This window comes from Engystomops pustulosus, chromosome 7, assembly GCF_040894005.1.
Source record: "Engystomops pustulosus chromosome 7, aEngPut4.maternal, whole genome shotgun sequence".
In the NCBI taxonomy this organism is placed as follows: Eukaryota; Metazoa; Chordata; class Amphibia; order Anura; family Leptodactylidae; genus Engystomops; species Engystomops pustulosus.
Window position 1 is genome coordinate 1,945,096 of NC_092417.1, and position 117,031 is coordinate 2,062,126.

Sequence of the window (117,031 nt, forward strand, 5' to 3'; positions counted from 1 at the left end):
CAGGGGTCAGCATGGGCGCTCTGACCGCTCTGTGACTACACCCCCCATACACAGCGAGCTGCCATGTCATGTGTGTCCTGACACCTTTCTATCATAGCCAGCAGTGGTCAGGGGTCAGCATGGGCGCTCTGACCCCTCTGTGACTACACCCCCATACACAGCGAGCTGCCATGTCCTGTGTGTCCTGACACCTTTCTATCATAGCCAGCAGTGGTCAGGGGTCAGCATGGGCGCTCTGACCCCTCTGTGACTACACCCCCATACACAGCGAGCTGCCATGTCCTGTGTGTCCTGATACCTTTCCATCATAGCCAGCAGTGGTCAGGGGTCAGCATGGGCGCTCTGACCCCTCTGTGACTACACCCCCCATACACAGCGAGCTGCCATGTCCTGTGTGTCCTGACACCTTTCTATCATAGCCGGCAGTGGTCAGGGGTCAGACTGGGTGCTCTGACCCCTCTGTGACTACACCCCCCATACACAGGGAGCTGCCATGTCCTGTGTGTCCTGACACCATTCTATTATAGCCAGCAGTGGTCAGGGGTCAGCATGGGTGCTCTGACCTCTCTGCGACTACACCCCCCATACACAGCGAGCTGCCATGTCCTGTGTGTCCTGACACCTTTCTATCATAGCCAGCAGTGGTCAGGGGTCAGCATGGGCGCTCTGACCGCTCTGTGACTACACCCCCCATACACAGCGAGCTGCCATGTCCTGTGTGTCCTGACACCTTTCTATCATAGCCAGCAGTGGTCAGGGGTCAGCATGGGCGCTCTGACCCCTCTGTGACTACACCCCCATACACAGCGAGCTGCCATGTCCTATGTCCTGACACCTTTCTATCATAGCCAGCAGTGGTCAGGGGTCAGCATGGGGGCTCTGACCCCTCTGTGACTACACCCCCCATACACAGCGAGCTGCCATGTCCTGTGTGTCCTGACACCTTTCTATCATAGCCAGCAGTGGTCAGGGGTCAGCATGGGGGCTCTGACCCCTCTGTGACTACACCCCCATACACAGCAAGCTGCCATGTCCTGTGTGTCCTGACACCTTTCTATCATAGCCAGCAGTGGTCAGGGGTCAGCATGGGCGCTCTGACCCCTCTGTGACTACACCCCCCATACACAGCGAGCTGCCATGTCCTGTGTGTCCTGACACCTTTCTATCATAGCCAGCAGTGGTCAGGGGTCAGCATGGGCGCTCTGACCCCTCTGTTACTACACCCCCCATACACAGCGAGCTGCCATGTCCTGTGTCCTGACTCCTTTCTATCATAGCCAGCAGTGGTCAGGGGTCAGCATGAGTGCTCTGACCCCACTGTGACTACACCCCCATACACAGCGAGCTGCCATGTTCTGTGTCCTGACACCTTTCTATCATAGCCAGCAGTGGTCAGGGGTCAGCATGGGTGCTCTGACCCATCTGTGACTACACCCCCCATACACAGCGAGCTGCCATGTCCTGTGTGTCCTGACACCTTTCTATCATAGCCAGCAGTGGTCAGGGGTCAGCATGGGCGCTCTGACCCCTCTGTGACTACAACCCCCATACACAGCGAGCTGCCATGTCCTGTGTCCTGACACCTTTCTATCATAGCCAGCAGTGGTCAGGGGTCAGCATGGGTGCTCTGACCCCTCTGTGACTACACCCCCCATACACAGCGAGCTGCCATGTCCTGTGTGTCCTGACACCTTTCTATCATAGCCAGCAGTGGTCAGGGGTCAGCATGGGGGCTCTGACCCCTCTGTGACTACACCCCCCATACACAGCGAGCTGCCATGTCCTGTGTCCTGACACCTTTCTATCATAGCCAGCAGTGGTCAGGGGTCAGCATGGGCGCTCTGACCTCTCTGTGACTACACCCCCATACACAGCGAGCTGCCATGTCCTGTGTGTCCTGACACCTTTCTATCATAGCCAGCAGTGGTCAGGGGTCAGCATGGGGGCTCTGACCTCTCTGTGACTACACCCCCATACACAGCGAGCTGCCATGTCCTTTGTGTCCTGACACCTTTCTATCATAGCCAGCAGTGGTTAGGGGTCAGCATGGGCGCTCTGACCGCTCTGTGACTACACCCCCCATACACAGCGAGCTGCCATGTCCTGTGTGTCCTGACACCTTTCTATCATAGCCAGCAGTGGTCAGGGGTCAGCATGGGCGCTCTGACCCCTCTGTGACTACACCCCCCATACACAGCGAGCTGCCATGTCCTGTGTCCTGACACCTTTCTATCATAGCCAGCAGTGGTCAGGGGTCAGCATGGGCGCTCTGACCCCTCTGTGACTACACCCCCCATACACAGCGAGCTGCCATGTCCTGTGTGTCCTGACACATTTCTATCATAGCCAGCAGTGGTCAGGGGTCAGCATGGGCGCTCTGACCTCTCTGTGACTACACCCCCCATACACAGCGAGCTGCCATGTCCTGTGTGTCCTGACACCTTTCTATCATAGCCAGCAGTGGTCAGGGGTCAGCATGGGCGCTCTGACTCCTCTGTGACTAAATCCCCCATACACAGCGAGCTGCCATGTCCTGTGTCCTGACACCTTTCTATCATAGCCAGCAGTGGTCAGGGGTCAGCATGGGTGCTCTGACCTCTCTGTGACTACACCCTACATACACAGCGAGCTGCCATGTCCTGTGTCCTGACACCTTTCTATCATAGCCAGCAGTGGTCAGGGGTCAGCATGGGCGCGCTGACCCCTCTGTGACTACACCCCCCATACACAGCGAGCTGCCATGTCCTGTGTGTCCTGACACCTTTCTATCATAGCCAGCAGTGGTCAGGGGTCAGCATGGGTGCTCTGACCCCTCTGTGACTACACCCTAAAGACACAGCGAGCTGCCATGTCCTGTGTGTCCTGACACCTTTCTATCATAGCCAGCAGTGGTCAGGGGTCAGCATGGGCGCTCTGACCCCTCTGTGACTACACCCCCCATACACAGCGAGCTGCCATGTCCTGTGTGTCCTGACACCTTTCTATCATAGCCAGCAGTGGTCAGGGGTCAGCATGGGCGCTCTGACCCCTCTGTGACTACACCCCCCATACACAGCGAGCTGCCATATCCTGTGTGTCCTGACACCTTTCTATCATAGCCAGCAGTGGTCAGGGGTCAGCATGGGCGCTCTGACCCCTCTGTGACTACACCCCCCATACACAGCGAGCTGCCATGTCCTGTGTGTCCTGACACCTTTCTATCATAGCCAGCAGTGGTCAGGGGTCAGCATGGGAGCTCTGACCCCTCTGTGACTACACCCCCATACACAGCGAGCTGCCATGTCCTGTGTCCTGACAACTTTCTATCATAGCCAGCAGTGGTCAGGGGTCAGCATGGGCGCTCTGACCTCTCTGTGACTACACCCCCCATACACAGCGAGCTGCCATGTCCTGTGTGTCCTGACACCTTTCTATCATAGCCATCAGTGGTCAGGGGTCAGCATGGGCGCTCTGACCCTTCTGTGTGACTACACCCCCCATACACAGCGAGCTGCCAGGTCCTGTGTCCTGACACCTTTCTATCATAGCCAGCAGTGGTCAGGGGTCAGCATGGGTGCTCTGACCCCTCTGTGACTACACCCCCCATACACAGCGAGCTGCCATGTCCTGTGTGTCCTGACACCTTTCTATCATAGCCAGCAGTGGTCAGGGGTCAGCATGGGCGCTCTGACCCCGCTGTGACTACACCCCCCATACACAGCGAGCTGCCATGTCCTGTGTGTCCTGACACCTTTCTATCATAGCCAGCAGTGGTCAGGGGTCAGCATGGGCGCTCTGACCTCTCTGTGACTACACCCCTTATACACATCGAGTTGCCATGTCCTGTGTGTCCTGACACCTTTCTATCATAGCCAGCAGTGGTCAGGGGTCAGCATGGGTGCTCTGACCCCTCTGTGACTACACCCCCCATACACAGCGAGCTGCCATGTCTTGTGTCCTGACACCTTTCTATCATAGCCAGCAGTGGTCAGGGGTCAGCATGGGCGCTCTGACCTCTCTGTGACTACACCCCCATACACAGCGAGCTGCCATGTCCTGTGTGTCCTGACACCTTTCTATCATAGCCAGCAGTGGTCAGGGGTCAGCATGGGCGCTCTGCCCCTCTGTGACTACACCCCCATACACAGCGAGCTGCCATGTCCTGTGTGTCCTGACACCTTTCTATCATAGCCAGCAGTGGTCAGGGGTCAGCATGGGTGCTCTGACCTCTCTGTGACTACATCCCCATACACAGCGAGCTGCCATGTCCTGTGTGTCCTGACACCTTTCTATCATAGCCAGCAGTGGTCAGGGGTCAGCATGGGCGCTCTGACCTCTCTGTGACTACACCCCCATACACAGCGAGCTGCCATGTCCTGTGTGTCCTGACACCTTTCTATCATAGCCAGCAGTGGTCAGGGGTCAGCATGGGCGCTCTGCCCCTCTGTGACTACACCCCCATACACAGCGAGCTGCCATGTCCTGTGTGTCCTGACACCTTTCTATCATAGCCAGCAGTGGTCAGGGGTCAGCATGGGTGCTCTGACCTCTCTGTGACTACATCCCCATACACAGCGAGCTGCCATGTCCTGTGTGTCCTGACACCTTTCTATCATAGCCAGCAGGCGTCAGGGGTCAGCATACACAGCAAGCTGAGCTGAAACAATACTGAGTAGATGCCTATGCTGCTGAGAGTACGGGTCTCATCTTTCATCCAGAAATAATGCCCATATTTGGTCAGAATTTCACATACCGATGGTATTGGACAGGCACCCCTAGGAGTGATAAGAGGACACTTCCTCCTTTTGCTTTGATGATTTCTGGAGACATGGTATAGGACAGTCAACCCAAGTAGTGATAGGACACTGCCCCCTGCTGGTGTGATGATGTGGGGGCCATGGTATAGGACAGTCACCCCTAGGAGTGATAGGAGGACACTGCCCCCTGCTGGTGTGATGATGTGGGGCCATGGTATAGGACAGTCACCCCTAGAAGTGATAGGAGGACACACTGCCCCCTGCTGGTGTGATGATGTGGGAGCCATGGTATAGGACAATCTCCTCTAGCAGTGGTAGGAGGACAATGCCCCCTGCTGGTGTGATGATGTGGGAGCCATGGTATAGGACAGTCACCCCTAGTAGTGATAGGAGGACACTGCCCCCTGCTGGTGTGATGATGTGGAGGCCATGGTATAGGACAGTCACCCCTTGAAGTGATAGGAGGACACACTGCCCCCTGCTGGTGTGATGATGTGGGAGCCATGGTATAGGACAGTCAACTCTAGCAGTGATAGGAGGACACTGCCCCCTGCTGGTGTGATGATGTGGGAGCCATGGTATAGGACAGTCACCTCTAGCAGTGATAGGAGGACACTGCCCCCTGCTGGTGTGATGATGTGGGGGCCATGGTATGGGACAGTCACCCCTAGAAGTGATAGGTGGACACACTGCCCCCTGCTGGTGTGATGATGTGGGGGCCATGATATAGGACAGTCACCCCTAGTAGTGATAGGAGGACACACTGCCCCCTGCTGGTGTGATGATGTGGGGGCCATGGTATAGGACAGTCACCCCTAGGAATGATAGGAGGACACTGCCCCCTGCTGGTGTGATGATGTGGGGGCCATGGTATAGGACAGTCACCCTTAGAAGTGATAGGAGGACACTGCCCCCTGCTGGTGTGATGATGTAGGGGTCATGGTATAGGACAGTCACCCCTAGAAGTGATAGGAGGACACACTGCCCCCTGCTGGTGTGATGATGTGGGGACCATGGTATAGGACAGTCACCCCTAGGAGTGTTGGAGGACACACTGCCCCCTGCTGGTGTGATGATGTGGGGTCCATGGTATAGGACAGTCACCCCTAGAAGTGATAGGAGGACACACTGCCCCCTGCTGGTGTGATGATGTGGGGGCCATGGTATAGAACAGTCACCCCTAGGAGTGATAGGAGGACACACTGCCCCCTGCTGGTGTGATGATGTGGGGGCCATGGTATAGGACAGTCACCCCTAGGAGTGTTGGAGGACACACTGCCCCCTGCTGGTGTGATGATGTGGGGGCCATGGTATAGAACAGTCACCCCTAGCAGTGATAGGAGGACACACTGCCCCCTGCTGGTGGGATGATGTGGAGGCCATGATATAGGACAGTCACCCCTAGAAGTGATAGGAGGACACTGCCCCCTGCTGGTGTGATGATGTGGGGGCCATGGTATAGGACAGTCACCCCTAGCAGTGATAGGAGGACACACTGCCCCCTGCTGGTGTGATGATGTGGGGGCCATGGCATAGGACAGTAACCCCTAGTAGTGATAGGAGGACACTGCCCCCTGCTGGTGTGATGATGTGGGGGCCATGGTATAGGACAGTCACCCCTAGGAATGATAGGAGGACACTGCCCCCTGCTGGTGTGATGATGTGGGGGCCATGGTATAGGACAGTCACCCTTAGAAGTGATAGGAGGACACACTGCCCCCTGCTGGTGTGATGATGTAGGGGTCATGGTATAGGACAGTCACCCCTAGTAGTGATAGGAGGACACTGACCCCTGCTGGTGTGATAATTTGGAGGCCATGCTATAGGACAGTCACCCCTAGAAGTGATAGGAGGACACACTGCCCCCTGCTGGTGTGATGATGTGGGGTCCATGGTATTGGACAGTAACCCCTAGAGTGATAGGAGGACACTGCCCCCTGCTGGTGTGATGATGTGGGGGCCATGGTATAGGACAGTCCCCCCTAGGAGTGAAAGGAGGACACTGCCCCCTGCTGATGTGATGATGTGGGGGCCATGGTATAGGACAGTCACCCCTAGAGTGATAGGAGGACACTGCCCCCTGCTGGTGTGATGATGTGGGGGCCATGGCATAGGACAGTAACCCCTAGTAGTGATAGAAGGACTCTGCCCCCTGCTGGTGTGATGATGTGGGGGCCATGGTATAGGACAGTCACCCCTAGCAGTGATAGGAGGACACACTGCCCCCTGCTGGTGTGATGATGTGGGGGCCATGGCATAGGACAGTAACCCCTAGTAGTGATAGGAGGACACTGCCCCCTGCTGGTGTGATGATGTGGGGGCCATGGTATAGGACAGTCACCCCTAGGAATGATAGGAGGACACTGCCCCCTGCTGGTGTGATGATGTGGGGGCCATGGTATAGGACAGTCACCCTTAGAAGTGATAGGAGGACACACTGCCCCCTGCTGGTGTGATGATGTAGGGGTCATGGTATAGGACAGTCACCCCTAGTAGTGATAGGAGGACACTGACCCCTGCTGGTGTGATAATTTGGAGGCCATGCTATAGGACAGTCACCCCTAGAAGTGATAGGAGGACACACTGCCCCCTGCTGGTGTGATGATGTGGGGTCCATGGTATTGGACAGTAACCCCTAGAGTGATAGGAGGACACTGCCCCCTTCTGGTGTGATGATGTGGGGGCCATGGTATAGGACAGTCCCCCCTAGGAGTGAAAGGAGGACACTGCCCCCTGCTGATGTGATGATGTGGGGGCCATGGTATAGGACAGTCACCCCTAGAGTGATAGGAGGACACTGCCCCCTGCTGGTGTGATGATGTGGGGGCCATGGCATAGGACAGTAACCCCTAGTAGTGATAGAAGGACTCTGCCCCCTGCTGGTGTGATGATGTGGGGGCCATGGTATAGGACAGTCACCCCTAGCAGTGATAGGAGGACACACTGCCCCCTGCTGGTGTGATGATGTGGGGGCCATGGCATAGGACAGTAACCCCTAGTAGTGATAGGAGGACACTGCCCCCTGCTGGTGTGATGATGTGGGGGCCATGGTATAGGACAGTCACCCCTAGGAATGATAGGAGGACACTGCCCCTGCTGGTGTGATGATGTGGGGGCCATGGTATAGGACAGTCACCCTTAGAAGTGATAGGAGGACACACTGCCCCCTGCTGGTGTGATGATGTAGGGGTCATGGTATAGGACAGTCACCCCTAGTAGTGATAGGAGGACACTGCCCCCTGCTGGTGTGATAATGTGGAGGCCATGGTATAGGACAGTCACCCCTAGAAGTGATAGGAGGACACACTGCCCCCTGCTGGTGTGATGATGTGGGGTCCATGGTATTGGACAGTAACCCCTAGAGTGATAGGAGGACACTGCCCCCTTCTGGTGTGATGATGTGGGGGCCATGGTATAGGACAGTCACCCCTAGGAGTGAAAGGAGGACACTGCCCCCTGCTGATGTGATGATGTGGGGGCCATGGTATAGGACAGTCACCCCTAGAGTGATAGGAGGACACTGCCCCCTGCTGGTGTGATGATGTGGGGGCCATGGTATAGGACAGTCACCCCTAGCAGTGATAGGAGGACACTGCCCCCTGCTGGTGTGATGATGTGGGGGTCATGGTGTAGGACAGTCACCCCTAGTAGTGATAGGAGGACACACTGCCCCCTGCTGGTGTGATGATGTGGGGCTATGGTATAGGACAGTCACCCTTAGTAGTCATAGGAGGACACACTGCCCCCTGCTGGTGTGATGATGTGGGGGCCATGGTATAGGACAGTCACCCCTAGCAGTGATAGGAGGACATTGCCCCCTGCTGGTGTGATGATGTGGGGCCATGGTATAGGACAGAGACCCCTAGAAGTGATAGGAGGACACACTGCCCCCTGCTGGTGTGATGATGTGGGGACCATGGTATAGGACAGTCACCCCTAGCAGTGATAGGAGGACACTGCCCCCTGCTGGTGTGATGATGTGGAGGCCATGGTAGAGGACAGTCACCCCTAATAGTTATAGAAGGACTCTGCCCCCTGCTGGTGTGATGATGTGGGGGCCATGGTATAGGACAGTCACCCCTAGCAGTGATAGGAGGACACTGCCCCCTGCTGGTGTGATGATGTGGGGGCCATGGTATAGGACAGTCACCCCTAGAAGTGATAGGAGGACACACTGCCCCCTGCTGGCGTGATGATGTGGGGACCATGGTATAGGACAGTCACCCCTAGCAGTGATAGGAGGACACACTGCCCCCTGCTGGTGTGATAATGTGGGCGTCATGGTATAGGACAGTCACCCCTAGTAGTGATAGGAGGACACTGCCCCCTGCTGGTGTGATGATGTGGGAGCCATGGTATAGGACAGTCACCCCTAGTAGTGATAGGAGGACACTGCCCCCTGCTGGTGTGATGATGTGGGAGCCATGGTATAGGACAGTCACCCCTAGCAGTGATAGGAGGACACTGCCCCCTGCTGGTGTGATGATGTGGGGGCCATGGTATAGGACAGTCACCCCTAGGAGTGATAGGAGGACACAATGCCCCCTGCTGGTGTGATGATGTGGGGGCCATGGTATAGGACAGTCACCCCTAGAAGTGATAGGAGGACACTGCCCCCTGCTGGTGTGATGATGTGGGCGCCATGGTATAGGACAGTCACCCCTAGAGTGATAGGAGGACACACTGCCCCCTGCTGGTGTGATGATGTGGGGCCATGGTATAGGACAGTCACCCCTAGAGTGATAGGAGGACACACTGCCCCCTGCTGGTGTGATGATGTGGGGGCCATGGTATAGGACAGTCACCCCTAGGAGTGATAGGAGGACACACTGCCCCCTGCTGGTGTGATGATGTGGAGGCCATGGTATAGGACAGTCACCCCTAGGAGTGATAGAAGGACTCTGCCCCCTGCTGGTGTGATGATGTGGTGGCCATGGTATAGGACAGTCACCCCTAGCAGTGATAGGAGGACACACTGCCCCCTGCTGGTGTGATGATGTGGGGGCCATGGTATAGGACAGTCACCCCTAGTACTGATAGGAGGACACACTGCCCCCTGCTGGTGTGATGATGTGGGGCCATGGTATAGGACAGTCACCTCTAGGAGTGATAGGAGGACACTGCCCCCTGCTGGTGTGATGATGTGGGGACACAGTTTAGGACAGTCGCCTGTAGGGGTGATAGGAGGACGCTGCCCCCTGCTCCTTTACACCAGTGAGTGAAATCCTCTGTGCTGCTGTGAGCTCCTGTCGTACAATGAATCAGTCGGACAGCTTGTGGTCACTATTCATCAAATTTATTTCATTTAAACAGAAAAGAAAATTTAAATAATTAAAAATAAGTAATAAATAAGAAATAAGTTATATAATCCCCCATGATTGGTCTGATATAGCCCCTCCCCCGCCCTCATTTATATTAAATATTAAAATACCCTTTGCCCCTCCCTCCCACAAAAATCCCCAAATCTTCTAAATCTGACAATAAAACGGTGGAGACTTTTCTCTCAACAAACAAAATCCTGTACATTTCCGGGAGGTTTCCGTTTTTTTTATACTGTAAACATTTTGCTTCCTGTGTCAGCGCACTGGGGCCGCGACCTCTGACCTGTGATATGCAGATTTGGCCCATTCTGGGGGTGTCATCACGTAAGGTAAAGACTGCGAGATAACCCCGCCTACATGTGTGATGTCACCACGTGGGCGGCGGCCTGATCACATGTAGCTGCTGAAAGGGGATTATTAGATTAGACTAAAAGTGTCCTTTCCCCAGAATAATAGATTTAGTGCTAAGGTGTAATACCACACTCAGCCATCTGACCATGGGGGGCGCAATTTTTCAATTTCAATGAATATCTGCCTGTAATGTGCCATATTGTGCGCCAGATCCCCAGGGAATTGGCTTATAGGTGGCCATCGCGTGATTACCTCCCACATCTTGTGCCCACAAAATGTCTTCTTCCGGTAGAGAGAGTCTTGGTTTCCATATATTACATTTCTATAATCTGAGAGGTTTTCATTAGTTGTACCTAAGTGCAAGTCAGTGGGGGAGGGGCAGTTATCAAAGTGGAAAAATAGGAGTTCTGGGAAGTGCCGGGAGACGCGTCACCCAAGATGGCGGCGCACAGCACGAGGTTTCTCTTAGGGGGTAAAGGTAACTCTTCTAGGGTCTACAGAAATCTACTACATTACATTTTAGGCCCCTCCCCCCATAAAAAGTAAAAGAATAGGGTAAAACCCCACAATAGCGCTGCTTGTGTCCTTGTGCAGATATAAGTGACCCCAGAGGGGTCGGGGTGTAGAGCGGGTGCAGACAGGGCTGGGTGCATTGAGGTTCCCGTCAGACACCATTCTGCAGTGTCCATTGTGAGAGAGACTTCCTACCCCTGAGAGAGCCCAACCTGTCCCCATCACCAGTGCCGGCCCGGTGGACCTGAGGGCACAGATCACACCATCTAATATTTGTTTGGGGATGACATTGGGGGCAAAATTCCAAAGGGAAACCCATTCCTTCTCTAAGGAACAACGTAAAAGGTTCCTCACACAGAAGGCTCCTCCTCCGAGGAACAACACTCTATGGAAGAATGCTACAGAAGAAAGCCACTCCTGCGAGGAACACAACGGTAGATAGTTGCTTCTTTGTGGATCCCCACTGAAGACAGAGGCTCCTTTTAAGAAGCCCACAGAAGATAGCCGATCCTTTGTGGAACACAACATTAAAATGCTGCTCCCTTGAGGATCTCCACAAAAGATAGCCACTCCCTTGAGGAACCCAACAGAAGATACTTGCTCCTTTTGAGGAACAACAAAGAAGACAGCTGCTCCCTTGAGGGAATAGCCATTAGGAAATAACATGGAACATAGTAAGTTATCTGAGAAGACTAAATGGAATGTAACTTCTCTTTTGTGGGACCTTACAGAAAGCGGCCCTGCTACTGATGGGGCCACATACTTTTTTCAGACCACATGACAATGTAGCCTCTCTGTTGAGGGACATCATACAAGCCATCTCTTCTGAGGGATTGGATACAAAGTAGCTCCTCCTTCAGGGGACCCTGTGAAAGGAAGCTCCTCCTCTGAGGAACCATACAAAAGATAGCTCCTCCTCTGAGGAACAGCCCAGAATGCATCTCTGGTGTGACCACATGGGATGTAACTCCTCATAGAAGGAGCCACAGGGGGCAGTTCTTCAAGGACTAAATCTCCGAACAAGAACTGTCCCACCAGGTTGGGGGATCTCCATATAGCAGTCAGGGGGTACAGTTTCCCTCTACATGTTTTAGATATAATATTTTTGCTGTATACAATTAACTATTCAGTGTATTTATCAGCTCAGAGCCCCAGGGATGGCAGACGCCTACAGGAGGGTCTTCTGGGCTGGACTGTCGTGTCCCCCGGGGTCTGAGGAGCAGCAGCTGGAAGGAGTGAGTGTCAGGGATAAGGGATATTGCACTGCTGCCCAGATCCTCTCTGTATGTACACAGCAGCTCCACCTACCTTACCAGCGGGGCACCGGCCGAGCTGCCACCAGAAATATTCACTCTACCTCATAAAACGCCATATTCCCACCTAAACATTTGCAGACGGGACGACGAGTGAAATTCGTAATCTAAACACAACATCACCCCTCCCGATCCCTGCGCCACGCACCCCACTGCCGCCCCCGCAGCCGCTACCTCCACATTTAAAAAAAAAATTGTTTTTGTTTTTTTTTTTTTACATTTTTTCCCCAAAGTTTACAAAATAAATCCAGTGCCCACGAGAGAGAGAGGCTGGACGCGGCAAGTGTAGCTCTACCCTGTCCACTCCGGTGTGTGCAGATCCAGGAATGTTCCACTTCTCCACCTCCGTGACGGGGTGGCCATGAGTTTTGGAGGTCCTTGCTGGTTACGAGTTGGGTGATTATCAGAATCAGCTTAATAAGCAGTTTCCCCTGAAAAAAAAAATTGTCCATCTTGGTCCAGCAGCAGAAAAAAAGTTTGGAGTCCTTTTTGCAAGGTGTGGAAAGAGAAAGGGGAATAGGAACCCCATGATCCCAAAAATCAGGTGCACCCACTGCAAAGGAAAAGCAAAAACAAAAAGTCATTGCATGGTCCACAGATGGAGAACATGTCTACCCCTCCTGACCTTCACCATCTGGGCTTAAATCCTGGGACGTGCCGTTACTGTATATAGCTGGGCACCTCAAGGAACATGGAGGTATCCCATCATCTCCATGTCCATGTCCTGCTGCATCACCACTACACCCTAAGATTACACCCTGCTCCATCGTACAATGATGTAGAGTAGAAGGCCCTCAGGTCTAGGTTAGAGCAGAGGGAACACCCTGAGGTTGGTTTGCTCGTAAACATGGAGGGGTCTACGAAGGTCAGGTTTGGAGTCACCATCTTTAAAGTGTCAGTACCCAGAATTTAAAGAGGGATATGTAAGAATAACAAGCACAAATCTGAAGACCAGGGTCTAGAGGACATGAAGGTCATCAATATGTCTCATGTGCCCTGAATACGTCCAGATCCAGGCATGTAATATTCTAGGTGTCCTCCTGGACCTGGAGATCCGATCATCACCTTACCCAACATCTACTGGACATCATCCGTCTCAGGTTCGACTTTGAGGCCTCATTTCATTCTAGGTTTCACCAAGCAGTGGGGCATTGGCTGCCAATTAGCCATGCCAGACAAACATCTGGATGCACCCCCAAATAGAAGATCACAGCCAGTAGGTCAAGCGCTATGAAAGGGGCTCTATGATGGGACCACACATAATGAGACTGGTGGAGAGGGGGGAGGAAACATGATGGCAGGAAGGGTCATGTCCCAATGTCTCATGCAGAGGAGATGATCATGGAGAAGACACTGAGGGTGGAAGCAGCCAATACTTAAAGGGGTTCTCCAAGATTTTCCAAGTACAGCCCCACAACTTTTTAGTTTAATGGAACCAAGTTGAAATACACAACGTGATCCATGTACAGGCGTGGCGCAGTTTCTGGTAGAAAGTGATCATGAGTCCTGGAGAAGTCCTCCAAGTCCTGGTGTCTACTGTATATAACCCACCTGACCACTACCCATCAAACATCCTGGACAGCTCATGCATTGGTGCCCCTCCCTAGAAATGGTAACTCCTCCCACATTTTCCTACGAACATGAATGTATAGAAGTGGATCCAGCAGGATTGAGGATGAAAGTTGTGGATGGATGGGAAAAGACCCGAGACAATGGATGATGGAAAACAGCGTAAACAGAAGTGCACAGACCACATCAAGCATTGCCAAGACTCAACGTCAGCACAAGAAAATGGCAGAGGGGGGGGGGGGAGCATCAGTCACAAGTTATCAGTCCTCGTACAAGTCATATTGGTGGCAGGTGACCCCTTTTATCAAACATCCACAAAATGGACCGGAAGCACTGACCCCCTCCCCCAACCCCAGGATACATAGATCTACACCGGCCACACGTCAGGGTCCATCATTCTTTGCCTTTGTCTACATGATTTTAGTTTTGTGCTCTCCCCATTTTGCAGATGCCATAAAAAAGGGCGTCACCCGTCACGTGGTCCTCCACGGCCTATAGACAATCAATATTGCACGGCACATCAACTCCATATTTCCACAGCACTCCATGCATCCTATACAAAACAAAGATCTCCCATGGAGCCCGCTCCTCATGGGCGGGGCTAACACAGGGGAGGAGGGTGAGGCAATTAGGGAGGAGTCTCAAAATACAACACAGTCATTCCAATGGATGCAACTTACAAGGGGGCGGTGCTACGAGTCCCAGGGCAGCCAATGGACGCTAGGTCAAAGCGACAGAGTTGTCTCATGATTTGATTGGACCCTGGCACAAGGTGGGCGGGTTACAAGCGGCAGAAAAAGAGAAGCTGTTTTTTTTTATGGTCATGTGGTTACGTTTTATATCATCTCTTTACTTTTTACGATTCTCATACATAAAGATTATGAACAGATCATTGTGATCGTCTGGGATCCATATCATCAGGCAGATTATTCTAGATCATTGGATATCTGGGCCATAGCCTAAATTATAAGGGCCGAGGAGATCCCTAGATTTAGAAGAACATCTGGAATCATTGGATCACTATGTCCTAGATTCACACCATGAGCACTTGTGGGATCGGAGATGTATAGGGATTAATGGATGGCTGTATCCGGTCCTAGACTTGTAGGAGCTTCTGATATCCCAATCCCAATGCCATATCCTGGATTTATAGAAACATCGGGGCTCGTTGGTGGATCAGTGTCTCATGTCCTTGAATTATAGAAGATCTGGGATCACTAGATGTTCTACATTTATACTTGGGATCAGTAAATCCCTACAGTTATGTCCTAGATTCACAGGACCATTTGTGGAGCCTCAGTAGAGATGGAGCTGACTTGTCATGGTCCCTGCATCCACAAAAGTCCCTTAAGACGTAGCTTCACGATCACTGGGAGATCAGGGAAGTAGAAGGTGACACTGAGGACTATATGTGGACAGGAGGACTTGGTAGGACACACAGTGGGTGTATGTGGACTCACAGTGTGGTGGGCATTTGTAGCCCCATGTTGGCTGCTTGCCTCATATACCCACCTGAACCATCAGTACGGCCGGTTGGCATCTTTTGGTCGCTTTAGTTGTACTTTGAGTCTCTTCATGCCAATCTGGAAACCGTTCATGGCCTGGATGGCAGCCTGGGCGCTGCCGGGATTGTCAAAACTTACAAAGCCTGGAAGTGAGAAACACCGGATGAGCGTCAACCCACGGGAGAACCAAGGGCACACTCACCTCCGTGGAGGACGCTTACCAAAACACTTGCTCTGGTTGGTGGCTCTGTCTACAAACACTTTGGCGGAGATGACGTTTCCGAATGGTAGAAACATCTGTAGAATCTCCGAATCTGTAAATTCCTGGGGCAGGTGGTAGATGAAGATGTTGCAGCCTTCAGGACCTGGGGGGAACACATAACACATTGAGCTTAGTCTCCGGGTGCACATGGCCACGCATGGGTGCCTTGTATGGTCGCCACTCACCTTCCCTCTGCTGTTGCTGCTGCTGCTGCGGAGGCTGCTGCGGTAACAGGGGCGGGGGCTGGCTGAATGCCGGGCTCACCAGACCGTAGGCGGCGGGGTAGGCAGCTAGAGCATAGATGGACATAGGTCATGACATTGGTGGTGTGAACCCCATACAATACCCCCCGTCCCTGTGAGATGACGCACCTGTATAATGCTGCATGCCGGCGTAGGCCTGCTGCAGGGGGTCCAGCTGGGTCACCGGACTTTGGGCTAGAAGGAGAGGAAGGTTATATGTGAAGGGTGTCTGTAGGGTGGACCTGCGTTGTGGACCATTAGAAGCAGGGTATCATACATACCGGTATTACCTGGGTAGGGGTGCAGGCCGTTGGTATAAATGGCCTCTGACGTGGGCTGTACGCTGCTCTGGGAGGGGACCGCACTGTACCCATTAACCCCCAGTGTGGCCGGGATGGCGGATACTGGAGTGGCAGCGAGGGTCGGCGGGGTACTGGTACCTACAGAGACCACAACAGTAATTGGTGAGTGCCGGCCCCCGTGTACCACCCCAGGGTGCGGAGATCCGTCCACTTACCTGACGAGGATGTGATGGGCGTGATGGGGGTGGCTATAATTCCGTTGGGGTTGATTGTCGCCATTTGTTGCATCTGGACAGCGGCCATTGTAGCCATAGGGTTGAGGTAAGCGCTGTGTGCGGCCACCAGGGCGGCCTGCTGCTGCATGAGCTGAGGGGGGCACAAGAACAGCAAGAGTGTGAGACATCACAGAGGGGAACCAAGACCAACACATGACCATGAGAGGGGGTGAGACACAGGTCACTGAGGAGGGCAAGGTCGCAGGAGAAGGGTGAGGAAACACAAGAAGGTCACAAGAGAAAGGGTGAGGTTATAGCAAAAGGAAACAAAAAAGAATGGTCACAAGAGAATAAATAGGTCACAGAAAGTCAGAGGAGAAGGTCACCGGAAGAAGGCAAGGTCCCAGAGAAAGGGTAAGGTCAGAGGAGAAGGTCACATGACAAAATTAAGGTGAGGTCGCGAGAAGGGCAAGGTGACAACAAAGGGTCCCAGAAGAAGGGCGAGGTCAGAGGAGAAAGTCAGGGGAGAAGGGCGAGGTCAGAGGAGAAAGTCAGGGGAGAAGGGCGAGGTCAGAGGAGAAAGTCACGGGAGAAGGGCGAGGTCAGAGGAGAAAGTCACAGGAGAAGGGCGAGGTCAGAGGAGAAAGTCACAGAAGGGCGAGGTTAGAGAAGGGCGAGGTCAGAGGAGAAGGGCGAGGTTAGAGAAGGGCAAGGTCAGAGGAGAAAGTCACAGGAGAAGGGCAAGGTCAGAGGAGAAAGTCACGGGAGAAGGGCGAGGTCAGAGGAGAAGGGCGAGGTCAGAGGAGAAAGTCACAGGAGAAGGGCAAGGTCAGAGGAGAAAGTCACAGGAGAAGGGCGAGGTTAGAGAAGGGCGAGGTCAGAGGAGAAGGGCGAGGTCAGAGGAGAAAGTCACGGGAGAAGGGCGAGGTCAGAGGAGAAGGTCAGAGGAGAAGGGCGAGGTCAGAGGAGAAGGTCAGAGGAGAAGGGCGAGGTCAGAGGAGAAGGGCGAGGTCAGAGGAGAAGGGCGAGGTCAGAGGAGAAGGGCGAGGTCAGAGGAGAAAGTCATGGGAGAAGGGCGAGGTCAGAGGAGAAAGTCAGATGAGAAGGGCGAGGTCAGAGAAGAAGGGCAAGGTCAGAGGAGAAAGTCACAGGAGAAGGGCGAGGTCAGAGAAGAAAGTCACAGGAGAAGGGCGAGGTCAGAGAAGAAAGTCACGGGAGAAGGGTGAGGTCAGAGGAGAAAGTCAGAGGAGAAGGGTGAGGTCAGAGGAGAAAGTCAGAGGAGAAGGGCGAGGTCAGAGGAGAAAGTCAGAGGAGAAGGGCGAGGTCAGAGGAGAAAGTCAGAGGAGAAGAGCGAGGTCAGAGGAGAAGGGCGAGGTCAGAGAAGAAAGTCACGGGAGAAGGGCGAGGTCAGAGGAGAAAGGCACAGGAGAAGGGCGAGGTCAGAGAAGAAAGTCACAGGAGAAGGGCGAGGTCAGAGAAGAAGGGCAAGGTCAGAGGAGAAAGTCACAGGAGAAGGGCGAGGTCAGAGAAGAAAGTCACGGGAGAAGGGCGAGGTCAGAGGAGAAAGTCACGGGAGAAGGGCGAGGTCAGAGGAGAAAGTCACGGGAGAAGGGCGAGGTCAGAGGAGAAAGTCACGGGAGAAGGGCGAGGTCAGAGGAGAAAGTCACAGGAGAAGGGCGAGGTCAGAGAAGAAGGGCAAGGTCAGAGGAGAAAGTCACAGGAGAAGGGCGAGGTCAGAGAAGAAGGGCAAGGTCAGAGGAGAAAGTCAGAGGAGAAGGGCGAGGTCAGAGGAGAAAGTCAGAGGAGAAGGGCGAGGTCAGAGGAGAAAGTCAGAGGAGAAGGGCGAGGTCAGAGGAGAAAGTCAGAGGAGAAGGGCGAGGTCAGAGGAGAAAGTCACGGGAGAAGGGCGAGGTCAGAGGAGAAAGTCACGGGAGAAGGGCGAGGTCAGAGGAGAAGGGCGAGGTCAGAGGAGAAGGGCGAGGTCAGAGGAGAAGGGCAAGGTTAGAGAAGGGCGAGGTCAGAGGAGAAAGTCAGAGGAGAAGGGCGAGGTCAGAGGAGAAAGTCAGAGGAGAAGGGCGAGGTCAGAGGAGAAGGTCAGAGGAGAAGGTCAGAGGAGAAGGGCGAGGTCAGAGGAGAAGGGCGAGGTCAGAGGAGAAGGGCGAGGTCAGAGGAGAAAGTCAGATGAGAAGGGCGAGGTCAGAGAAGAAAGTCACAGGAGAAGGGCGAGGTCAGAGAAGAAGGGCAAGGTCAGAGGAGAAAGTCACAGGAGAAGGGCGAGGTCAGAGAAGAAAGTCACAGGAGAAGGGCGAGGTCAGAGAAGAAAGTCACGGGAGAAGGGTGAGGTCAGAGGAGAAAGTCAGAGGAGAAGGGTGAGGTCAGAGGAGAAAGTCAGAGGAGAAGGGCGAGGTCAGAGGAGAAGGGCGAGGTCAGAGAAGAAAGTCACGGGAGAAGGGCGAGGTCAGAGGAGAAAGGCACAGGAGAAGGGCGAGGTCAGAGAAGAAAGTCACAGGAGAAGGGCGAGGTCAGAGAAGAAGGGCAAGGTCAGAGGAGAAAGTCACAGGAGAAGGGCGAGGTCAGAGAAGAAAGTCACGGGAGAAGGGCGAGGTCAGAGGAGAAAGTCACGGGAGAAGGGCGAGGTCAGAGGAGAAAGTCACGGGAGAAGGGCGAGGTCAGAGGAGAAGGGCGAGGTCAGAGGAGAAAGTCACGGGAGAAGGGCGAGGTCAGAGAAGAAGGGCAAGGTCAGAGGAGAAAGTCACAGGAGAAGGGCGAGGTCAGAGAAGAAGGGCAAGGTCAGAGGAGAAAGTCAGAGGAGAAGGGCGAGGTCAGAAGTGAAAGTCAGAGGAGAAGGGCGAGGTCAGAGGAGAAAGTCAGAGGAGAAGGGCGAGGTCAGAGGAGAAAGTCACGGGAGAAGGGCGAGGTCAGAGGAGAAAGTCACGGGAGAAGGGCGAGGTCAGAGGAGAAAGTCACGGGAGAAGGGCGAGGTCAGAGGAGAAGGGCGAGGTCAGAGGAGAAGGGCAAGGTTAGAGAAGGGCGAGGTCAGAGGAGAAAGTCAGAGGAGAAGGGCGAGGTCAGAGGAGAAGGGCGAGGTCAGAGAAGAAGGGCGAGGTCAGAGAAGAAGGGCGAGGTCAGAGGAGAAAGTCAGAGGAGAAGGGCGAGGTCAGAGAAGAAGGGCGAGGTCAGAGGAGAAGGTCAGAGGAGAAGGGTGAGGTCAGAGGAGAAGGGTGAGGTCAGAGGAGAAGGGTGAGGTCAGAGGAGAAGGTCAGAGCAGAAGGGCGAGGTCATAGAATAGAGTGAGGGGACTATAAATGCTGAGGTTATGAGGATATTGTCTGATGATGTCATGATGATGTCATAGAGCTGCACACAGAATAGTGACAGGTAGAGGGCGCTGAATTCACCTGGTCACTTACTGCCTGTGTATACGCGCTGTACGCCCCAAACTGGAGGGCAATGGGGCTGAACATCCCGAGCTGATTGGCCACCTGCTGCATCCGGCGCAGACCCCGCTCCTTCTCCGTGTCTGCAAACTTCACCACCAGACTGGAGGAGGCGCCCTGCACAGCACAGAGTATACGGAGGTTACATGTACAGCACAGAGTATACGGAAGTCACATGCACAGCACAGAGTATACGGAGGTCACATGTACAGCACAGAGTATACAGAGGTCACATGTACAGCACAGAGTATACGGAGGTCACATGTACAGCACAGAGTATACAGAGGTCACATGTACAGCACAGAGTATACGGAGGTCACATACAGTCATGGCCATAAGTTGTGAGAATGATACAAATGGTAATTGTTACAAAGTCTCCGGCATCAGGTGTTATATTCTCCAGAATGTTATAAAGAGGATCAGCTTATCAGCAATTCATTACACAGTCAGTATTTACCTAGAAAATGAACTTTTTCCCCCAAAACACATTTCCCCTTCATTGCAGACGCCTTAGGCGGGGCAGCGGCCATGGTGTCAGTGATGTCTCCAGTAACACAGGTGCGGGGGCTGATGGGGACAGGGCTGGGGACAATGTGTCATGTGTAAGTAACAATCACCACTGGGCAGTATAATAGGAGCAGGTAACATGGTGTCAGTGATGTCCCCAGTAACACAGGTGCGGGGGCTGATGGGGACAGGGCTGGGGACAATGTGTCATGTGTAAGTAACAATCACCACTGGGCAGTATAATAGGAGCAGGTAACATGGTGTCAGTGATGTCTCCAGTAACACAGGTGCGGGGGCTGATGGGGACAGGGCTGGGGACAATGTGTCATGTGTAAGTAACAATCACCACTGGGCAGTATAATAGGAGCAGGTAACATGGTGTCAGTGATGTCCCCAGTAACACAGGTGCGGGGGCTGATGGGGACAGGGCTGGGGACAATGTGTCATGTGTAAGTAACAATCACCACTGGGCAGTATAATAGGAGCAGGTAACATGGTGTCAGTGATGTCTCCAGTAACACAGGTGCGGGGGCTGATAGGGACAGGGCTGGGGACAATGTGTCATGTGTAAGTAACAATCACCACTGGGCAGTATAATAGGAGCAGGTAACATGGTGTCAGTGATGTCCCCAGTAACACAGGTGCGGGGGCTGATGGGGACAGGGCTGGGGACAATGTGTCATGTGTAAGTAACAATCACCACTGGGCAGTATAATAGGAGCAGGTAACATGGTGTCAGTGATGTCTCCAGTAACACAGGTGCGGGGGCTGATGGGGACAGGGCTGGGGACAATGTGTCATGTGTAAGTAACAATCACCACTGGGCAGTATAATAGGAGCAGGTAACATGGTGTCAGTGATGTCTCCAGTAACACAGGTGCGGGGGCTGATGGGGGCAGGGCTGGGGACAATGTGTCATGTGTAAGTAACAATCACCACTGGGCAGTATAATAGGAGCAGGTAACATGGTGTCAGTGATGTCTCCAGTAACACAGGTGCGGGGGCTGGTGAGGACAGGGCTGGGGACAATGTGTCATGTGTAAGTAACAATCACCACTGGGCAGTATAATAGGAGCAGGTAACATGGTGTCAGTGATGTCTCCAGTAACACAGGTGCGGGGGCTGGTGAGGACAGGGCTGGGGACAATGTGTCATGTGTAAGTAACAATCACCACTGGGCAGTATAATAGGAGCAGGTAACATGGTGTCAGTGATGTCTCCAGTAACACAGGTGCGGGGGCTGATGGGGGCAGGGCTGGGGACAATGTGTCATGTGTAAGTAACAATCACCACTGGGCAGTATAATAGGAGCAGGTAACATGGTGTCAGTGATGTCTCCAGTAACACAGGTGCGGGGGCTGATGGGGACAGGGCTGGGGACAATGTGTCATGTGTAAGTAACAATCACCACTGGGCAGTATAATAGGAGCAGGTAACATGGTGTCAGTGATGTCCCCAGTAACACAGGTGCGGGGGCTGATGGGGACAGGGCTGGGGACAATGTGTCATGTGTAAGTAACAATCACCACTGGGCAGTATAATAGGAGCAGGTAACATGGTGTCAGTGATGTCTCCAGTAACACAGGTGCGGGGGCTGATGGGGACAGGGCTGGGGACAATGTGTCATGTGTAAGTAACAATCACCACTGGGCAGTATAATAGGAGCAGGTAACATGGTGTCAGTGATGTCCCCAGTAACACAGGTGCGGGGGCTGATGGGGACAGGGCTGGGGACAATGTGTCATGTGTAAGTAACAATCACCACTGGGCAGTATAATAGGAGCAGGTAACATGGTGTCAGTGATTCTCCAGTAACACAGGTGCGGGGGCTGATGGGGACAGGGCTGGGGACAATGTGTCATGTGTAAGTAACAATCACCACTGGGCAGTATAATAGGAGCAGGTAACATGGTGTCAGTGATGTCTCCAGTAACACAGGTGCGGGGGCTGATGGGGACAGGGCTGGGGACAATGTCTCATGTGTAAGTAACAATCACCACTGGGCAGTATAATAGGAGCTGGTAACATGGTGTCAGTGATGTCTCCAGTAACACAGGTGCGGGGGCTGATGGGGACAGGGCTGGGGGACAATGTGTCATGTGTAAGTAACAATCACCACTGGGCAGTATAATAGGAGCAGGTAACATGGTGTCAGTGATGTCCCCAGTAACACAGGTGCGGGGGCTGATGGGGACAGGGCTGGGGACAATGTGTCATGTGTAAGTAACAATCACCACTGGGCAGTATAATAGGAGCAGGTAACATGGTGTCAGTGATGTCTCCAGTAACACAGGTGCGGGGGCTGATGGGGACAGGGGTGGGGACAATGTGTCATGTGTAAGTAACAATCACCACTGGGCAGTATAATAGGAGCAGGTAACATGGTGTCAGTGATGTCTCCAGTAACACAGGTGCGGGGGCTGATGGGGGCAGGGCTGGGGACAATGTGTCATGTGTAAGTAACAATCACCACTGGGCAGTATAATAGGAGCAGGTAACATGGTGTCAGTGATGTCTCCAGTAACACAGGTGCGGGGGCTGGTGAGGATAGGGCTGGGGACAATGTGTCATGTGTAAGTAACAATCACCACTGGGCAGTATAATAGGAGCAGGTAACATGGTGTCAGTGATGTCTCCAGTAACACAGGTGCGGGGGCTGATGGGGACAGGGCTGGGGACAATGTGTCATGTGTAAGTAACAATCACCACTGGGCAGTATAATAGGAGCAGGTAACATGGTGTCAGTGATGTCTCCAGTAACACAGGTGCGGGGGCTGATGGGGACAGGACTGGGGACAATGTGTCATGTGTAAGTAACAATCACCACTGGGCAGTATAATAGGAGCAGGTAACATGGTGTCAGTGATGTCTCCAGTAACACAGGTGCGGGGGCTGGTGAGGACAGGGCTGGGGACAATGTGTCATGTGTAAGTAACAATCACCACTGGGCAGTATAATAGGAGCAGGTAACATGGTGTCAGTGATGTCTCCAGTAACACAGGTGCAGGGGCTGATGAGGACAGGGCTGGGGACAATGTGTCAGGAGTAAGTAACAATCACCACTGGGCAGTATAATAGGAGCAGGTAACATGGTGTCAGTGATGTCCCCAGTAACACAGGTGCGGGGACTGATGGGGACAGGGCTGGGGACAATGTGTCATGTGTAAGTAACAATCACCACTGGGCAGTATAATAGGAGCAGGTAACATGGTGTCAGTGGTGTCTCCAGTAACACAGGTGCGGGGGCTGATGGGGACAGGGCTGGGGACAATGTGTCATGTGTAAGTAACAATCACCACTGGGCAGTATAATAGGAGCAGCGGCCATGGTGTCAGTGATGTCTCCAGTAACACAGGTGCGGGGGCTGATGGGGACAGGGCTGGGGGACAATCTGTCATGTGTAAGTAACAATCACCACTGGGCAGTATAATAGGAGCAGGTAACATGGTGTCAGTGATGTCCCCAGTAACACAGGTGCGGGGGCTGATGGGGACAGGCCTGGGGACAATGTGTCATGTGTAAGTAACAATCACCACTGGGCAGTATAATAGGAGCAGGTAACATGGTGTCAGTGGTGTCTCCAGTAACACAGGTGCGGGGGCTGATGGGGACAGGGCTGGGGACAATGTGTCATGTGTAAGTAACAATCACCACTGGGCAGTATAATAGGAGCAGGTAACATGGTGTCAGTGATGTCCCCAGTAACACAGGTGCGGGGGCTGATGGGGACAGGGCTGGGGACAATGTGTCATGTGTAAGTAACAATCACCACTGGGCAGTATAATAGGAGCAGGTAACATGGTGTCAGTGATGTCCCCAGTAACACAGGTGCGGGGGCTGATGGGGACAGGGCTGGGACAATGTGTCATGTGTAAGTAACAATCACCACTGGGCAGTATAATAGGAGCAGGTAACATGGTGTCAGTGATGTCTCCAGTAACACAGGTGCGGGGGCTGATGGGGACAGGGCTGGGGACAATGTGCCATGTGTAAGTAACAATCACCACTGGGCAGTATAATAGGAGCAGGTAACATGGTGTCAGTGATGTCCCCAGTAACACAGGTGCGGGGGCTGATGGGGACAGGGCTGGGGACAATGTGTCATGTGTAAGTAACAATCACCACTGGGCAGTATAATAGGAGCAGGTAACATGGTGTCAGTGATGTCTCCAGTAACACAGGTGCGGGGGCTGATGGGGACAGGGCTGGGGACAATGTGTCATGTGTAAGTAACAATCACCACTGGGCAGTATAATAGGAGCAGGTAACATGGTGTCAGTGATGTCCCCAGTAACACAGGTGCGGGGGCTGATGGGGACAGGACTGGGGACAATGTGTCATGTGTAAGTAACAATCACCACTGGGCAGTATAATAGGAGCAGGTAACATGGTGTCAGTGATGTCTCCAGTAACACAGGTGCGGGGGCTGATGGGGGCAGGGCTGGGGACAATGTGTCATGTGTAAGTAACAATCACCACTGGGCAGTATAATAGGAGCAGGTAACATGGTGTCAGTGATGTCTCCAGTAACACAGGTGCGGGGGCTGATGGGGACAGGGCTGGGGACAATGTGTCATGTGTAAGTAACAATCACCACTGGGCAGTATAATAGGAGCAGGTAACATGGTGTCAGTGATGTCTCCAGTAACACAGGTGCGGGAGCTGATGGGGACAGGGCTGGGGACAATGTGTCATGTGTAAGTAACAATCACCACTGGGCAGTATAATAGGAGCAGCGGCCATGGTGTCAGTGATGTCTCCAGTAACACAGGTGCGGGGGCTGATGGGGACAGGGCTGGGGACAATGTGTCATGTGTAAGTAACAATCACCACTGGGCAGTATAATAGGAGCAGGTAACATGGTGTCAGTGATGTCTCCAGTAACACAGGTGCGGGGGCTGATGGGGACAGGGCTGGGGACAATGTGTCATGTGTAAGTAACAATCACCACTGGGCAGTATAATAGGAGCAGGTAACATGGTGTCAGTGATGTCTCCAGTAACACAGGTGCGGGGGCTGATGAGGACAGGGCTGGGGACAATGTGTCATGTGTAAGTAACAATCACCATTGGGCAGTATAATAGGAGCAGGTAACATGGTGTCAGTGATGTCTCCAGTAACACAGGTGCGGGGGCTGATGGGGACAGGCCTGGGGACAATGTGTCATGTGTAAGTAACAATCACCACTGGGCAGTATAATAGGAGCAGGTAACATGGTGTCAGTGATGTCTCCAGTAACACAGGTGCGGGGGCTGATGGGGACAGGGCTGGGGACAATGTGTCATGTGTAAGTAACAATCACCACTGGGCAGTATAATAGGAGCAGGTAACATGGTGTCAGTGATGTCTCCAGTAACACAGGTGCGGGGGCTGATGGGGACAGGGCTGGGGGACAATGTGTCATGTGTAAGTAACAATCACACCCCTGGACACTTTACAAGGAGGCTGGTGCTTGGCATCATTGTTTCTCTTCTGTTACCCATGGTTATCTCTAAAGAAACACGAGCAGTCATCATTGCACTGCACAGAACTGGCCGAACAGGGAAGAGTATCGCAGCGAGAAAGATGTCACCTCAGTCCCCAATCTATCGCATCATCAAGGAATCCAAGGAGAGAGGCTCCATTGTTATCAGAAAGACTCCAGGAGCCCAAGAAGGAGCAGCAAGTGCCAGGAGCGTCTCTTACAAGTGTCTCAGCTTGGGGATGGGGCTCCCAGCATCGCAGAGCTCAGGAATGGCAGCAGCAGGTGTGAGGCATCTGCACGCACTGTGAGACTGCGGAGACTCCTGGAGCAAGGCCTGGTGTCCAGGAGGGCAGCACAGAAGCCGCTTCTCTCCAGGAACCATCAGGGACAGACGGATATTCTGCAGGAGGTGCAGGGAGTGGACGCTGAGGACTGGGGGACAGACGGATATTCTGCAGGAGGTGCAGGGAGGGGACGCTGAGGACTGGGGGACAGACGGATATTCTGCAGGAGGTGCAGGGAGTGGACGCTGAGGACTGGGGGACAGACGGATATTCTGCAGGAGGTGCAGGGAGTGGACGCTGAGGACTGGGGGACAGACGGATATTCTGCAGGAGGTGCAGGGAGGGGACGCTGAGGACTGGGGGACAGACGGATATTCTGCAGGAGGTGCAGGGAGTGGACGCTGAGGACTGGGGGACAGACGGATATTCTGCAGGAGGTGCAGGGAGTGGACGCTGAGGACTGGGGGACAGGCGGATATTCTGCAGGAGGTGCAGGGAGTGGACGCTGAGGACTGGGGGACAGGCGGATATTCTGCAGGAGGTGCAGGGAGTGGACGCTGAGGACTGGGGGACAGACGGATATTCCGCAGGAGGTGCAGGGAGTGGACGCTGAGCACTGGGGGACAGACGGATATTCCGCAGGAGGTGCAGGGAGTGGACTCTGAGGACTGGGGGACAGACGGATATTCTGCAGGAGGTGCAGGGAGTGGACGCTGAGGACTGGGGGACAGACGGATATTCTGCAGGAGGTGCAGGGAGTGGACGCTGAGGACTGGGGGACAGACGGATATTCTGCAGGAGGTGCAGGGAGTGGACGCTGAGGACTGGGGGACAGACGGATATTCTGCAGGAGGTGCAGGGAGTGGACGCTGAGGACTGGGGGACAGACGGATATTCTGCAGGAGGTGCAGGGAGTGGACGCTGAGCACTGGGGGACAGACGGATATTCTGCAGGAGGTGCAGGGAGTGGACGCTGAGGACTGGGGGACAGACGGATATTCTGCAGGAGGTGCAGGGAGTGGGCGCTGAGGACTGGGGGACAGACGGATATTCTGCAGGAGGTGCAGGGAGTGGAGGCTGAGGACTGGGGGACAGACGGATATTCTGCAGGAGGTGCAGGGAGTGGACGCTGAGCACTGGGGGACAGACGGATATTCTGCAGGAGGTGCAGGGAATGGACGCTGAGGACTGGGGGACAGACGGATATTCTGCAGGAGGTGCAGGGAGTGGACGCTGAGGACTGGGGGACAGACGGATATTCTGCAGGAGGTGCAGGGAGTGGACGCTGAGCACTGGGGGACAGACGGATATTCTGCAGGAGGTGCAGGGAGTGGACGCTGAGGACTGGGGGACAGACGGATATTCTGCAGGAGGTGCAGGGAGTGGACGCTGAGGACTGGGGGACAGACGGATATTCTGCAGGAGGTGCAGGGAGTGGACGCTGAGGACTGGGGGACAGACGGATATTCTGCAGGAGGTGCAGGGAGTGGACGCTGAGGACTGGGAGACAGACGGATATTCTGCAGGAGGTGCAGGGAGTGGACGCTGAGGACTGGGGGACAGACGGATATTCTGCAGGAGGTGCAGGGAGTGGACGCTGAGGACTGGGAGACAGACGGATATTCTGCAGGAGGTGCAGGGAGTGGACGCTGAGGACTGGGGGACAGACGGATATTCTGCAGGAGGTGCAGGGAGTGGACGCTGAGGACTGGGGGACAGACGGATATTCTGCAGGAGGTGCAGGGAGTGGACGCTGAGGACTGGGGGACAGACGGATATTCTGCAGTAGGTGCAGGGAGTGGACGCGGAGGACTGGGGGACAGACGGATATTCTGCAGGAGGTGCAGGGAGTGGACGCTGAGCACTGGGGGACAGACGGATATTCTGCAGGAGGTGCAGGGAGTGGACGCTGAGGACTGGGGGACAGACGGATATTCTGCAGGAGGTGCAGGGAGTGGACGCTGAGCACTGGGGGACAGACGGATATTCTGCAGGAGGTGCAGGGAGTGGACGCTGAGGACTGGGGGACAGACGGATATTCTGCAGGAGGTGCAGGGAGTGGACGCTGAGGACTGGGGGACAGACGGATATTCTGCAGGAGGTGCAGGGAGTGGACGCTGAGGACTGGGAGACAGACGGATATTCTGCAGGAGGTGCAGGGAGTGGACGCTGAGGACTGGGGGACAGACGGATATTCTGCAGGAGGTGCAGGGAGTGGACGCTGAGGACTGGGGGACAGACGGATATTCTGCAGGAGGTGCAGGGAGTGGACGCTGAGGACTGGGGGACAGACGGATATTCTGCAGTAGGTGCAGGGAGTGGACGCGGAGGACTGGGGGACAGACGGATATTCTGCAGGAGGTGCAGGGAGTGGACGCTGAGCACTGGGGGACAGACGGATATTCTGCAGGAGGTGCAGGGAGTGGACGCTGAGGACTGGGGGACAGACGGATATTCTGCAGGAGGTGCAGGGAGTGGACGCTGAGCACTGGGGGACAGACGGATATTCTGCAGGAGGTGCAGGGAGTGGACGCTGAGGACTGGGGGACAGACGGATATTCTGCAGGAGGTGCAGGGAGTGGACGCTGAGGACTGGGGGACAGACGGATATTCTGCAGGAGGTGCAGGGAGTGGACGCTGAGGACTGGGGGACAGACGGATATTCTGCAGGAGGTGCAGGGAGTGGACGCTGAGGACTGGGGGACAGACGGATATTCTGCAGGAGGTGCAGGGAGTGGACGCTGAGGACTGGGGGACAGACGGATATTCTGCAGGAGGTGCAGGGAGTGGACGCTGAGGACTGGGGGACAGACGGATATTCTGCAGGAGGTGCAGGGAGTGGACGCTGAGGACTGGGGGACAGGCGGATATTCTGCAGGAGGTGCAGGGAGTGGACGCTGAGGACTGGGGGACAGACGGATACTCTGCAGGAGGTGCAGGGAGTGGACGCTGAGGACTGGGGGACAGACGGATATTCTGCAGGAGGTGCAGGGAGCGGACGCTGAGGACTGGGGGACAGACGGATATTCTGCAGGAGGTGCAGGGAGCGGACGCTGAGGACTGGGGGACAGACGGATATTCTGCAGGAGGTGCAGGGAGTGGACGCTGAGGACTGGGGGACAGACGGATATTCTGCAGGAGGTGCAGGGAGTGGACGCTGAGGACTGGGGGACAGACGGATATTCTGCAGGAGGTGCAGGGAGTGGACGCTGAGGACTGGGGGACAGACGGATATTCTGCAGGAGGTGCAGGGAGTGGACGCTGAGGACTGGGGGACAGACGGATATTCTGCAGGAGGTGCAGGGAGTGGACGCTGAGGACTGGGGGACAGACGGATACTCTGCAGGAGGTGCAGGGAGCGGACGCTGAGGACTGGGGGACTGACGGATATTCTGCAGGAGGTGCAGGGAGCGGACGCTGAGGACTGGGGGACAGACGGATATTCTGCAGGAGGTGCAGGGAGCGGACGCTGAGGACTGGGGGACAGACGGATATTCTGCAGGAGGTGCAGGGAGCGGACGCTGAGGACTGGGGGACAGACGGATATTCTGCAGGAGGTGCAGGGAGCGGACGCTGAGGACTGGGGGACAGACGGATATTCTGCAGGAGGTGCAGGGAGTGGACGCTGAGGACTGGGGGACAGACGGATATTCTGCAGGAGGTGCAGGGAGTGGACGCTGAGGACTGGGGGACAGACGGATATTCTGCAGGAGGTGCAGGGAGTGGACGCTGAGGACTGGGGAACAGACGGATATTCTGCAGGAGGTGCAGGGAGTGGACGCTGAGGACTGGGGGACAGACGGATATTCTGCAGGAGGTGCAGGGAGTGGACGCTGAGGACTGGGGGACAGACAGATATTCTGCAGGAGGTGCAGGGAGTGGACGCTGAGGACTGGGGGACAGACGGATATTCTGCAGGAGGTGCAGGGAGTGGACGCTGAGGACTGGGGGACAGACGGATACTCTGCAGGAGGTGCAGGGAGTGGACGCTGAGGACTGGGGGACAGACGGATATTCTGCAGGAGGTGCAGGGAGTGGACGCTGAGGACTGGGGAACAGACGGATATTCTGCAGGAGGTGCAGGGAGTGGACGCTGAGGACTGGGGGACAGACGGATATTCTGCAGGAGGTGCAGGGAGTGGACGCTGAGGACTGGGGGACAGACGGATATTCTGCAGGAGGTGCAGGGAGTGGACGCTGAGGACTGGGGGGGGTCATTGTCTCTGATGGATCCCCTTTCCGATTGTTGGGGGAAGACAAGGTGAGCGATGCCCCCAGTCCTGTCTCCTGCACCTGTAAAGCTCCTGCAGCGATTCATGTGGGGGGGGGGGGGGGGGAATCGCCTAAAAACACCTCCATGAATAAAGAATGGAGCAGAATGTCCTCCAGGAGCCGCTTCTCCCGACCCTCCAGGAGCAGATGGTGATGAGCAGAGCCTCCTCCAGCATGATGGGGCACCGGCCATAAAGGGGAGAACTAAATGGTGCAGGGAACAGAACACAGAGATTCTGGGTCCATGGCCCGGGAACAGAACACAGAGATTCTGGGCCCATGGCCCGGGAACAGAACACAGAGATTCTGGGTCCATGGCTCCGGGAACAGAACACAGAGATTCTGGGTCCATGGCTCCGGGAACAGAACACAGAGATTCTGGGTCCATGGCCCGGGAACAGAACACAAGAGATTCTGGGTCCATGGCCCGGGGACAGAACACAGAGATTCTGGGTCCATGGCTCCGGGAACAGAACACAGAGATTCTGGGTCCATGGCTCCGGGAACAGAACACAGAGATTCTGGGTCCATGGCTCCGGGAACAGAACACAGAGATTCTGGGTCCATGGCTCCGGGAACAGAACACAAGAGATTCTGGGTCCATGGCTCCGGGAACAGAACACAGAGATTCTGGGTCCATGGCTCCGGGAACAGAACACAAGAGATTCTGGGTCCATGGCTCCGGGAACAGAACACAGAGATTCTGGGTCCATGGCCCGGAGACTCCCCGGATCTTATCCCATTGAGAACTTGTGGTCAATCATCAGGAGACGGGGGACAAACAAAACCCAACACATTGTGACAGAATGCAGCAGTGATAGTGCAGGAATGGAGGGCGATCAGTCAGGATCTGGTGCAGGAGGTGATGAGAGCTGCCAGGGAGAATTACAGAGGTCCTGAAGAAGAAGGAGAGGTCCTGCAGATACTGACTCCTCCCACCTGACAATAAAAGCTTCTGCTCCCCATAATATGATTGCACTTGTATCTCTGTATGTGATAAACATCTGACAGACCAGAGGGACACATCATGTGACAGGAGGAGATTTGTGTCATTCTCAGGACTTATGGCCAGGACTGTACACAGCACAGAGTATATAACGCTGCACGGACCATTGTCTGCCACCAGGTGGCGGCCTCCTCCTTCAGTTTCCCCCCAAGTCATCACTTACCGGCAGGGTCCGGCTCCCGTGCAGCGTGTTGATGGCCGCCTGTGCCTCTGCGTGTGTCTGAAACTTCACAAATGCACAACCTAAGCGCGGGAGATACCACATTACTACACAACACAGCAACACACACAGTACAGCAACACAACATACACAGGAATGCAATGCAGAGATCAGCGGCGCCATCACTGAGAATACAGCCTATCCCTCACTAGAGAGCAGCGGTGACATCACTGAGAATACAGCCTATCCATCACTAGAGAGCAGCGGTGCCATCACTGAGAATACAGCCTATCCATCACTAGAGAGCAGCGGTGTCATCACTGAGAATACAGCCTATCCATCACTAGAGAGCAGCGGTGTCATCACTGAGAATACAACCTATCCATCACTAGAGAGCAGCGGTGCCATCACTGAGAATACAGCCTATCCATCACTAGAGAGCAGCGGTGTCATCACTGAGAATACAGCCTATCCATCACTAGAGAGCAGCGGTGTCATCACTGAGAATACAGCCCATCCATCACTAGAGAGCAGCGGTGCCATCACTGAGAATACAGCCTATCCCTCACTAGAGAGCAGCGGTGTCATCACTGAGAATACAGCCCATCCATCACTAGAGAGCAGCGGTGTCATCACTGAGAATACAGCCCATCCATCACTAGAGAGCAGCGGTGCCATCACTGAGAATACAGCCTATCCATCACTAGAGAGCAGCGGCGCCATCACTGAGAATACAGCCTATCCATCACTAGAGAGCAGCGGTGTCATCACTGAGAATACAGCCTATCCATCACTAGAGAGCAGCGGTGTCATCACTGAGAATACAGCCTATCCATCACTAGAGAATACAGCCTATCCATCACTGAGAATACAGCCTATCCATCACTAGAGAGCAGCGGTGCCATCACTGAGAATACAGCCTATCCATCACTAGAGAGCAGCGGTGCCATCACTGAGAATACAGCCTATCCATCACTAGAGAGCAGCGGTGCCATCACTGAGAATACAGCCTATCCATCACTAGAGAGCAGCGGTGCCATCACTGAGAATACAGCCTATCCTTCACTAGAGAGCAGCGGTGCCATCACTGAGAATACAGCCTATCCATCACTAGAGAGCAGCGGTGTCATCACTGAGAATACAGCCTATCCATCACTAGAGAGCAGCGGCGCCATAACTGAGAATACAGCCTATCCATCACTAGAGAGCAGCGGTGTCATCACTGAGAATACAGCCTATCCATCACTAGAGAGCAGCGGTGCCATCACTGAGAATACAGCCTATCCATCACTAGAGAGCAGCGGTGCCATCACTGAGAATACAGCCTATCCATCACTAGAGAGCAGCGGTGCCATCACTGAGAATACAGCCTATCACTAGAGAGCAGCGGTGCCATCACTAGAGAGCAGCGGCGCCATCACTGAGAATACAGCCTATCCATCACTAGAGAGCAGCGGTGCCATCACTGAGAATACAGCCTATCCATCACTAGAGAGCAGCGGCGCCATCACTGAGAATACAGCCTATCCATCACTAGAGAGCAGCGGCGCCATCACTGAGAATACAGCCTATCCATCACTAGAGAGCAGCGGCACCATCACTGAGAATACAGCCTATCCATCACTAGAGAGCAGCGGTGCCATCACTGAGAATACAGCCCATCCATCACTAGAGAGCAGCGGTGCAATCACTGAGAATACAGCCTATCCCTCACTAGAGAGCAGCGGTGTCATCACTGAGAATACAGCCTATCCATCACTAGAGAGCAGCGGCGCCATCACTGAGAATACAGCCTATCCATCACTAGAGAGCAGCGGCTCCATCACTGAGAATACAGCCTATCCATCACTAGAGAGCAGCGGTGCCATCACTGAGAATACAGCCTATCCATCACTAGAGAGCAGCGGTGCCATCACTGAGAATACAGCCTATCCATCACTAGAGAGCAGCGGCGCCATCACTGAGAATACAGCCTATCACTAGAGAGCAGCGGTGCCATCACTAGAGAGCAGCGGCGCCATCACTGAGAATACAGCCTATCCATCACTAGAGAGCAGCGGTGCCATCACTGAGAATACAGCCTATCCATCACTAGAGAGCAGCGGCGCCATCACTGAGAATACAGCCTATCCATCACTAGAGAGCAGCGGCGCCATCACTGAGAATACAGCCTATCCATCACTAGAGAGCAGCGGCACCATCACTGAGAATACAGCCTATCCATCACTAGAGAGCAGCGGTGCCATCACTGAGAATACAGCCCATCCATCACTAGAGAGCAGCGGTGCAATCACTGAGAATACAGCCTATCCCTCACTAGAGAGCAGCGGTGTCATCACTGAGAATACAGCCTATCCATCACTAGAGAGCAGCGGCGCCATCACTGAGAATACAGCCTATCCATCACTAGAGAGCAGCGGTGCCATCACTGAGAATACAGCCTATCCATCACTAGAGAGCAGCGGTGCCATCACTGAGAATACAGCCTATCCATCACTAGAGAGCAGCGGTGCCATCACTGAGAATACAGCCTATCCATCACTAGAGAGCAGCGGTGCCATCACTGAGAATACTGCCTATCCATCACTAGAGAGCAGCGGTGCCATCACTGAAAGTACAGCCTATCCATCACTAGAGAGCAGCGGTGCCATCACTGAGAGTACAGCCTATCCATCACTAGAGAGCAGCGGTGCCATCACTGAGAGTACAGCCTATCCATCACTAGAGAGCAGCGGTGCCATCACTGAGAATACAGCCTATCCCTCACTAGAGAGCAGCGGTGCCATCACTGAGAATACAGCCTATCCAGCACTAGAGAGCAGCGGCTCCATCACTGAGAATACAGCCTATCCATCACTAGAGAGCAGCGGTGCCATCACTGAGAATACAGCCTATCCATCACTAGAGAGCAGCGGTGCCATCACTGAGAATACAGCCTATCCATCACTAGAGAGCAGCGGTGCCATCACTGAGAATACAGCCTATCCATCACTAGAGAGCAGCGGTGCCATCACTGAGAATACAGTCTATCCATCACTAGAGAGCAGCGATATCACTGAGAATACAGCCTATCCATCACTAGAGAGCAGCGGTGCCATCACTGAGAATACAGCCTATCCATCACTAGAGAGCAGCGGCTCCATCACTGAGAATACAGCCTATCCATCACTAGAGAGCAGCGGTGCCATCACTGAGAATACAGCCTATCCTTAGAGAGCAGTGGCGCCATCACTGAGAATACAGCCTATCCATCACTAGAGAGCAGCGGTGACATCACTGAGAATACAGCCTATCCATCACTAGAGAGCAGCTGTGCCATCACTGAGAATACAGCCTATCCATCACTAGAGAGCAGCCTATCCATCACTGAGAATACAGCCTATCCATCACTAGAGAGCAGCGGTGCCATCACTGAGAATACAGCCTATCCATCACTAGAGAGCAGCGGTGACATCACTGAGAATACAGCCTATCCATCACTAGAGAGCAGCGGCGCCATCACTGAGAATACAGCCTATCCATCACTAGAGAGCAGCGGCGCCATCACTGAGAATACAGCCTATCCATCACTAGAGAGCAGCGGCGCCATCACTGAGAATACAGCCTATCCATCACTAGAGAGCAGCGGTGTCATCACTGAGAATACAGCCTATCCATCACTAGAGAGCAGCGGCGCCATCACTGAGAATACAGCCTATCCATCACTAGAGAGCAGCGGTGCCATCACTGAGAATACAGCCTATCCATCACTAGAGAGCAGCGGTGCCACAGCTCAGATAAGGTCCGGTCACTCGGTGGCTGTAGGTCCAGTACACGGGGTTATGGAAGGTTTGTACCTTTGCTGGTTCCGTCTGGTCCGCGGAGGACGGTGCATTCATCAATATTTCCAAACGGCTCAAACATTCGGCGCACGTCCTCGTCCGTCTGCTGCTTCCCCAACATCCCCACAAACAGCTTCCGATCTTCTGTGTGGAAAGAGAGAAGGTGAGAGTCGTGGAGGAAGAGATGGGTCCAGGAGCCGCGGCTCCATCATCATCATCCGCTCCCTGTCTGAGGCTGCGCTCACACACTCAGTGTGAACATTATCTGGTGCGCGCAGTGTAACGGGCTGCCATACATGTGGTGCACGGTGCGGCCTCGCGTCATACATGCATGTGCAGGGTGCATGCAGAGGCGCGTGTGCATGTAGAGAGGCACGGGTGCATGCAGAGAGGCGCGGGAGCATGCAGAGAGGCACGGGAGCATGCATGTAGAGAGGCACGGGTGCATGCAGAGAGGCGCGGGAGCATGCAGAGAGGCGCGGGAGCATGCAGAGAGGCGCGGGAGCATGCAGAGAGGCGCGGGTGCATGCAGAGAGGCACGGGAGCATGCAGAGAGGCGCGGGAGCATGCAGAGAGGCGCGGGAGCATGCAGAGAGGTGTGGGAGCATGCAGAGAGGCACGGGAGCATGCAGAGAGGCGCGGGTGCATGCAGAGAGGCGTGGGAGCATGCAGAGAGGCACGGGAGCATGCAGAGAGGCGCGGGAGCATGCAGAGAGGCGCGGGTGCATGCAGAGAGGCACGGGAGCATGCAGAGAGGCGCGGGTGCATGCAGAGAGGCGTGGGAGCATGCAGAGAGGCGCGGGTGCATGCAGAGAGGCGCGGGTGCATGCATGTAGAGAGGCGCGGGAGCATGCAGGTAGAGTGGCGCGGGAGCATGCATGTAGAGAGGCGCGGGAGCATGCATGTAGAGAGGCGCGGGAGCATGCATGTAGAGAGGCGCGGGAGCATGCATGTAGAGAGGCGCGGGAGCATGCATGTAGAGAGGCGCGGGAGCATGCATGTAGAGAGGCGCGGGTGCATGCAGAGAGGCGCGGGAGCATGCGGAAAAAGTGGAGACAGTAACATAGTGTGCACCAAAGTTTAGCAACGGGATCTTCTACCTCCTCGGCTTTCGCTGTCTGCAGGTTTCACTTGAATTGGTCGATTCATCTATAAAAAATAATAGTAACAAGCAGTGAGATAAAATATTCCACAGTAACAGCACAAGGTATATATATACACACGGGGTACGAGAGGTGGCTGTATGACACGTGTGGTGTATGAGAGGTGGCTGTATGACACGTGTGGTGTACGAGAGGTGGCTGTATGACACGTGTGGCGTACGAGAGGTGGCTGTATGACACGTGTGGCGTACGAAGAGGTGGCTGTATGACACGTGTGGCGTACGAAGAGGTGGCTGTATGACACGTGTGGCGTACGAGAGGTGGCTGTATGACACGTGTGGCGTACGAGAGGTGGCTGTATGACACGTGTGGCGTACGAGAGGTGGCTGTATGACACGTGTGGCGTACGAGAGGTGGCTGTATGACACGTGTGGCGTACGAGAGGTGGCTGTATGACACGTGTGGCGTACGAGAGGTGGCTGTATGACACGTGTGGCGTACGAGAGGTGGCTGTATGACACGTGTGGCGTACGAGAGGTGGCTGTATGACACGTGTGGCGTACGAGAGGTGGCTGTATGACACGTGTGGCGTACGAGAGGTGACTGTATGACACGTGTGGCGTACGAGAGGTGACTGTATGACACGTGTGGCGTACGAGAGGTGACTGTATGACACGTGTGGCGTACGAGAGGTGACTGTATGACACGTGTGGCGTACGAGAGGTGGCTGTATGACACGTGTGGTGTATGAGAGGTGGCTGTATGACACGTGTGGTGTATGAGAGGTGGCTGTATGACACGTGTGGTGTATGAGAGGTGACTGTATGACACGTGTGGCGTATGAGAGGTGACTGTAGGACACGTGTGGCGTATGAGAGGTGACTGTATGACACGTGTGGTGTATGAGAGGTGGCTGTATGACACGTGTGGTGTATGAGAGGTGGCTGTATGACACGTGTGGTGTATGAGAGGTGACTGTATGACACGTGTGGTGTATGAGAGGTCCCTGTATGACACGTGTGGTGTATGAGAGGTGGCTGTATGACACGTGTGGTGTATGAGAGGTGGCTGTATGACACGTGTGGTGTATGAGAGGTGACTGTATGACACGTGTGGTGTATGAGAGGTGGCTGTATGACACGTGTGGTGTATGAGAGGTGGCTGTATGACACGTGTGGTGTATGAGAGGTGGCTGTATGACACGTGTGGTGTATGAGAGGTCCCTGTATGACACGTGTGGTGTATGAGAGGTGGCTGTATGACACGTGTGGTGTATGAGAGGTGACTGTATGACACGTGTGGTGTATGAGAGGTGACTGTATGACACGTGTGGTGTATGAGAGGTGACTGTATGACACGTGTGGCGTGTGCCATGGTTCTGGTGTCATACACGGTATCGCGCGGTGTCAGTGTATGAGATGTCACAATGTGTCGGAGCCTTCGCACATTTGCTATTTCTGTCCTTGTGTTTAATTAACACTGGGAATAGGAGGAAGGTGTCACAGGAGATGTAATTACAGTCCTGCTCCCTCCCCTCCCCCGCACACGGCTCAGCGCCGGATATTCTGGATCTTCCCATCAGTCGCCGCACACAATCTCCCAGCTCCCCCGACACCAGAACCAAACAAACCCAACCGCTGTATCGGAACAGTACAGGGAGAAGCAGCATCACCCTTCTCTAGAGGAGCTGCCCAAAGCACCTACAGGATCTCACTGGCGCCCCCCACGGCCCAACAGCACATGTCCCGCTGCCTAGGGGAGGGGCAGAGGAGGGGCGCGCAGGACGGTCCTGGCAGGGGAGGGGTAGGGGAGGGGCGCGCAGGACGGTCCTGGCAGGGGAGGGGCAGAGGAGGGGCGCGCAGGACGGTCCTGGCAGGGGAGGGGCGCGCAGGACGGGCCTGGCAGGGGAGGGGCGCGCAGGACGGTCCTGGCAGGGGAGGGGCGCGCAGGACGGTCCTGGCAGGGGAGGGGCGCGCAGGACGGTCCTGGCAGGGGAGGGGCAGAGGAGGGGCGCGCAGGACGGTCCTGGCAGGGGAGGGGCGCGCAGGACGGGCCTGGCAGGGGAGGGGCGCGCAGGACGGGCCTGGCAGGGGAGGGGCGCGCAGGACGGGCCTGGCAGGGGAGGGGCGCGCAGGACGGGCCTGGCAGGGGAGGGGCGCGCAGGACGGGCCTGGCAGGGGAGGGGCGCGCAGGACAGTCCTGGCAGGGGAGGGGCGCGCAGGACGGTCCTGGCAGGGGAGGGGCGCGCAGGACGGTCCTGGCAGGGGAGGGGCGCGCAGGACGGGCCTGGCAGGGGAGGGGCGCGCAGGACGGGCCTGGCAGGGGAGGGGCGCGCAGGACGGGCCTGGCAGGGGAGGGGCGCGCAGGACGGGCCTGGCAGGGGAGGGGCGCGCAGGACGGGCCTGGAGTAGTGTGGTCCTGGCAGGACACTGCAGGAGTGTGTGGAGTAGTGTGGTCCTGGCAGGACACTGCAGGAGTGTGTGGAGTAGTGTGGTCCTGGCAGGACACTGCAGGAGTGTGTGGAGTAGTGTGGTCCTGGCAGGACACTGCAGGAGTGTGTGGAGTAGTGTGGTCCTGGCAGGACACTGCAGGAGTGTGTGGAGTAGTGTGGTCCTGGCAGGACACTGCAGGAGTGTGTGGAGTAGTGTGGTCCTGGCAGGACACTGCAGGAGTGTGTGGAGTAGTGTGGTCCTGGCAGGACACTGCAGGAGTGTGTGGAGTAGTGTGGTCCTGGCAGGACACTGCAGGAGTGTGTGGAGTAGTGTGGTCCTGGCAGGACACTGCAGGAGTGTGTGGAGTAGTGTGGTCCTGGCAGGACACTGCAGGAGTGTGTGGGGTAGTGTGGTCCTGGCAGGACACTGCAGGAGTGTGTGGGGTAGTGTGGTCCTGGCAGGACACTGCAGGAGTGTGTGGAGTAGTGTGGTCCTGGCAGGACACTGCAGGAGTGTGTGGAGTAGTGTGGTCCTGGCAGGACACTGCAGGAGTGTGTGGAGTAGTGTGGTCCTGGCAGGACACTGCAGGAGTGTGTGGAGTAGCGTGGTCCTGGCAGGACACTGCAGGAGTGTGTGGAGTAGCGTGGTCCTGGCAGGACACTGCAGGAGTGTGTGGAGTAGCGTGGTCCTGGCAGGACACTGCAGGAGTGTGTGGAGTAGCGTGGTCCTGGCAGGACACTGCAGGAGTGTGTGGAGTAGCGTGGTCCTGGCAGGACACTGCAGGAGTGTGTGGAGTAGCGTGGTCCTGGCAGGACACTGCAGGAGTGTGTGGAGTAGCGTGGTCCTGGCAGGACACTGCAGGAGTGTGTGGAGTAGTGTGGTCCTGGCAGGGTGTAAGCTGTAGGCAGATGTGTCTGGACCTTGAGGTTGGGGGGGGGAGGGGTGGCGGGCTATATGATCACCCAGACTAATGGACATCCTCAGCTCTCATGGGGTTAATGGGTGATAACTTGTTGCTATGGTAGCCGGTTCCTTATTCCTTCCATACGGTTGCTAGGATACGGATGTTACCGCCAGCAATGGTTGCCGTGCTGGAGCCCCGGGGGTCCTGAGCCCGGGGGTGGGGTGTGGTAGGGTAGTGGGGGTCGGGTTTATAGGGAAATGTTTTCTGCCCCCCCTCGCCCCAGACCGGGCGCAGCACTCACACAGAGCCAGATGCTCAGTAACTATGGAAACCAATGATCCCGTTCCCTAGCAACCACCCACTCACTCCTATTTATCTGTAAGGTTGCCGGGTAACCACAGTGACATCATCACTTCTCCATGTAAACAATGGAAGGAGGGGGAAGGGGGGATGATGGGGGGAGTAGTATCATCTATTATGTGCCGCCAGTGCATCCCCCATAACATCACCAAGGAGGGGGTCCCCCATAACATCATCCAGGAGGAGGGGTCCCCCATAACATCACCCAGGAGAGGGTCCCCCATAACATCATCCAGGAGGAGGGGGTCCCCCATAACATCACCCCGGAGGAGGGGTCCCCCATAACATCATCCAGGAGGAGAGGGTCCCCCATAACATCATCCAGGAGGAGAGGGTCCCCCATAACATCATCCAGGAGGAGAGGTCCCCCATAAAATCACCCAGGAGGAGAGGTCCCCCATAACATCATCCAGGAGGAGAGGTCCCCCATAACATCACCCAGGAGGAGGGTCCCCCATAACATCACCCAGGAGGAGGGGTCCCCCATAACATCACCCCGGAGGAGGGGTCCCCCATAACATCACCCAGGAGGAGGGGTCCCCCATAACATCATACAGGAGGAGAGGGTCCCCCATAACATCACCCAGGAGAGGGTCCCCCATAACATCACCCAGGAGAGGGTCCCCCATAACATCATCCAGGAGGGGGTCCCCCATAACATCATCCAGGAGGAGGGGTCCCCCATAACATCATCCAGGAGGAGGGGTCCCCCATATCATCCAGGAGGAGGGGTCCCCCATATCATCCAGGAGGAGGGGTCCCCCATATCACCCAGGAGGAGGGGTCCCCCATATCACCCAGGAGGAGGGGTCCCCCATATCACCCAGGAGGAGGGGTCCCCCATATCACCCAGGAAGAGGGGTCCCCCATAACATCACCCAGGAGGAGGGGTCCCCCATAACATCACCCAGGAGGAGGGGTCCCCCATAACATCACCCAGGAGGAGGGTCCCCCATAACATCACCCAGGAGGAGGGTCCCCCATAACATCATCCAGGAGGAGGGTCCCCCATAACATCATCCAGGAGGAGGGTCCCCCATAACATCATCCAGGAGGAGGGTCCCCCATAACATCATCCAGGAGGAGGGTCCCCCATAACATCACACAGGAGGGGGTCTCCCATAACATCACACAGGAGGGGGTCCCCCATAACATCACCCAGGAGGGGGTCCCCCATAACATCACCCAGGAGGGGGTCCCCCATAACATCATCCAGGAGGACGGTCCCCCATAACATCACACAGGAGGGGGTCTCCCATAACATCACACAGGAGGGGGTCTCCCATAACATCACACAGGAGGGGGTCTCCCATAACATCACCCAGGAGGGGGTCCCCCATAACATCATCCAGGAGGAGAGGTCCCCAATAACATCACACAGGAGGAGGGTCCCCCATAACATCATCCAGGAGGAGGGTCCCCCATAACATCATCCAGGAGGACGGTCCCCCATAACATCACACAGGAGGGGGCCTCCCATAACATCACACAGGAGGGGGTCTCCCATAACATCACACAGGAGGGGGTCTCCCATAACATCACACAGGAGGAGGGGTCCCCCATAACATCACCCAGGAGGGGGTCCCCCATAACATCACCCAGGAGGGGGTCCCCCATAACATCATCCAGGAGGGGGTCCCCCATAACATCATCCAGGAGGGGGTCTCCCATAACATCATCCAGGAGGAGGGTCCCCCATAACATCACACAGGAGGAGGGGTCCCCCATAACATCATACAGGAGGAGAGGGTCCCCCATAACATCATCCAGGAGGAGGGTCTCCCATAACATCACACAGGAGGGGGTCCCCCATAACATCACACAGGAGGGGGTCTCCCATAACATCACACAGGAGGGGGTCTCCCATAACATCACACAGGAGGGGGTCTCCCATAACATCACACAGGAGGGGGTCCCCCATAACATCACCCAGGAGGGGGTCCCTCATGTTATGGGTGCAGGGGGCTGTGTGACCTCTCGGTGGCTCTGGGGTCCCTCATGTTATGGGTGCAGGGGGCTGTGTGACCTCTCGGTGGCTCGGGGGTCCCTCATGTTATGGGTGCAGGGGGCTGTGTGACCTCAGGGAGAGGGTCCCTCATGTTATGGGTGTAGGGGGCTGTGTGACCTTAGGGAGGGGGTCCCTCATGTTATGGGTGCAGGGGGCTGTGTGACCTCTCGGTGGCTCTGGGGTCCCTCATATTATGGGTGCAGGGGGCTGTGTGACCTCTGGGTGGCTCTGGGGTCCCTCATGTTATGGGTGCAGGGGGCTGTGTGACCTCTCGGTGGCTCTGGGGTCCCTCATGTTATGGGTGCAGGGGGCTGTGTGACCTCAGGGAGGGGGTCCCTCATGTTATGGGTGCAGGGGGCTGTGTGACCTCTCGGTGGCTCTGGGGTCCCTCATGTTATGGGTGCAGGGGGCTGTGTGACCTCTCGGTGGCTCTGGGGTCCCTCATGTTATGGGTGCAGGGGGCTGTGTGACCTCAGGGAGGGGGTCCCTCATGTTATGGGTGCAGGGGGCTGTGTGACCTCGAGGAGGGGGTCCCTCATGTTATGGGTGCAGGGGGCTGTGTGACCTCGAGGAGGGGGTCCCTCATGTTATGGGTGCAGGGGGCTGTGTGACCTCTCGGTGGCTCTGGGGTCCCTCATGTTATGGGTGCAGGGGGCTGTGTGACCTCGAGGAGGGGGTCCCTCATGTTATGGGTGCAGGGGGCTGTGTGACCTCGAGGAGGGGGTCCCTCATGTTATGGGTGCAGGGGGCTGTGTGACCTCGAGGAGGGGGTCCCTCATGTTATGGGTGCAGGGGGCTGTGTGACCTCTCGGTGGCTCGGGGGTCCCTCATGTTATGGGTGCAGGGGGCTGTGTGACCTTAGGGAGGGGGTCCCTCATGTTATGGGTGCAGGGGGCTGTGTGACCTCTCGGTGGCTCTGGGGTCCCTCATATTATGGGTGCAGGGGGCTGTGTGACCTCTGGGTGGCTCTGGGGTCCCTCATGTTATGGGTGCAGGGGGCTGTGTGACCTCTCGGTGGCTCTGGGGTCCCTCATATTATGGGTGCAGGGGGCTGTGTGACCTCTGGGTGGCTCTGGGGTCCCTCATGTTATGGGTGCAGGGGGCTGTGTGACCTCTCGGTGGCTCGGGGGTCCCTCATGTTATGGGTGCAGGGGGCTGTGTGACCTCTCGGTGGCTCGGGGGTCCCTCATGTTATGGGTGCAGGGGGCTGTGTGACCTTAGGGAGGGGGTCCCTCATGTTATGGGTGCAGGGGGCTGTGTGACCTCTCGGTGGCTCTGGGGTCCCTCATATTATGGGTGCAGGGGGCTGTGTGACCTCTGGGTGGCTCTGGGGTCCCTCATGTTATGGGTGCAGGGGGCTGTGTGACCTCTCGGTGGCTCTGGGGTCCCTCATATTATGGGTGCAGGGGGCTGTGTGACCTCTGGGTGGCTCGGGGGTCCCTCATGTTATGGGTGCAGGGGGCTGTGTGACCTCTCGGTGGCTCTGGGGTCCCTCATGTAATGGGTGCAGGGGGCTGTGTGACCTCTGGGTGGCTCTGGGGTCCCTCATGTAATGGGTGCAGGGGGCTGTGTGACCTCTCGGTGGCTCGGGGGGCCCCTGGCGGTGCATGCTGTAGATCAGAAGCCAGCTGTGTGCCGATTCCTTCACTAATCTCCGGCACAAAATCCCAGAGTCCCCGCTAATCCCAGGATTATCCAATCACGTCGTAATCTCCCCACATCCCAGCATGCCGTGTGTGTCCCAGGGATTACTAGCCCCGACCCGGCAGATAATGCGCAAAAGTAGACTGAAGCATCCGAAGCCCAGCACAACGGGGGCCATCATCACTATGACATCATCACCAGCCTGTAGATCCCCATCACTATGACATCATCACAAGCCTGTAGATCCCCATCACTATGACATCATCACCAGCCTGTAGATCCCCATCACTATGACATCATCATCAGCCTGTAGATCCCCATCACTATGACATCATCATCAGCCTGTAGATCCCCATCACTATGACATCATCATCAGCCTGTAGATCCCCATCACTATGACATCACCAGCCTGTAGATCCCCATCACTATGACATCACCAGCCTGTAGATCCCCATCACTATGACATCACCAGCCTGTAGATCCCCATCACTATGACATCACCAGCCTGTAGATCCCCATCACTATGACATCACCAGCCTGTAGATCCCCATCACTATGACATCACCAGCCTGTAGATCCCCATCACTATGACATCACCAGCCTGTAGATCCCCATCACTATGACATCACCAGCCTGTAGATCCCCATCACTATGACATCATCATCAGCCTGTAGATCCCCATCACTATGACATCATCATCAGCCTGTAGATCCCCATCACTATGACATCATCACCAGCCTGTAGATCCCCATCACTATGACATCACCAGCCTGTAGATCCCCATCACTATGACATCATCACCAGCCTGTAGATCCCCATCACTATGACATCACCATCAGCCTGTAGATCCCCATCACTATGACATCACCAGCCTGTAGATCCCCATCACTATGACATCACCAGCCTGTAGATCCCATAACTATGACATCATCACCAGCCTGTAGATCCCATAACTATGACATCATCATCAGCCTGTAGATCCCCATCACTATGACATCATCACCAGCCTGTAGATCCCCCTCACTATGACATCATCATCAGCCTGTAGATCCCCATCACTATGACATCATCACCAGCCTGTAGATCCCCATCACTATGACATCATCACCAGCCTGTAGATCCCCATCACTATGACATCATCATCAGCCTGTAGATCCCCATCACTATGACATCACCAGCATGTAGATCCCATAACTATGACATCATCAGCCTGTAGATCCCCATCACTATGACATCATCAGCCTGTAGATCCCCATCACTATGACATCATCAGCCTGTAGATCCCCATCACTATGACATCACCAGCATGTAGATCCCATAACTATGACATCATCACCAGCCTGTAGATCCCCATCACTATGACATCATCAGCCTGTAGATCCCCATCACTATGACATCACCAGCCTGTAGATCCCCATCACTATGACATCACCAGCCTGTAGATCCCCATCACTATGACATCATCAGCCTGTAGATCCCCATGTGTGGGGCTGTCGATGATGTGTGTGTGACATCATCCTTCTCGCTGACGCGCCACGTTTCCTGTAACCTCCGGATGAATCCCTGGGAATAATAATCGGAGCAGCAGGTTGCTAGGCAACAATCACGTATGTTATATCAGATCCACAGGAAGATCCTGGAGAATCAGACAGATGACATTAACCCCTCAGATGCCACATTCCATAGATGTGGCTCCGCCTCCAGCGCACTACACGTCTACCACCACAGCCACAAGACGTACAAGACCCCAACACGACACAGAGCCAGGACACAACTCACACGCGGGGCGCCGGGGCCTGGACCCTGAGGGGGAGAGAGAAGGGTTAGACTGTGCTGCCCCTCACCACCTGCCCCAGCGGGGGGCAACCAGCACCGAGCATAAGCCTGTACACCACCGAGCCTGCTGCATATACTGAGACCCCCAGGATAACACCCAGCACCCATACACTGCCAGCCCTATACCCAGCACCCATATATACTGCCAGCCCTATACCCAGCACCCATATATACTGCCAGCCCTATACCCAGCCCCCATATATACTGCCAGCCCTATACCCAGCCCCCATATATACTGCCAGCCCTATACCCAGCCCCCATATATACTGCCAGCCCTATACCCAGCACCCATATATACTGCCAGCCCTATACCCAGCACCCATATATACTGCCAGCCCTATACCCAGCCCCCATATATACTGCCAGCCCTATACCCAGCCCCCATATATACTGCCAGCCCTATACCCAGCACCCATATATACTGCCAGCCCTATACCCAGCACCCATATACACTGCCAGCCCTATACCCAGCACCCATATATACTGCCAGCCCTATACCCAGCACCCATATATACTGCCAGCCCTATACCCAGCACCCATATATACTGCCAGCCCTATACCCAGCCCCCATATATACTGCCAGCCCTATACCCAGCCCCCATATATACTGCCAGCCCTATACCCAGCCCCCATATATACTGCCAGCCCTATCCCCAGCACCCATATATACTGCCAGCCCTATACCCAGCACCCATATACACTGCCAGCCCTATACCCAGCACCCATATATACTGCCAGCCCTATACCCAGCACCCATATATACTGCCAGCCCTATACCCAGCACCCATATATACTGCCAGCCCTATACCCAGCCCCCATATATACTGCCAGCCCTATACCCAGCCCCCATATATACTGCCAGCCCTATACCCAGCACCCATATATACTGCCAGCCCTATACCCAGCACCCATATATACTGCCAGCCCTATACCCAGCACCCATATATACTGCCAGCCCTATACCCAGCACCCATATATACTGCCAGCCCTATACCCAGCACCCATATATACTGCCAGCCCTATACCCAGCACCCATATATACTGCCAGCCCTATACCCAGCACCCATATATACTGCCAGCCCTATACCCAGCACCCATATATACTGCCAGCCCTATCCCCAGCACCCATATATACTGCCAGCCCTATACCCAGCACGCATATACACTGCCAGCCCTATACCCAGCACCCATATATACTGCCAGCCCTATACCCAGCACCCATATATACTGCCAGCCCTATACCCAGCACCCATATATACTGCCAGCCCTATACCCAGCACCCATATATACTGCCAGCCCTATACCCAGCACCCATATATACTGCCAGCCCTATCCCCAGCACCCATATATACTGCCAGCCCTATACCCAGCACCCATATACACTGCCAGCCCTATACCCAGCACCCATATACACTGCCAGCCCTATACCCAGCACCCATATATACTGCCAGCCCTATACCCAGCACCCATATATACAGCCAGCCCTATACCCAGCACCCATATATACTGCCAGCCCTATACCCAGCACCCATATATACTGCCAGCCCTATACCCAGCACCCATATATACAGCCAGCCCTATACCCAGCACCCATATATACTGCCAGCCCTATACCCAGCACCCATATATACAGCCAGCCCTATACCCAGCACCCATATACACTGCCAGCCCTATACCCAGCACCCATATATACTGCCAGCCCTATACCAAGCACCCATATATACTGCCAGCCCTATACCCAGCACCCATATATACTGCCAGCCCTATACCCAGCACCCATATACACTGCCAGCCCTATACCCAGCACCCATATATACTGCCAGCCCTATACCCAGCACCCGTATATACTGCCAGCCCTATACCCAGCACCCATATATACTGCCAGCCCTATACCCAGCCCCCATATATACTGCCAGCCCTATACCCAGCCCCCATATATACTGCCAGCCCTATACCCAGCCCCCATATATACTGCCAGCCCTATACCCAGCCCCCATATATACTGCCAGCCCTATACCCAGCCCCCATATATACTGCCAGCCCTATACCCAGCACCCATATATACTGCCAGCCCTATACCCAGCACCCATATATACTGCCAGCCCTATACCCAGCACCCATATATACTGCCAGCCCTATACCCAGCACCCATATATACTGCCAGCCCTATACCCAGCACCCGTATATACTGCCATCCCTATACCCAGCACCCATATATACTGCCAGCCCTATACCCAGCACCCATACACTGCCAGCCCTATACCCAGCACCCATACACTGCCAACCCTATACCCAGCACCCATATATACTGCCATCCCTATACCCAGCACCCATATATACTGCCAGCCCTATACCAAGCACCCATATATACTGCCAGCCCTATACCCAGCACCCATATATACTGCCAGCCCTATACCCAGCACCCATATATACTGCCAGCCCTATACCCAGCACCCATATATACTGCCAGCCCTATACCAAGCACCCATATATACTGCCAGCCCTATACCCAGCACCCGTATACTGCCAGCCCTATACCCAGCACCCATATACACTGCCAGCCCTATACCCAGCACCCATATATACTGCCAGCCCTATACCCAGCACCCATATATACAGCCAGCCCTATACCCAGCACCCATATATACTGCCAGCCCTATACCCAGCACCCATATATACAGCCAGCCCTATACCCAGCACCCATATACACTGCCAGCCCTATACCCAGCACCCATATATACTGCCAGCCCTATACCCAGCACCCGTATATACTGCCAGCCCTATACCCAGCACCCGTATATACTGCCATCCCTATACCCAGCACCCATATATACTGCCAGCCCTATACCCAGCACCCATACACTGCCAGCCCTATACCCAGCACCCATACACTGCCAACCCTATACCCAGCACCCATATATACTGCCATCCCTATACCCAGCACCCATATATACTGCCAGCCCTATACCAAGCACCCATATATACTGCCAGCCCTATACCCAGCCCCCATATATACTGCCAGCCCTATACCCAGCACCCATATACTGCCAACCCTATACCCAGCACCCATATATACTGCCAGCCCTATACCAAGCACCCATATATACTGCCAGCCCTATACCCAGCCCCCATATATACTGCCAGCCCTATACCCAGCACCCATATATACTGCCAGCCCTATACCCAGCACCCATATATACTGCCAGCCCTATACCCAGCACCCATATATACTGCCAGCCCTATACCAAGCACCCATATATACTGCCAGCCCTATACCCAGCACCCGTATACTGCCAGCCCTATACCCAGCACCCATATACACTGCCAGCCCTATACCCAGCACCCATATATACTGCCAGCCCTATACCCAGCACCCATATACTGCCAGCCCTATACCCAGCACCCGTACACTGCCAGCCCTATACCCAGCACCCATATACTGCCAGCCCTATACCCAGCACCCATATACTGCCATTCCTATACCCAGCACCCATATACTGCCAACCCTATACCCAGCACCCATATACTGCCAGCCCTATACCCAGCACCCGTATACTGCCAGCCCTATACCCAGCACCCGTATACTGCCAGCCCTATACCCAGCACCCGTATACTGCCAGCCCTATACCCAGCACCCGTATACTGCCAGCCCTATACCCAGCACCCGTACACTGCTAGCCCTATACCCAGCACCCATATATACTGCCAGCCCTATACCCAGCACCCATATATACTGCCAGCCCTATACCCAGCCCCCATATATACTGCCAGCCCTATACCCAGCACCCATATATACTGCCAGCCCTATACCCAGCACCCATATATACTGCCAGCCCTATACCCAGCACCCATATACACTGCCAGCCCTATACCCAGCACCCGTACACTGCCAGCCCTATACCCAGCACCCATATATACTGCCAGCCCTATACCCAGCACCCATATATACTGCCAGCCCTATACCCAGCCCCCATATATACTGCCAGCCCTATACCCAGCACCCATATATACTGCCAGCCCTATACCCAGCACCCATATATACTGCCAGCCCTATACCCAGCACCCATATACACTGCCAGCCCTATACCCAGCACCCATATATACTGCCAGCCCTATACCCAGCACCCATATATACTGCCAGCCCTATCCCCAGCACCCATATATACTGCCAGCCCTATCCCCAGCACCCATATATACTGTCAGCCCTATACCCAGCACCCATATATACTGCCAGCCCTATACCCAGCACCCATATATACTGCCAGCCCTATACCCAGCACCCATATACACTGCCAGCCCTATACCCAGCACCCATATATACTGCCAGCCCTATACCCAGCACCCATATATACTGCCAGCCCTATCCCCAGCACCCATATATACTGCCAGCACGCATCCACTATGACCCACATACCCAGCACCCATATATTGTCACCCCCCTGCATATTACTCATATACTGCCACCCCATACTCGACTCCCATCACTATCAACCTTTAGCCTTCTCATAGCTGAGGATCTGTTACAATGTATCCAGGCTGAACAATCCTCTGATATATTATATATATGTTCTGTTGTCTAAACTGTAACAAACCCTCAGCTTTGTGTCAGGAATTTAGAGTGTATGAATAGATTAAGGTGAGGAAGGAAAAATATGAGAATGCAGAACATCTCAAATCCCCTATTACACTGCAGAGTATCTCACATTCCCCCCAGTCCTGCCATTCCCCATCCCGGCTATAACTCTGCAGAGCATTTCTCTCCCAGGAGGTGCAATGCCCCCAGAGATGCCCAGCCCCCCCGCCCTGGCACTTCCACAGATACTTCTATCCATCTATTTATACCACTTACCCCGGGCAGGGTCTTCTGCTCATGGAGGGCGCTTTGGGCTTTGAGCGCCGATTCCCTGGCACAATACGTTAAGAAGGCGCATCCTGCAAGACACAATCAGAGAGGAAAGGGTTACATATGCAACAGAGATACAGAACTGTGCAGCGTACAGAGGAGGAGGAGAAGAGCAACTGTGCAGCGTACAGAGGAGGAGGAGGAGGAGGAGAAGAGAAACTGTGCAGCGTACAGAGGAGGAGGAGGAGAAGAGCAACTGTGCAGCGTACAGAGGAGGAGGAGGAGAAGAGAAACTGTGCAGCGTACAGAGGAGGAGGAGGAGGAGGAGGAGAAGAGCAACTGTGCAGCGTACAGAGGAGGAGAAGAGCAACTGTGCAGCGTACAGAGGAGGAGGAGGAGAAGAGCAACTGTGCAGCGTACAGAGGAGGAGGAGGAGGAGAAGAGCAACTGTGCAGCGTACAGAGGAGGAGGAGGAGAAGAGCAACTGTGCAGCGTACAGAGGAGAAGGAGAAGAGCAACTGTGCAGCATACAGAGGAGGAGGAGGAGAAGAGCAACTGTGCAGTGTACAGAGGAGGAGGAGAAGAGCAACTCTGCAGCGTACAGAGGAGGAGGAGGAGGAGAAGAGAAACTGTGCAGTGTACAGAGGAGGAGGAGGAGGAGGAGAAGAGAAACTGTGCAGCGTACAGAGGAGGAGGAGAAGAGCAACTCTGCAGCGTACAGAGGAGGAGGAGGAGGAGAAGAGAAACTGTGCAGCATACAGAGGAGGAGGAGGAGAAGAGCAACTGTGCAGTGTACAGAGGAGGAGGAGGAGGAGGAGGAGGAGGAGAAGAGAAACTGTGCAGCGTACAGAGGAGGAGGAGGAGAAGAGCAACTGTGCAGCGTACAGAGGAGGAGGAGGAGAAGAGCAACTGTGCAGCGTACAGAGGAGGAGGAGGAGAAGAGCAACTGTGCAGTGTACAGAGGAGGAGGAGAAGAGCAACTGTGCAGCGTACAGAGGAGGAGGAGAAGAGCAACTGTGCAGCGTACAGAGGAGGAGGAGGAGAAGAGAAACTGTGCAGCGTACAGAGGAGGAGGAGAAGAGAAACTGTGCAGCGTACAGAGGAGGAGGAGGAGGAGAAGAGAAACTGTGCAGCGTACAGAGGAGGAGGAGAAGAGCAACTCTGCAGCGTACAGAGGAGGAGGAGGAGGAGGAGGAGAAGAGGAGAAACTGTGCAGCCTACAGAGGAGGAGGTGAAGAGCAACTCTGCAGCGTACAGAGGAGGAGGAGGAGAAGTGCAACTGTGCAGTGTACAGAGGAGGAGGAGGAGGAGGAGAAGAGAAACTGTGCAGCGTACAGAGGAGGAGGAGGAGAAGAGCAACTGTGCAGTGTACAGAGGAGGAGGAGGAGGAGAAGAGAAACTGTGCAGCGTACAGAGGAGGAGGAGGAGAAGAGCAACTCTGCAGCGTACAGAGGAGGAGGAGGAGAAGAGCAACTGTGCAGCGTACAGAGGAGGAGGAGAAGAGCAACTCTGCAGCGTACAGAGGAGGAGGAGGAGAAGAGCAACTGTGCAGCGTACAGAGGAGGAGGAGGAGAAGAGAAACTGTGCAGCGTACAGAGGAGGAGGAGAAGAGAAACTGTGCAGCGTACAGAGGAGGAGGAGAAGAGCAACTGTGCAGCGTACAGAGGAGGAGAAGAGAAACTGTGCAGCGTACAGAGGAGGAGGAGAAGAGCAACTGTGCAGCGTACAGAGGAGGAGGAGGAGAAGAGCAACTGTGCAGCGTACAGAGGAGGAGGAGGAGAAGAGCAACTGTGCAGCGTACAGAGGAGGAGGAGAAGAGCAACTGTGCAGCGTACAGAGGAGGAGGAGGAGAAGAGAAACTGTGCAGCGTACAGAGGAGGAGGAGAAGAGAAACTGTGCAGCGTACAGAGGAGGAGGAGGAGGAGAAGAGAAACTGTGCAGCGTACAGAGGAGGAGGAGAAGAGCAACTCTGCAGCGTACAGAGGAGGAGGAGGAGGAGGAGGAGAAGAGGAGAAACTGTGCAGCCTACAGAGGAGGAGGTGAAGAGCAACTCTGCAGCGTACAGAGGAGGAGGAGGAGAAGTGCAACTGTGCAGTGTACAGAGGAGGAGGAGGAGGAGGAGAAGAGAAACTGTGCAGCGTACAGAGGAGGAGGAGGAGAAGAGCAACTGTGCAGTGTACAGAGGAGGAGGAGGAGGAGAAGAGAAACTGTGCAGCGTACAGAGGAGGAGGAGGAGAAGAGCAACTCTGCAGCGTACAGAGGAGGAGGAGGAGAAGAGCAACTGTGCAGCGTACAGAGGAGGAGGAGAAGAGCAACTCTGCAGCGTACAGAGGAGGAGGAGGAGAAGAGCAACTGTGCAGCGTACAGAGGAGGAGGAGGAGAAGAGAAACTGTGCAGCGTACAGAGGAGGAGGAGAAGAGAAACTGTGCAGCGTACAGAGGAGGAGGAGAAGAGCAACTGTGCAGCGTACAGAGGAGGAGAAGAGAAACTGTGCAGCGTACAGAGGAGGAGGAGAAGAGCAACTGTGCAGCGTACAGAGGAGGAGGAGGAGAAGAGCAACTGTGCAGCGTACAGAGGAGGAGGAGGAGAAGAGAAACTGTGCAGCCTACAGAGGAGGAGGAGAAGAGCAACTGTGCAACGTACAGAGGAGGAGGAGGAGGAGGAGAAGAGAAACTGTGCAGCGTACAGAGGAGGAAGAGGAGAAGAGAAACTGTGCAGCGTACAGAGGAGGAGGAGGAGAAGAGAAACTGTGCAGCGTACAGAGGAGGAGGAGGAGGAGGAGGAGGAGGAGGAGGAGGAGAAGAGAAACTGTGCAGCCTACAGAGGAGGAGGAGGAGAAGAGAAACTGTGCAGCGTACAGAGGAGGAGGAGGAGAAGAGAAACTGTGCAGCGTACAGAGGAGGAGGAGAAGAAAAACTGTGCAGTGTACAGAGGAGGAGGAGGAGGAGGAGGAGGAGGAGAAGAGAAACTGTGCAGCGTACAGAGGAGGAGGAGGAGAAGAGAAACTGTGCAGCGTACAGAGGAGGAGGAGGAGGAGGAGGAGGAGGAGGAGGAGGAGGAGGAGGAGGAGAGAAACTGTGCAGCGTACAGAGGAGGAGGAGGAGAAGAGCAACTGTGCAGCGTACAGAGGAGGAGGAGGAGAAGAGCAACTGTGCAGCATACAGAGGAGGAGGAGGAGAAGAGCAACTGTGCAGCGTACAGAGGAGGAGGAGAAGAGAAACTGTGCAGCGTACAGAGGAGGAGGAGAAGAGCAACTGTGCAGCGTACAGAGGAGGAGGAGGAGAAGAGCAACTGTGCAGCGTACAGAGGAGGAGGAGAAGAGCAACTGTGCAGCGTACAGAGGAGGAGAAGAGAAACTGTGCAGCGTACAGAGGAGGAGAAGAGAAACTGTGCAGCGTACAGAGGAGGAGAAGAGAAACTGTGCAGAGTACAGAGGAGGAGGAGGAGGAGAAGAGCAACTGTGCAGTGTACAGAGGAGGAGGAGAAGAGAAACTGTGCAGCGTACAGAGGAGGAGAAGAGAAACTGTGCAGCGTACAGAGGAGGAGGAGAAGAAAAACTGTGCAGTGTACAGAGGAGGAGGAGGAGGAGGAGAAGAAAAACTGTGCAGCGTACAGAGGAGGAGGAGGAGGAGGAGAAGAGAAACTGTGCAGCGTACAGAGGAGGAGGAGGAGGAGAAGAGCAACTGTGCAGCGTACAGAGGAGGAGGAGGAGAAGAGCAACTGTGCAGCGTACAGAGGAGGAGGAGAAGAGCAACTGTGCAGCGTACAGAGGAGGAGGAGGAGAAGAGCAACTATTCAGCCTACAGAGGAGGAGGAGAAGAGAAACTGTGCAGCGTACAGAGGAGGAGGAGAAGAGCAACTGTGCAGCGTACAGAGGAGGAGGAGGAGAAGAGCAACTGTGCAGCGTACAGAGGAGGAGGAGGAGAAGAGCAACTGTGCAGCGTACAGAGGAGGAGGAGAAGAGCAACTGTGCAGCGTACAGAGGAGGAGGAGGAGAAGAGCAACTGTGCAGCGTACAGAGGAGGAGAAGAGAAACTGTGCAGCGTACAGAGGAGGAGAAGAGAAACTGTGCAGAGTACAGAGGAGGAGAAGAGAAACTGTGCAGAGTACAGAGGAGGAGAAGAAGAGCAACTGTGCAGCGTACAGAGGAGAAGAAGAGCAACTGTGCAGCGTACAGAGGAGGAGAAGAGCAACTGTGCAGCGTACAGAGGAGGAGAAGAGCAACTGTGCAGCGTACAGAGGAGGAGGAGGAGGAGGAGGAGGAGGAGAAGAGCAACTGTGCAGCGTACAGAGGAGGAGGAGGAGAAGAGCAACTGTGCAGGGTACAGAGGAGGAGGAGGAGAAGAGCAACTGTGCAGCGTACAGAGGAGGAGGAGAAGAGCAACTGTGCAGAGTACAGAGGAGGAGAAGAGAAACTGTGCAGCATACAGAGGAGGAGAAGAGAAACTGTGCAGCGTACAGAGGAGGAGGAGGAGAAGAGCAACTGTGCAGCGTACAGAGGAGAAGGAGAAGAGCAACTGTGCAGCGTACAGAGGAGGAGAAGAGAAACTGTGCAGCGTACAGCGGAGGAGAAGAGAAACTGTGCAGCATACAGAGGAGAAGAAGAGCAACTGTGCAGCGTACAGAGGACGAGAAGAGCAACTGTGCAGCGTACAGAGGAGGAGAAGAGAAACTGTGCAGCGTACAGAGGAGGAGAAGAGAAACTGTGCAGCGTACAGAGGAGGAGAAGTAGAATATAGATAGACTGAGGTGCTAACACCCCCCAAAGAATTGTAGACTAATTTGCATATTTCTGAAGTTAACTTTTCACATGGAAGCCGCCAGAAATTAAAATCAAAGGCAGGGGTGGCATGTGTGGGCATAGTCCTATGTAACATGGCAGGGGTGGCATGTGTGGGCATAGTCCTATGTAACATGGCAGGGGTGGCATGTGTGGGCATAGTCCTATGTAACATGGCAAGGGTGGCATGTGTGGGCATTGCCCTATGTAACATGGCAGGGGTGGCATGTGTGGGCATAGTCCTATGTAACATGGCAGGGGTGGCATGTGTGGGCATAGTCCTATGTAACATGGCAGGGGTGGCATGTGTGGGCATAGTCCTATGTAACATGGCAGGGATGGCATGTGTTGGCATTGCCCTATGTAACATGGCAGGGGTGGCATGTGTGGGCATAGTCCTATGTAACATGGCAGGGGTGGCATGTGTGGGCATAGTCCTATGTAACATGGCAGGGGTGGCATGTGTGGGCATAGTCCTATGTAACATGGCAGGAGTGGCATGTGTGGGCATAGTCCTATGTAACATGGCAGGGGTGGCATGTGTGGGCATTGCCCTATGTAACATGGCAGGGGTGGCATGTGTGGGCATAGTCCTATGTAACATGGCAGGGATGGCATGTGTTGGCATAGCCCTATGTAACATGGCAGGGGTGGCATGTGTGGGCATAGTCCTATGTAACATGGCAGGGATGGCATGTGTTGGCATAGCCCTATGTAACATGGCAGGGGTGGCATGTGTGGGCATAGTCCTATGTAACATGGCAGGGATGGCATGTGTTGGCATAGCCCTATGTAACATGGCAAGGGTGGCATGTGTGGGCATAGGTCTATGTAACATGGCAGGGATGGCATGTGTTGGCATTGCCCTATGTAACATGGCAGGGGTGGCATGTGTGGGCATAGTCCTATGTAACATGGCAGGGATGGCATGTGTGGGCATAGTCCTATGTAACATGGCAGGGGTGGCATGTGTGGGCATAGTCCTATGTAACATGGCAGGGATGGCATGTGTTGGCATATCCCTATGTAACATGGCAGGGGTGGCATGTGTGGGCATAGCCCTATGTAACATGGCAGGGGTGGCAAGTGTGGGCATAGCCCTATGTAACATGGCAGGGATGGCATGTGTGGGCATTGCCCTATGTAACATGGCAGGGATGGCATATGAGGGTATAGGTCTATGTAACATGGCAGGGGTGGCATGTGTGGGCATAGGTCTATGTAACATGGCAGGGGTGGCATGTGTGGGCATAGGTCTATGTAACATGGAAGGGATGGCATGTGTTGGCATAGCCCTATGTAACATGGCAGGAGTGGCATGTGTGGGTATAGGTCTATGTAACATGGAAGGGATGGCATGTGTTGGCATAGCCCTATGTAACATGGCAGGGATGGCATGTGAGGGTATAGGTCTATGTAACATGGCAGGGATGGCATGTGAGGGTATAGGTCTATGTAACATGGCAGGGATGGCATGTGTTGGCATAGCCCTATGTAACATGGCAGGAGTGGCATATCCCTATGTAACATGGCAGGGGTGGCATGTGTTGGCATAGCCCTATGTAACTTGGCAGGAGTGGCATATCCCTATGTAACATGGCAGGGGTGGCATGTGTGGGCATATCCCTATGTAACATGGCAGGAGTGGCATATCCCTATGTAACATGGCAGGGGTGGCATGTGTGGGCATATCCCTATGTAACATGGCAGGGGTGGCATGTGTGGGCATAGTCCTATGTAACATGGCAGGGGTGGCATGTGTGGGCATAGTCCTATGTAACATGGCAGGGGTGGCATGTGTGGGCATATCCCTATGTAACATGGCAGGGGTGGCATGTGTTGGCATAGCCCTATGTAACATGGCAGGGGTGGCATGTGTGGGCATAGTCCTATGTAACATGGCAGGGGTGGCATGTGTTGGCATATCCCTATGTAACATGGCAGGGGTGGCATGTGTGGGCATATCCCTATGTAACATGGCAGGGGTGGCATGTGTGGGCATAGTCCTATGTAACATGGCAGGGGTGGCATGTGTGGGCATATCCCTATGTAACATGGCAGGGGTGGCATATCCCTATGTAACATGGCAGGGGTGGCAAGTTTGGGCATAGCCCTATGTAACATGGCAGGAGTTAGGGAATTTCTGGTGTTGGGTTCCCTGATGTCCGTGTTGGCGCGGTGACAGGTACCAAACATAGAAGTCATTGATCTGTAGGATGCGCCAGGAGAGTGGCAGCCGCTGACGACAATCTCCTCTCCTGCTCATTACAATCGTCCTTCCTGACGTCTAGGCCTGAGCGTTCCCGTAATCGCCTACCACCGGCGTGAGCCCAAGACGCCGCTTATTAGTACCACCCACAATATTATTTGGGGTACAAATAGTAAGTGAAAGACACAATGCACACTGATTGGCAAAGTACATAATGTAACACATCATCCACCTTCTACCTATATATCCCCATATTACAACTATATATCCCCATATTACACCTCCATCATCCACCTTCTACCTATATATCCCCATATTACACCTCCATCATCCACCTTCTACCAATATATCCCCATATTACACCTCCTTCATCCACCTTCTACCTATATATCCTTATATTACACCTCCATCATCCACCTTCTACCTATATATCCTTATATTACACCTCCATCATCCACCTTCTACCTATATATCCCCATATTACACCTCCAACATCCACCTTCTACCTATATATCCCCATATTAGTCCTCCATCATCCACCTTCTACCTATATATCCCCATATTACACCTCCATCATCCACCTTCTACCTATATATCCCCATATTACACCTCCATCATCCACCTTCTACCTATATATCCCCATATTACACCTCCATCATCCACCTTCTACATATATATCCCCATATTACACCTCCATCATCCACCTTCTACCTATATATCCCCATATTACACCTCCATCATTCACCTTCTACCTATATATCCCCATATTACACCTCCATCATTCACCTACCTATATATCCCCATATTACACCTCCATCATTCACCTTCTACCTATATATCCCCATATTAGTCCTCCATCATCCACCTTCTACCTATATATCCCCATATTACACCTCCATCATCCACCTTTTACCTATATATCCCCATATTACACCTCCACCATCCACCTTCTACCTATATATCCTTATATTACACCTCCATCATTCACCTTCTACCTATATATCCCCATATTAGTCCTCCATCATCCACCTTCTACCTATATATCCCCATATTACACCTCCATCATCCACCTTCTACCTATATATCCCCATATTACACCTCCATCATCCACCTTCTACCTATATATCCTTATATTACACCTCCATCATTCACCTTCTACCTATATATCCCCATATTACACCTATATATCCCCATATTACACCTCCATCATCCACCTTCTACCTATATATCCCCATATTACACCTCCATCATCCACCTTCTACCTATATATCCCCATATTACACCTCCATCATCCACCTTCTACCTATATATCCCCATATTACACCTCCATCATCCACCTTCTACCTATATATCCCCATATTACACCTCCATCATCCACCTTCTACCTATATATCCCCATATTACACCTCCATAATCCACCTTCTACCTATATATCCCCATATTACACCTCCCTCATCCACCTTCTACCTATATATCCCCATATTACACCTCCATCATCCACATTCTACCTATATATCCTTATATTACACCTCCATAATCCACCTTCTACCTATATATCCCCATATCACTCCTCCATCATCCACCTTCTACCTATATATCCCCATATTACACCTCCATCATCCACCTTCTACCTATATATCCACATATTACACCTCCATCATCCACCTTCTACCTATATATCCCCATATTACACCTCCATCATCCACCTTCTACCTATATATCCCCATATTACACCTCCATCATCCACCTTCTACCTATATATCCCCATATTACACCTCCATCATCCACCTTCTACCTATATATCCCCATATTACACCTCCATCATCCACATTCTACCTATATATCCTTATATTACACCTCCATCATCCACCTTCTACCTATATATCCTTATATTACACCTCCATAACCCACCTTCTACCTATATATCCCCATATTACACCTCCATAACCCACCTTCTACCTATATATCCCCATATTACTCCATGTTGCCCTTTTGACTGCTCCTCTCCTGTCTCATTCATCTGTTTCGATTTATCCAGGGATAAATCCTGAAGAAATCCAATTATTGGATCTGTAGTCTATTCATGGAGTCCGGAAAAGAGGACTAACAGAATAATTACCAGGAGGACTACAAGTTCCAGCCACTGTCAGATATGATAAAATACAGCCCCTAGCTACATACATAGACCCCCATAGACCTGTGACCACAGAGCTGACAATCTAATAGTATACAGCCCCTAGATACATACATAGACCCCCATAGACCTGTGACCACAGAGCTGACAATCTAATAGTATACAGCCCCTAGCTACACACATAGACCCCCATAGACCTGTGACCACAGAGCTGACAATCTAATAGTATACAGCCCTAGATACATACATAGACCCCCATAGACCTGTGACCACAGAGCTGACACTCTAATAGTATACAGCCCCTAGATACATACATAGACCCCCATATACCTGTGACCACAGAGCTGACACTCTAATAGTATACAGCCCCTAGATATATACATAGACCCCCATAGACCTGTGACCACAGAGCTGACAATCTAATAGTATACAGCCCCTAGCTACACACATAGACCCCCATAGACCTGTGACCACAGAGCTGACAATCTAATAGTATACAGCCCTAGATACATACATAGACCCCCATAGACCTGTGACCACAGAGCTGACACTCTAATAGTATACAGCCCCTAGATACATATATAGACCCCCATACACCTGTGACCACAGAGCTGACAATCTAATAGTATACAGCCCCTAGATACATATATAGACCCCCATACACCTGTGACCACAGAGCTGACAATCTAATAGTATACAGCCCCAGATACATACATAGACCCCCATATACCTGTGACCACAGAGCTGACAATCTAATAGTATACAGCCCTAGATACACACATAGACCCCCATAGACCTGTGACCACAGAGCTGACAATCTAATAGTATACAGCCCTAGATACATACATAGACCCCCATACACCTGTGACCACAGAGCTGACAATCTAATAGTATACAGCCCCAGATACATACATAGACCCCCATATACCTGTGACCACAGAGCTGACAATCTAATAGTATACAGCCCCAGATACATACATAGACCCCCATATACCTGTGACCACAGAGCTGACAATCTAATAGTATACAGCCCCTAGATACATATATAGACCCCCATACACCTGTGACCACAGAGCTGACAATCTAATAGTATACAGCCCCAGATACATACATAGACCCCCATATACCTGTGACCACAGAGCTGACAATCTAATAGTATACAGCCACTAGATACATATATAGACCCCCATACACCTGTGACCACAGAGCTGACAATCTAATAGTATACAGCCCCTAGATACATACATAGACCCCCATATACCTGTGACCACAGAGCTGACAATCTAATAGTATACAGCCCCTAGATACATACATAGACCCCCATAGACCTGTGACCACAGAGCTGACAATCTAATAGTATACAGCCCCTAGATACATACATAGACCCCCATAGACCTGTGACCACAGAGCTGACAATCTAATAGTATACAGCCCCTAGATACACACATAGACCCCCATAGACCTGTGACCACAGAGCTGACACTCTAATAGTATACAGCCCCTAGATATATACATAGACCCCCATACACCTGTGACCACAGAGCTGACACTCTAATAGTATACAGCCCCTAGATATATACATAGACCCCCATACACCTGTGACCACAGAGCTGACACTCTAATAGTATACAGCCCCTAGATACATACATAGACCCCCATATACCTGTGACCACAGAGCTGACAATCTAATAGTATACAGCCCCTAGATACATACATAGACCCCCATAGACCTGTGACCACAGAGCTGACAATCTAATAGTATACAGCCCCTAGATACACACATAGACCCCCATAGACCTGTGACCACAGAGCTGACACTCTAATAGTATACAGCCCCTAGATACACACATAGACCCCCATACACCTGTGACCACAGAGCTGACACTCTAAAGCTACATAGCTGTAGGTGGCCAGTATTTTGGGGTGATCAGTGTCAGTGCCCCCATCCTCTGGCAGCGCTGGTTCATTAGGTGCCCCCTCCCCCCGCCATCTGTCACACCTCCCCTCCCCCAGCCTCCATCTATCAGGACCTGGACATCTTCTCAGCCTCCAATGTCATGGGGCCCATTGTTGTCCTCTTGTGGCCTCTGCTTTGTCTGCCCTGGGGCCCCTCCACAGCTCCCGGTCCAGGGGCCCCCTCCACAGCTCTGGATGTCGGGCTCCTTTGTCCTGCCTCTATCCTTCCTCAGCTTGGAGGCTGCCCCTGGCTCTCCCTGACCTTCTCTCTCGGGGTGGGGGATCCTTCCATCATGATCCCCGTGCATCAGCTGCCGGTCCATTACCCGACCCCATGGTCAGGGGAACCTCCAGACCCCTCAGCAGTCACCTTCCAAATTCATTTCTATAGCCCCCTGCCCCCCATCCATCATGTAGTGTCTTCCCCCGCACCCCATGTACACCAGCACCTCCCCCTGCACCCCAAGTACACCAGCACCTCCCCCTGCACCCCAAGTACACCAGCACCTCCCCCCGAACCCCATGTACACCAGCACCTCCCCCTGCACCCCAAGTACACCAGCACCTCCCCCTGCACCCCAAGTACACCAGCACCTCCCCCTGCACCCCAAGTACACCAGCACCTCCCCCTGCACCCCAAGTACACCAGCACCCCCCCCCCCGCACCCCATGTACATCAGCACCTCCCCCCGCACCCCAAGTACACCAGCACCTCCCCCTGCACCCCAAGTACACCAGCACCTCCCCCCGCACCCCAAGTACACCAGCACCTCCCCCCGCACCCCAAGTACACCAGCACCATCCCCCCGAACCCCAAGTACACCAGCACCTCCCCCCGAACCCTCTCGCTCTCCCTGGTCACTTACCTTTGTGCACTCCAGTGAATTTGTCTTTGATGACGGTAAGTTCATAGATTTTCCCAAACTGCTCGAAGATGGGCTTCAATTCCTTCTCCTCCAGGTTCCGGGGGATTTGCCCAATGAAAAGTTTAATGGCATCGGGTTCCTTCATTAGGGCGAAGTGGGCAGAGGGAAGGGGCAAGAAAGGCACTGGAGCCCCAAAAGCAGGAGCCAACTGTGGCTATCCTCCCCTACCCCGGTGACTAGCCTCCCCTACCCCAGTGACTATCCTCGCCTACAGCTGTGGCTATCCTCCCCTACCCCAGTGACTATCCTCACTTACAGCTGTTGCTATCCTCCCCTACCCCGGTGTCTATCCTCACCTACAGCTGTTGCTATCCTCCCCTACCCCGGTGTCTATCCTCACCTACAGCTGTTGCTGTCCTCCCCTACCCCGGTGGCTATCCTCCCCTACCTGGGTGGTTATCCTCCCCTACAGCTGTGGCTATCCTCACCTACCTGGGTGGTTATCCTCCCCTACAGCTGTGGCTATCCTCCCCTACCTGGGTGGTTATCCTCCCCTACAGCTGTGGCTATCCTCACCTACCTGGGTGGTTATCCTCCCCTACAGCTGTGGCTATCCTCCCCTACCTGGGTGGTTATCCTCCCCTACAGCTGTGGCTATCCTCACCTACCTGGGTGGTTATCCTCCCCTACAGCTGTGGCTATCGATCCCTACAGTGGTCCCTGGAGGCTCTACCCTAATACTTGGGGGGCTCTCGGCGTGTCCCCCTCCTCAGAAGCCTCCTACACCTCCAGAGAGTCTTCAGCTCTGATTCCAAATCTTTTCTTTCCGTACAATTATGAGTCCCCTCCCTGCGCCCGGAGCCCGCCCCAACCCGACAGCGTGATGTCAGAGCCAGGGGTCGGGGAGAAAGAGCCGCACACGCGCACAGCCGAAGAGAGAGAGAAAGAAGGAGAGATAAGGAGAGGGGTGCACAGCCAGAGAGAGAGAGAAGGAGAGGGGTGCACAGCCAGAGAGAGAGAGAGAAGGAGAGGGGGTGCACAGCCAGAGAGAGAGAGAGAGAGAAGGAGAGGGGTGCACAGCCAGAGAGAGAAGGAGAGGGGCGCACAGCCAGAGAGAGAGAAGGAGAGGGGTGCACAGCCAGAGAGAGAGAAGGAGAGGGGTGCACAGCCAGAGAGAGGGAAGGAGAGGGGTGCACAGCCAGAGAGAGAGAAGGAGAGGGGTGCACAGCCAGAGAGAGAGAAGGAGAGGGGTGCACAGCCAGAGAGAGGGAAGGAGAGGGGTGCACAGCCAGAGAGAGAGAGAGAAGGAGAGGGGTTCACAGCCAGAGAGAAGGAGAGGGGTGCACAGCCAGAGAGAGAGAAGGAGAGGGGTGCACAGCCAGAGAGAGGAGAGGGGTGCACAGCCAGAGAGAGAGAAGGAGAGGGGTGCACAGCCAGAGAGAGAGAGAGAAGGAGAGGGGTGCACAGCCAGAGAGAGAGAGAGAGAGAGAGAAGGAGAGGGGGTGCACAGCCAGAGAGAGAGAGAGAGAGAAGGAGAGGTGGTGCACAGCCAGAGAGAGAGAGAAGGAGAGGGGGTGCACAGCCAGAGAGAGAGAAGGAGAGGGGTGCACAGCCAGAGAGAGAGAGAAGGAGAGGGGTGCACAGCCAGAGAGAGAGAGAGAGAGAGAGAAGGAGAGGGGGTGCACAGCCAGAGAGAGAGAGAGAGAGAAGGAGAGGTGGTGCACAGCCAGAGAGAGAGAGAAGGAGAGGGGGTGCACAGCCAGAGAGAGAGAGAAGGAGAGGGTGCACAGCCAGAGAGAGAGAAGGAGAGGGGTGCACAGCCAGAGAGAGAGAGAGAAGGAGAGGGGTGCACAGCCAGAGAGAGAGAGAGAGAGAAGGAGAGGGGGTGCACAGCCAGAGAGAGAGAGAAGGAGAGGGGGTGCACAGCCAGAGAGAGAGAAGGAGAGGGTGCACAGCCAGAGAGAGAGAAGGAGAGGGGTGCACAGCCAGAGAGAGAGAGAGAAGGAGAGGTGGTGCACAGCCAGAGAGAGAGAGAGAAGGAGAGGTGGTGCACAGCCAGAGAGAGAGAGAGAAGGAGAGGTGGTGCACAGCCAGAGAGAGAGAGAGAAGGAGAGGTGGTGCACAGCCAGAGAGAGAGAGAAGGAGAGGGGGTGCACAGCCAGAGAGAGAGAGAAGGAGAGGGGGTGCACAGCCAGAGAGAGAGAGAAGGAGAGGGGGTGCACAGCCAGAGAGAGAGAGAAGGAGAGGGGGTGCACAGCCAGAGAGAGAGAGAGAAGGAGAGGGGTGCACAGCCAGAGAGAGAGAGAGAGAAGGAGAGGGGGTGCACAGCCAGAGAGAGAGAGAAGGAGAGGGGGTGCACAGCCAGAGAGAGAGAGAAGGAGAGGGTGCACAGCCAGAGAGAGAGAAGGAGAGGGGTGCACAGCCAGAGAGAGAGAGAGAAGGAGAGGTGGTGCACAGCCAGAGAGAGAGAGAGAAGGAGAGGTGGTGCACAGCCAGAGAGAGAGAGAGAAGGAGAGGTGGTGCACAGCCAGAGAGAGAGAGAGAAGGAGAGGTGGTGCACAGCCAGAGAGAGAGAGAAGGAGAGGGGGTGCACAGCCAGAGAGAGAGAGAAGGAGAGGGGGTGCACAGCCAGAGAGAGAGAGAAGGAGAGGGGGTGCACAGCCAGAGAGAGAGAGAGAAGGAGAGGGGGTGCACAGCCAGAGAGAGAGAGAAGGAGAGGGGGTGCACAGCCAGAGAGAGAGAGAGAAGGAGAGGGGTGCACAGCCAGAGAGAGAGAGAGAAGGAGAGGGGTGCACAGCCAGAGAGAGAGAGAGAGAAGGAGAGGGGTGCACAGCCAGAGAGAGAGAGAGAAGGAGAGGGGTGCACAGCCAGAGAGAGAGAGAGAAGGAGAGGGGTGCACAGCCAGAGAGAGAGAGAGAAGGAGAGGGGTACACAGCCAGAGAGAGAGAGAGAAGGAGAGGGGTGCACAGCCAGAGAGAGAGAGAGAAGGAGAGGGGTGCACAGCCAGAGAGAGAGAGAGAAGGAGAGGGGTGCACAGCCAGAGAGAGAGAGAGAGAAGGAGAGGGGTGCACAGCCAGAGAGAGAGAGAGAAGGAGAGGGGTGCACAGCCAGAGAGAGAGAGAGAAGGAGAGGGGTGCACAGCCAGAGAGAGAGAGAGAAGGAGAGGGGTGCACAGCCAGAGAGAGAGAGAGAAGGAGAGGGGTGCACAGCCAGAGAGAGAGAGAGAAGGAGAGGGGTGCACAGCCAGAGAGAGAGAGAGAAGGAGAGGGGTGCACAGCCAGAGAGAGAGAGAGAAGGAGAGGGGTGCACAGCCAGAGAGAGAGAGAGAAGGAGAGGGGTGCACAGCCAGAGAGAGAGAGAGAAGGAGAGGGGTGCACAGCCAGAGAGAGAGAGAGAAGGAGAGGGGTGCACAGCCAGAGAGAGAGAGAGAAGGAGAGGGGTGCACAGCCAGAGAGAGAGAGAGAAGGAGAGGGGTGCACAGCCAGAGAGAGAGAAGGAGAGGGGTGCACAGCCAGAGAGAGAGAGAGAAGGAGAGGGGTGCACAGCCAGAGAGAGAGAGAGAAGGAGAGGGGTGCACAGCCAGAGAGAGAGAGAGAAGGAGAGGGGTGCACAGCCAGAGAGAGAGAAGGAGAGGGGTGCACAGCCAGAGAGAGAGAAGGAGAGGGGTGCACAGCCAGAGAGAGAGAGAAGGAGAGGGGTGCACAGCCAGAGAGAGAGAAGGAGAGGGGTGCACAGCCAGAGAGAGAGAAGGAGAGGGGTGCACACCCAGAGAGAGAGAAGGAGAGGGGTGCACAGCCAGAGAGAGAGAAGGAGAGGGGTGCACAGCCAGAGAGAGAGAGAAGGAGAGGGGTGCACAGACCCTATGGGGCAGAGGTTGTATATCCGGGCACAGTGTGGAGGGCTCATATAACTGCCCCTGATACCGGCTCTGTGCACCTGTCGGGGCCCGGGCGGCTCTGCGCCTGCAGCCGGCGACTACACTTTGCAGACGCTCCCTGCCACAGCCATTGTTCTGCCGCCGCTCTCCTTGGTGCTGAACCTCTCCGGCTGGAGGAGGGGGGAGAGGAGCCAGGTGTGTAATATACAGGAGAGGAGGAGGTGTGTAATATACAGGAGAGGAGGGGGGTGTAATAAAACAGGAAGGAGAGGAGGGAGGTGTGTAATATACAGGAGAGGAGGGAGGTGTGTAATATACAGGAGAGGAGGGAGGTGTGTAATATACAGGAGAGGAGGGGGGTGTGTAATATACAGGAGAGGAGGGAGGTGTGTAATATACAGGAGAGGAGGGGGGTGTAATATACAGGAGAGGAGGGAGGTGTGTAATATACAGGAGAGGAGGGAGGTGTGTAATATACAGGAGAGGAGGGAGGTGTGTAATATACAGGAGAGGAGGGAGGTGTGTAATATACAGGAGATGAGGAGGGAGGTGTGTAATATACAGGAGAGGAGGGGGGTGTGTAATATACAGGAGAGGAGGGAGGTGTGTAATATACAGGATAGGAGGGAGGTGTGTAATATACAGGAGAGGGGGGAGGTGTGTAATATACAGGAGATGAGGAGGGAGGTGTGTAATATACAGGATAGGAGGGAGGTGTGTAATATACAGGAGAGGAGGGAGGTGTGTAATATACAGGAGAGGAGGGAGGTGTGTAATATACAGGAGAGGAGGGAGGTGTGTAATATACAGGAGAGGAGGGAGGTGTGTAATATACAGGAGAGGAGGGGGGTGTGTAATATACAGGAGAGGAGGGAGGTGTGTAATATACAGGAGAGGAGGGAGGTGTGTAATATACAGGAGAGGAGGGGGGGGTGTAATATACAGGAGAGGAGGCAGGTGTGTAATATACAGGAGAGGAGGGAGGTGTGTAATATACAGGAGAGGAGGGGGGTGTAATATACAGGAGAGGAGGGAGGTGTGTAATATACAGGAGAGGAGGGAGGTGTGTAATATACAGGAGAGGAGGGAGGTGTGTAATATACAGGAGAGGAGGGAGGTGTGTAATATACAGGAGAGGAGGGGGGTGTGTAATATACAGGAGAGGAGGGAGGTGTGTAATATACAGGAGAGGAGGGAGGTGTGTAATATACAGGAGAGGAGGGGGGTGTGTAATATACAGGAGAGGAGGGAGGTGTGTAATATACAGGAGAGGAGGGAGGTGTGTAATATACAGGAGGGGAGGGAGGTGTGTAATATACAGGAGAGGAGGGAGGTGTGTAATATACAGGAGAGGAGGGAGGTGTGTAATATACAGGAGAGGAGGGAGGTGTGTAATATACAGGAGAGGGGGGAGGTGTGTAATATACAGGAGAGGAGGGAGGTGTGTAATATACAGGAGAGGGGGGAGGTGTGTAATATACAGGAGAGGAGGGAGGTGTGTAATATACAGGAGAGGAGGGAGGTGTGTAATATACAGGAGAGGAGGGAGGTGTGTAATATACAGGAGAGGAGGGAGGTGTGTAATATACAGGAGAGGAGGGAGGTGTGTAATATACAGGAGAGGGGGGAGGTGTGTAATATACAGGAGAGGAGGGAGGTGTGTAATATACAGGAGAGGGGGGAGGTGTGTAATATACAGGAGAGGAGGGAGGTGTGTAATATACAGGAGAGGAGGCAGGTGTGTAATATACAGGAGAGGGGGGAGGTGTGTAATATACAGGAGAGGAGGGAGGTGTGTAATATACAGGAGAGGAGGGAGGTGTGTAATATACAGGAGAGGAGGGGGGGGGTGTAATATACAGGAGAGGGGGGAGGTGTGTAATATACAGGAGAGGAGGGAGGGGTGTAATATACAGGAGAGGAGCCAGGTGTGTAATATACAGGAGAGGAGGGAGGTGTGTAATATACAGGAGAGGAGGGAGGTGTGTAATATACAGGAGAGGAGGAGGTGTGTAATATACAGGAGAGGAGGGAGGTGTGTAATATACAGGAGAGGAGGAGGTGTGTAATATACAGGAGAGGAGGGAGGTGTGTAATATACAGGAGAGGAGGGAGGTGTGTAATATACAGGAGAGGAGGGAGGTGTGTAATATACAGGAGAGGAGGGAGGTGTGTAATATACAGGAGAGGAGGGAGGTGTGTAATATACAGGAGAGGAGGGAGGTGTGTAATATACAGGAGAGGAGGGAGGTGTGTAATATACAGGAGAGGAGGGAGGTGTGTAATATACAGGAGAAGAGGGAGGTGTGTAATATACAGGAGAGGAGGAGGTGTGTAATATACAGGAGAGGAGGGAGGTGTGTAATATACAGGAGAGGAGGAGGTGTGTAATATACAGGAGAGGAGGGAGGTGTGTAATATACAGGAGAGGAGGGAGGTGTGTAATATACAGGAGAGGAGGGGAGGTGTGTAATATACAGGAGAGGAGGGAGGTGTGTAATATACAGGAGAGGAGGGGAGGTGTGTAATATACAGGAGAGGAGGGGAGGTGTGTAATATACAGGAGAGGAGGGGAGGTGTGTAATATACAGGAGAGGAGGGAGGTGTGTAATATACAGGAGAGGAGGGAGGTGTGTAATATACAGGAGAGGAGGGAGGTGTGTAATATACAGGAGAGGAGGGGAGGTGTGTAATATACAGGAGAGGAGGGAGGTGTGTAATATACAGGAGAGGAGGGAGGTGTGTAATATACAGGAGAGGAGGGAGGTGTGTAATATACAGGAGAGGAGGGAGGTGTGTAATATACAGGAGAGGGGGGAGGTGTGTAATATACAGGAGAGGAGGGAGGTGTGTAATATACAGGAGAGGAGGGAGGTGTGTAATATACAGGAGAGGAGGGAGGTGTGTAATATACAGGATAGGAGGGGGGTGTGTAATATACAGGAGAGGAGGAGGTGTGTAATATACAGGAGAGGGGGGAGGTGTAATATACAGGAGAGGAGGGGAGGTGTGTAATATACAGGAGAGGAGGGAGGTGTGTAATATACAGGAGAGGAGGGAGGTATGTAATATACAGGAGAGGAGCCAGGTGTGTAATATACAGGAGAGGGGGAGGTGTGTAATATACAGGAGAGGAGGGAGGTGTGTAATATACAGGACAGGAGGGGAGGTGTGTAATATACAGGAGAGGGGGGAGGTGTGTAATATACAGGAGAGGAGGGGAGGTGTGTAATATACAGGAGAGGAGGGAGGTGTGTAATATACAGGAGAGGAGGGAGGTGTGTAATATACAGGAGAGGAGGGAGGTGTGTAATATACAGGAGAGGGGGAGGTGTGTAATATACAGGAGAGGAGGGAGCTGTGTAATATACAGGAGAGGGGGGAGGTGTGTAATATACAGGAGAGGGGGGAGGTGTGTAATATACAGGAGAGGGGGGAGGTGTAATATACAGGAGAGGAGGGAGGTGTAATATACAGGAGAGGAGGGAGGTGTGTAATATACAGGAGAGGAGGGAGGTGTGTAATATACAGGAGAGGAGGGAGGTGTGTAATATACAGGAGAGGGGGGAGGTGTGTAATATACAGGAGAGGAGGGAGGTGTGTAATATACAGGAGAGGAGGGAGGTGTGTAATATACAGGAGAGGAGGGAGGTGTGTAATATACAGGAGAGGAGGGAGGTGTGTAATATACAGGAGAGGAGGGAGGTGTGTAATATACAGGAGAGGAGGGGGGGGGGTGTAATATACAGGAGAGGGGGGAGGTGTGTAATATACAGGAGAGGAGGGAGGGGTGTAATATACAGGAGAGGAGCCAGGTGTGTAATATACAGGAGAGGAGGGAGGTGTGTAATATACAGGAGAGGAGGGAGGTGTGTAATATACAGGAGAGGAGGAGGTGTGTAATATACAGGAGAGGAGGGAGGTGTGTAATATACAGGAGAGGAGGGAGGTGTGTAATATACAGGAGAGGAGGGAGGTGTGTAATATACAGGAGAGGAGGGAGGTGTGTAATATACAGGAGAGGAGGGAGGTGTGTAATATACAGGAGAGGAGGGAGGTGTGTAATATACAGGACAGGAGGGGGTGTGTAATATACAGGAGAGGAGGGAGGTGTGTAATATACAGGAGAGGAGGGAGGTGTGTAATATACAGGAGGGGAGGGAGGTGTGTAATATACAGGAGAGGAGGGAGGTGTGTAATATACAGGAGAGGAGGGAGGTGTGTAATATACAGGAGAGGAGGGAGGTGTGTAATATACAGGAGAGGAGGAGGTGTGTAATATACAGGAGAGGAGTGAGGTGTGTAATATACAGGAGAGGAGGGAGGTGTGTAATATACAGGAGAGGAGGGGAGGTGTGTAATATACAGGAGAGGAGGGAGGTGTGTAATATACAGGAGAGGAGGGGAGGTGTGTAATATACAGGAGAGGAGGGGAGGTGTGTAATATACAGGAGAGGAGGGGAGGTGTGTAATATACAGGAGAGGAGGGAGGTGTGTAATATACAGGAGAGGAGGGAGGTGTGTAATATACAGGAGAGGAGGGAGGTGTGTAATATACAGGAGAGGAGGGGAGGTGTGTAATATACAGGAGAGGAGGGGGGTGTGTAATATACAGGAGAGGAGGGAGGTGTGTAATATACAGGAGAGGAGGGAGGTGTGTAATATACAGGAGAGGAGGGAGGTGTGTAATATACAGGAGAGGAGGGAGGTGTGTAATATACAGGAGAGGAGGGAGGTGTGTAATATACAGGAGAGGGGGAGGTGTGTAATATACAGGAGAGGAGGGAGGTGTGTAATATACAGGAGAGGAGGGAGGTGTGTAATATACAGGAGGGGAGGGAGGTGTGTAATATACAGGAGAGGAGGGAGGTGTGTAATATACAGGAGGGGAGGGAGGTGTGTAATATACAGGAGAGGAGGGAGGTGTGTAATATACAGGAGAGGGGGAGGTGTGTAATATACAGGAGAGGAGGGGAGGTGTGTAATATACAGGAGAGGAGGGAGGTGTGTAATATACAGGAGGGGAGGGAGGTGTGTAATATACAGGAGAGGAGGGAGGTGTGTAATATACAGGAGAGGAGGGAGGTGTGTAATATACAGGAGAGGAGGGAGGTGTGTAATATACAGGAGAGGGGGAGGTGTGTAATATACAGGAGAGGAGGGAGGTGTGTAATATACAGGAGAGGGGGGAGGTGTGTAATATACAGGAGAGGAGGGAGGTGTGTAATATACAGGAGAGGAGGGAGGTGTGTAATATACAGGAGAGGGGGAGGTGTGTAATATACAGGATAGGAGGGGAGGTGTGTAATATACAGGAGAGGAGGAGGTGTGTAATATACAGGAGAGGGGGGAGGTGTAATATACAGGAGAGGAGGGGAGGTGTGTAATATACAGGAGAGGAGGGAGGTGTGTAATATACAGGAGAGGAGGGAGGTATGTAATATACAGGAGAGGAGCCAGGTGTGTAATATACAGGAGAGGGGGGAGGTGTGTAATATACAGGAGAGGAGGGAGGTGTGTAATATACAGGAGAGGGGGGAGGTGTGTAATATACAGGAGAGGAGGGAGCTGTGTAATATACAGGAGAGGGGGGAGGTGTGTAATATACAGGAGAGGAGGGGAGGTGTGTAATATACAGGAGAGGGGGGAGGTGTAATATACAGGAGAGGAGGGAGGTGTAATATACAGGAGAGGAGGGAGGTGTGTAATATACAGGAGAGGAGGGAGGTGTGTAATATACAGGAGAGGAGGGAGGTGTGTAATATACAGGAGAGGGGGGAGGTGTGTAATATACAGGAGAGGAGGGAGGTGTGTAATATACAGGAGAGGAGGGAGGTGTGTAATATACAGGAGAGGAGGGGAGGTGTGTAATATACAGGAGAGGAGGGAGGTGTGTAATATACAGGAGAGGAGGGAGGTGTGTAATATACAGGAGAGGGGGGAGGTGTGTAATATACAGGAGAGGAGGGGAGGTGTGTAATATACAGGAGAGGAGGGGAGGTGTGTAATATACAGGAGAGGAGGGGAGGTGTGTAATATACAGGAGAGGAGGGAGGTGTGTAATATACAGGAGAGGAGGGGAGGTGTGTAATATACAGGAGAGGAGGGAGGTGTGTAATATACAGGAGAGGAGGGGGGTGTAATATACAGGAGAGGAGGGAGGTGTGTAATATACAGGAGAGGAGGGAGGTGTGTAATATACAGGAGAGGAGGGGAGGTGTGTAATATACAGGAGAGGAGGGAGGTGTGTAATATACAGGAGAGGGGGGAGGTGTGTAATATACAGGAGAGGAGGGGGGTGTAATATACAGGAGAGGAGGGGAGGTGTGTAATATACAGGAGAGGAGGGAGGTGTGTAATATACAGGAGAGGAGGGGAGGTGTGTAATATACAGGAGAGGAGGGGAGGTGTGTAATATACAGGAGAGGAGGGGAGGTGTGTAATATACAGGAGAGGGGGGAGGTGTGTAATATACAGGAGAGGAGGGGAGGTGTGTAATATACAGGAGAGGAGGGGAGGTGTGTAATATACAGGAGAGGAGGGAGGTGTGTAATATACAGGAGAGGAGCCAGGTGTGTAATATACAGGAGAGGAGGGGAGGTGTGTAATATACAGGAGAGGAGGGAGGTGTGTAATATACAGGAGAGGAGGGGGGGGTGTAATATACAGGAGAGGAGGGAGGTGTGTAATATACAGGAGAGGAGGGAGGTGTGTAATATACAGGAGAGGAGGGAGGTGTGTAATATACAGGAGAGGACGGAGGTGTGTAATATACAGGAGAGGAGGGAGGTGTGTAATATACAGGAGAGGAGGGAGGTGTGTAATATACAGGAGAGGAGGAGGGTGTAATATACAGGAGAGGGGGGAGGTGTGTAATATACAGGAGAGGAGGGGGGGTGTAATATACAGGAGAGGAGGGAGGTGTGTAATATACAGGAGAGGAGGGGGGGGGGGTGTAATATACAGGAGAGGAGGGGGGTGTGTAATATACAGGAGAGGAGGGGGGGTGTAATATACAGGAGAGGAGGGAGGTGTGTAATATACAGGAGAGGAGGGAGGTGTGTAATATACAGGAGAGGAGGGGGGTGTGTAATATACAGGAGAGGAGGGAGGTGTGTAATATACAGGAGAGGAGGAGGGAGGTGTGTAATATACAGGAGAGGAGGAGGGAGGTGTGTAATATACAGGAGAGGAGGGGGGGTGTAATATACAGGAGAGGAGCTAGGTGTGTAATATACAGGAGAGGAGGGAGGTGTGTAATATACAGGAGAGGAGGGAGGTGTGTAATATACAGGAGAGGAGGGAGGTGTGTAATATACAGGAGAGGAGGGAGGTGTGTAATATACAGGAGAGGAGGGAGGTGTGTAATATACAGGAGAGGAGGGAGGTGTGTAATATACAGGAGAGGAGGGAGGTGTGTAATATACAGGAGAGGAGGGAGGTGTGTAATATACAGGAGAGGAGGGAGGTGCGTAATATACAGGAGAGGAGGAGGGAGGTGTGTAATATACAGGAGAGGAGGGAGGTGCGTAATATACAGGAGAGGAGGAGGGAGGTGTGTAATATACAGGAGAGGAGGGAGGTGTGTAATATACAGGAGAGGAGGGGGGTGTGTAATATACAGGAGAGAGGAGGGAGGTGTGTAATATACAGGAGGGGAGGGAGGTGTGTAATATACAGGAGGGGAGGGAGGTGTGTAATATACAGGAGAGGAGGGAGGTGTGTAATATACAGGAGAGGGGGGAGGTGTGTAATATACAGGAGAGGGGGAGGTGTGTAATATACAGGAGAGGAGGGGGAGGTGTGTAATATACAGGAGAGGAGGGGGGGGTGTAATATACAGGAGAGGAGGGAGGGGTGTAATATACAGGAGAGGAGGGGGAGTGTAATATACAGGAGAGGAGGGAGGGGTGTAATATACAGGAGAGGGGGGAGGTGTGTAATATACAGGATAGGAGGGGGGGTGTGTAATATACAGGAGAGGAGGGAGGTGTGTAATATACAGGAGGGAGGGAGGGGTGTAATATACAGGATAGGAGGGGTTATTATGCCCCAGGAGAGTGTAGAATGCGGAATGTCAGTTTGGGCAGCACGGTGGCTCAGTGGTTCGCACTACAGCCTTGCAGCGCTGGGCTCCTGGGTTCACGTTCCATTCAGGTCAACACATGCAATGAGTTTGTATGTTTTCTCTGTGTGGGTTTCCTCCGGTTTCCTGGTGGGTGATTAGATTGTGAGCCCCTTGGGGACAGGGACTGATGTGGCAGCTCTGTGCAGCGCTGCGGTATCTGTGTGCGCTATATAAAGGAATTATTATTATTAGGAAGGAATAATCCTGCACCAGGGGGGAGGGGCACCGGGACCTGAACAGCTAGGGGGCACATACTTTTACCACACATCACATACAACATCCTGCATCCCCGTCCCTCATGTGCAGGATACAGAACATACAGAGCGTAGACATCATACATTACATGCTGCACGTATAGATAATGTACGGGGGGGGGGGGCACACCGCTCCCACCATAGGGACCCCCATAGTCCTGGCATCCAGGCCTCCCCTCCCCCGTCATTCCTGCTCATTACAAATAATTCCACTGCCTAAATATGTGTCCCCCAGGAGGGGCTGACAGCCTCTAATTGGAGGATATTTGCATTCGGGGACCACTTCAGAATAGAAAGGGTCCGACATTAATTACACACAAGACGAGAGCCCGGGAGACCCCGGGAGACCCCGGGGGTCACCATCTGCTGGGCGTACGAGGGGCTTCACATTCATCCACTGCCTTAATCTGGGAATAAGCCACCAGGGAGGAGGGGGCTTTCCTATACACCCCCAGCCCACCAGGCTGCAGGGAGGAGGGGGCTTTCCTACACACCCCCAGCCCACCAGGCTGCAGGGAGGAGGGGGCTTTCCTATACACCCCCAGCCCACCAGGCTGCAGGGAGGAGGGGGCTTTCCTACACACCCCCAGCCCACCAGGCTGCAGGGAGGAGGGGGCTTTCCTATACACCCCCAGCCCACCAGGCTGCAGGGAGGAGGGGGCTTTCCTACACACCCCCAGCCCACCAGGCTGCAGGGAGGAGGGGGCTTCCCTATACACCCCCAGCCCACCAGGCTGCAGGGAGGAGGGGGCTTTCCTATACACCCCCAGCCCACCAGGCTGCAGGGAGGAGGGGACTTCCCTACACACCCCCAGCCCACCAGGCTGCAGGGAGGAGGGGGCTTTCCTATACACCCCCAGCCCACCATGCTGCAGGGAGGAGGGGGCTTCCCTATACACCCCCAGCCCACCAGGCTGCAGGGAGGAGGGGGCTTTCCTATACACCCCCAGCCACCATGCTGCAGGGAGGAGGGGGCTTCCCTATACACCCCCAGCCCACCAGGCTGCAGGGAGGAGGGGGCTTTCCTACACACCCCCAGCCCACCAGGCTGCAGGGAGGAGGGGGCTTTCCTATACACCCCCAGCCCACCAGGGGTGCAGGGAGGAGGGGGCTGGTGTATAGTCCTGGTGGTCTGGTGTATAATCAGTGATAACTGGTGTATAGTACTGATCACTATGGGAGTGATGTATTATATGCTGGTATAGCGGCAGTGTCCTGGGGGCAGGGGGTGTTGTGCTGTATACTATGGTATAGCGGCAGTGTCCTGGGGGGCAGGGGGTGTTGTGCTGTATACTATGGTATAGCGGCAGTGTCCTGGGGGGCAGGGGGTATTGTGCTGTATACTATGGTATAGGGGCAGTGTCCTGGGGGGCAGGGGTATTGTGCTGTATACTATGGTATAGGGCAGTGTCCTGGGGGGCAGGGGGTATTGTGCTGTATACTATGGTATAGGGGCAGTGTCCTGGGGGGCAGGGGGTATTGTGCTGTATACTATGGTATAGGGGCAGTGTCCTGGGGGGCAGGGGTTATTGTGCTGTATACTATAGGGGCAGTGTCCTGGGGGGCAGGGGGTATTGTGCTGTATACTATGGTATAGGGCAGTGTCCTGGGGGGCAGGGGGTATTGTGCTGTATACTATGGTATAGGGGCAGTGTCCTGGGGGGCAGGGGGTATTGTGCTGTATACTATAGGGACACTGTCCTGGGGGGCAGGGGGTATTGTGCTGTATACTATGGTATAGGGGCAGTGTCCTGGGGGGCAGGGGGTATTGTGCTGTATACTATGGTATAGGGGCAGTGTCCTGGGGGGCAGGGGGTATTGTGCTGTATACTATGGTATAGGGGCAGTGTCCTGGGGGGCAGGGGGTATTGTGCTGTATACTATAGGGGCAGTGTCCTGGGGGGCAGGGGGTATTGTGCTGTATACTATGGTATAGGGGCAGTGTCCTGGGGGGCAGGGGGTATTGTGCTGTATACTATGGTATAGGGGCAGTTCCTGGGGGGCAGGGGGTATTGTGCTGTATACTATGGTATAGGGGCAGTGTCCTGGGGGGCAGGGGGTATTGTGCTGTATACTATGGTATAGGGGCAGTGTCCTGGGGGGCAGGGGGTGTTGTGCTGTATACTATGGTATAGGGGCAGTGTCCTGGGGGCAGGGGGTTTTGTGCTGTATACTATGGTATAGGGGCAGTGTCCTGGGGGGCAGGGGGTGTTGTGCTGTATACTATGGTATAGGGCAGTGTCCTGGGGGCAGGGGGTATTGTGCTCTATACTATGGTATAGGGGCAGTGTCCTGGGGGCAGGGGGTATTGTGCTCTATACTATGGTATAGGGGCAGTGTCCTGGGGGGCAGGGGGTGTTGTGCTGTATACTATGGTATAGGGGCAGTGTCCTGGGGGGCAGGGGGTGTTGTGCTGTATACTATGGTATAGGGGCAGTGTCCTGGGGGGCAGGGGGTGTTGTGCTGTATACTATGGTATAGGGGCAGTATACGGGATGCTGGTTGGTTGCTATGTGATGGGGGAGCATCCGCCATCTGCTGAGCTCCTTCCCCCAGTACAAGGAGCCCCATGCACCTGCCTGGCCCATCCCCCGCCCTGTGATAAGGAGCCTCTGATATCCACTGATAGGAGAGAAGGTACATGCACAATCATACACACGTACACCGTATACACGCAGGATATAATACATGCACACACCCGTATACAGTATACAGTACATACCAAGCTTGGACCTTGTATATAAGATGCGGCTGATGACTGGTTCAAGCAGCAGAATTTTTATTAATTAACTTATTTATTAAATTATTTTATATTGTTCCCTTATAAAGCGTGTGTAGACCATTATACAACCTCATGTGTCACCCCCTCATCCTCATAGACTGTAAGCTCATGTGTCACCCCCTCATCCTCATAGACTGTAAGCTCTTGTGTCACCCCTCATCCTCATAGACTGTAAGCTCTTGTGTCACCCCCTCATCCTCATAGACTGTAAGCTCTTGTGTCACCCCTCATCCTCATAGACTGTAAGCTCTTGTGTCCTCCCCTCATCGACTGTAAGCTCTTGTGTCCTCCCCTCATCCTCATAGACTGTAAGCTCTTGTGTCCTCCCCTCATCCTCATAGACTGTAAGCTCTTGTGTCACCCCCTCATCCTCATAGACTGTAAGCTCTTGTGTCACCCCCTCATCCTCATAGACTGTAAGCTCTTGTGTCGCCCCCTCATCCTCATAGACTGTAAGCTCTTGTGTCCTCCCCTCATCCTCATAGACTGTAAGCTCTTGTGTCCTCCCCTCATCCTCATAGACTGTAAGCTCTTGTGTCCTCCCCTCATCCTCATAGACTGTAATCTCTTGTGTCACCCCCTCATCCTCATAGACCGTAAGCTCCTGTGTCCTCCCCTCATCCTCATAGACCGTAAGCTCTTGTGTCCTCCCCTCATCCTCATAGACTGTAAGCTCTTGTGTCCTCCCCTCATCCTCATAGACCGTAAGCTCCTGTGTCCTCCCCTCATCCTCATAGACTGTAAGCTCTTGTGTCCTCCCCTCATCCTCATAGACTGTAAGCTCTTGTGTCCTCCCCTCATCCTCATAGACTGTAAGCTCTTGTGTCCTCACCTCATCCTCATAGACTGTAAGCTCTTGTGTCCTCCCCTCATCCTCATAGACTGTAAGCTCCTGTGTCCTCCCCTCATCCTCATAGACTGTAAGCTCTTGTGTCCTCCCCTCATCCTCATAGACTGTAAGCTCTTGTGTCCTCCCCTCATCCTCATAGACTGTAAGCTCTTGTGTCCTCACCTCATCCTCATAGACTGTAAGCTCTTGTGTCCCTCCTCATCCTCATAGACTGTAAGCTCTTGTGTCACCCCCTCATCCTCATAGACTGTAAGCTCTTGTGTCACCCCCTCATCCTCATAGACTGTAAGCTCTTGTGTCCCCCCCTCATCCCCATAGACTGTAAGCTCTTCTGTCCTCCCCTCATCCTCATAGACTGTAAGCCCTTGTGTCACCCCCCTCATCCTCATAGACTGTAAGCTCTTGTGTCACCCCTCATCCTCATAGACTGTAAGCTCTTGTGCCCCCCCCATCCTCATAGACTGTAAGCTCTTGTGTCCTCCCTCATCCTCATAGACTGTAAGCTCTTGTGTCCTCCCTCATCCTCATAGACTGTAAGCTCTTGTGTCACCTCCTCAGCCTCATAGACTGTAAGCTCTTGTGTCACCCCTCATAGACTGTAAGCTCTTGTGTCACCTCCTCAGCCTCATAGACTGTAAGCTCTTGTGTCCTCCCCTCATCCTCATAGACTGTAAGCTCATGTGTCACCCCCTCATCCTCATAGACTGTAAGCTCTTGTGTCACCCCCTCATCCTCATAGACTGTAAGCTCTTGTGTCACCTCCTCAGCCTCATCGACTGTAAGCTCTTGTGTCCCCCCTCATCCCCATAGACTGTAAGCTCTTGTGTCACCCCCTCATCCTCATAGACTGTAAGCTCTTGTGTCACCTCCTCAGCCTCATCGACTGTAAGCTCTTGTGTCCCCCCTCATCCCCATAGACTGTAAGCTCTTGTGTCACCCCCTCATCCTCATAGACTGTAAGCTCTTGTGTCACCCCCTCATCCTCATAGACTGTAAGCTCTTGTGTCATCCCCTCATCCTCATAGACTGTAAGCTCTTGTGTCACCTCCTCATCCTCATAGACTGTAAGCTCTTGTGTCACCCCCTCATCCTCATAGACTGTAAGCTCTTGTGTCACCCCCTCATCCTCATAGACTGTAAGCTCTTGTGTCCTCCCCTCATCCTCATAGACTGTAAGCTCTTGTGTCCTCCCCTCAACCTCATAGACTGTAAGCTCTTGTGTCCTCCCTCATCCTCATAGACTGTAAGCTCTTGTGTCCTCCCTCATCCTCATAGACCAGTGATGGCGAACCTTTTAGAGACCAAGTGCCCAAACTACAACAAAGACCCGCTTATTTATCGCAAAGTGCCACAGAAATTTAATTTATGATTTATACTCCCTTCTCTGTCACAGTTTTCATTGATACCAGCACCTGAGGACACCAATAAAGCAGAAAATAGTCCCAGGTAGCACTGTCACTTTAAAATAGCTCTGTGCACAGCAAGTCCTGGGCTGTCTGGGGCTGCAGGAAGATAGGTTAGCCATCACTGTCATAGACTGTAAGCTCTTGTGTCACCCCCTCATCCTCATAGACTGTAAGCTCTTGTGTCCTCCGTCCGGCGCGATTACGTGGCTTGTGCGCCCAATTTCCAGAATGTGTGTCGCTTCCCCGCTCAGGTCCCCCGGGTTCACCTTCTTCTTCCTGGTGCATGTAAGTGCATTGTCCGTGTATAATGCGCTGTGCGGGGAGTCACTAAGATCCTGCGCCCGAGATCCTGCATGTGTCGCTTCCCCGCTCAGGTCCCTGGAGTTCACCTTCTTCTTCCTGGTGCATGTAAGTGCATTGTCCGTGTATAATGCGCTGTGCGGGGAGTCACTAAGATCCTGTGCCCGATATCCTGCATGTGTCACTTCCCCGCTCAGGTCCCCGGAGTTCACCTTCTTCCTCCTGCTGCATGTAAGTGCATTGTCTGTGTATAATGCGCTGTGCGGGGAGTCACTAAGATCCTGCACCCGATATCCTGCATGTGTCACTTCCCCGCTCAGGTCCCAGGAGTTCACCTTCTTCTTCCTGGTGCATGTAAGTGCATTGTCCATGTATAATGCGCTGTGCGTGGAGTCACTAAGATCCTGCGCCTGATATCCTGCGTGTGTCACTTCCCCGCTCAGGTCCCTGGAGTTCACCTTCTTCTTCCCGGTGCATGTAAGTGCATTGTCCGTGTATAATGCGCTGTGCGGGGAGTCACTAAGATCCTGCGCCCGATATCCTGCATGTGTCGCTTCCCCGCTCAGGTCCCCGGAGTTCACCTTCTTCCTGGTGCATGTAAGTGCATTGTCCGTGTATAATGTGCTGTGCGGGGAGTCACTAAGATCCTGCGCCTGATATCCTGCATGTGTCACTTCCCCGCTCAGGTCCCCGGAGTTCACCTTCTTCTTCCTGGTGCATGTAAGTGCATTGTCCGTGTATAATGCGCTGTGCGGGGAGTCACTAAGATCCTGCGTCCGATATCCTGCATGTGTCGCTTCCCCGCTCAGGTCCCTGGAGTTCACCTTCTTCTTCCTGGTGCATGTAAGTGCATTGTCCGTGTATAATGCGCTGTGCGGGGAGTCACTAAGATCCTGCGCCCGATATCCTGCATGTGTCGCTTCCCCGCTCAGGTCCCTGGAGTTCACCTTCTTCTTCCTGGTGCATGTAAGTGCATTGTCCGTGTATAATGCGCTGTGCGGGGAGTCACTAAGATCCTGCGTCCGATATCCTGCATGTGTCGCTTCCCCGCTCAGGTCCCTGGAGTTCACCTTCTTCTTCCTGGTGCATGTAAGTGCATTGTCCGTGTATAATGCGCTGTGCGGGGAGTCACTAAGATCCTGCGCCCGATATCCTGCATGTGTCGCTTCCCCGCTCAGGTCCCCGGAGTTCACCTTCTTCCTGGTGCATGTAAGTGCATTGTCCATGTATAATGTGCTGTGCGGGGAGTCACTAAGATCCTGCGCCCGATATCCTGCATGTGTCGCTTCCCTGCTCAGGTCCCCGGAGTTCACCATCTTCTTCCTGGTGCATGTAAGTGCATTGTCTGTGTATAATGCGCTGTGCGGGGAGTCACTGAGATCCTGCACCCGATATCCTGCATGTGTCACTTCCCCGCTCAGGTCCCTGGAGTTCACCTTCTTCTTCCTGATGCATGTAAGTGCATTGTCCGTGTATAATGTGCTGTGCGGGGAGTCACTAAGATCCTGCGCCTGATATCCTGCATGTGTCACTTCCCCGCTCAGGTCCCCGGAGTTCACCTTCTTCTTCCTGGTGCATGTAAGTGCATTGTCCGTGTATAATGCGCTGTGCGGGGAGTCACTAAGATCCTGCGTCCGATATCCTGCATGTGTCGCTTCCCCGCTCAGGTCCCTGGAGTTCACCTTCTTCTTCCTGGTGCATGTAAGTGCATTGTCCGTGTATAATGCGCTGTGCGGGGAGTCACTAAGATCCTGCGCCCGATATCCTGCATGTGTCGCTTCCCCGCTCAGGTCCCTGGAGTTCACCTTCTTCTTCCTGGTGCATGTAAGTGCATGTCTTGTGACACAATTTGAATTTTAAATCTTGCGCGTTGTCCCTCCTCCCTCCCCCCACCCCTCCATTTGCATTACATGAAAGTCGGTGCTGCAAAACAGAAATCCTCAGGAAACCCGATGAAAATGCGGTCCGCGAACCCTTAGTAAATGAGCCCCAATATTTGGTCAATTTCCCTTCATCTGCAGGTCCACAGGTGAGACATCTACACCGAGAAGCCCCTTCACAATGGTCCAATGGCTGTTTGGGTCAAGATCCTGTTACCTGCAGCTGAGCCCAAGCCTCCTGACACCGGCAGCACATTTCTTCCTGAGATTCCCTGCACAGATACAAGGGCAGCACATAACAGCCTCCTCCATGTTGTGCTCCATCTCTCCTGTGAGCGCAGAGCGGATGCTCCTCCGTCTCCTCGGCCCATAGGACGCTCTCTCTCTGTGACTTGTCATCATGTAGACTGTTGCCAATTTCTGATTTGTTTTCAGCAGTGGTGTCCTTTTCGGTCGTCTCCCATTAAGTTCACATGGGCTCAAACAACAACGGATGCTGCGCTCTGACACCGATGGTCCTGGAGCTTGAGGTTCACCTTTAATCTCTTTAGAAGTTTTTTTTGGGATCTTTTGTTACCATTCCAATTATTCCTCCCTTTTATTTGTCATGAATTTTCCTTCTGCAGCAACGTCCAGGGCTACAGTCACATAGACACAACTGTATCATATACAGCCCAGCGAGGAGCCGGACCCTATATACAGCCCAGCGAGGAGCCGGACCCTATATACAGCCCAGGGAAGAGCCGCACCCTATATACAGCCCAGGGAAGAGCCGCACCCTATATACAGCCCAGGGAAGAGCCGCACCCTATATACAGCCCAGGGAAGAGCCGCACCCTATATACAGCCCAGGGAAGAGCCGCACCCTCTATACAGCCCAGGGAAGAGCCGCACCCTCTATACAGCCCAGCGAGGAGCCGGACCCTATATACAGCCCAGCGAGGAGCCGGACCCTATATACAGCCCAGCGAGGAGCCGGACCCTATATACAGCCCAGGGAAGAGCCGCACCCTATATACAGCCCAGCGAGGAGCCGCACCCTCTATACAGCCCAGCGAAGAGCCGCACCCTATATACAGCCCAGGGAAGAGCCGCACCCTATATACAGCCCAGCGAGGAGCCGCACCCTCTATACAGCCCAGCGAGGAGCCGGACCCTATATACAGCCCAGGGAAGAGCCGCACCCTATATACAGCCCAGCGAGGAGCCGCACCCTATATACAGCCCAGCGAGGAGCCGCATCCTATATACAGCCCAGCGAGGAGCCGCACCCTATATACAGCCCAGCGAGGAGCCGCACCCTATATACAGCCCAGGGAGGAGCAGCACCCTATATATAGCCCAGGGAGGAGCCACACCCTATATACAGCCCAGGGAGGACCGCACCCTATATACAGCCCAGGGAGGAGCGCACCCTATATACAGCCCAGGGAGGAGCCGTACCCTATATACAGCCCAGCGAGGAGCCGCACCCTATATACAGCCCAGCGAGGAGCCGCACCCTATATACAGCCCAGGGAGGAGCCGCACCCTATATACAGCCCAGGGAGGAGCCGCACCCTATATACAGCCCAGGGAGGAGCAGCACCCTATATATAGCCCAGGGAGGAGCAGCACCCTATATACAGCCCAGGGAGGACCGCACCCTATATACAGCACAGGGAGGAGCCGTACCCTATATACAGCCCAGCGAGAAGCTGTACCCCATATACAGTGCAGGGAGGAGCCGCACCCTATATACAGCCCAGCGAGGAGCCGTACCCTATATACAGCCCAGCGAGGAGCCGCACCCTATATACAGCCCAGCGAGGAGCCGCACCCTATATACAGCCCAGCGAGGAGCTGTACCCCATATACAGTGCAGGGAGGAGCTGTACCCTATATACAGCCCAGCGAGGAGCCGCACCCTATATACAGCACAGGGAGGAGCTGTACCCTGTATACAGCACAGGGAGGAGCTGCACCGTATATACAGCACAGGGAGGAGCCGTACCCTATATACAGCACAAGGGGAGCTGTACCCTGTATACAGCCCAGGGAGGAGCCGCACCCTATATACAGCACAGGGAGGAGCCGTACCCTATATACAGCACAGGGAGGAGCCGCACCCTATATACAGCACAGGGAGGAGCCGCACCCTATATACAGCACAGGGAGGAGCTGTACCCTATATACAGCACAGGGAGGAGCCGTACCCTATATACAGCCCAGCGAGGAGCCGTACCCTATATACAGCCCAGCGAGGAGCTGTACCCCATATACAGTGCAGGGAGGAGCTGTACCCCATATACAGCCCAGCGAGGAGCCGTACCCTATATACAGCCCAGCGAGGAGCCGCACCCTATATACAGCCCAGCGAGGAGCCGCACCCTATATACAGCACAGGGGGAGCTGTACCCTGTATACAGCCCAGGGAGGAGCCGCACCCTATATACAGCCCAGGGAGGAGCCGCACCCTGTATACAGCACAGGGAGGAGCTGTACCCTGTATACAGCACTGGGAGGAGCTGCACCGTATATACAGCACAGGGAGGAGCCGTACCCTATATACAGCCCAGCGAGGAGCTGTACCCCATATACAGTGCAGGGAGGAGCTGTACCCTATATACAGCGCAGGGAGGAGCCGCACCCTATATACAGCCCAGGGAGGAGCCGCACCCTATATACAGCACAGGGAGGAGCTGTACCCTATATACAGCCCAGCGAGGAGCCGTACCCTATATACAGCCCAGCGAGGAGCCGCACCCTATATACTGCCCAGCGAGGAGCCGCACCCTATATACAGCACAGGGGGAGCTGTACCCTATATACAGCACAGGGAGGAGCCGCACCCTATATACAGCCCAGCGAGGAGCTGTACCCCATATACAGCACAGGGAGGAGCTGTACCCTGTATACAGCCCAGGGAGGAGCCGCACCCTATATACAGCCCAGGGAGGAGCCGCACCCTATATACAGCACAGGGAGGAGCTGTACCCTGTATACAGCACTGGGAGGAGCTGCACCGTATATACAGCACAGGGAGGAGCCGCAACCTATATACAGCCCAGCGAGGAGCTGTACCCCATATACAGCACAGGGAGGAGCCGTACCCTATATACAGCACAGGGAGGAGCTGTACCCTATATACAGCACAGGGAGGAGCTGTACCCTATATACAGCACATGGAGGAGCTGTACCCTATATACAGCCCAGCGAGGAGCCGCACCCTATATACAGCACAGGGGGAGCTGTACCCTGTATACAGCCCAGGGAGGAGCCGCACCCTATATACAGCCCAGGGAGGAGCCGCACCCTATATACAGCCCAGGGAGGAGCCGCACCCTATATACAGCACAGGGAGGAGCTGTACGCTATATGCAGCACAGGGAGGAGCTGTACCCTATATACAGCACAGGGAGGAGCTGTACCCTATATACAGCACAGGTAGGAGCTGTACCCTATATACAGCACAGGGAGGAGCTGTACCCTATATACAGCACAGGGAGGAGCCGCACCCTATATACAGCACAGGGAGGAGCCGCACCCTATATACAGCACAGGGAGGAGCCGTACCCTATATACAGCACAGGGAGGAGCCGCACCCTATATACAGCACAGGGAGGAGCCGCACCCTATATACAGCACAGGGAGGAGCCGCACCCTATATACAGCACAGGGAGGAGCCGCACCCTATATACAGCACAGGGAGGAGCCGCACCCTATATACAGCACAGGGAGGAGCCGCACCCTATATACAGCACAGGGAGGAGCTGTACCCTATATACAGCACAGGGAGGAGCCGTACCTTATATACAGCGCAGGGAGGAGCCGTACCCTATATACAGCACAGGGAGGAGCCGTACCTTATATACATCGCAGGGAGGAGCCGTACCTTATATACAGCGCAGGGAGGAGCCGTACCTTATATACAGCGCAGGGAGGACCGCACCCTATATACAGCCCAGGGAGGACCGCACCCTATATACAGCCCAGGGAGGAGCTGTACCCCATATACAGTGCAGGGAGGAGCTGTACCCTATATACAGCCCAGCGAGGAGCCGCACCCTATATACAGCACAGGGAGGAGCTGTACCCTATATACAGCACAGGGAGGAGCCGTACCCTATATACAGCGCAGGGAGGAGCCGTACCTTATATACAGTGCAGGGAGGAGCCGTACCTTATATACAGTGCAGGGAGGAGCCGTACCTTATATACAGCGCAGGGAGGAGCCGTACCTTATATACAGCGCAGGGAGGAGCCGTACCTTATATACAGCGCAGGGAGGAGCTGTACCCTATATACAGCGCAGGGAGGAGCCGTACCTTATATACAGCGCAGGGAGGAGCCGTACCTTATATACAGCGCAGGGAGGAGCCGTACCTTATATACAGCGCAGGGAGGAGCCGTACCTTATATACAGCGCAGGGAGGAGCCGTACCTTATATACAGTGCAGGGAGGAGCTGTACCTTATATACAGTGCAGGGAGGAGCTGTACCTTATATACAGTGCAGGGAGGAGCCGTACCTTATATACAGTGCAGGGAGGAGCCGTACCTTATATACAGTGCAGGGAGGAGCTGTACCTTATATACAGTGCAGGGAGGTGCCGGCGCTCACCATGTGGCGTCTTCTTAGTAACTTTTTCCCGGCAGACGCCATAACAAGGAGGGAGGGGAAGGTGCAGGACACATCGCCAGGCGCGTCGTGCTGTATAGATTGTGTGTAGGGGAAGGCTCTTATAGCTCCCTATAACCCCGCCTATTCTCTCTCATTGGTCACTTTCCTTATTGGTTATTGGTGCAGTTGCCTGTCCGTCAATCACTTAGGACACACTTACCTAATATGCTGCAGCTGAGGGCACATAAAACACCCCTTACCTGAGACTCACCTACCTGGCTGGGGGGCGGGGCCTATACGGAGGGAGCGCCGGCTATCCGTCTCACGCCCACAAAGTCGCCGCTCCCTGACAATATGTGTGGGGGCGGAGCTTGGAAAAGACTCACCTCCTTGGAGGCGTCGCCCACAACCCGGGGTCTGCTAGGTGAGTGTTCACACACTGCAGAGGAAGAAAAATCCCCCAATATTATTGAGTTAGAGCTTTCTTATGTAAAAAGCATCTGGAGAGGTTTATAAATCACACAAGCAGAGAGGTCACGCAGATATAATCATTCAACGAGAGGACCATTGCAGGTCCTAATAGGCAGAACAGATGAAATCAGCCATAGAGAAGAATTGTCACATCCTGGAGGGAGACAGGGACCTCACGGGGACAACGGACGGGGACCTCACGGGGAGAACGGACGGGGACCTCACGGGGAGAACGGACGGGGACCTCACGGGGAGAACGGACGGGGACCTCACGGGGAGAACGGACCGGGACCTCACGGGGAGAACGGACGGGGACCTCACGGGGAGAACGGACCGGGACCTCACGGGGAGAACGGACCGGGACCTCACGGGGAGAACGGACCGGGACCTCACGGGGAGAACGGACCGGGACCTCACGGGGAGAACGGACGGGGACCTCACGGGGAGAACGGACCGGGACCTCACGGGGAGAACGGACCGGGACCTCACGGGGAGAACGGACCGGGACCTCACGGGGAGAACGGACCGGGACCTCACGGGGACAATGGACCGGGACCTCACAGGGACAACGGACCGGGACCTCACAGGGACAACGGACCGGGACCTCACGGGGACAACGGACCGGGACCTCACGGGGACAACGGACCGGGACCTCACAGGGACAACGGACCGGGACCTCACGGGGACAACGGACCGGGACCTCACAGAGACAATGGACCGGGACCTCACGGGGACAATGGACCGGGACCTCACAGGGACCCCCTATCACCTTCCACAGGGGCAGGACCCCAGGAACAGAACTGGGGACAGGTGGATTCAATCCCAACAAGAATCACTGGTCATAAAAAAGGATCCGACAGGGAAATTGTCCACGTGGAAACTGGAATTATGGCGCACAATTCATAAAAACTAAATGGATACAACGTGGAGGTCGGGCTATCCCGTTATAATGTCGTGTTCGCTACTTTCTGTAACAGATTTTACATCAGGAAAACGATACAAAATGTAAATATCCGCTTCAGCGAGGAGATAATAAAATCAGGAGGCGGAGCCCCGAGGCTCGCAGAGCACGGAGAAAACATCCCAGGCGTTTATCCATAGCTGGGATAGAACTTGCTTTGCTGCGCTTCCTCTGCAGCGTGTGAACACTCACCTAGCAGAGCGCTCAGATCCCGGGATTGTGGGCGATGTTTTGCAAGCTCTGCCCCCCCCACACATATCGTCACGGAGCGGCGACTTTGTGCGCGTGCACTGCGCCCATATGGCGTGAGGCGGATAGCCGGCGCTCCCTCCGTATAGGCACCGCCCCCCAGCCTGGTAGATGAGTGTCTCAGGTAAGGCCGGCGGCACATGTGTGGCGTTTTTAAACCGTTTTTAAGCAGTCCATTAAAAAACGCATGCGTTTTACCAATTATCTTAATTAAAACGGGTCAAAAACGCATGTGTTTGACAAATCAAAGGGAGGAATAATTGGAATGGTAACAAAAGATCCCAGAAAAACTTCTAAAGAGATTAAAGGTGAACCTCAAGCTCCAGGATCATCGGGTGTCAGATCACAGCATCCGTTGTTGTTTGAGCCAATGTGGACTTAATGGGAGACGACCAAGAAGGACGCCACTGCTGAAAACAAATCAGAAAATAGCAAGACTGGAATTTACAGTCTACATGATGACAAGTCACAGAGAGAGAGCGTCCTATGGGTCGAGGAGACGGAGGAGCATCCGCTCTGCCGACACAGGTGGAGAAATGAAGCACAGGGAGGAGCGGTGCCCCCTCTATCTGTACAGTGCAGGGAGGAGCACTATATACACTATATACCTGCTCAGTGACGTCCTGCAGGCTGGATACACTATATACCTGCTCAGTGATGTCCTGCAGGCTGGATACACTATATACCTGCTCAGTGATGTCCTGCAGGCTGGATACACTATATACCTGCTCAGTGATGTCCTCCTGCAGGCTGGATACACTATATACCTGCTCAGTGATGTCCTGCAGGATGGATACACTATATACCTGCTCAGTGACGTCCTCCTGCAGGCTGGATACACTATATACCTGCTCAGTGACGTCCTCCTGCAGGCTGGATACACTATATACCTGCTCAGTGATGTCCTGCAGGCTGGATACACTATATACCTGCTCAGTGATGTCCTCCTGCAGGCTGGATACACTATATACCTGCTCAGCGACGTCCTGCAGGCTGGATACACTATATACCTGCTCAGTGATGTCCTGCAGGCTGGATACACTATATACCTGCTCAGTGATGTCCTGCAGGCTGGATACACTATATACCTGCTCAGTGACGTCCTCCTGCAGGCTGGATACACTATATACCTGCTCAGTGACGTCCTCCTGCAGGCTGGATACACTATATACCTGCTCAGTGATGTCCTGCAGGCTGGATACACTATATACCTGCTCAGTGATGTCCTCCTGCAGGCTGGATACACTATATACCTGCTCAGCGACGTCCTGCAGGCTGGATACACTATATACCTGCTCAGTGATGTCCTGCAGGCTGGATACACTATATACCTGCTCAGTGATGTCCTCCTGCAGGCTGGATACACTATATACCTGCTCAGCGACGTCCTGCAGGCTGGATACACTATATACCTGCTCAGTGATGTCCTGCAGGCTGGATACACTATATACCTGCTCAGTGATGTCCTCCTGCAGGCTGGATACACTATATACCTGCTCAGCGACGTCCTGCAGGCTGGATACACTATATACCTGCTCAGTGATGTCCTGCAGGCTGGATACACTATATACCTGCTCAGTGATGTCCTGCAGGCTGGATACACTATATACCTGCTCAGTGATGTCCTGCAGGCTGTATACACTATATACCTGCTCAGTGACGTCCTGCAGGCTGGATACACTATATACCTGCTCAGTGATGTCCTCCTGCAGGCTGGATACACTATATACCTGCTCAGTGATGTCCTCCTGCAGGCTGGATACACTATATACCTGCTCAGTGATGTCCTGCAGGCTGGATACACTATATACCTGCTCAGTGATGTCCTCCTGCAGGCTGGATACACTATATACCTGCTCAGTGATGTCCTGCAGGCTGGATACACTATATACCTGCTCAGTGATGTCCTGCAGGCTGGATACACTATATACCTGCTCAGTGATGTCCTGCAGGCTGGATACACTATATACCTGCTCAGTGATGTCCTGCAGGCTGGATACACTATATACCTGCTCAGTGATGTCCTGCAGGCTGTATACACTATATACCTGCTCAGTGATGTCCTGCAGGCTGGATACACTATATACCTGCTCAGTGATGTCCTCCTGCAGGCTGGATACACTATATACCTGCTCAGTGATGTCCTCCTGCAGGCTGGATACACTATATACCTGCTCAGTGATGTCCTGCAGGCTGGATACACTATATACCTGCTCAGTGATGTCCTGCAGGCTGGATACACTATATACCTGCTCAGTGATGTCCTGCAGGCTGGATACACTATATACCTGCTCAGTGATGTCCTGCAGGCTGGATACACTATATACCTGCTCAGTGATGTCCTGCAGGCTGGATACACTATATACCTGCTCAGTGATGTCCTCCTGCAGGCTGGATACACTATATACCTGCTCAGTGATGTCCTCCTGCAGGCTGGATACACTATATACCTGCTCAGTGATGTCCTGCAGGCTGGATACACTATATACCTGCTCAGTGATGTCCTCCTGCAGGCTGGATACACTATATACCTGCTCAGTGATGTCCTGCAGGCTGGATACACTATATACCTGCTCAGTGATGTCCTGCAGGCTGGATACACTATATACCTGCTCAGTGATGTCCTCCTGCAGGCTGGATACACTATATACCTGCTCAGTGATGTCCTCCTGCAGGCTGGATACACTATATACCTGCTCAGTGATGTCCTGCAGGCTGGATACACTATATACCTGCTCAGTGATGTCCTCCTGCAGGCTGGATACACTATATACCTGCTCAGTGATGTCCTGCAGGCTGGATACACTATATACCTGCTCAGTGATGTCCTGCAGGCTGGATACACTATATACCTGCTCAGTGATGTCCTCCTGCAGGCTGGATACACTATATACCTGCTCAGTGACGTCCTGCAGGCTGGATACACTATATACCTGCTCAGTGATGTCCTGCAGGCTGGATACACTATATACCTGCTCAGTGATGTCCTGCAGGCTGGATACACTATATACCTGCTCAGTGATGTCCTCCTGCAGGCTGGATACACTATATACCTGCTCAGTGACGTCCTCCTGCAGGCTGGATACACTATATACCTGCTCAGTGACGTCCTGCAGGCTGGATACACTATATACCTGCTCAGTGATGTCCTCCTGCAGGCTGGATACACTATATACCTGCTCAGTGATGTCCTGCAGGCTGGATACACTATATACCTGCTCAGTGACGTCCTGCAGGCTGGATACACTATATACCTGCTCAGTGATGTCCTGCAGGCTGGATACACTATATACCTGCTCAGTGATGTCCTGATGCAGGCTGGATACACTATATACCTGCTCAGTGATGTCCTGCAGGCTGGATACACTATATACCTGCTCAGTGATGTCCTCCTGCAGGCTGGATACACTATATACCTGCTCAGTGATGTCCTGCAGGCTGGATACACTATATACCTGCTCAGTGATGTCCTGCAGGCTGGATACACTATATACCGGCTCAGTGATGTCCTCCTGCAGGCTGGATACACTATATACCTGCTCAGTGATGTCCTCCTGCAGGCTGGATACACTATATACCTGCTCAGTGATGTCCTGCAGGCTGGATACACTATATATCTGCTCAGTGATGTCCTCCTGCAGGCTGGATACACTATATACCTGCTCAGTGATGTCCTCCTGCAGGCTGGATACACTATATACCTGCTCAGTGATGTCCTGCAGGCTGGATACACTATATACCTGCTCAGTGATGTCCTCCTGCAGGCTGGATACACTATATACCTGCTCAGTGATGTCCCTGCAGGCTGGATACACTATATACCTGCTCAGTGATGTCCTGCAGGCTGGATACACTATATACCTGCTCAGTGATGTCCTGCAGGCTGGATACACTATATACCTGCTCAGTGATGTCCTGCAGGCTGGATACACTATATACCTGCTCAGTGATGTCCTGCAGGCTGGATACACTATATACCTGCTCAGTGATGTCCTGCAGGCTGGATACACTATATACCTGCTCAGTGATGTCCTGCAGGCTGGATACACTATATACCTGCTCAGTGATGTCCTGCAGGCTGGATACACTATATACCTGCTCAGTGATGTCCTGCAGGCTGGATACACTATATACCTGCTCAGTGATGTCCTCCTGCAGGCTGGATACACTATATACCTGCTCAGTGATGTCCTGCAGGCTGGATACACTATATACCTGCTCAGTGATGTCCTGCAGGCTGGATACACTATATACCTGCTCAGTGATGTCCTGCAGGCTGGATACACTATATACCTGCTCAGTGATGTCCTCCTGCAGGCTGGATACACTATATACCTGCTCAGTGATGTCCTCCTGCAGGCTGGATACACTATATACCTGCTCAGTGATGTCCTGCAGGCTGGATACACTATATACCTGCTCAGTGATGTCCTGCAGGCTGGATACACTATATACCTGCTCAGTGATGTCCTGCAGGCTGGATACACTATATACCTGCTCAGTGATGTCCTGCAGGCTGGATACACTATATACCTGCTCAGTGATGTCCTGCAGGCTGGATACACTATATACCTGCTCAGTGACGTCCTGCAGGCTGGATACACTATATACCTGCTCAGTGATGTCCTGCAGGCTGGATACACTATATACCTGCTCAGTGATGTCCTCCTGCAGGCTGGATACACTATATACCTGCTCAGTGATGTCCTGCAGGCTGGATACACTATATACCTGCTCAGTGATGTCCTGCAGGCTGGATACACTATATACCTGCTCAGTGATGTCCTGCAGGCTGGATACACTATATACCTGCTCAGTGATGTCCTCCTGCAGGCTGGATACACTATATACCTGCTCAGTGATGTCCTCCTGCAGGCTGGATACACTATATACCTGCTCAGTGATGTCCTGCAGGCTGGATACACTATATACCTGCTCAGTGATGTCCTGCAGGCTGGATACACTATATACCTGCTCAGTGATGTCCTCCTGCAGGCTGGATACACTATATACCTGCTCAGTGATGTCCTGCAGGCTGGATACACTATATACCTGCTCAGTGATGTCCTCCTGCAGGCTGGATACACTATATACCTGCTCAGTGATGTCCTGCAGGCTGGATACACTATATACCTGCTCAGTGATGTCCTGCAGGCTGGATACACTATATACCTGCTCAGTGATGTCCTCCTGCAGGCTGGATACACTATATACCTGCTCAGTGATGTCCTGCAGGCTGGATACACTATATACCTGCTCAGTGATGTCCTGCAGGCTGGATACACTATATACCTGCTCAGTGATGTCCTCCTGCAGGCTGGATACACTATATACCTGCTCAGTGATGTCCTCCTGCAGGCTGGATACACTATATACCTGCTCAGTGATGTCCTGCAGGCTGGATACACTATATACCTGCTCAGTGATGTCCTGCAGGCTGGATACACTATATACCTGCTCAGTGATGTCCTCCTGCAGGCTGGATACACTATATACCTGCTCAGTGATGTCCTCCTGCAGGCTGGATACACTATATACCTGCTCAGTGATGTCCTCCTGCAGGCTGGATACACTATATACCTGCTCAGTGATGTCCTCCTGCAGGCTGGATACACTATATACCTGCTCAGTGACGTCCTGCAGGCTGGATACACTATATACCTGCTCAGTGATGTCCTGCAGGCTGGATACACTATATACCTGCTCAGTGATGTCCTGCAGGCTGGATACACTATATACCTGCTCAGTGATGTCCTCCTGCAGGCTGGATACACTATATACCTGCTCAGTGACGTCCTCCTGCAGGCTGGATACACTATATACCTGCTCAGTGACGTCCTGCAGGCTGGATACACTATATACCTGCTCAGTGATGTCCTCCTGCAGGCTGGATACACTATATACCTGCTCAGTGATGTCCTGCAGGCTGGATACACTATATACCTGCTCAGTGACGTCCTGCAGGCTGGATACACTATATACCTGCTCAGTGATGTCCTGCAGGCTGGATACACTATATACCTGCTCAGTGATGTCCTGCAGGCTGGATACACTATATACCTGCTCAGTGATGTCCTGCAGGCTGGATACACTATATACCTGCTCAGTGATGTCCTGCAGGCTGGATACACTATATACCTGCTCAGTGATGTCCTGCAGGCTGGATACACTATATACCTGCTCAGTGATGTCCTCCTGCAGGCTGGATACACTATATACCTGCTCAGTGATGTCCTCCTGCAGGCTGGATACACTATATACCTGCTCAGTGATGTCCTCCTGCAGGCTGGATACACTATATACCTGCTCAGTGATGTCCTGCAGGCTGGATACACTATATACCTGCTCAGTGATGTCCTCCTGCAGGCTGGATACACTATATACCTGCTCAGTGATGTCCTGCAGGCTGGATACACTATATACCTGCTCAGTGATGTCCTGCAGGCTGGATACACTATATACCTGCTCAGTGATGTCCTCCTGCAGGCTGGATACACTATATACCTGCTCAGTGATGTCCTCCTGCAGGCTGGATACACTATATACCTGCTCAGTGATGTCCTGCAGGCTGGATACACTATATACCTGCTCAGTGATGTCCTCCTGCAGGCTGGATACACTATATACCTGCTCAGTGATGTCCTGCAGGCTGGATACACTATATACCTGCTCAGTGATGTCCTGCAGGCTGGATACACTATATACCTGCTCAGTGACGTCCTGCAGGCTGGATACACTATATACCTGCTCAGTGATGTCCTGCAGGCTGGATACACTATATACCTGCTCAGTGATGTCCTCCTGCAGGCTGGATACACTATATACCTGCTCAGTGATGTCCTCCTGCAGGCTGGATACACTATATACCTGCTCAGTGATGTCCTGCAGGCTGGATACACTATATACCTGCTCAGTGATGTCCTGCAGGCTGGATACACTATATACCTGCTCAGTGATGTCCTGCAGGCTGGATACACTATATACCTGCTCAGTGATGTCCTGCAGGCTGGATACACTATATACCTGCTCAGTGATGTCCTCCTGCAGGCTGGATACACTATATACCTGCTCAGTGATGTCCTGCAGGCTGGATACACTATATACCTGCTCAGTGATGTCCTCCTGCAGGCTGGATACACTATATACCTGCTCAGTGATGTCCTGCAGGCTGGATACACTATATACCTGCTCAGTGATGTCCTGCAGGCTGGATACACTATATATCTGCTCAGTGATGTCCTGCAGGCTGGATACACTATATATCTGCTCAGTGATGTCCTGCAGGCTGGATACACTATATACCTGCTCAGTGATGTCCTGCAGGCTGGATACACTATATACCTGCTCAGCGACGTCCTCCTGCAGGCTGGATACACTATATACCTGCTCAGTGATGTCCTCCTGCAGGCTGGATACACTATATACCTGCTCAGTGATGTCCTGCAGGCTGGATACACTATATACCTGCTCAGTGATGTCCTGCAGGCTGGATACACTATATACCTGCTCAGTGATGTCCTCCTGCAGGCTGGATACACTATATACCTGCTCAGTGATGTCCTGCAGGCTGGATACACTATATACCTGCTCAGTGATGTCCTCCTGCAGGCTGGATACACTATATACCTGCTCAGTGATGTCCTGCAGGCTGGATACACTATATACCTGCTCAGTGATGTCCTGCAGGCTGGATACACTATATATCTGCTCAGTGATGTCCTGCAGGCTGGATACACTATATATCTGCTCAGTGATGTCCTGCAGGCTGGATACACTATATACCTGCTCAGTGATGTCCTGCAGGCTGGATACACTATATACCTGCTCAGTGATGTCCTGCAGGCTGGATACACTATATACCTGCTCAGTGATGTCCTCCTGCAGGCTGGATACACTATATACCTGCTCAGTGATGTCCTGCAGGCTGGATACACTATATACCTGCTCAGTGATGTCCTGCAGGCTGGATACACTACATACCTGCTCAGTGATGTCCTCCTGCAGGCTGGATACACTATATACCTGCTCAGTGATGTCCTCCTGCAGGCTGGATACACTATATACCTGCTCAGTGATGTCCTGCAGGCTGGATACACTATATACCTGCTCAGTGATGTCCTCCTGCAGGCTGGATACACTATATACCTGCTCAGTGATGTCCTGCAGGCTGGATACACTAAATACCTGCTCAGTGATGTCCTGCAGGCTGGATACACTATATACCTGCTCAGTGATGTCCTGCAGGCTGGATACACTATATACCTGCTCAGTGATGTCCTGCAGGCTGGATACACTATATACCTGCTCAGTGATGTCCTCCTGCAGGCTGGATACACTATATACCTGCTCAGTGACGTCCTGCAGGCTGGATACACTATATACCTGCTCAGTGATGTCCTGCAGGCTGGATACACTATATACCTGCTCAGTGATGTCCTCCTGCAGGCTGGATACACTATATACCTGCTCAGTGATGTCCTCCTGCAGGCTGGATACACTATATACCTGCTCAGTGATGTCCTGCAGGCTGGATACACTATATACCTGCTCAGTGATGTCCTCCTGCAGGCTGGATACACTATATACCTGCTCAGTGATGTCCTGCAGGCTGGATACACTATATACCTGCTCAGTGATGTCCTGCAGGCTGGATACACTATATACCTGCTCAGTGACGTCACTTCCGGGTCTCCGCCATTTTCCCCCATATTCTCCTATTGAACCGTGCAGGGGCGCGGCTTCATGAAGGTCACATGACCTGTATCCACGGCAACCGGAGCCGCAACTGTCGTCTGACAAGAAGCAACAGAGAAGCGGAAGAGGATGGAGGAGGCCGCAGCCCTGAGCGCGGAGCAGGAGGGGAGGCTGCGGGACTGCACGGTGATCACCTACCTGCCCCCGACTACACAGCCACTTACCTGCTCCCCGACTACACAGCCACCTACCTGCCCCCCGACTGCACAGCCACCTACCTGCTCCCCGACTGCACAGCCACCTACCTGCTCCCCGACTGCACAGCCACCTACCTGCTCCCCGACTGCACAGCCACCTACCTGCCCCCCGACTGCACAGCCACCTACCTGCTCCCCGACTGCACTGCCACCTACCTGTCCCCGACTGCACAGCCACCTACCTGCTCCCCGACTGCACAGCCACCTACCTGCTCCCCGACTGCACAGCCACCTACCTGCCCCCCGACTGCACAGCCACCTACCTGCTCCCCGACTGCACAGCCACCTACCTGTCCTCGACTGCACAGCCACCTACCTGCTCCCCGACTGCACAGCCACCTACCTGCTCCCCGACTACACAGCCACCTACCTGTCCTCGACTGCACAGCCACCGACTACACAGCCACCTACCTGCCCCCCGACTGCACAGCCACCTACCTGCCCCCCGACTGCACAGCCACCTACCTGCCCCCCGACTGCACAGCCACCTACCTGCCCCCCGACTGCACAGCCACCTACCTGCCCCCCGACTGCACAGCCACCTACCTGCTCCCCGACTGCACAGCCACCTACCTGTCCTCGACTGCACAGCCACCTACCTGTCCTCGACTGCACAGCCACCTACCTGTCCTCGACTGCACAGCCACCTACCTGCTCCCCGACTGCACAGCCACCTACCTGCCCCCGACTGCACAGCCACCTACCTGCCCCCGACTGCACAGCCACCTACCTGCCCCCGACTGCACAGCCACCTACCTGCCCCCGACTGCACTGCCACCGACTGCACTGCCACCTACCTGCCCCCGACTGCACAGCCACCTACCTGCCCCCGACTGCACAGCCACCTACCTGCCCCCGACTGCACAGCCACCTACCTGCCCCCGACTGCACAGCCACCTACCTGCCCCCGACTGCACAGCCACCTACCTGCCCCCGACTGCACAGCCACCTACCTGCCCCCGACTGCACTGCCACCTACCTGTCCTCGACTGCACTGCCACCGACTACACAGCCACCTACCTGCCCCCGACTGCACAGCCACCTACCTGCCGCCGACTGCACAGCCACCTACCTGCCCCCAACTGCACAGCCACCGACTAAACAGCCACCTACCTGCCGCCGACTGCACTGCCACTGACTACACAGCCACCTACCTGTCCCCGACTGCACTGCCACCTACCTGCCCCCGACTGCACTGCCACCAACTACACAGCCACCTACCTGTCCCTGACTGCACAGCCACCTACCTGCTCCCGACTACACAGCCACCTACCTGCCCCCGACTACACTGCGACCTACCGTCACCCAGCTACACTGCCACCCACCTGCCGCCGACTGCACAGCCACCTACCTGCCCCCAACTGCACAGCCACCGACTAAACAGCCACCTACCTGCCGCCGACTGCACTGCCACTGACTACACAGCCACCTACCTGTCCCCGACTGCACTGCCACCTACCTGCCCCCGACTGCACTGCCACCAACTACACAGCCACCTACCTGTCCCTGACTGCACAGCCACCTACCTGCTCCCGACTACACAGCCACCCACCTGCCCCCCGACTGCACATCTCTGCGGCCCCGGGCCCCGCCTCCCTCCTCTACACCCCCCCGGGCCCCGCCTCCCTCCTCTGCGCCCCCAGGCCCCGCCTCCCCCTCCCTCCTCTGCGCCCCCCCGGGCCCCGCCTCCCTCCTCTGCGCCCCCCGGGCCCCGCCTCCCTCCTCTGCGCCCCCCCCGGGCCTCGCCTCCCTCCTCTGCGCCCCGCCTCCCTCCTCTGCGCCCCCCCGGGCCCCGCCTCCCTCCTCTGCGCCCCCCGGGCCCCGCCTCCCTCCTCTGCGCCCCCCCCGGGCCTCGCCTCCCTCCTCTGCGCCCCCCCCGGGCCTCGCCTCCCTCCTCTGCGCCCCGCCTCCCTCCTCTGCGCCCCCCCGGGCCCCGCCTCCCTCCTCTGCGCCCCCCGGGCCCCGCCTCCCTCCTCTGCGCCCCCCCCGGGCCTCGCCTCCCTCCTCTGCGCCCCGCCTCCCTCCTCTGCGCCCCCCCGGGCCCCGCCTCCCTCCTCTGCGCCCCCCCGGGCCCCGCCTCCCTCCTCTGCGCCCCCGGGCCCCGCCTCCCTCCTCTGCGCCCCCCCCGGGCCCCGCCTCCCTCCTCTGCGCCCCCCCGGGCCCCGCCTCCCTCCTCTGCTCCCTACTGTCTGGGTTGTACTTTGCATTTATTGTGGGTTTTTTTCTCTCCAGATCCGGACTCGGATCAGCAATGAGGAATATCTGAGGAGCCACGGGGAGGTGAAGCTGCTGCTCTCTGGTTTCATCCGGTGATTATAGCGTTCCATCCGCTCCCAGGGCTCTGCTGTGGTGGGGCTCTGCAAGCGGTGGGGCTCTGCAAGCGGTGGGGCTCTGCTCGCGGGGGGGGGCTCTGCTCGCGGGGGGGGGGCTCTGCTCGCGGGGGGGGGCTCTGCTCGCGGGGGGGGCTCTGCTGCGGGGGGGGGCTCTGCTGCTGCGGGGGGGGGGCTCTGCTGCGGGGGGGGGCTCTGCTGCGGGGGGTGGGGCTCTGCTCGCGGTGGGCTCTGCTGCGGGGGGGGGGGCTCTGCGCGCGGTGGGCTCTGCTGCGGGGGGGGGGCTCTGCTCGCGGTGGGGCTCTGCTCGCGGTGGGGCTCTGCTGCGTGCGGGGGGCTCTGCTGCGTGCGGGGGGCTCTGCTCGCGGTGGGGCTCTGCTCGCGGTGGGCTCTGCTCGCGGGGGGCTCTGCTCGCGGTGGGCTCTGCTCTCGGTGGGCTCTGCTCGCGGTGGGCTCTGCTCGCGGTGGGCTCTGCTGCGGGGGGGGGGGCTCTGCGCGCGGTGGGCTCTGCTGCGGGGGGGGGGGGCTCTGCTCGCGGTGGGGCTCTGCTCGCGGTGGGGCTCTGCTCGCGGTGGGGCTCTGCTCGCGGGGGGGCTCTGCTGCGGGGGGCTCTGCTGCGGGGGGGGGGGCCTCTGCTCGCGGTGGGGCTCTGCTCGCGGTGGGGCTCTGCTCGCGGTGGGGCTCTGCTCGCGGTGGGGCTCTGCTCGCGGTGGGGCTCTGCTCGCGGTGGGGCTCTGCTGCGGGGGCCTCTGCTCGCGGTGGGGCTCTGCTCGCGGTGGGGCTCTGCTCGCGGTGGGGCTCTGCTCGCGGTGGGGCTCTGCTCGCGGTGGGGCTCTGCTCGCGGTGGGGCTCTGCGCGCGGTGGGGCTCTGCTCGCGGTGGGGCTCTGCTCCTGGGCTCTTCTGCGGTTTTATCTTTTCTCTCGTTTCTTTCCTTACAGAGAAGTTTTGCTGAAGAGACCAGAAAACATTCGGAACTTTGCAGCAGGTGAGGCTCCCCCCCGGGCCCCGCCTCCCTCCTCTGCCCCCCCCCGGGCCCCGCCTCCCTCCTCTGCCCCCCCCGGGCCCCGCCTCCCTCCTCTGCCCCCCCGGGCCCCGCCTCCCTCCTCTGCCCCCCCCCGGGCCCCGCCTCCCTCCTCTGCCCCCCCCGGGCCCCGCCTCCCTCCTCTGCCCCCCCCGGGCCCCGCCTCCCTCCTCTGCCCCCCCCCGGGCCCCACCTCCCTCCTCTGCGCCCCCCCGGGGCCCCCCCTCCCTACACGTCCCCCACCCTGCAGGACTGAGACCTCCTGTATTGGGCCCCGGTTCTGACCCATTAGACAAGCCGCAGATCATGGAATCAGGGAAGTTATTCCCATCACCCACTGCTGCTGTAGGGATCAGTGGGAGGATGGGCAGACGAGTGTCTGGGGGGGGGGGTGATGTAGGGATCAGTGGGTGGAGGAGGGGATGGACTGTCTGGCGGAGAGGTGAGGGGGTGATGTAGGGATCAGTGGGAGGAGGAGGGGATGGGCTGTCTGGGGGAGAGGTTGGGGGGTGATGTAGGGATCAGTGGGAGGAGGAGAGGTGAGGGGGTGATGTAGGGATCAGTGGGTGGAGGAGAGGCGAGGGGGTGATGTAGGGATCAGTGGGAGGAGGGGCGGATGGGCTGTCTGGGGTAGAGGTGAGGGGGTGATGTAGGGATCAGTGGGAGGAGGAGGGGATGGGCTGTCTGGGGGAGAGGTGAGGGGGTGATGTAGGGATCAGTGGGAGGAGGGGCTGTCTGGGGGGGTAGATGTAGGGATCAGTGGGAGGAGGAGGGGATGGGCTGTCTGGGGGAGAGGTGAGGGGGTGATGTAGGGATCAGTGGGAGGAGGAGCGGATGGGCTGTCTGGGGGAGAGGTGAGGGGGTGATGTAGGGATCAGTGGGAGGAGGGGCTGTCTGGGGGGGTAGATGTAGGGATCAGTGGGAGGAGGGGCTGTCTGGGGGAGAGGTGAGGGGGTGATGTAGGGATCAGTGGGAGGAGGGGCTGTCTGGGGGGTAGATGTAGGGATCAGTGGGAGGAGGGGCTGTCTGGGGGTAGATGTAGGGATCAGTGGGTGGAGGGGCTGTCTGGGGGGGGTGATGTAGGGATCAGTGGGTGGAGGGGCTGTCTGGGGGGGTGATGTAGGGATCAGTGGGTGGAGGGGCTGTCTGGGGGGTAGATGTAGGGATCAGTGGGTGGAGGGGCTGTCTGGGGGGGTAGATTTAGGGATCAGTGGGAGGAGGGGCTGTCTGGGGGAGAGGTGAGGGGGTGATGTAGGGATCAGTGGGAGGAGGGGCTGTCTGGGGGGGTAGATGTAGGGATCAGTGGGAGGAGGGGCTGTCTGGGGGGGTAGATGTAGGGATCAGTGGGAGGAGGGGCTGTCTGGGGGGGTAGATGTAGGGATCAGTGGGAGGAGGGGCTGTCTGGGGGGGTAGATGTAGGGATCAGTGGGAGGAGGGCTGTCTGGGGGGGTAGATGTAGGGATCAGTGGGAGGAGGGGCTGTCTGGGGGGGTAGATGTAGGGATCAGTGGGAGGAGGGGCTGTCTGGGGGGGTAGATGTAGGGATCAGTGGGAGGAGGGGCTGTCTGGGGGGGTAGATGTAGGGATCAGTGGGAGGAGGGGCTGTCTGGGGGGGTAGATGTAGGGATCAGTGGGAGGAGGGGCTGTCTGGGGGGGTAGATGTAGGGATCAGTGGGAGGAGGGGCTGTCTGGGGGGGTAGATGTAGGGATCAGTGGGAGGAGGGGCTGTCTGGGGGGTAGATGTAGGGATCAGTGGGAGGAGGGGCTGTCTGGGGGGGTAGATGTAGGGATCAGTGGGAGGAGGGGCTGTCTGGGGGGTAGATGTAGGGATCAGTGGGAGGAGGGGCTGTCTGGGGGGGTAGATGTAGGGATCAGTGGGAGGAGGGGCTGTCTGGGGGGGTAGATGTAGGGATCAGTGGGAGGAGGGGCTGTCTGGGGGGGTAGATGTAGGGATCAGTGGGAGGAGGGGCTGTCTGGGGGGGTAGATGTAGGGATCAGTGGGAGGAGGGGCTGTCTGGGGGGGGTAGATGTAGGGATCAGTGGGAGGAGGGGCTGTCTGGGGGGGGTGATGTAGGGATCAGTGGGAGGAGGGGCTGTCTGGGGGGGGGGTGATGTAGGGATCAGTGGGAGGAGGAGCTGTCCGGGGGAGAGGTGAGGGGGTGATGTAGGGATCAGTGGGAGGAGGGGCTGTCTGAGGGGGGGTGATGTAGGGATCAGTGGGAGGAGGGGCTGTCTGGGGGGGTAGATGTAGGGATCAGTGGGAGGAGGGGCTGTCTGGGGGGGTGATGTAGGGATCAGTGGGAGGAGGGGCTGTCTGGGGGGGGTGATGTAGGGATCAGTGGGAGGAGGAGGGGATGGGCTGTCTGGGGGGTAGATGTAGGGATCAGTGGGAGGAGGGGCTGTCTGGGGGGTAGATGTAGGGATCAGTGGGAGGAGGGGCTGTCTGGGGGGGTGATGTAGGGATCAGTGGGAGGAGGGGCTGTCTGGGGGGGGTAGATGTAGGGATCAGTGGGAGGAGGGGCTGTCTGGGGGGGTGATGTAGGGATCAGTGGGAGGAGGGGCTGTCTGGGGGGGGGGTGATGTAGGGATCAGTGGGAGGAGGAGCTGTCCGGGGGAGAGGTGAGGGGGTGATGTAGGGATCAGTGGGAGGAGGGGCTGTCTGAGGGGGGTGATGTAGGGATCAGTGGGAGGAGGGGCTGTCTGGGGGGGTAGATGTAGGGATCAGTGGGAGGAGGGGCTGTCTGGGGGGGTGATGTAGGGATCAGTGGGAGGAGGGGCTGTCTGGGGGGGTGATGTAGGGATCAGTGGGAGGAGGAGGGGATGGGCTGTCTGGGGGGTAGATGTAGGGATCAGTGGGAGGAGGGGCTGTCTGGGGGGTAGATGTAGGGATCAGTGGGAGGAGGGGCTGTCTGGGGGGGTGATGTAGGGATCAGTGGGAGGAGGGGCTGTCTGGGGGGGTGATGTAGGGATCAGTGGGAGGAGGGGCTGTCTGGGGGGGTGATGTAGGGATCAGTGGGAGGAGGGGCTGTCTGGGGGGGTGATGTAGGGATCAGTGGGAGGAGGGGCTGTCTGGGGGGGGTGATGTAGGGATCAGTGGGAGGAGGGGCTGTCTGGGGGGGTGATGTAGGGATCAGTGGGAGGAGGGGCTGTCTGGGGGGGGTGATGTAGGGATCAGTGGGAGGAGGAGGGGATGGGCTGTCTGGGGGGTAGATGTAGGGATCAGTGGGAGGAGGGGCTGTCTGGGGGGGTGATGTAGGGATCAGTGGGAGGAGGGGCTGTCTGGGGGGGTGATGTAGGGATCAGTGGGAGGAGGGGCTGTCTGGGGGGGGTGATGTAGGGATCAGTGGGAGGAGGGGCTGTCTGGGGGGTGATGTTTGTCTCTTCCCAGCTTTATTAATAATGACAGAGCGTGCACAGGGGAGGATCCATCACTGAGGACACGGCACATTATCTGCTCCTCGTCCATCATGCTCACAGCCGCGCGTCACTGTGTATCGTAAAGCTGTCAGGACAAATAGCCGGAATAATAGGGATTCTCATGGATCAGGAGCCGGCGGCAGCAGCACTGATCCCCGGAGCGCGGCTTGTGCCTTCCCTGGGGCCACGCGCTGTGTAACGGCCCCTGAGAAAGCAGCTGCCCAACAGGGTGGGCACCTCACAGCCGGCACCTAGATGTACACCTTACAGCCCGCACCTAGATGTACACCTTACAGCCGCCACCTAGATGTACACCTCACAGCCGCCACCTAGATATACACCTTACAGCCCGCACCTAGATGTACACCTTACAGCCCGCACCTAGATATACACCTTACAGCCGCCACCTAGATATACACCTTACAGCCGCCACCTAGATATACACCTTACAGCCGGCACCTAGATGTACACCTTACAGCCCGCACCTAGATATACACCTCACAGCCGCCACCTAGATGTACACCTTACAGCCGCCACCTAGATATACACCTTACAGCCCGCACCTAGATATACACCTCACAGCCGCCACCTAGATGTACACCTTACAGCCGCCACCTAGATATACACCTTACAGCCCGCACCTAGATATACACCTTACAGCCGGCACCTAGATATACACCTTACAGCCCGCACCTAGATATACACCTTACAGCCCGCACCTAGATATACACCTTACAGCCCGCACCTAGATGTACACCTCACAGCCGGCACCTAGATGTACACCTTACAGCCGGCACCTAGATGTACACCTTACAGCCGGCACCTAGATGTACACCTTACAGCCGGCACCTAGATGTACACCTTACAGCCGGCACCTAGATGTACACCTTACAGCCGGCACCTAGATGTACACCTTACAGCCCGCACCTAGATGTACACCTTACAGCCGGCACCTAGATATACACCTTACAGCCCGCACCTAGATATACACCTCACAGCCGCCACCTAGATATACACCTTACAGCCCGCACCTAGATGTACACCTTACAGCCCGCACCTAGATGTACACCTCACAGCCCGCACCTAGATGTACACCTCACAGCCCGCACCTAGATGTACACCTCACAGCCCGCACCTAGATGTACACCTCACAGCCGGCACCTAGATATACACCTCACAGCGCGCACCTAGATATACACCTTACAGCCGCCACCTAGATATACACCTTACAGCCCGCACCTAGATATACACCTTACAGCCGCCACCTAGATATACACCTTACAGCCCGCACCTAGATGTACACCTTACAGCCCGCACCTAGATGTACACCTTACAGCCCGCACCTAGATGTACACCTTACAGCCGGCACCTAGATATACACCTTACAGCCCGCACCTAGATATACACCTTACAGCCCGCACCTAGATGTACACCTTACAGCCCGCACCTAGATGTACACCTTACAGCCCGCACCTAGATGTACACCTCACAGCCGCCACCTAGATATACACCTTACAGCCCGCACCTAGATATACACCTTACAGCCGCCACCTAGATATACACCTTACAGCCCGCACCTAGATATACACCTCACAGCCGCCACCTAGATGTACACCTTACAGCCCGCACCTAGATGTACACCTTACAGCCGGCACCTAGATGTACACCTTACAGCCGCCACCTAGATGTACACCTTACAGCCGCCACCTAGATGTACACCTCACAGCCGCCACCTAGATGTACACCTCACAGCCGCCACCTAGATATACACCTCACAGCCGCCACCTAGATATACACCTTACAGCCGGCACCTAGATATACACCTCACAGCCGCCACCTAGATGTACACCTTACAGCCCGCACCTAGATATACACCTCACAGCCCGCACCTAGATGTACACCTCACAGCCGCCACCTAGATGTACACCTTACAGCCCGCACCTAGATATACACCTCACAGCCCGCACCTAGATGTACACCTCACAGCCGCCACCTAGATGTACACCTCACAGCCGCCACCTAGATGTACACCTCACAGCCGCCACCTAGATATACACCTCACAGCCGCCACCTAGATATACACCTTACAGCCGCCACCTAGATATACACCTTACAGCCCGCACCTAGATGTACACCTTACAGCCGCCACCTAGATGTACACCTTACAGCCGCCACCTAGATGTACACCTTACAGCCGCCACCTAGATGTACACCTTACAGCCGCCACCTAGATGTACACCTCACAGCCGCCACCTAGATGTACACCTTACAGCCCGCACCTAGATATACACCTCACAGCCCGCACCTAGATGTACACCTCACAGCCGCCACCTAGATGTACACCTTACAGCCCGCACCTAGATATACACCTCACAGCCCGCACCTAGATGTACACCTCACAGCCGCCACCTAGATATACACCTCACAGCCGCCACCTAGATATACACCTTACAGCCCGCACCTAGATATACACCTTACAGCCGCCACCTAGATGTACACCTCACAGCTGGCACCTAGATGTACACCTTACAGCCCGCACCTAGATGTACACCTTACAGCCCGCACCTAGATGTACACCTTACAGCCCGCACCTAGATGTACACCTCACAGCCCGCACCTAGATGTACACCTTACAGCCGCCACCTAGATGTACACCTTACAGCCCGCACCTAGATATACACCTTACAGCCGCCACCTAGATGTACACCTCACAGCCCGCACCTAGATATACACCTCACAGCCGCCACCTAGATGTACACCTTCCAGCCGCCACCTAGATGTACACCTTCCAGCCGCCACCTAGATGTACACCTTACAGCCGCCACCTAGATGTACACCTCACAGCCGCCACCTAGATATACACCTTACAGCCCGCACCTAGATGTACACCTTACAGCCCGCACCTAGATGTACACCTTACAGCCGCCACCTAGATATACACCTCACAGCTGCCACCTAGATATACACCTTACAGCCGCCACCTAGATATACACCTTACAGCCCGCACCTAGATATACACCTCACAGCCGCCACCTAGATATACACCTTACAGCCCGCACCTAGATATACACCTTACAGCCGGCACCTAGATGTACACCTCACAGCTGGCACCTAGATATACACCTTACAGCCGCCACCTAGATATACACCTTACAGCCCGCACCTAGATATACACCTTACAGCCGCCACCTAGATGTACACCTTACAGCCGGCACCTAGATATACACCTTACAGCCCGCACCTAGATGTACACCTTACAGCCCGCACCTAGATGTACACCTCACAGCCGCCACCTAGATATACACCTTACAGCCGCCACCTAGATATACACCTTACAGCCGCCACCTAGATGTACACCTTACAGCCCGCACCTAGATGTACACCTTACAGCCGCCACCTAGATATACACCTCACAGCTGCCACCTAGATATACACCTTACAGCCGCCACCTAGATATACACCTTACAGCCCGCACCTAGATATACACCTCACAGCCGCCACCTAGATATACACCTTACAGCCGCCACCTAGATATACACCTTACAGCCGGCACCTAGATGTACACCTCACAGCCGGCACCTAGATATACACCTTACAGCCGCCACCTAGATATACACCTTACAGCCCGCACCTAGATATACACCTTACAGCCGCCACCTAGATGTACACCTTACAGCCGGCACCTAGATATACACCTTACAGCCCGCACCTAGATGTACACCTTACAGCCCGCACCTAGATGTACACCTTACAGCCGCCACCTAGATATACACCTTACAGCCGCCACCTAGATATACACCTTACAGCCGCCACCTAGATGTACACCTTACAGCCGCCACCTAGATGTACACCTTACAGCCGCCACCTAGATGTACACCTTACAGCCGCCACCTAGATGTACACCTTACAGCCCGCATCCGGCTCCCATCCATCAGAGAGGCGATACGGGCACAGGACGGGTGCAGGTCGGGCCATGTCCTGGTGATGTGAGGGGCAGTCTCTCAGCTGATGCCATTAGCGGGGGGGGGGGGGGCATCTGTAATCACTGGTTATAATAAGCGGCAGTCAGCGGGGACATCGTTACCTTCCTGTAATGAGGCCCAGGATCCGGCCTGGTGCACAGCATCCACAGGGAACGCCGGAGTCCATGGAAAAACGGAGATCTCCATGGCTGCGGCCGGATGTCACCGCGTGGAATGAATCTAATTACTGCAGGAAGATCAGGGCCTGGTGCTGCGTGTGCATGGGGCCCCGGGGGAGGGCGGGGGGGTTGATAGTGGAGCAGGGGGCCCCCAGGAGAGGGGTAGGAGTATTGAGCAGGGGGCCCCCAGGAGAGGGGTAGGAGTATTGAGCAGGGGGGCCCCCAGGAGAGGGGTAGGAGTATTGAGCAGGGGGCCCCCAGGAGAGGGGTAGGAGTATTGAGCAGGGGGCCCCCAGGAGAGGGGTAGGAGTATGGAGCAGGGGGCCCCCAGGAGAGGGGTAGGAGTATGGAGCAGGGGGCCCCCAGGAGAGGGGTAGGAGTATGGAGCAGGGGGCCCCCAGGAGAGGGGTAGGAGTATGGAGCAGGGGGCCCCCAGGAGAGGGGTAGGAGTATGGAGCAGGGGGCCCCCAGGAGAGGGGTAGGAGTATGGAGCAGGGGGCCCCCAGGAGAGGGGTAGGAGTATGGAGCAGGGGGCCCCCAGGAGAGGGGTAGGAGTATGGAGCAGGGGGCCCCCAGGAGAGGGGTAGGAGTATGGAGCAGGGGGCCCCCAGGAGAGGGGTAGGAGTATGGAGCAGGGGGCCCCCAGGAGAGGGGTAGGAGTATGGAGCAGGGGGCCCCCAGGAGAGGGGTAGGAGTATGGAGCAGGGGGCCCCCAGGAGAGGGGTAGGAGTATGGAGCAGGGGGCCCCCAGGAGAGGGGTAGGAGTATGGAGCAGGGGGCCCCCAGGAGAGGGGTAGGAGTATGGAGCAGGGGCCCCCAGGAGAGGGTAGGAGTATGGAGCAGGGGGCCCCCAGGAGAGGGGTAGGAGTATGGAGCAGGGGGCCCCCAGGAGAGGGGTAGGAGTATGGAGCAGGGGGCCCCCAGGAGAGGGGTAGGAGTATGGAGCAGGGGGCCCCCAGGAGAGGGGTAGGAGTATGGAGCAGGGGGCCCCCAGGAGAGGGGTAGGAGTATGGAGCAGGAGGCCCCGAAAGGGGGGGAGAGAGTGGAGCAGGGGGTCCCGGGAGGGGGGAATCAAGGCTAGGCTCATGGAGGGAGAGCAGGGGGCCCTGGGAGAGGCGGTGGGAGTGTGGGGTTGATAGCGGAGCAGGGGGCCCCGGGAGGAGGGGGGGATATCAAGGCTAGGCTCAGGGAGGGAGAGCAGGGGCCCCCGGGAGGATGGGGGGGGGGTATCAAGGCTAGGCTCTGGGAGGGAGATTATGGAGCCCCGGGAGGGGCGGGGGGGGGGGGGGGTTGTATGGAGCAGGGCCACCACAATGCCCCAGGGGTCATAAAGGAAGATGTTGGTGCAGGATTTGGAGGTCCTCCCCCACCACAGATGACGCTCCTGTCTGCTGATAAGCTCCAGACGGCCCCAGAAGATGCATTATGGCCTTTATTAAATCATATTACAGGCGTGTAATGCAGTTATAGAGCATCGCACACGCACCCGTTACTATGGAGATGGGAGGCAGAAGAAAGCGGCTTTTCCATACAGGCAATATTAACCCTATGACTACTGGAGAAGGGTAGGAGGCAGCAAGGCTATAGGCCAGTCATCTAGAATACCCGGCCACACATCTACAATCATCTGATCGCACCTAGGACACCCGACCACACATCTACAATCATCTGATCGCACCTAGAACACCCGGCCTCACATCTACAATCATCTGATCGCACCTAGAATACCCGACCACACATCTCCAATCATCTGATCGCACCTAGAACACCCGACCACACATCTACAATCATCTGATCGCACCTAGAACACCCGACCACACATCTATAATCATCTGATCGCACCTAGAACACCCGACCTCACATCTACAATCATCTGATCGCACCTAGGACACCCGACCACACATCTACAATCATCTGATCGCACCTAGAACACCCGGCCTCACATCTACAATCATCTGATCGCACCTAGAACACCCGGCCTCACATCTACAATCATCTGATCGCACCTAGAACACCCGGCCTCACATCTACAATCATCTGATCGCACCTAGAATACCCGACCTCACATCTACAATCATCTGATCGCACCTAGAACACCCGGCCTCACATCTACAATCATCTGATCGCACCTAGAACACCCGGCCACACATCTACAATCATCTGATCGCACCTAGGACACCCGACCTCACATCTCCAATCATCTGATCGCACCTAGAACACCCGGCCTCACATCTACAATCATCTGATCGCACCTAGGACACCCGGCCTCACATCTACAATCATCTGATCGCACCTAGAACACCCGACCACACATCTACAATCATCTGATCGCACCTAGAACACCCGGCCTCACATCTACAATCATCTGATCGCACCTAGAACACCCGGCCTCACATCTACAATCATCTGATCGCACCTAGGACACCCGACCTCACATCTACAATCATCTGATCGCACCTAGGACACCCGACCACACATCTACAATCATCTGATCGCACCTAGGACACCTGGCCACACATCTACAATCATCTGATCGCACCTAGAACACCCGGCCTCACATCTACAATCATCTGATAGCACCTAGGACACCCGACCTCACATCTACAATCATCTGATAGCACCTAGAACACCCGGCCTCACATCTACAATCACCTGGTCGCACCTAGAACACCCGGCCTCACATCTACAATCATCTGATCGCACCTAGGACACCCGGCCTCACATCTACAATCATCTGATCGCACCTAGGACACCTGGCCACACATCTACAATCATCTGATCGCACCTAGGACACCCGACCTCACATCTACAATCATCTGATCGCACCTAGAACACCCGGCCTCACATCTACAATCATCTGATCGCACCTAGAACACCCGGTCTCACATCTACAATCATCTGATCGCACCTAGGACACCCGGCCTCACATCTACAATCATCTGATCGCACCTAGGACACCTGGCCACACATCTACAATCATCTGATCGCACCTAGGACACCCGACCTCACATCTACAATCATCTGATCGCACCTAGAACACCCGGCCTCACATCTACAATCATCTGATCGCACCTAGAACACCCGGTCTCACATCTACAATCATCTGATCGCACCTAGGACACCCGGCCTCACATCTACAATCATCTGATCGCACCTAGGACACCCGGCCTCACATCTACAATCATCTGATCGCACCTAGAACACCCGGCCTCACATCTGCAATCATCTGATCGCACCTAGGACACCCGGCCACACATCTACAATCATCTGATCGCACCTAGAACACCCGGCCTCACATCTATAATCATCTGATCGCACCTAGGACACCCGACCACACATCTACAATCATCTGATTGCACCTAGGACACCCGACCTCACATCTACAATCATCTGATCGCACCTAGGACACCCGACCTCACATCTATAATCATCTGATCGCACCTAGGACACCCGACCACACATCTACAATCATCTGATCGCACCTAGGACACCCGGCCTCACATCTACAATCATCTGATCGCACCTAGGACACCCTGCCACACATCTACAATCATCTGATCGCACCTAGAACACCCGGCCTCACATCTATAATCATCTGATCGCACCTAGAACACCCGGCCTCACATCTACAATCATCTGATCGCACCTAGAACACCCGGTCTCACATCTACAATCATCTGATCGCACCTAGAACACCCGGCCTCACATCTACAATCATCTGATCGCACCTAGAACACCCGACCTCACATCTACAATCATCTGATCGCACCTAGGACACCCGACCACACATCTACAATCATCTGATCGCACCTAGAACACCCGGCCACACATCTACAATCATCTGATCGCACCTAGAATACCCGACCACACATCTCCAATCATCTGATCGCACCTAGAACACCCGGCCTCACATCTACAATCATCTGATCGCACCTAGAACACCCGGCCTCACATCTACAATCATCTGATCGCACCTAGGACACCTGGCCTCACATCTACAATCATCTGATCGCACCTAGAACACCCGGCCTCACATCTACAATCATCTGATCGCACCTAGGACACCCGACCACACATCTACAATCATCTGATCGCACCTAGGACACCCGACCTCACATCTACAATCATCTGATCGCACCTAGGACACCTGGCCTCACATCTACAATCATCTGATCGCACCTAGAACACCCGGTCTCACATCTACAATCATCTGATCGCACCTAGAACACCCGGCCTCACATCTGCAATCATCTGATCGCACCTAGGACACTGGTCTCTGAGGCAGTAATGTCTGTAGCATGGAGGGGGCCTAGGGCCCTCAGGTCACTCCTGTGGTATAGGTCCTGACATGACCTCTTACTCTCTGGTCTTGAAGATTACTTTACAGACCCGGCGCTGCGAGACAAGATCCAGGAGCCGTGAGACCCAGAGCTTGGAGGACTCCTGCAGTGGATTACAGCCGATCTTCTCCGTCGTAGTCGTATTGATCTCCTTGACTTCATTTCTCCCAGTCTGAAGGACACTATGACTATCGGAGATGTCATCAGTGGATGTCCTTGTCTATGATGTCCACCAGAGCCTTCTCCATCATTACCTGTCTATGTGACTGATTATATCTACACAAAGCTTTGTCTGTATTCATCCCCAGGGCCTCCTGCTGGTTCAGTGTCTGTACTGGGCACCTCCTGCTGCGGCTTAGGAACCTGCGCGGTGATGGAGAGGGACAGATGTTATAAACTCGCAGTCATGTTCACCAGAGATAAACCTGATCCATAGTCACCTACGCACAAGAGCCTCCGTGTGTTACGTCTCCTGAAATACTTTGTGCCGCTGTGAACGGGAAAAAGAACATTAGGTCATTTTCTGAGGGCCTGGTGAACATGGAAGCCCTGGTAGATGACCCGGTCATCATCTTCTTCAGGGAGCTCTCACAGCGGTGCACTCCGCAGCTGCGCCTTTAAAGGTTCCCAAAGCCAGACACGTGACAAGTGATCCAGAACAGTCCAAAACAAGTCTGACGTTCTAGGTCAGCCGTGGATAATATGTGGGGCTCTATGTAAGGTCTGAGCCTCCGATCTTCTGATCCTCAGTAAGGGCTGATTTAAAGGGAGTGTAAAATATGCACATCCCCCCGAGCCTCCACCACTCGAGAAGCTCCTGAGCACATACAGAGAAGGGAAGTCTAATCCCCAGACCAGCCGCCATTACTGGTTTACACTCAGTTCCTAGAAAGCGCGGCAGGTTACAGGGCAGTCTCTCATTTAGACATTGAGCGGAGACGTGGCTGAGAGCCTTCCCTCCCCCCTCCTCGGAGCCGGCTTCCTGGTAATGAAAGCTTTTGTTCCTCACGGTCTCTCCGGAGCACACACAGGAGCAGAGGATGGAAATGAGGAAGAGTCCTCGGAGAGACGCTATCATTCTACTAGAACGTGGAAGCAGAAGAGCGCTCTTGTAGGACGCCTACTGGCTGCATCTATGGGGTGTCCCCCTGATCAGCGGTCACTCGTCTTCTCCACGGCTCCCTCATTCTTGGATGGGCTCCATGTCTGACTCATAAATATTTCACGACTTGCTCCGGGGCCGCAGCTGAATCTCATCCAGAAGATAAGACCCTCTTCTGGCAGCGGCTTATTGTAACCCTCCTCCTCCACCAGAACCTCTGCTACCCAGACACCTGGGCCTAGCCACATGCCAAGGTCTGGTTATGTAGCAAAGAAAACATGGCTAGGGTCGTAGTATGCCAATACGTTTTCCAGGATGGGATTTGGGGAATCTGTTCCTTGAGGAATAGTTGGACTGTTTTGGTTTTAAACCTTATTAGGCCTCCTGAAAGTCATGCTTGATGTCAAGGGAGATGCCTCTCGAGGTAGCTAAAAGAGGTGTGGTGCTCCTTATCCCATCATGGAAAACGTATTTGTATATGTTCCCAGAATCCACTAGTGGAGCATCAATGTCTATAAGTCTCCAGCTGCCAACATGGCGGCCCTAATTGGTCTCTGTAAGGAGAACTCTTACTTCCCATTCGTAGCACGCCCCCAGCAGTCAGTCAGTCCCAGGACACCACAGAAGGTCGGAGAGGCTTGAACGCCCCAGTGGCCTGGCTTCTTTGGTGGCTTCATAACTAGGTCTTGGCGTCCCGCTATACTCAGGTGCTCTTGGGTAAAGATGGCACAGCGCCGGTGGAGGAGGAAGGGGATGAACAGCAGATAAGCCGCTGCCAGCAGAGGGTCTTATCTCCTGGATGAGATTCAGCTGCGGCCCCCGGAGAATGCCATGAAATATTCATAAGACAGAAGCGGAGACTGTCCGTGAATACAGAGCAGAATGTCTGACAACCGAAGCTGCTAGTACATAGGACAACACAGAGAACCGGCCCTCGACAATGGGAAGCCACAATCGGTACCGACAACTAGAGCTGCTCGTAGAATGACCAACATATAGAAACAACCCGACATAGAGAACCGGCCCTCGACAATGGGAAGTCACAACCGGTACCGACAACTAGAGCTGCTCGTAGAATGACCAACATATAGAAACGACCCCCGACAACTGAAGCTGCTCCTACGTAGGACGACATAGAGAACCGGCCCTCGACAATGGGAAGTCACAACCGGTACCGACAACTAGAGCTGCTCGTAGAATGACCAACATATAGAAACGACCCCCGACAACTGAAGCTGCTCCTACGTAGGACGACATAGAGAACCGGCCTTGAAAACAGAAAGCCAGAACCTGTACCGACAACTAGAGCTGCTCGTACATAGGACAATACAGAGAACCGGCCCTCGACAATGGGAAGTCACAACCGGTACCGACAACTGAAGCTGCCCATATAAAGGACAACATAGAGAACTGGGCCTTGACAACCGAAGCTGCTCGTACATAGGACAACACAGAGAACTGGCCCTCGACAATGAGAAGTCACAATCGGTACCGACAACTAGAGCTGCTCGTAGAATGACCAACATATAGAAACGACCCCCGACAACTGAAGCTGCTCCTACGTAGGACGACATAGAGAACCGGCCCTCGACAATGGGAAGTCACAACCGGTACCGACAACTAGAGCTGCTCGTACATCGGACAACAATGGGCACAGTTGAGGACCCTCCCATAGTCTCCTGTACATTGTGTAGCCTCCTCGGTTGTGGTGATGGGCCCCCGCACACACGCCTGTCAGACCCCGCAGCCGCTTCCTATACTGAGTGTAAACAAGCCGTAGCTGTGCGCAGGCCCCAGACAGTCCCCCGGGAGCGCCGCTCAGAATAACCGCGCCCGCGTCCCAGGGAGCCGATTCTATATAATGACTTGTCCTCAGGGGGAGTGTGTGTCACGCAGGCCAAACAAAGACACAGCACCCCAGCCACACACGGAACACACTTCTTCCTGCCCGGAACACAATGAGGGGTTAAACAGAAGGCGCCTGTCCAATCATCTGGCACCAGAGTCCGATCATCAACAGGAAGCCCACAGTCACCACTAGCCTAGCCCCAGATTATCAGACGAGGGGGGGGGGGGGTATAGTGGGGAGCATAGCCGCCTTCCAGATTATCAGACACGAGGGGGTATAGTGGGGAGCATAGCCGCCTTCCAGATTATCAGACAGGGGGGATAGTGGGGAGCATAGCCGCCTTCCAGATTATCAGACAAGAGGGGGGGATAGTGGGGAGCATAGCCGCCTTCCAGATTATCAGACAGGGGGGATAGTGGGGAGCATAGCCGCCTTCCAGATTATCAGACAGGGGGGATAGTGGGGAGCATAGCCGCCTTCCAGATTATCAGACAAGAGGGGGGATAGTGGGGAGCATAGCCGCCTTCCAGATTATCAGACAGGGGGGATAGTGGGGAGCATAGCCGCCTTCCAGATTATCAGACAGGGGGGATAGTGGGGAGCATAGCCGCCTTCCAGATTATCAGACAAGAGGGGGTATAGAGGTGAGCATAGCCGCCTTCCAGATTATCAGACAGGAGGGGGTATAGTGGGGAGCATAGCCGCCTTCCAGATTATCAGACAGGAGGGGGGGGGGGTATAGTGGGGAGCATAGCCGCCTTCCAGATTATCAGACAGGAGGGGGGGGGGTATAGTGGGGAGCATAGCCGCCTTCCAGATTATCAGACAGGGGGATAGTGGGGAGCATAGCCGCCTTCCAGATTATCAGACAGGGGGGATAGTGGGGAGCATAGCCGCCTTCCAGATTATCAGACAAGAGGGGGGATAGTGGGGAGCATAGCCGCCTTCCAGATTATCAGACAGGGGGGATAGTGGGGAGCATAGCCGCCTTCCAGATTATCAGACAGGGGGGATAGTGGGGAACATAGCCGCCTTCCAGATTATCAGACAAGAGGGGGTATAGAGGTGAGCATAGCCGCCTTCCAGATTATCAGACAGGAGGGGGTATAGTGGGGAGCATAGCCGCCTTCCAGATTATCAGACAGGAGGGGGGGGGTATAGTGGGGAGCATAGCCGCCTTCCAGATTATCAGACAGGAGGGGGGGGGGGGGTATAGTGGGGAGCATAGCCGCCTTCCAGATTATCAGACAGGAGGGGGGGTATATTGGGGGGCATAGCCACCTTCCAGATTATCAGACAGGAGGGGGGGGCGTATATTGGGGAGCATAGCCGCCTTCCAGAATATCAGACGGGGGGGGGGGGGTATAGTGGGGAGCATAGCCGCCTTCCAGATTATTACAGAGTAGGAGCAGGCAGTATCGTTGCTCTGCAGCACATCTCACCCCGGGATGGGCAGTGCATAGTATGAGCAGACGCCCCCTACAGGCAGGAGCATCACCATAGTGTGAACACCGACCAACCCCAAACCAAAGGTTATGACCCGGCCCTGTACAGCAGCGGCCCTGCAGGGGTCCGGCTTATCCCCTGCCACACTGTGACGACCCCCCATACACAATGAGAGGCTGGGGGAGGGGATCAGCACAAAATACAGTCCTGCAGAGCATCACAGCCAGGGGTGGAATAATCTGCAAAATATATCACTAGATATCACACTGGAGTGATGTTCTGCAGATCTCTAGAAAGATCATTGGTGTAACGATCTGCA

At 54.6% G+C, this 117,031-nt stretch overlaps 2 protein-coding genes across 16 annotated transcripts; one reads left to right on the forward strand and one right to left on the reverse strand.

Annotated features, from left to right (window-relative positions):
• Positions 1–12,389: 12,389 nt before the first annotated feature.
• Positions 12,390–86,421, reverse strand: CELF3 (CUGBP Elav-like family member 3). Of its 14 annotated transcripts, XR_011848714.1 has the most exons (15): positions 62,356–63,191; positions 50,417–50,499; positions 45,511–45,534; positions 36,381–36,429; positions 35,296–35,424; positions 31,463–31,542; positions 19,728–19,883; positions 16,330–16,480; positions 16,094–16,252; positions 15,942–16,007; positions 15,756–15,860; positions 15,530–15,673; positions 15,316–15,451; positions 14,484–14,565; positions 12,390–12,787 (listed from the first exon to the last, which is right to left on the reverse strand). XR_011848714.1 is itself a non-coding variant. In XM_072114456.1 (14 exons), the coding sequence occupies exons 1-13, from the start codon at positions 62,498–62,500 to the stop codon at positions 15,324–15,326; spliced, it is 1,395 nt and encodes a 464-aa protein (XP_071970557.1). In that variant the 5' UTR covers positions 62,501–63,190; the 3' UTR covers positions 12,390–12,787; positions 15,316–15,323. The 14 variants fall into 14 exon arrangements, 13 of the variants coding, with proteins under 13 accessions (XP_071970557.1, XP_071970551.1, XP_071970555.1 ...); XM_072114456.1 differs by lacking the exon at positions 14,484–14,565 and having other exon boundaries at positions 16,103–16,252; positions 19,740–19,883; positions 35,296–35,421; positions 62,356–63,190; XM_072114450.1 differs by lacking the exon at positions 14,484–14,565 and having other exon boundaries at positions 35,296–35,421; positions 62,356–63,190.
• A 10,428-nt stretch (positions 86,422–96,849) lies between these two features.
• RIIAD1 (regulatory subunit of type II PKA R-subunit domain containing 1) lies at positions 96,850–112,765 on the forward strand. 2 transcript variants are annotated; one of them, XM_072114465.1, is made up of 4 exons: positions 96,850–96,995; positions 99,299–99,375; positions 100,336–100,382; positions 112,351–112,765. In XM_072114465.1, exons 1-4 carry the CDS (start codon positions 96,939–96,941, stop codon positions 112,395–112,397), a joined length of 228 nt encoding a protein of 75 aa, XP_071970566.1. In that variant the 5' UTR covers positions 96,850–96,938; the 3' UTR covers positions 112,398–112,765. The 2 variants fall into 2 exon arrangements, with proteins under 2 accessions (XP_071970566.1, XP_071970565.1); XM_072114464.1 differs by having other exon boundaries at positions 99,299–99,346.
• Positions 112,766–117,031: the final 4,266 nt, after the last annotated feature.

Excerpts from the sequence above, each read along its gene's own strand:
- RIIAD1 (XM_072114464.1), top strand. The coding sequence starts at position 96,939 with ATGGAGGAGGCCGCAGCCCTGAGCGCGGAGCAGGAGGGGAGGCTGCGG. Across the intron at positions 96,996-99,298 it reads GGAGGCTGCGGGACTGCACG|ATCCGGACTCGGATCAGCAA; the intron begins GTGATCACCTAC and ends TTTTCTCTCCAG. Across the intron at positions 100,383-112,350 it reads CATTCGGAACTTTGCAGCAG|ATTACTTTACAGACCCGGCG; the intron begins GTGAGGCTCCCC and ends CTGGTCTTGAAG.
- CELF3 (XM_072114449.1), bottom strand. The coding sequence starts at position 62,500 with ATGAAGGAACCCGATGCCATTAAACTTTTCATTGGGCAAATCCCCCGG. Across the intron at positions 45,535-50,416 it reads AGCAGAAGACCCTGCCCGGG|GGTCCAGGCCCCGGCGCCCC; the intron begins GTAAGTGGTATA and ends TCTCCCCCTCAG. Across the intron at positions 16,008-16,093 it reads CCCCTACCCAGGTAATACCG|CCCAAAGTCCGGTGACCCAG; the intron begins GTATGTATGATA and ends CTCTCCTTCTAG.